This window comes from Glycine soja, chromosome 18 (genome assembly GCF_004193775.1).
Source record: "Glycine soja cultivar W05 chromosome 18, ASM419377v2, whole genome shotgun sequence".
NCBI classification, from domain to species: domain Eukaryota; kingdom Viridiplantae; phylum Streptophyta; class Magnoliopsida; order Fabales; family Fabaceae; genus Glycine; species Glycine soja.
The window spans coordinates 48,822,278-48,961,678 of NC_041019.1; the positions used below are offsets into that span (position 1 = coordinate 48,822,278).

Consider the following 139,401-nt stretch of genomic DNA (forward strand, 5'->3'; position numbering starts at 1 on the left):
CATATTTGATATTATTACTTATTAATTAATTGAAACAATCCTGTGCAGTTAATTCACAAACTAAATCATTTTACTAAATATGTTCTAAATTTGAATCACAAAATATATATTTATGTAATTCATATTATCAATACATATATATATATATATATATATATATATATATATATATATATATATATATATATAAAATTGTTAACATAGTCTTATTTTAGAGTAGGTTAGTATTGTACATCCAAAAAATTGGACAGAAAATGTATTTACCTTTCTGTTATAGTAAATTAATTATACGAGCGTTAATGTAATTAAGTATTTAATATTTAGAAGAATAAAAAAAAAAACTGATTTTTCTCTCCACTCTTATCATTCCTCTCTCCTCTCTAAATCAATGCTCTCTCTGCAAATCCACGGTGAAGGCGCGATCACACTCCTTCGCCACTTCCTCCGACGGTGATGGCAATGATACTTCCACCCACAATTTGTCCTTCAACGCGGAAAGCCTATCGCTGGTTATTGCCAAGAGGTCACGTTTTTTTTGGAGGGAAGATGATGATGAAACCCCATAACTTTGTTTACAGAATATTTATTTCTTCCATTCAGCACTTGTGCATTTCTTATCTGTATTGTTAAAGTAGCTTTTACGTACATTTGTGTTATTCCTTTTTTAGAAAACATTTGTATTATTCATAATTATTGGTGCAATGGTGTTTTTCATTATTGACATGTCTTACTCGGACTCGTTAAGTCTTAACTCAGACTTGGAGGGATATCATATCCGGCATCAGTCCATAACTTAAAAATAAATAAAAATCTAACAGGTTATAAATAAGAAAAGGGGAAAATTATATCTGAATTAAGATGTAACAGATGATTTTTAAATATCATGAAAAATAAAAGATCATATCTTTATCTTTATCATTAAGGAAAATTAAGATCCATATATTTAATTTCTCCTCTATAAAAAAGATGATCAAAGTTCAAGTTTTCATTCAAACTCATACACTTATATATTTATTATTTATCTTTACGATTTACGATTCTAACTTGAGTATCAAAATATTTTTACAAAATTTCATGGAAGAGATAAGTTGGTTTCTTTTTTAATATTAAATGCTTAATTACATTAACATCCCTACAATTAATATATATATATAATTTTAAAATATATATTTACCTAAAAATGTGTAGAATCTTACTTTATATAAAGATTAGAGATATTGAATTAATGTCATACGTATTTTGCAAACACAGGTACATTACTACCTGGCCGCACCCTATTATTAAGTAGCCAAGGAAAAAAAATTGATTTATTTTATTCACGAGTACTCTCGTTATGTTCTAAATTTTCTGTGTAGTGGGTTTTTACATGCAAATATTTGGGTATGGATTTTGTTTCATATCCGATGTCTACTAATTTTTATTTTTATTAAAGATAATCATGTTTGAATCAGGTTTGAATCAAATAACATCATTATGTATAATAATTTCTTTTTTAAATATTTAACTTGTAAAAAAAAATACAATGACTTATATGTTTGATTCAATTATTTAAACGAGCATAGTTAAAAGACTGAACTTGACTTGTTTAAAAAATCTAAAGCTTGAGATTGACTTGTTTTAGCTGATTTATAACCTAATTAATTTTTAAATTTGTGAACTTTTTTTAAGTTATTTTTTAAATTTATTAATTTAGTATTTAAAAAATATTTTAATACTAGATAATACTCTACAAATAGAAATATGTGCTAAACACATGTGTTGTGGTATTTTGGAGTCTATTTAAATTAGTATTTCTACGATATACAAATGTGTTATAAATGAGGTATTTATTAGCTAGCCATTAATGTCTAATTTGTAAAATTTGAATTTAACACATTTAAATAATTGAAGCTTGATCCAGTGTTTAACAAATCAGATACTACTATTTTAGGCTAATGGTGTGTGAAAATTAAATTTGTATGCTATTAGTATGAGTACTTATCAATATATTTAAATTTAATTTTATCCTAAAAATTTACAAAATAGGATAAATAAAACCGAAACAAAAATTTTGAAAAATTTACTAAAACTGAATCTATTCATATTTAAGAAAAACTCCTTAAAGGTCGGTGTGACATGTTAATCTCCAAGATTCGTTCCCATTATATCTATTTTAATCTTCAACATATCTCCATTTTATAAATTATAATTATATGATATTATTTCCACAGTATTTTGTCTTTCAGATTGAAAAACGGTGATTGGCACACACATGCTGTTGCCTCTCAAGTTAATGGGGAAAGAACGTAGACGTGCCAAAGTTTCATGTCATGGAAATTCTGTAAGAGGAACTGATGATGGAAATTTTTTCATGGTTTCCAGTTAAATCTCTTCTGCTATCCATGTGCGTGAGTAAGCTGGTTCAATCATGGATCTACGATCCAAATTTCGTGAAACTACACCTTCAAAGATCACTCAAAAGTCGTCTCTTTATTCTTTCATGTCGGTCGTTTCTTTAATATTAGACAACCCACTATCACTATCTCTCGTTGTCGATGATCATATTCATAGCCTCGGATTCGAGCTGATCAATGACATGCACGAGGTTGTCGAAACCTGCAATGGGTTGGTCTGTTAGTTTGGTGAACGTAACAACTACGAGGTGGCCATGTTTCTCGTTTGGAACCCTATTACTAGAAGAATATTTGAAGACCTGCAATGTATTTTAACCCTTCCTGGAATAGATGATGCTGTTCGCACGTTTGGGTTTGGCTATGATGTTTTTCATGCTTTGCTAAGAATATAAGAGAGTTATAACAAAATCCGTTAAGATTGAGTTATATAGATTAATTTTTCAAATAAAAATCATAAGATTAGATCTAGGTTAAATAAATTGATTTACATGATCACAGACTAATAATATGGAATAATAATTACACATAAATTCTATTATTTCATCATGATCTTATTAGTTCTTGAGTGGTACTTAATTACAAGGTGGTGTCAATAGTTTGCACTCTTAATAATGATGGTTGCTGTGAGGTGAAAGTTTGCAACATAAGTGACAATAATTGTTGAATTGGAGAAACATTCAAAGTTTCCCCACTGATGGCCACTTCAATACCAGGTTGTGAAGTATATCTAAATAGCACAACCATGATATTACATTTGATGAATTGGTGATTGTTTCACTTGATCTTAGGAATGAGACATTCACACAATATCTTGCTGCCTTGTGGTCTTGATGGAGTCCACTTACATGATTTCCACTCCACTGGAGATGATGAATATTTCATCCCTGTTTTAGAGTTTTGAAGGATTGTTTGAGTCTTTTTTCTTCACAGTCGCAAGATAAAACTGTTATGAATTATGAATTTTATAATTCCTAATTAATTAATTAGTGTGAGCTACATATTATATTTATCATTTATATTAATTATTTACATTTATGGACTCAATAAAAATGATCTAATTTAGTGAGTTCATTGGACTATCATCAGAAATTAATATGGACTTGATAATCGGAAACCAGTTTGGCCCGTTAAAGAATAATATGAACTCTAACAGGTTAAAACTTAAAGCAAGGTTGTGGTCCTTAATACACCAAACACCAAATAAGAAATTGTATTCTCTTATCCCTATTTGGCGAGAAATTTAAGGTCCCAAAAGGAAAATGGTAATTTGGTTGAGGAATAACACAAAACCAATCGTTCCTCAGACTCATTAATTCTGCTACTTATCGTGGATTCACGTATTTTTCACAATCTCTCTTGATAATCTAACATAATGTGTTTATGGTGATTATTGATACATAATGTGTTTATGGTGATTATTGATATTTTATTAAGATCCTTGAGAGTATCAAACAAGTGGTATCAGAGCCACCATTATTGTTAGCTTATTGAGAATTAAAGTTATTTGATTTGCGTTATACCTGTGTTATTTTGTTACATGAACTCTAATTTTATTTTGGGATTTTATCTTTGCAATTATAATTATGATTGTAAGTTTGGAATTTTTTTTCTTTTCGATCATGATATAATAATCATCGTATGCACGTTCATGTTTTGCGTTCGGATTCCATGAGAAAAGCTATTTTTTTTCTCACTCCAAACTAGTCATCCATTTTTGCTTCTCGTTCACGTGTTTGTTTTTTTTTATGGTTGTTGGTTTTGTTTCCTTATGCATGTCATGAATCCATGCCATGACATGATATACATGTGATACATAATCTTTGGCTTTTATTATATCATCATAAGAAAACCCCTATTGCGTATCGTTAAATGCAATTTGGTTTTTGCATTTTATTTTTGTTTTTTTTTGTTTTTATTTGTGAATTATGTGTATTAATTGGTGATTCTCATTATGTTTTGGTGTAAATTCAGAAATTACAAAACCTCAAAATTATTCCTTTTTCTATGTCTGGTAATTTTGATTGAGTTGATTGAAACAATATACTGTCAAAGCAATCTCTATTGCGTAAATTAATTTAATTAAAATTGCATAGATATTAGTATAAAATTATTTATGTGAATTGTGCTCAGCCCAAAGACACAATTTGGCCAAATAATTTTGTACCTATGATGATAAATGTGTGACAATTATAAGGTATTTTCATGTGAATTATAGTGTGTCCAAAGAAAGACTATGATTTGACAGAATTTATTGTCAATATTTGATCATTGTGTTGAAAGTACCAATTACAAATTAATTTCTTTGTCCACAGACTATGAATTAATGTTGTACTGGGTATCTTGTGATGAGTTTGTTATGTGAACTATTTTACACATGTCTTGTTATATATATATATATATATATATATAATATAACTTATTGGATTATTTGTGAGCATGTAATTATGTTTATTTTTATTATTATTCAGTTTCTGTTGCTAGTGCTACAAATGTATTTGCTTAAGTGAACAATAACATTATGTTGAATTAAGGTATGGAAGAAAGCCGTAAAAATTGTTCTTGACGGTATGGATTTGGATTTGGCATTGAGAATGGAACGACACACTTCCACTCCGGAAGCCTCCAATGAGGTCAAAATTGAGAAATGGGATCGTTCCAATCGAATGTACATTATGATCATGAAGCGTTCTATTCTAGAAGCGTTTCGGGGCTCTATTTTTTAGGGTGAAAATGCAAAAAAATTTATTGATAAAATTGAACAATACTTTGCCAAAAATGAGAAGGCGGAGATGAGTAACCTTTTGGCTAAACTCATTTCCACGAAGTATAAGGGCAAAAGTAATATAAGGGAGTACATAATGAAAATGTCTAACTTGACATCTAAACTGAAAGCACTTAAGTTAGAGTTTGGTGAAGACTTGCTCGTGTATTTAGTTTTGATCTCACTTCATGCACACTTTGGGCAATTCAAAGTGAGTTATAACACTTAGAAAGACAAATGGTCCCTTAATGAGCTTATATTTCACTATGTGCAAGAGAAAGAGAGGCTGCAGAGAGACAAATCTGAAAGTGCTCATTTAAGCTCCACCTCTCAGATTAAGAAAAGAAAGAAAACTAAGGGTGTTGCTGAAGGGTCTTCTCAGCAAAAGAAACCAAAGAAGGATGAGGAATTTACCTACTACTTCTGCAAGAAGTCTGGACACATGAAGAAAGAATATCCCAAGTACGCCACATGGCATGTAAAGACAGGTAAATCTCTTGCTCTTGTTTATTCTAAAGTTAATTTAGTGTACCTGAAGATACGTGGTGGGTAGATTCTAGTGTTACTACTCACATAAGTGTAACCATGGTTGTCAAACTCTAGAGTCAACTCGTAGACTCTTACGAGTTTAAGAGTTTACTTCAGTCTCGCGAGTTAACTCAGAAGCAAACTCGTTTTTGAGCAAACTCGGAGCAGACTCGTGAACTCGGAGTGGACTCGTGTAAACTCGTAAGAGTCTACGAGTTGACTCTAGAGTTTGACAACCATGCATAAGTGTTCAAAATTAAAGCATTTAAATAATTAAAAAAAGCACAAATATCTTCAAAGAAGCATGTCCAATCCTCTAATAGGATCATCTCCATGAATATCATCACTTTCATCATCATCTCCATCTCCATCATCATCATCAAGGTCTTCCTCAGATTGTGCATCATCATTAAGTTCCACAAAAATTAAATTATCTAGATCAAAAGCTTAAAATAGATATTAAATATGCTATATTAGAAATAGTTAAAACTTAAAATAATATATAAGCAAATTTTAATTCTGAGAAAGTTCAAAAATTATACCTTTTCTTGGTGTTATTGAAGTTTCATTTTATCTTCTCTTTTGCATTTTCCATCTCCTCACATATGAAAAGTATAATTCTATTGAATTTCAGTAACAAGATTGATCCAACTCCAACATTGTAGGGTCAGTTGTTGTGTTTTGTAATAGACTAATATGAATTATGAACTATGAACTATGAACTTATTGTCATCTGTTTTCAAATTGGTGCATTTTGAATATATTTACTTATTATCCATTTTTTTTACGAAGTAGACTCTTACGAGTCGACTCTACGAGTTGACTCGTAGAAGCTCTCACGAGTCTGTGTAGACTCTCGATATTGATAACCTTGAGTGTAACCATGCAGGATTGCCTGTGGAGTCGACTGCCAAGTGATAATGAAAGATTCATATTTGTTGGCGATGGCAAAAAGGTTGCGATGGAGGTTATAGGAACTTTTAGATTGCAATTAAAGACTCAATCTTATTTGCATTTGTTTGAGACTTTTGTTGTGCCATCTTTTAGACAGAATTTAATTTCTATTTCTAGTTTGGACAAATTTGGTTTTTCTTGTTCATTTGGAAATAATAAAGTTAGTCTCTACCAGAATTCGAATTTGATTGGTTCTGGTTTCTTAATTGATAATCTATATATGTTGGATGTTAATTGTTTCTATAATGAAATACTGCAAACAAATTCACGTGGCACAAAAAGGAAATTAAAAGAGAATTCAACCACTTTTTGGCACAAACGCTTAGGTCATATCTCTAAACAGAGAATTCAGAGACTTGTGTCGGATGAAATTCTTGAACCTTTAGATTTATCAGACTTTGAAGTTTGTGTTGAATGCATAAAGGGAAAATGAACAAACATAAGGAAATTAGGTGCCGAAAGAGCTAAAGACATCTTAGAACTGATACATATGGACATTTGTGGTCCTTTTCCGACACCTTCTTGGAATGGACAATAGTACTTTATCTCGTTCATAGATGACTACTCTAGATATGATTACCTTTATTAGATACATGAGAAGTCTCAATCCCTAGACATTTTTAAGAGTTCCAAGGTTGAAGTTGAACTTCAACTTGGAAAGAAAATTAAGGCTGTCAAATCTGACTGTGGTGGTGAGTACTATGGTAGATATGATGGATCAAGAGAACAACGTCCAAGACCTTTTGCACTTTTTCTCAAAGAGTGTGGAATTGTTCTGCAATACACTATGCCAGGCAAACCTAGCATGAATGGTGTTGCAGAGCAACGAAATCGAACTCTTAAGGATATGGTGAGAAGTATGTTTAGTCATTCTTCTTTGCCAGAGTCACTTTGGGGAGAAGCCTTAAAGACCACAGCTTACATCCTTAATAGGGTGCCAAGTAAAGTAGTTAATAAAACCCCTTATGAACTTTGGACTGGCAAAAAGCTAAGCATTAAGCATTTGCATATTTGGGGTTGTCCGATTGAGGCGCGACCATATAAGCCATATGAAAGAAAGCTGGATTTAAGAACAATTAGTTGTTATTTTGTTGGCTATGTTGAACGCTCTCGGGGCTATAAGTTTTATGATCCCATTTTAAGATCAATATTTGAAACGGGAAATGCAAGATTTCTTGAGGAAGTTGAGTTTGGGAAGGAAGAGAACATAAGGAAAATTGTCTTTGAGGAAGAACCTGTTATTGACAGTGTTCAAATCCTCATACTTATTGTTGTTCAAGAAACAACTCCAGTAATAAAAAAACAATGTTCAAACTATTGTTGATGACATTGTTCAAGAACAAGATAATGATGAGGTTCTTCCTCAAATACCTATACAACAACCTCAACAACCTTAAGAAGTGTCATTAAGGAGATCTAATAGAGAGAGGAGAAGTGCAATCCCTGATGATTATATTATCTTTCTCCAAGAACATGAGGATGACATTAGTTTAACAGAGGATGATCCGATTAACTTCTGTCAAGCCATGCGTAGTTCTAACTCTCAAAAATGGATCAATGCCATGAAGGATGAGATGAAATCTATGCAAGACAATGACATTTGGGATCTCGTCGAATTGCTTGAAAGTGTGAAACCTATTGGTTGCAAATGGATATTTAAAACCAAAAAGGATTCAAAGGGTAATTTCAAGAGATATAAGGCTCGTCTAGTCGCTAAAGGATTTACCCAAAAGGAGTAAATACTCATTCTTGGTGTTATATGTCGATGATATACTGCATGCTAGCAACAATATAAGCTTCTTACAAAAGACTAAGAAATTTCTGACGAAAAATTTTGAGATGAAAGATCTTGGGGAAGCCTCTTTTGTATTAGGAATCAAGATACAAAGAGATCGCTCTCAAGGTATCCTAAGGTTGTCACAAGAGAGTTATATCGATAAGGTCCTAGATAGATTCAGCATGAAAGATAGTAAACCAGGAGATACCCCGATAGCTAAAATACATAAATTTAGTCTCAAACAATGCCCCAATAATGACCTTGAAAGAATAGAGATGCAAAAGATTCTTTATGCATCAGCAGTAGGAAGTCTAATGTACGCTCAAGTTTGCACTCGTCTCGATATAGCACTTGTAGTAGGAGTTCTGGGCAGATATTTGAGTAATCATGGAATGCTACATTGGAAAGCAGCAAAACGTGTGATGCATTACCTAAAGAGAACAAAAGAATACATGCTCACTTATAAGACGTCTGAGAATTTGGAGATCATTGGATACTCAAACTTTGCTTTTGCTGGATGTCAAGATAGCAAACGCTCCACATTTGGATACATATTTATGTTGGCTGGAGGAGCTATCTCTTGGAAGTCTGCTAAACAGACTCTCATAACTTTTTCGACCATGGTCGCGGAGTTCATTGCTTGTTTTGAGGCATCCAACCATTGGCTGGAAAATTTTGTCATTGGTTTGCATGTGGTTGACGGCATTGAAAGACCATTAAAGATTTATTGTGACAATAACTCAACAGTTCTTTACTCCAACAACAATAGGAGTGCAACCAAATCAAAGTTTATTGACATCAAGTTTTTAGTTGTTAAAGAAAGAGTTCAGAATAAACAGATTTTCATAGAACATTTAAGGAATAATGATATGTTAGTTGACCCACTTATGAAAGGTTTGATACCTAAAATTTTTCATGAGCACACTGCTCATATGGGAGTGACTCCTTATGGTACCTTAGTTTACTGGGAGTCCCATTTATGTTCTATAAATGTCTTATGTTTTTCAGATATTTGTATAGATTGATTTTCTATAAAATAAAGTTGAAGGTTATCATTTCATTTTGAACTTGTTTTGTTTGCAATATTTATATTGTGTTTGGATTTATCTCTATAAAGAATAAAGTTTGGACTAGTTGGAAATGAACATGAATGAGATCACATTGCATGTTATTTTTATGCCGCTTATCCATATTTGATCTGTCATCAAGTATATGTGACATTGGTGATCATTGTGATTCAATCACGTTGGATTGTGAGGAAAACTGCAATGGTTTTGTGTTACTATATAAGATGGACCAAATTGAGGAAAGTCTAAAAGTAAATAACATACAGTTGTGCACCTAAAGACTTTTGCAATATAAATTATTAAGGTTAATATGAAGCTCAAGTGGGAGATTGTTAGGAATTTTATAATTCCTAATTAATTAATTAGTGTGAGCTACATATTATATTTATCATTTATATTAGTTATTTACATTTATGGGCTCAATAAAAGTGATCTAATTTGGTGAGCCTAGTTTGGCCCGTTAGGAAATAATGAGAACTCTAACAGGTTAAAATCTAAATAAAGCAAGGTTGTGGTTCTCAATACACAAAATTAGAAATTGTATTTTCTTCTCCACATCTGACGAGAAACCTAAGGTTCCAACAGGAAAACAGTGATTTGGTTGAGGAAGAACACAAAACCAACAATTCCTCAGACTCATCAATTCCGCTGTTTATCATGGATCCAGGTATTTTTCACAATCCCTCTTGATAATCTAACATAATGTGTTTTTGGTAATTATTGGTATTTTATTAAAATCCTTGAGAGTACCAAACAAAAACATTTTGCGATATGGCAAATGAAAAATCTCAAACTCTGTCGCAGAACATCGCTATTCAGGATCTACAATACAAATTGATTGCATACCATGTCATGACTTATCGCCATTGATCATGTATGAGGATGGTCGTGTCCTCATGATCGACACTACATGTTATCGATTGCGAGCAATTAATTATGATGAGAGAGAGAATACATTAGAACACGGTAAAATCTCCTGCAACACGTACACGAAGGATCTATGCCAATTATATTCAAAGCTTGGTTACACCGAAAAGACGGTTGGTGTTCAACTGTGACAATTTGTTTTAATCAATTTGTATTTTATGCGTTGATAAATAAATATGAATAATGGATAAAATTTGTGAATGATTTTAGTGTGCTAGTTTTGTTGTGTAGTTGGATTATCCACTTGTTAGTAAAAAAAATTGTTAAAATTGATTTTAAAGTGATGTGTTTTATGTTTAAATTTTTATTATAAAATTAAGTTAAGAATAAAGTTTAAAATCAATTTTAAATTTAAAAATAATTATTAAATCAAACAAAAACTATTAGAATGAACTTAGTGATGGAGAGTTTGGAATAATATATATGAGATCATAAGTTCAAATCTCAATTGTAACTATTATAAACAACTCATATAAAAAAAAAATCAAACTAATATTTTTTGTTGTGATTAAATATTCAACCAATGTAAAAAATAAACTTTACAATAATGGTGATAGGATCTATAATAAAAAATAATTGATTGAATTATATTTAAAGAAGAATTAAATTGTTCTAAGCTATTAATCTACGAGAAAAATTCAAAAATGAGTTATCACTACATATATTAAAGTTTATAGTGGCTAATAAATACATTTCATATTATTGAAGACTTATTGTACATTTTAACAATTTATGTATTAAAATGAAAAAAAAATTACATTATTCAATCACAATTTTTCATAGATAATAAATTTATTAAATTTTACAATAATTACCTTAAAAGTTATATTAATCATAATTTATAATTGATAGATACAATATTTTATGTTGATGACATAATATTTTTAGAATATTTTATTTATCATGACAATATAAATTTAAATTTAAATCATTACATATATTTATTTTATTCAATCCTTTTATTTTAGTTAGAATAACTTTATCTATAATATATAACACCACATATTTTTTTTAGTTTAACTTTAACATATAACAAAAGTAGAATAACTTTAAATTTAAACTAGGCTAACATTTGTAATTATACAAAAAAAAAACTAAAGTTATTCGTTATTTTTTTAGTATGCTTAAATATATTATTTTATATATTAATTACAACAAGTTGATATATTATTGACAGTTTATATATTATTTTACAATTAATACCAATATTTTAAAGAAACTGTCAATAATTAAAAATACCTTATAAATCGATTCAAGTTAATCATTTTATACTTTAAATATAATTTTATATATTAAAATACATTTATTATAAATTTTAATTATATAAAATAAATATTTATTATGTCCAACACAAGTTATATACTAGTTTGTACATACATTTAGAGAACAATTTTAACACGTTAAACTAAACACAAATTCAGTCTAATACATGACATGCAACACAGCCAAGAATGTTTACAATAGGCAACATTATTTGAGTTTCTTCATGAGTAAATATTCTTATGGTTTCATTCAGTAACCAGAGTATATACGTAGTGCACTACATGCACCATAAAATCTACAAATTAGGTTCATACAACTAGTATCCTGTTTGATTATGCAAATAATTATATCTGACTTTTCAATTAACATATTAGCTCCTAGTATCCGAGTAGTTATCAGCTGATTGCCCTTATTGTCATCATCATTGCCATTAAACTCGTCTGATGAATTAGAAAAAAGCAAACATACTAACAGCTTCAGATTTTAGTTGATTAAAAATGAAAATGGGGTCACCTATAGGAATAACCAAACAATTCATATACAATGTTGATGTCCTGTTATATATCTCATGCACAAACAGTCATGCAAAATTATCTCCTCAGCCTATGACTTCACAAAAAATTGTGTCTATGTGACGACTGAAGAACCTTCTGTCACTCATGACTGCAGGCAATAGCTGACAAGAAGCACCTTTTAACAGCAGCTGTAGTGCAAGTTTCCTGCCATCCCTGACCTTCCTTATAATTCTCAACCTGTAATGTATATACTTAGATTAGTTATGAAGTATTTATGAGGCTAGTCCTAAATGTTTCTTCAAAGGCAAAATATTAGTATTAATAGATTTACTGACTGTATCTACAATGTTCTCGCCAACTTTAACTCCTCCAATCATATAAATGGATTCCTTGACAACTACAGCAGCAGAATACCCCCTACAATGATTCATTGGTTCCCCCATTGTCCATGCCCCAAGACGAGGATCAAACACTTCAATACTTGGAACCATTTTGTCACCATCGAAGCCACCAAGAGCATACCTATGCAATGCAAGAATTTTAAGTGAAGCTTGTCTCAGTCAAGCACAAAAAATTTCAAAACAAGAGTTAGATCTATGGTTAGAATAGCAGTACTTTATCTATAGAATTTTACCCTGTTTATGGTTGCATGATTTTGTTCAAAATGATTCAAAGTTGAGCACTTTCCAAACACATAATGGATCCAGAAAACAACCAAGTTTAGATTTATAAAATTTACTGATTATTCCCTCCATTCTTTTCAAAATCATCTTGTGTACAGATTGTTTGGGATTTGGGCAGTAGAACATTTTGGAACAACATTAAGTTGGCATGGTCAAGATTAACACATTGCAAAACACTCACAGCACACTTGTGCAATATCAATTGTTCCTTCATCAATGAAAACAAAATGCAATTATGGAGAAAAAAGACGAGCTCACAATTTTTCATTTAGAACAACTAATGAATGGCAGCCTCGCTTTACATTCATGTTTGGTATTTTGGTCCAAGAATGTTCCCTTGGATCAAATCTTTCAGCAGACCTGTGGAAGTGTCATTCACATTAGTACAAATATAAAACAACACCCTATTATATATATAACATAGTCTAGATCAATCATATTTGCATAACAAGTTTCAACTAATGATCTAAAAAAATTGAACCAAAATCAAGTTATAAATATTACCTTAAGTAATCATTTCCATCAAATCCGCCAATGGCATAGATTGCACCATTGAGTTCCACTGCAGAAAGAGCAAATCTCTGGAAATATAAAGAGCATTCAAGTAACTAGTTAAATAGTTCTCATGCTTTTCAAAAAAATTATCTAAATGATTACATAATTTATTCTGCCATATGAGATTGAAAATACGCTGGCCATCTTCGAAGTGACAAATACATTAAAGGTATAAGTCCGGTAACAATACCTGATGCAAACATACAGACTACATCGTGATATAAGCAACCTAAAGACCTAAACCATTTTAAAGTTACCTCTTGTAAAAAATAACTGACAAAAGTAAACTTTAAATGGATAAAATGTTGTAAAATATTAATTCCAATTGACATCTTTAGAAGCTTAAGCCTCAAAAACCACATAATTTATCATGTCATTTTGCAGTTACCTCTCAAATCTCAGTCAAGACCTGAAATATTGACCATTTGATTGTCCCATTTACCTTTTCTAGCATTGAGCGTGTAGGGATCCACCGCCCAATATCTAAATCAAGCATCTCAACATCTGAAAAGCAATCAACTCCATTGCCACCACCAACAGCAAATATTTTGTCATTCAAAGCAGCTCCAGACAAGCTTCCCTTCTTCTGGTTCAAAGAGGGGCACAAGGTCCAGTTGTCATGAACTGGATTGTATGATTCGACTACACAGATAGAAGATAAAAGGGTTGACAAAGCTTCATGTCATTCCAAAATATAATTATTTGAAAAGCATGGCTAGATCTCATACCTGTGTCATACCAAACATAACCATTTCCACCACCAAAAACATAAATTTCACCATTCAACCACACAACGGAAGCATATGAACGAACTGAGCTCATAGGCTTAAGAGATTTTATTACATTCTGAGAAGTACAATACAAATCCATAGTTGCTAACCATGAATTTCCATCAAAGCCTCCTATTAGAAACAATGAATCTTTGGGATCTAAATGCAGCTCAGCTGTTGACTTTACTGCTACCTTCTCAACATGTGCCAAATGATTAGGAATATTACATGCAGATTCTAAAAGTGTACAACGATCTTTTAGATGCTGAATTTCCATTTCTGCCTCAATCTGAATGGCATGTAAAAAACAAGACGGTAAATAGAAACTGAGTGCAATTAAAGATACCAACATTACTTCCAAAAGACTATTCTGACTTCAATATCGCTCAGATAAATTTATTCAAATTATCTTCGACCTACATTTAATTGCAGTCATTTATACTTTTGGGCATTTAATAATTATCTCAAGTAATCAATGCAAGCTTCTTAGCCATTCTTAATGTACTACCATAGTGCCATTCATTGCTTTTCTTCATTTATCCAGCTAGCCAGCCATGCATTGATGCTTTAAAGTTTCAACTTATATTATCTTTAGTTTACTTTCTAAACACTCTAAATTACATTAAATTATGTGTTCTCAAACTTCAGAGGAAAGAAACTCCAGGTTTGGATCTTCAATGGTCATTCCATAGATTTACTGATGTAGTGGGACAGAAAGAATCTGATAAGAACCATGGGAGAACCATGCCACAAAAGCTAATTGTTGTAGTTGGCGAATCCAAGGTCATATAAATCCCACACTAGAATCCCATACTTACACTGTGGGACTCAAAGTCTCATACCTTACAATTGAATCCTAACATCCCACCATCCCACCATGCTCTACTGCCCCAGTGCCCTCGTGAGCTGGAAATGCACTAGGTGCTAGCCCTTTGACTAATCTGAGGCAAACACTGCAATGACAGTGTCACCACTTGCGCCACTTGTTTGCAGCTGCAAGACATGGTGGAAAGCTTTGATACCAATTGATGGAACTGAGAAAACCACACCACAAAAGCTAGTTGATCCCAAGGCCTTATAAAGCCCACACTAGAATCGTATACTTCCAACGTGGAACTCAAGTCTCACAACCTGCGATTGGATCCTAATATAACCCCAAAAAAAAGTGAATCTCGCTATATTTAAATTGTTGGACTCAACTTGTTTTATAGGTTTCATTCTCCCACTACATTGCTGCAGCAGAAGTGCAGAACCAAAACCTTGTTGAAATGAGTCAATTAAAAAGGAAATTTCAAATCTGTGAAGATATTGTAATGAGTAAAAACAAGCATACCAGCAGGTGATCTACATATTTGGGGACATCAAACGGTAGCAGAAGTTAAAATTACATCGGGGGATAATTACTTAACAAAAATCAATAAACATTGTAGATTGAGAAATTCCACATGCTTGGTCAATTTCTATGATAACCTAATACATTTTAATGCATTCCAACAATATGCTTAAAGATGTTTGGGAGGGAGAAACAATTGAGAAACATGATAAATTTCCGATAGAATCTACAACATAGAAAAGTGTACCAGCTTCTGCTCCAGGTAGCAATTCCTCTCCGTTTGTATTTTCTGGAAATTTGTCAATTCTTTGACCTCTTGCACCAACTAAAATACACTAAAAGTTAGTTGCTTGCAAAATAAATTAACATATCACATTTAATGTTTTCCATCAAACATGCTAAATCACCTGGGCTATGTTATATTGATAATCAAATGGAGGATTAGAAGTCTGTTCCTTCTCATCTAAACCATCCAACGCCTCCATATAACCCTCTTCTGTGTTATTCATACCAGGAGTATCATTGGCATTGTTTGCCAAGGATAAATCTTGACTTTCACTGTCAAGTGTTAACTCCTTCAGTTTCATAAATATGCTGTTCTGCTCATCCTCGTTTACTTCCTTCTCAACTTCATTAGTATCTAATGGCCGGATGTATCCGTCAAAAGAAAAGTCATTTTCAATCCAATATGATCTTGTACTTGAGTGAGTAGAATGCTCTGTCTCTAATTCAAGCATCTTAGATGTTTCACCTTCCCTCAAAGTTTCATTTGATGCAAGAGGTCGTGATACAGTTATCCACTTCTGTGTATTCTGTGGGGCAGAATTATCAGAGGCAATTGCTCCAGCTGATAGTAAGGAAATAAGTTTGCTTGTTTGTGCATGGTCTAGCTCAAAATAGAAACGATTATGAGTGTAGTAGTTGTCTGCAATTACTTCTTTGAATTTATCTTCAGGCAATGGGTGGCACTTTAGTCGGACACAAATTTGCACCTTAAATATCAAAAAACAAAAAAGTATGAGCATAAAGACCTTTTCATGAATCATGACGACAATTGTCTTGAATAGAACCATATCAATTATACTCTACAAGTTGGTGATATACCTGCGCAGGATACTGTGTTCTCTCTGAACCATCTGTAGTCCATCCATAGGGGTCTATAAACATTCTCCCACTGCTGGCTGCCTCAAAAATTCCATGAAGTTTCCTGTCAGTATAATTGAACAGAAACAGAGGCAACCCTGGATCAATATTCTTCACATAACAGAAGTGATGAGCTGGTAAGCCTGTTCAAAACAGATAAAAGTTCCCATGAGCTAGAGATTACTACACTCGTCTTCACTGGCAGTACAGATTATCATATGTAAATAATACAAAATTTAAGCACTGAGTTCCTGAGAAGATACAATTGTTTCCATGTCACAGAGTAGAGACTTCCGATGGGCACAACTGCACAACACAATGTTCATTTCAAAATGCTAAGTATCATAATTCATAAAGAGTTTTAAATTGTTTTTGCGGTTGAGGTTTCATTGCAATCCTTGACAGTGCAGGAAATTGCAACTGATGCAATCATGGTGAATCAAAAAAACCTTAAAGTTACAGACACAATTGCAGTTGCAGACCATTTTTTAGAACCATATCATCATGTTAGTGTCTTAGATTCATACTAACAGGGTTTCACACTATACTTTAAAGAAAGGAAAAGAGAAAAGAGAAGAACTGACCAAACAGTTGTTTAGATAGACATTCTTTCATTGTGGCATTCTTGCATCCGAAGATGATGCCACCAAGTTGGTTCTTTCTCAAATTTCGGCCACATGATGAATTTGGAGAGAAAGTTTGAGTCACACTGAACTGAGAAGTTTGTGTTTTCTTCCGCGCCCCCACCCTGGTAAGAGAGGAGAAAGGTTAATTCATTTACAATCTATGGCAAAATTAAAGCATAAAGTAAGTTGTCATTTGTCAATATCTTGAATGCAACTTAATCCAACATCAGAAAAAAAACTAATAAATAAGAGAACAAAAAAATTAGCTTAAAATACCAATGCCACAACGGAAACTCACAAAGGAACCATTTTTCCAGAACAGCAAAACGATCATGGGCCACATTCCAAATTTCCAATTCACAAGAACCGCAAGCAAAACTAGTACAGTTCAACAGTGCAAACTCTCGTGTTTAGAAGCCTTACCAATGCATCAAAACATCATAGGTGGCATTCACTGTCCAAGCAAGTAGGAACAAGAAAAAAAAAACACAAAAAACTCAGTTCAAAAATCCAAAATTGATGAAATGGGGTTTATCCGAATAAACCCAAATCAGTAAAGCAACGTGGAAATTTCCAGACCAAAACCTTTCATAAATGGCATTCACAAGAACGGCAGAGAACAACAGAACAAACGAAGTTCAAATTTCCAAAATTGACGAAATGGGGTTTACCCCAAAACTCTAAAAGACATGGAAAATTCAAAACCAAACCAAAACGTTACATTGTTGTTATGATCAAAACCTGGGAAGAAAAAAAAAAAAAAAAAAGAGGGTGTGCGTTTTGAAGCCTACATTTTCAGGCATACGCAAAGCAAACGATGAAGAGAGAAAGTGAGAGAATAACGAGAGATGCTTCCAAAGGGTCGCGAAGACTGAAAGACCGAACAAAGCTTCCAGAGGAAGGAGCAGCTTATTACGAGTGTGTTTACAGTTGCAAAATATAAACCCACTCTGCTCTTTGCAGTGAAGAAAGGAATTAGAGCGAACAAAAATAAATAAAAGAATTTTTTTAAAAGTTGATTTTCTTCTTTTTATTTATTTTAATCAAATAAAAGAAAATATATTACTTTTATTTTTTTATTTTTCTTAGGGATTTTGTTTCATAGATAGCTTAATGTATAAACAATATAAGATTCATTTAAAAATTGTTTTTTTAAATTGAGAGCATAACATTAAATAAATAAGTTTTGAATATAAGCAAATAAGTTATAAATTTAAGTATTAGAAAAGTTGATAAACATGAAAATAGCAACATAGATAAATGAAGTAAATTATCAGTCTATTATACACCAGAAAAAAAAGAGATAACGCATAAAATATAGATTTCACAATTAGATAATACAAATATCTCAAACATTAACATGTCATGTTATTGTTGATCAAGATGTCATTCTCTATCCTGATTATATTTGACACTAACAATAAAAAAAAAGTCCCTTAACCCAAATTTGTTCAAACAGGTTTGTTTATTGCTAATGTAAAAGAAGATATCGTATCCTAATAATTGAAATTAATTGTGAGCTAATATAAAAATGTATATAATATTTTATATCGTAAATAGATATTAGTTGTAAATATTTAACCTCATCGTTGAGAGATTAGTTGTGTTTGGCACTGTAACATGTCGCACATTTTTTCCTATTTCAAGCAAAATTTAAGTTAACCTAAAAGTTATAGATTAAATCCAAAACAAATAATATTATCAGTATATGTTGGTTGATTGAAGTTACAAAATACAAATTAATATTGTTTAAAGAATATACCTATTAAAATTAGGGTTAACAGACAATCATCACCTAATATACATTCAATATGACCTCTATGAAAAGAAAATGTTTAGCCAGTAGAATATAATCTTGTAATCATGCACAAATTCAAATATATGTAATTGAATACATAAATGTGGTATGTTATTTTCAAACATATTTGCTCTTCTACTCCTCACGTTCTAATAAGAATTATGTATATGATTATTTGCTTAAAAATAAATAATAGAACATATGGGACAGAACTAAACAATTGAACCAAAATCAATAATAAGAGACATTTTAAAATATTTTTTAAAAAAATAACATGATAGTAAATGAAATGAAAATTTAAAAATAACAACTTAATATTTAATTAATTACCTTTTCACAGTATATCCTTTTTAAATTTATTTTAAAATTAAATGTAATGCAATGTAAGTATATATTGTTAGATAGGAAACTTGTTTAGCATTATACAAACATAGAAATTATGAGGTTTTTGCACATTAGTTCCATGGTAAAAAAAAAAAATCTTGTTTTTTTTTTTCCTAGATCATAGATAACGAATTTTTCTTAATCTACTTTTTTACACATAAATATAACAAGATCTTATAACATGGTATCAACTTTTAAGTTAAAAATATATATTTGATACTAAGAATATTTTAATTATTATAATACATTTCTAGGAAAAAATAACTCAACTAAATTATCCTAAAAATATAAAAAAAAATATAAAAAATATTTCCACCAATGTTATATTCACATAAAAAAAAATGTTTCAGGACTTAAAAAAATTATCCACCAAACAAACGTCGCCTTAGTCAAACATAAGAAAGCGTAGTATTATCACTATTTCGATTTGGAATTGTTATTAGAGCAGGTAACTGTGCGATTTTATCATTAACATTTTTATCAAAAAAGACTTTTTATATATCAATCATAAATTTATTCATTAAAGGTAAAATTAATATTGATTTCAATAGTTTTTTTAGAAGAAAAATATAGAGTCCAAAATAAAATAAATGTCAAATAATTTTCCTAAATTTTCTAAATAAATAAAATTATACTTAAATAATTGACTATAACACATACACAGATAAATTCATATTATATGATTAGGTAATTTTACCTAAAACATGATTATAAAATAATATGATTAAATAATTTTACCAGCGAGAAGATGAAAAGTCATCGTAAAAGATTTTCACACAAATGTCATCATTTTTTTATTTTTCTTGACTGGACACAAATGTCATCGTAAAAGTTGAATGCAGCACGACATTCAATTCTTCTGAACAAAATTAATAAAAGATTTTCTCTTTTCTTTTTTTTTTTTCTTTTTTTGCTTAAAATGCCAATGCCACAATGAAAACTGACAAAGGAAGAAATCACAATGACATTCCAGAATTCCAATTCACGAGAACCATCAAACAACCAAATTAACAAAACTGGAAGAGTTATAGTTTAAGACTACAAACTCTCATGTTTTGAAACTTTACCATTTACCATTGAGACATGGAATCAAAGCGTTATCATAGACCTGATTTCTCTGTTATTTTTTATTTATTTATCTCAATGTTATTTTTTGAAAATCATACAATTTTAAATTGAATCATAAAATTAAATATTAACACTGGATTGAAATAACTAAAAAAAAACAGTAAAAAAGTCAATTTTCGTCATAATACACCGACCAATAACGTACAAGTGGGGACTACGAAATGAGAACAAGAGTAGAACAAACCAGTTCAAAAATCCATAATTCATAAAAATGGGATTTATCTCAAAACTCTAGAACTACATGTAAATTTTAAAACCAAGTAAAAATCTTTCATTGTGTTGTGGTTATTATCAACAACTGGGAAGAAAATACAAAAAAGAAAGAAAAAAAAGAAGGAAAAAGAGTGTGTGCACTGTGCATTTTGGAAGCCTACATACCTTTTCTGTCATACGTACGCAAAGTGAACTATTAACAGAGATATGCACTGATGATGGGAGAGATGCACTGAGTAGCACAGGGTCTCCAGGACTGAAAGGCTGAACAAATAGTCCAAAGGAAAGAGCAGAACAAAATGGTTCGTGTAGTGCAAAAACATGAACCCCTTTTGGTTTATGCCCAAAAGATTTAGAAAGAACCTCCATAAAAGAATGTTTAAAATTTATTTTCTTTTTTTATTTATTTCCTTTTGGTTTATGCCCAAAGATTTAGAAAGGACCTCCACAAAAGAATGTTTAAAATTTATTTTTTCTTTTTCTTATTTTAAATTTTTAATCAAATAAAAGAAAATGTATTATCGAGATTATTATTTATATTTTTTGTTCATTCTGTTTGGATTACCATTTTTTTAAAAACTGATCCAACCTAAATCTATTACTAATATTCATCGATTTCAATCTAAATATCTGCTAAACTTGTTGTCACGCTTAGTCCCAATAAAAGGAGAGGTAGCAGGGTATGGGTAAGGCGTACGGGGAGATGGGATTGGTCTCATGAACTGGAGAATAGTGATATCTACTCATCTGACGTAAACAGAGATAATAATAATAATAATAATAATAATAATAATAATAATAATAATAATAATAAATAAAATAATAGTTATAATAGGTAATATAAAAAAAGTTAAAATAAAATAAAAACTTAGATGTATGTTAGTATTTGTGATCGGTCAAATTAAGAAATAAGTAGTAACAGTAATTCCAATAAGTGTTTTTACACCTTGCTCTTAAATGTAAGAATTAATCTTGTTAAGATTTGTTATTAGAAAGAAAGACTTGATCTTTAGTATGATAAGGTTGTTCTTGTAGAATAACACTAGAAGATTAGCACGCAAATCGAGAAAAAAATAATCCAATCATGCATGATGGTCCATGAGAGGTAAATTTCACAATTTGGGGCTCATTTACAAACTAATTTTCAAAATGGTGTCCTTTTGAAACATTTTCCTAGGGGATGTTATTTTTGTACGTACCCAACATGCAAGTTGCAAGTGGGAGTGGCGACTTCGTGCATGAGCGATACGTGGCAAGCACATGGGGACGTGCCAAGCTCGTTGGCGATTTCAAGCTGCCACAGTGGAAGCGCCAGTCCTGTTGGCGCCACCAGCCTAGGGTCAGCTTTTCAGGCAGGTTTCAGCTTTTTCAAATGGCGATTTAGGATAAGTAAGAAAACGCCACTCCATTTGGCGTTTTAGGCTGTTTAAAACACCACTCCCTTTGACGTTTTAGGGTGTTTAAATACCCCTTCCCTTTCAGCATTTTTTCAATGCTTCAGTTTACCTTTGCAACTTCTTTTCTTTTGTTGGCTTTGGCAATCAAAAAAATCCAGTGGTATGAAATATTTTTTTTAAAGTAGGTTTTATATTTCATAGACTTTCCATAGACTTGTTAGTGTGTGTTTAAATGTGTAAAATAAAAGAAAAATTATGTAATAATGTTTATTCGAAGAAAATTTTATCAGTGAAAAAATATTTTGAATATGAATTTTGTAGTATTTTTTTAATTAGATTAGGTTGGTGTTGATGATTTATTAGTGTGTTAATAATTGATGAACGTTTGAACTTTCATTTAAAAAAATTTGTAGATCATATTTATTTGAAGTATTTTGAGTACGAAATTTATTTTAATATGAAGTTGTAGTATTTTTTTAATTAGATTAGGTTCATTTGCTGGTGTGTTAAAAATTTATAAGCGTTCAAGTTGAAAGTATTATTTGATGATGCTTTGTTGTTTCTGGTATCATATTTATTTTAATATATTTGTAGTAATTTTGTAATTACCTATTTTCATTTTGAAGTTATTATTGTTAAGATTAATTATTTATACTACTAACTTCGTTCATGAATTATTTTATTTTGTCTTTAAAATTACTATCTTGAAATTATTCATTTTTTTAAGTGTGTCCCATGAAATTAATTTGAAGTTAATTAAATTTTTTTAAAAGAAAAATTGAATGTGAAGTTCAAATAAAGGGATCTTTTGTGATTACATTTTATTAGTTTGGATTTAAAGTTTTATAAAATTGTTCGTGTTATTTAAGTGTGTTGATGTGAAATTTATTTAAAGTTAATAATTTTGATTACATGTTGATTAGTTTAAAATTACTACATTGAAATCGTTAATGTTTTTAAAGTGTGTTAATGTGAAATTGATTTGAAGTTAAATTTTTTTTTAAAAATAAAGTTTTATTTTGAAGTTCCAACAATGACTTTTTGTGATATCCATTTTATAATTTATTTGACATGTTAAAATATTATTTTTGTAGGTACACGATGAATTCAGTTATAACAGTGTTGTATTTCAATGAAAGAGTATATGAAGATAATGATGGTGTAATATTTGAAGGCAGTAAAAAAGCGATTCAGATTAAATGTGGAATTAGTTTCAATGCTTTGAAGAAAAAAATTGGAGATAAGGTAAAGTTACAAAATAATGAAATTATTTCTGCTATCAGTTGTAGATTTTTAGTGTCAGGAAAATATATTGCCTTGCAAATTTGTAATGACGAAGACGTTGAAACGATGCTGGAAAGTTTTAAACAACAAGAACAAATGTCAATCCTGGAATTGTACATAGAAAAGGATGTAGCTGGTGGTTCAATGTTTCATTCTGCAAATTCGCTTACATCATGTGAAAATTATTTATCTAATGATGAGACACAACCGCCAACAAATATGAGCAATTTACATGTTGACGAAGATGATGATGATGATGATGATGATTATCTTGTGTCTAACTCATACGTTGAAGAGTCTTTAGACGAAGATGACAGTGTTGACGGTATATCTGATACAGACGATGAAGTCACCGACATGATTCAACCAGTAAGAATTGTTCACCCAGCAGAAGGTGTAATTTGTTGTATAAAAAAATTAGATAATACATTTATTATTTGATGACAATTGTATTTAATGCTAAATAAGTATGATTTGAATTTTTATTTTGAACTGTTAGGTGCACAGCGAATTGAAAATCCATTTTGGAATGATGCTTTGCATTATAACAATATCAACTGGAGTTATCCTGATGAGGAGGACATTTGCGGTTTGGAGATGTCGTCGACCTTTAATGTTGGCCAAGAATTATATGTTGGCATGGAATTTGATAGTAAAGATGCGGTAAAAAATGCAGTCAAACAATATGTTATGAAGGTGCGTCAAAGTTTCAAAGTTGTTGAAAACAAATCGAACAAGTATGTGGTTTGTTGCTTGAATAAAAGTGCAGAGTGTCCTTGCCCTTTCTATATGAGGGCAATTTTATCTAAAAAAACAGATACGTGGAAAGTCACACAATGGGGTGGACCACACACATGTCTAAATATGATCATGACACAAGATCACGAGAAACTTGATTCAGATTTAATTGCAACTTGTGTAGTAGGTACGTATTTTATGTTCATATTATGTTAATATTTTGTTAATTGTCATTTAAATTTTGTTATGTTATTGACATGCATGATCAGAGAAGATCCATCAATAAAAATTTCTTTGATTCAAGAGAGGATTAACAGTGAATTTGCGTACAAGGTGTCGTACAAAAAAGCTTGGTTGGCGAAATAGAAAGCCATTGCAATTGAATATGGCGATTGGGATGAGTCATATGCGAAACTTTCGTCGTGGCTAACACACATGCAAAATCATTCTCCTGGATCATATTTTCAAATACTACATGACGATTTTATCGTTGGGAATACAGTTAGTCGCGAACACTGTCAGTTTCATAGAGTTTTTTGGACTTTTGGCCAATGTAAAGAGGTTTTCAAGTACTGTAAGCCAATCATACAAGTTGACGGCACACATTTGTACGGCAAATATCGTGAGACCCTCTTAATGGCCACATCACAAGATGGAAATGGTGGTGTCCTTCCTCTAGCATTCACGGTGGTCGAAGGTGAGACGTTGGCAGCGTGGTCATGGTTTTTGGCACACTTGCGTGAACACGTCTCAAATAAAAATGATATTTGTCTGATATCTGATCGACACGCGAGTATAAAGTCCGCTGTCGCTAATGAAGCACTTGGTTGGCAACCTCCCCACAGTTATCATGTCTACTGTGTGCGACACATAGCAAGCAACTTCAATCGGAAATTCAATAATGCCAAACAAAAAGAAATGTTGAAGAAATTGGGTAAGATTTCATATTTGATGGTCACGTTTATTTAAGTTTCATATATACTTAAAATTGTTATTGATAACTAATTTTATGCAGCCTACACTCCTTGCAAGCACATTTTTTTATCAAAATTTAGAAAAATTTCGTCAACTGAGTCCAGCCATAGCAACATGGATTGATCACATTTCAAAGGAAAAATGGACTATGGCTTATGATAGAGAAGGACGTCGATATGGCCACATGACAACCAACCTCTCAGAATGTATCAATAAGGTTTTGAAGGATTGTCGCAACATTCCCATAACAGCATTGGTCAAATCAACATACAGTAGGTGTTGAAAGTACTTTGTTGAGCGTGGCCGTCAAGCCCAAAGACAGTTAAATGAAGGACAAGTATATTGTTCAAAGCTTGTTAAAGAACTTAGAAAAAATCAAGAACAAGCTTGTTCGCACATCATTCGCATGTATGACATCCACTCCACAAGGTTTGAATTAGAGGAGACCTTCAATCTTATTATGCAACGTGGCGGACAAAAGTGGGCAGTTAACTTGAATGGTCATTATTGTCAAATGCGGATGGTATTCTGTGCTTCACTATCCATGTTCACATATTATTACAGCTTGTGGTTACGTGAGCCTGAACTACTACCAATATATAGATGTTGTTTACACAAATGAACACATCTTAAAAGCTTACTCCGCACAATGGTGGCCTCTTGGGAATGAAGCGGCTATTTCTCATTCTAATGACGCATGGACACTTATCCCTGACCCAACTACAATTCGTGCAAAAGGTCGGCCAAAATCAACAAGGATAAGGAATCAGATGGATTGGGTCGAACCATCTGAGCACCGACAAAAATGCAGTAGATGTGGAGTCGAAGGGCATAACAAGCGTTGTTGTCCAATGCAATCTGAGCGTGGGAGTTGTTCAAATCATTGATTTATGTATGTTAGTCGAGTGACTTGTATTTGTTTAAGTTCTCTTCAATGTATTGAATTTGTGGGGATGAATAAATTCGTTAGTTAAAAACATTACTTATTTTGGTTTGTGTACATTAGTTATTTGTGGGGTTCAATGAATTCGTTAGTTAAAAACATAACCCTCAACCCTAACCCTAAATCCTAGTCCTAAACCCTAAGCCCTAAGCCCTAAACCTAACCCCTAATCCAAACCCCTAAGCCATAAACCCTAAACCATAAGCCCTAAACCTAACCCCTAACCCCTAATCCAAACCCCTAAGCCTTAAACCCTAAACCCTAACCCATACCCCAAAACCCTAAGCCTTAAACCTTAAACCCTAAGACCTAAGACTAATCCCAAACACCTAAACCCCAAAACGTAACCCCTAAGCCCTAAACCTAACTCCTAATCCACAACCTTAAGCCTTAAACCCTAAGCCTTAAGACATAAATCCTAAACCTTAAACCCTAAATCGTAAACCCTAAACCTAACCCATGCACTTTAAACCATAACCCCTAAACCCCAAACCGTAACCCCTAAGCCCTAAACCTAACCCCTACTCCACAACCCTAAACCCTAAATCATAAACCCTAAACCATAAACCCTAAACATAACCCCTACACCATAAACCCTAACCCCTAAACCCCAAACCATAAAACCCTAATAAAAAACCCTAACCCCTAACCCCTAATCCAAAATCCTAAGCCTTAAACCATAATCCCTAACCCTAAACCCAAACCCCTAAACCCCTAAACCCTAACCCTAGCCCTTAACCCCTAAAACCTAACCCTAAACCCCAAACCCTAACCCTAAGCCTTAAACCCTACCCCTCAAATCCTAAACCGATAAACCCTACATCATAACCCCTCAACCCTAAACCTAGGTTGAGTGAAAGTGGGGAATCCAATGTTGTAGTTAAGGGTATTCAAATTGATACTAAAGGAGAACTATCTACAATGATGAACTATGGACTTAGTCAATGTGGAGTATCTGCACATATGGCGTTGGTGTTCGGCTTTAGTTACTAAAACTACTTATTTTTCGTTTGTCTACTTTATTTTTATTTTTAAACTTTCTTTATTATTATAGTTTGATGTGCCACAAACTATATACGTTAGTAAGACATAGTAAATGAGATGCGATAGATTAACTATCAAAATCAAATGTCATACATACAACAACAAATTTACACAGAGACATCAAAATCATTCATTATGGTGTCCATGATGTCATGAGGATGTGCCACATGGTCGATCCCATCTTCGCGCTTGACGATCAGGATTTCTTCTGCCGCGTTGTCTCCCCGCTTCTACTTGCTCAGCCTCAGTAGAAAACTCCTGACGCAAATCAACACCTAATAAGTCGCCCATATCAGGTATTGCTTTGGGTGCATTCCATTGTGGAGCAAATGGGGCGTTAGGTGTTGCCATTGGGGCATCGTGTTGCTGTGAAAGAGTCATAGTGGGCCATGAAAAATGAGGTTGTGTTTCCGCAACACCACCGTACGAATGTTCGCTCGCAGAAGTATCAGTGTGATGACCTTCAAAAGGATACTGATACATCTGTGAATGATATTGGGAAAATGTTGTTGGCGTGTAATACATTCCATGACCACGCTCCATCATTTGTTGGGAATATTCTTCCGCTTCAACAGGCTCCCTTCGTCTGCCTATGCCCCGAGTTTCAACACTTGACTAAATAATGTGAAACTCTTGTGCTGGGAATTCACACTCTGATGCTGGACCATGTGACACTGGCTCAGTGATTCTCTCTTGCTCTTCGGATATAATCGCTAACTTTTTCACGTAAGGCACGAGATCATCAACTGTCCATGTGTTCCTCCCTTGTGGTGACACCATATACTGTAAAGTCTCCACAACTTCACCCTGCAATTTTTAGCATCAAGAAATTAATGCTCATGCTTAACAAAATAATTTGAAGTTAAACATTGAAAAACAGATAAATACCAATGTAGCTGTGTTTGCATTATTTGGGTCGACAAACATCTTTGTTTTACGCCTGTACCAGACCATGTAGTCGGAGTTAAAACTCAGTAGGTCCTTCTGTCGAGGATAAACGTCGACCCTTAACTCAGCTCGATTGTTCGACTGACTAATCATTGGGGCCAACAGGTGGAACCAATTCTCATCTTGTTTGCCTTTGAGCGTTATGCCATGGAGATTCTGCGGTTGCGAAGGACACCCGGGAATAGGTTGTTGCAATCCAAATTGTCGTAAAACTCTATCGGGTCGGTGCCACTTAACAACATGGAAAAAAATCAGTGGCACCACCGCGAACCAGGCTACACTTCCAACCACACAAATTGGAGGCAACGCTGCCATCACAGTTGCTGTGTATGGCTCTCAAACAAACTGCATATAACAACACACTTGTCAATTTTCAGTCAAACATAACATATTAACATTTCATTTAAACAATACATTACAATCTTATTACCTCATGTCGTTTCATGAGATCCAATTTGCGACGGAAAACTCTAAGATCATCATTGCCAATATGTTGATTTTCACGTCGCAGCCACCTACAATAAAAATGAAATCATCATTGTCAACACATTCCATCATTAATTATTTTCAATTCAAATCTAATTTTTTAAACGACAAACCTGTGTCCGAGTGGTTTATTTTCTATTACGGGAGGCGTCCTCTTTGGAGCCAAAGTCGTGCATCGTTCCCATGCCCACATTTGGATTAAGATGCACATACCTTCGATTGATTTAACTTTGTAATCGGTGGCGCTGCACATCTCTCTATATAAATACGCAAGCACGGCAGGTCCCCACGCATACGTGTTGCACTGTTCAAAGTCACGTTAAAATTGTAGGTACCTTAAGGAAACTCTGCTACTACTTTTGTTAACAAAGAGGACACCTCCTATGAATCGAAGGATCCATGTACGGGTAAACCTTTGTAATTGTTCAACGTTGCCATCATGAATATTTATGTGAGAAAAATGGTGAGCCAGCCAACTTAATTTTACCACACTGCCTTCAAGTTCGCCTTCCTGTGGTCTAACTCCTAATAATTCTTCACATAAATCGGCCCAATCAAGATTTGTTGAACCAATTAATGGTGCCCCGTCAGTACGAAGACCTAATAAAACCGACACATCTTGAAGAGTAATGGTAGCCTCTCCGCATCTCAAGTGAAGCGTATGTGTTTCGGGCCTCCATCTTTCAATGCACGCACTAATTAAGGCCGCATTTATCTTTAGGTATCTCATCTTCATTATCCAATAAAACCCAGATTGCCGAAGTAGAGGAACAATTTCCTCTGGTATTTGTTCTTCACCTTGATACGTCGAGACAACTCGTCTGATGTGTAATTTTTTGTCTGGTTCCCCATTCCAAACATGTTCTGAAACATGCTTGGGTTGCATCCACAAAATGTCACCATCAATTGGACCAGACCTAGTTTGTATATTTGATGAGTATGACGACGAAGATGTCATTGATCCTACAAAATAAAATATAATACAATTAATTGACGATAAAATTTATACATTAATTATACATACACAAATTAAGTATATTTACAAAAAATTAATTAAATATATAAAACAAATGGAGTGAAATCAATAATAAAAAATATATATTTTAATAACTAAATATATTATATGAATAATATAACTTAAATATACTCTCCAAATAATTTCAAATACATGCAAACACAACTTAAAATAAATAACAAATTATATTTTTCAAAAATTACATTTTTCAATAACAAAATATAATATACAATCACGGAAATTTAAATATATTTTACAAATAAATTAAATCACATCTAAACACAACTTTACATAAATAACAAATTACATATATATATATATATATATATATATATATATATATATATATATATATTCTACAAATAAATTAAATTACATACAAATATAAATTCTACAAATAACCTAATTCATATATATTCTACAAATAAATTAAATTACATACAAATATAAATTTAAATATATAACATAATATTTATATTTTCGACTAAAAATTAAAATAATGTATATACAAAATTAATGACTTCAAATAATTACGAGTAAAATAATTTAACATACAAAATCAATAATTTAAAATACGTAAAATTATTCTAATTTAAACATAACATATGAAACTAATAATAACTAAAACTAACGTAATATAAAAAATTTAATTCAGACCTAATTTTAAATTAATAATTTACAGTACATAAAATTATTCCTAATCTATGATATCAAATATTTAAACTAAATGTAATCTACCATATACAAAATTTAAACTAAAGCTAATCTAAAATTAATAAGTTACGGTACCTAAAATTATTTCTAATCTATTATATAAAAAATTTAATTCTGACCTAATTTAAAATTAATAATTTACAGTACATAAAATTATTCCTAATCTATGATATCAAATATTTAAACTAAATGTAATCTACCATATACAAAATTTAAACTAAAGCTAATCTAAAATTAATAAGTTACGGTACCTAAAATTATTCCTAATCTATTATATAAAAAATTTAATTCTGACCTAATTTAAAATTAATAATTTACAGTACATAAAATTATTCCTAATCTATGATATCAAATATTTAAACTAAATGTAATCTACCATATACAAAATTTAAACTAAAGCTAATCTAAAATTAATAAGTTATGGTACCTAAAACTATTCCTAATCTATTATATAAATAATTTCAACTAAACCTAATTTACCATATAAAAAATTTAAATTAAATCTAATCTACCATATAACATTAAGAATTGAAACTAAACTATACAAAATTATTAGCTTACAGTACCTAAAACCATTCCATTATCAGAATATAAATATTTACATAAATAAAAACATACAAAATATTCAATATATAACTTACAAGTTTTTAAGAAAATGGAAGAACACCAACAGCAGCAAGCAATTAGCTCTCTCTCGACACAAGAATTTCACTCTCTCGGTTAACACAAGCAAACTCGAAAGCAAGGAATGCAGGCAAGGAATGAATGCCATGACCCAGCTTTTAAACGAAGAAGCACACAAATCGCCAATGGCCTTTGCGATTTCAAACCAACGCAAATCGCCAATGGCATTTGCGATTTCTGCTGCTCCTGGCCTGCTGCACTGCTCCGATGGGACGTGACATAGCAGGCTCAAATTGCCAATCAGCCTGGCGCTTCCACTGTAGCAGCCTGAAATCGCCAACGAGCTTGGCGCGTCCCCCAGCACTTGCCACGTGTCGCTCATGCACGAAGTCGCCACTCCCACTTGCGACTTGCATGCTGGGTACGTGCAAAAACAGCACCCCCTGGGAAAAACTTTGAAAAAGACCCTATTTCGGGAAATAGTTTCTAAATGAACCCCAAACTGGGAAATTTGCCTCCATGAGAAGCAGCAAAAATTAGGAAAAAAAATTGAATGAAAAAGAAGAAGAACGCAAACAAAAACAATCTCACAAATCAACAACAAAATTCAACAACAACAAGAATACACAATCAATGACAATCCCAAAAAAGAAGAACAATAAAAATGAGAAAAAAATTAAAAACCAAAATTATAGATCTAAAGGAGTATGAGGGTGGCGTGACGGAGAAGAAGGGAAGTGGAGAGGGGGTGCGGCGGAGTGAGGAGATGGCGGTGGTAGCATGACGAAGAAGAGGGGGGGGGGAGGAGAGGTCCGCGGTAAAGGGAGGAGAGGATGGTTTAGCAGTGGCATGGCAGAGAAGAGATGAGGGAGGATAAGGACACAATTCTAGGAGGGTGAGGGTGGTGCGGTCGCAACATAGCGAAGCAAAGAAGGGGGAAGAGAGAAGCATGATACTAGGAGGGTGAAGGTGGCACAGTCGCAACATAACGGAGCAAATAGGAGGGAGGAGGGGGACGTGACACAAGGAAGATGAGGGTGGCGCAATAGAAGGAGGGTGGGGGTTGGAGGGTAGTAGCGATGTGTGTTGGTAAGTGAAATGGAGAGGGAGGAGTTGTTGTTAGGGAGAAGTTGAAATGGAGAGGCATGGGAAAGTGGGAAATGAGAAGGGAATAGTTTTTTTTCTTTTGAAATCCAACCATTAAAGTAGTGGAGAAATTTTCATCTGTGTGCTACAATGTAGTTGTATCTATTATCGTTTCCTACACATATAGTAGCAAAAATTAATAAAAATAGACTTTTTTTCTCCTATAAATTTAGTCATTGTGGTACAATTTTTTTCACGCCATTTTCATTCTTGTTTCATTCTCATTCTCTTGTTTATTTATGTCACTACTTACGTGATGAATCCAAATCAATTTAATTGACAAACTTATATCAATTTGTGGCATTTATCTTGATTACATTTGTGAAGACCATCCCAATGTCACAAGAAGAAAAATGGAAGTTATATGCAAAATGTCAAGAAGGGACAAGAAAGGATGTGGAGAATGCATTTGATATGCTTAAATCTCGATTTGCAATACTATGTGGTCCATCGAGTAATTGACAAACAGGTACCGTAAAGAACATAATATTGACATGCATTATATTGCTCAACATGATTATTAAAGACGAATGAGATATGTATAATGGTAACGTTGATGTTGATTACAATGATATTTCTGAAGAGATTTCAAACATTGATGTTTCTTGTGATGTTCATCCCAAATTTGTTGCGTACCTATAAACAAGACGTTATATGTACATAAGAATAGTTCATCAACAACTTCAACCAAACTTAGAGGACCATACTTGGAAACGTTTCAATTAGAATAATGATGAAATTAAATTTCTATTGCTCAATGTCAATGTATGTATTTTTTTTCAATGATATGTATTATCATAAGTTTAAATTATCTTCATGATAAATATTTTAATTATTAAAAGAATTTGTATTTTTGAATTAATTTTTTTCATCATTAAAATTATATAATTAATTTTATTTTTAAAATAAAGTATTATCTAATGAATATATGGTGAAATTAGAGTTTAAAGAATAATAAAGATAAGATGAAAATAAGATTTTAGATAGGATTTAAAGAACACTAGTGATTAAAGGAAAATAAGACTAACAAACATAAGTATAAAATAAGCATTTATCATCTTCTTTTTTCTCCTCAACCACCTTAATTTTTAAGTGATATTTTATTAAAAAAATATACATATTAGAAGTATATCTTTGGAACTACGAGTCATAATTCCGAAAATATATTTTTGGAAAACAAAAGGAGTGTACTTCTTTAAGAAAAATGGTAGAAAAAGAATATAGACGTGTACTTAGAAAATATGGATGTATAAATAGCAATAGCCAAAAATTAAAATGTAAAAAATTATATTAATTAGGCTTTTCAGCCCCTCCAATTACAAAAATATATGTATTAAAATTAAGGGAATTATTATTGGTCTCATGATAATTGTTATTGGCCCCTACCAAGGAACTGAGACTTTTTACTCCAAAAACACTCTCCCTATGGAATCAAGATTCCGTTGTACCAAATACACAATGAAATTATGATTTCGTTACACAAAACACACAAAGGAATCGTGATTTCATTACGAACAAATTTTTTCCCCCTATACACAACACAATTGGGATTTTGTTATATTCATACACAACAAAATCACGATTTGGTTATTCTTTTTGTCACTCCAAATATAACAACGAAATCGTAATTCCATCGTTATCTTTTACAACACTCCTCCTAACAAAATAGAATCGCAATTTCATTGTGAATAATTTTTTCATCATAACAGAATCATGATTTTGTTGTGATAAACAAAATTTATCTGCAACAGTTGGGATAAAAAATATCCACAACAGTATCTTGATTCCGTTGTGGTGTTTTTTTAAAAAAGAAGAAGAAAAAAACACATTTGTGTGAAGCTTAAATGTGTTTTTTTATTGAACACTACAACACTGCATTTATCGTCCATTTATTGACTAAGATTGAGATTGCTTTTTTCTAATACATATTAACTGAACACCACTTTTTCCAAGACGTCTTTAGTGAACAATTGTTTTTACTTATACACATAACAACCATATTAAATATAAACACAATCTAAACCATTTATGTTTTTTATGTCATCCCAATTATTGATATGATATGTGTTACAAGAGAACATTAGATCATCTAATATAAATAGTAGTAGAGATTTGACGCAACTCAACACTTTTATTTGATATTCACCATATTTCTTAAAACATGGAGAATGTATTTGTTTGTGTGTATTGCAATAGTGGTATGATTTCATCATATGAAGGGATGTTGTTTGAATATCCTAGTGGTCCTCAAGTCATCACAATAAGTGACCACATGTTGCTTGATGCCTTAAGGAAAATATTTATTGATGCTATCAGAGGTTGTAGATTTTTACTTTATCTTTTTTACCGTTAACCAATTTACATTGGTGATGGTTTTGTTGAATACAAGTGTATGAAGCTTAAATGTGACGATAATGTAGGAAAAAAATTCATCTTTTCGGAATTTAGTAGCAAAGGTTTGATTAAGTTGAATGTAAATTTTTATCGATTTCTAGATGAAATCCTTGCCCTACTGTGCAACCCAATGAAACCAAGATTTTTTTATGAGATTATTGCTCTGATGCATGTTAAATCTGTAGAGTCATATTTTTACTTTATCAAAATCATACGTTGTTTGTTTATTTTATTTTCAAAAAAACTCTATATTATTAGTGTTTATGTAGTTGTTGTTTATCCATATATTTGTTTTATGAATCAATTGAAGAATTTTGTTACTATTAGGCGCGTGTTGTTTAAATAGTCGACAAACACAAAAAATAAGTAAATGAAACACACCATCAACTAAAAAAATGTATGCCAAAAAAATAAAAATAAAAACTGTATAAATAATAATAATAATAATAATTAAATAATCATCCGCACTTACCCCTCTTCTTGCCACCTTTGCCAATATCCTTGGCAGCCCTCTTCCTTTGCCTCTCTAAGCTGCACCCATCTTTGAAGCCCTCATGTAGAAACTGTAGGGCTTAATGTATGGTTTGATGATGACTCATGCCCTATGGCACAACTCTGAGGTCCAACAAGTTATGCATGGAGCCTGACATCATTTGGAACCGATCCTGCATGAACAATTTCAATTAGTAACTATTTTTAAAGTGACAATTTAGGGGGAAAATTAACAAAATCCATTTTGATTTACTTGGCAAGAGTAGTCTCCATCTGGTACATACTCTATCAATGGTTGCTCAGGCAAGAACTGCACTGGGATGGGCAATAAATGTACGAGAGGACGTGGTGGCTCTCCCTCCTCTAGCAGAATGGCATAGGGGTGGGAAATACAATAAAACCAAAGCAGATAGTCAGGGGTGCAAGCCCAAGGACCCATAGATGACACAACATCACCCAACGAAATGACATGTTGTTGCCACTCCGCCCACACCGCATTAGAAGCTGCATATGGTGAGACATTATGGTGGATGGTGTGGGATGCACTGAACATGACCAAACTACCTTAGCACCCTCTCTGGAAGATAAGGCCATACGTTTGTCTCGCACTTGATGAAGCCAAAGAAAAAGGCCTATAGGGGGAAAGGCCTAACACCTCTATGGCACTCATAAAGACATTAGACAACAACATTTATCTAGAGGCCATCCAACTTCTCCCTGAACAGATGAGCCTACCCAGTGCCTTGTGCTGGCTTTCATTTACTAGCTACCAAGTCATCCAGAGTACCTGCCCCAAGCTTGAAATAGCCAACAATTGGCAGATGTGCATACGCCAAGATTGTAAAAAAACATTGTCAAACAAATTAATCACAGTAATAAAGAAAATAAAAATACAAATGATCATCCAGTGCAGTGACTCCTAGGCATACCAATGACAATCATCCAGGTTGTTGAGGTAAAGGAGGTAGGCGACATAGATGTGAGTCAAGGACTTGTCGGCAAATATTGTAATGTCGACCAAGTGCAAAAGATAAGTTATGGCAGCCCATACGTACAATCCTAATTGGATACCGGTAATATAGGTCTACTAGCCACGACAACCTAACCCTGGCACCCATAGTGGTTGTTGCTATAGCCTTTTCCTCTATTGAAATGCCAAGGCGAGTCATGAGCAGAATCTTCATGGTCGGTCTAGTAAATGTGGAGGGGATATGATCAATGGGCATCCCTATCACAAGCAGAGTGCAAGAGACATGACATATCATCCAAAGTGATGGTCATCTCTTTGACTGACAGGTGGAAGAACGAGGTCTCCTAGTGCCACCTCTCCATAAGGGCATTCACGAAGCCCTTGTTTACGAAGTGTTTCGTTCCATAACTAGGGCTAATAACCCTGACCATAACACATAAGTCCCTATCGTTGGCTCAATGAGAAGTGGTAAAACCTAACTACCGTGGCTGACCAACTTCATCTCTGGCCATAATTGTCGGATCCATACATGACCAACATAGTGATCCTTGTAAGATCATATCAATGACAAATCAACTCAACCTCCTCCAAATGGAAGTCCAATGATCATGTCAGATGCATGTGCCTCTGGCTATGGCTCTACTGACAAATGTTGTCAGTAATGTGCTGACACAATCAGCCTTTGATGCCTCTCTCCATCATCATCCCCTTCATGTGAGGGGCTTGGGCCCTTATAAGAGGGATCACGTCCAGCCACATATGAAGCATGTTTGGTCCAAGCCATATGAAATTAAAGGAAAAATAATTAAATTGTTAATATAAAATAACAAAAAAAATAATTATTAAAAATAATAACAAAATAAAAAAAACTTTAATAACCAAAACAGAATCATGATTTTGTTTTTTGTTTTGTGTTTTGCCATAATACACAATGGAATCACGATTCTGTTGTGATTTTTGGCAAAACCTACAACAGAATTGTGATTTTGTTTTGTGTACTTCAAAACCCAATGCAAATAATGAAATAACAATATTTTTTTCCAACCATAACCTAGAAAAAAAATTACCAGAAGATTAAGGAATGGATGGGTTATGCGACAAAGTGAGAAGGGAAAGGTTGAGGAGGAGGAGTAGGTTGGGGAAGGAGAAGGAAAGGATTTGTTGGAGTTGGTGAGGAATGGGGAAGGAGAAGAAGGAACTCAAGAAGGAAGAAGGGAAAAGGGGTGTCAGGTAGGGGTTAAGGAAGAAAAGGGAGGGGTTAGAAATTTAAAATGAGGTAGGATGTACTTTTCTCCTCAATTTATGATAGGATAATAAATTTCAAGCGTTAAAATATAATTTCAATTGTTACATATATCATTTTTATTTTTCTTTATTTTTGACTAAATCATTTTTCATTTTCTTATAGTATCATAAAAAAAAAACACCAAAAAGTCATTGGTCCTAATGATACTAGATTCGATCTTCTTAAATAAGATTTTGGGTTTCAACTAATTAATATTCCATACCAATAATATAATTACAAAAAAATGCTAACGTAAAAATAAAATATTTAATTTTTCTTCTTCCACTGCATTATAATTTAAGTATAAGAGAAGAACTCAATCCAAAATACTAATCCATTAGATGATGCACTTTGATCGATGGATTAAAAACTATTAAGCTTCTTGTTCTTATTTTATAAGCCTTATATTTGAATAGAATAAAAAACTTATAATGTAATACTTAAGTCCTAAAATTTTCTTATTCAATAAGATGGAAAGGCATGTCAAATCGAATAAACAAAGGGAAAAGAAAGCAACAAAAAAAAAAGCTACCATCAAGATCTAAATCTCCAAGGAGTAAGAAGCTTTTTGGATAGCAAAGCTTAAAAAGAAGAAGAAAAACAACATTTCCAAAAGAGAGGAAAATAGATAAATCCAACATGGGTTCAACAAACTACTCTAGCACTAGCCTTTGGAACAATTTCAAGCAATACAAATTCCAAAGGTTATGTTTGTCTTGGCCTTTGCTTTCTTTTTCCGGCCTTTGGATGAAACAAGAATGAATGGGGGGTCCAGATTCACCTTTGAACTTTCAAGTTCTTCCTCCACTTCATTCACCCAAAACTTAGATATCAATGTAAACTCTTGTCGAATTGTGACATACCACAATTCCAATGAGTTAGCAAAATCAACGGTAAGAGTAATCTCATTACCTGTGTTGATTATTAATGAATTAGTTTCGTTAGGAGATGGTTGGCCTTGCATCATAACCTACTTCAAAACAAGGTTATCAAGAGGAATAGAGTTTTCAGTAACTGCTTTAGGGAGCTAGAGTTGGTTCTCTTGGATTAGTGCTTGCGTTTCCCCATGTCGCAACCTACCCTTCGACGGGAGGGTGAGGGGAGATAAAAGGCGCGTCTTCCCAAAAAGGAGAATGCGTTGGAGTAGCCACCAACGTTTATTCGAGAAAAATGTTAGAAAAACCAAAAAGGGGTCTGTGAATTTCAAAAATAAGGGTTCGGGAGTTGTTTACGCGAGGGGAAGGTATTAGCACCCCACGCATCCATCACAAGGGACGACAACCTTTAATCGAGTGTGCAAGAATGTGACTTCAATATTATTTATTTTTTGGGGTCAACAAAGGTGTTGTCCTTGCTCCTACGTATCCTCAGGTGCGATGAGGAATTCAGACCTACGTAGTTCTTAAAAGCAAGAAAGTTGTGTGTTAAGTTGATTTAAACTTTTGAAAGGTTCTTTTTAACCAACAAAAATAAAAGAGACCGTTAAGGCGTTGGATCTTGAATGGATTCAAGCGACTTTTTATGGATAAAAACTCAATTACATGTTGATTTCACCTTGGTTTTACTTATTAACTTTCAATCCCTTTAAAGGATGATTTGTGACGTAAATGATCGGTCAAAATTCACTTTACAAAAAGAAAAGAGATTATTGATGGTAGAAGAATGAGATGAAGATGTGCAAAGCAACAAAGAGAACCCCTAAGGGTGCATAGATCGTATCCAAATCCTTAAAACAAATACTAACTGGATGACAAATGAAGAACACCGAACGAAGAACGATGTAGAAGTCGATTACGATCGCAATTCGGTAGCGCCTCAGCCTCATTTTTCACTTCTTTCTTCTCCTTCTCTCTGATTTTCACTGAAATCTCTCAATGTTTGAAAGCTAAACCCTTTCTTCAGCCCACCTCATGCCTATTTATAGGAAATGAGGGGGTTTAGTGGATCTACAGCTCGCCCAAAAAAGTTGTTGCTTCAACCTGAAGTAACCTTGCTCGCCCAGGCGAGCTGGTTACTTCACCCCAAGCTATTTGGGGGCCCAAGCGAGCCAGAGGCTAGCCTGGGTGAGTCAGTGTTCAGAAAAAGGCTTAAAATGACCCTTTTGCCCTCCCTTTTGGGTATTTTCCGCACTCTTTACCAAAACGTTGAATGATCTTTCATCTTGCACGGCAAATGGTGTCGAATAGCTCAATTTGGCTAGCGAGAATCAAAATGTTAGCGAATGATAGTTCCCGGACGAAATTAAGGTCTGGCAGTTGCCCCTCTTTACTTATCTTTTATTGAAAATGAAAAGGTAAGTAAAGATAAGGACACTAATTTCATCCAAGCGATCTTGTTATCTGACCAGCAACTGGCAAAAACCAAAGCGGTGAAACCTGTCGAAAGCGATATGCATAATCATCATGGATCAATAGGAGTTTATAAGGTCGGATTTTGTAGGAACTTTTGGCTTTGTTTGTTCTGGCCTTTCCCCTTTCTTTTTCCCTTTCTCTTTGTTTGGTGTGGAACAGGAGAGCAGACACAAAGATTTGGTTAGTAACTAAAGCAAGCGATCACTTTAAACCCCCCCTCCCCCGTGTCTTAACCAAGTTATTATTGCTCTTCTCTTTTATTTTTCTTTTCGACAATTCTGCACATTGTTGAGACATCGTTTGGTCCAAAGAACTTGTTTTTCTTTTCTATTCTCCTTTGTTTTCCTTCTATCTTTGATTGATTGATTCTTTCTCTTTCTTTTTTTTTTCTTTTTCTTTTGCTTTCTTTCTTTGTGTTTTTATTTTGCTTTTTTTTTTTTGACGAACACCTCTAACCAAAAATAATAGAAGCTTTGCTTAGAAGACCCCCCTGCTCTCTCATCCTAGGGTAAGGTTGGAAACTTCCATCCTAGGTCAAGGTTATGGCAAAATGCCTATGTTTGGTTCAAAGGCTTGCAAATGGCAAAACATAATGTATATTGGGACATCTGTTTGGCCAATGGCTCAGAAAAAAGGGAATGTCCAGATCATTTCCACAAAACGCGTATTATGATAATTAGAAATTCATGCAAAATCAATCATAGCACATATCCATAGAGGCACTCAAATATAAGGCTTTGTGGCCACACAAACACTAAGGCTTAGGGTTTGTTTCCATATTCAGGCCAAACCAGTGTTTCAATGATTGCTCTTTTATCAAGTCATACAAAACATCCGAGTCCATTTTGGCATTCAGGAAAGTCTTTCGTTGTTTTCACCCTCTAGGTGCACATTTTTTTTTCAAAAAAAAAAAACCTTTCGTGTTTTGATCCGCGAACTTTCCAAAGAAAACTAGCGATTATTTCTTTTTAAAAGCATGTTAGTTTTATTTTATTTTTTTAGAAAAAGTTTGAATCCTAGGCAAAGTCATAACCCAAGACTACACTTATTAAAGGGACAAAGCGTGCATGAAAGAAAAGAAACCATACACAAATCCTTTTTGTTTAGTTTTTTTCTTGTTTCAAACAAACCACCACAATGAAATAACATGAAAACATACTGGAAGTGATAAAATAAAGACAAGTTCCATCACAATGAAATAACAAACAAAATACTGAAAGTGATAAATAAAATAAAGACGAGTTCACAATTTTAAGCGATCCTGGTCAAGCAGCTCAGCCTCCTCAAAGGAAGAAGTCCATCACATCGGCCATGTCATCGACTTCTTGAGCTCCATCTTCATCTCTTGGGGCCTCTGTGGGCCCTACCCCTGCCTGAAAATTGGGCCTGCCTTCAGGCCATGCAACTGTGGCCCTGAACTGCTCGAGAGTAGGCCATGGGTAAGGACTGGGGTTCTGGTGCTGTTGATGCATGGTATACTGATAAAAGCTCTCATTCAACTGCACCTAGCCCCTATGGTTGGCTGCCTTCTAGTCAGCCAAATGTTGCATTTAGAGTTCCATCCTCTACATGTGAGCTGAGATGGACTCTAGAGATGGTGGCTGCTGTAGAGGTGGTGGTGGTGCATCTATGGCTAGCTGTTGCTGCTGGTCCTGCCCTGGTTGTTGTGCCTGCCTTGGCATGCAGTACTTTTCAATGAAGGACCTGTTAATGAGAGGCCAAATGAGCTTTGTGGGTGTGACCGACACCCCATAGAACTGGCAAAGACCTGTGATCAAGGCCGGGAACCCCAGTGCTCTGTTGGACTTTTCTGGTCCACTGGGTGTCTTGGAGGCGTGATCCCTACAAATTGGTAAATGACATCTAAGATTAGCTAGGCCACATGAATACTGACCTGGGTCAAGATAGCGTAGACCAGCTGGCATTTTGGCAGGGGAAGATCAGAATTATGATCGTTAGGAAGGATGTTGCTGAGAAGCAGTGTCATCCAGATTTGTGTTAAGGTGGTCATGCTAGTGCGCTTGATCCACACCCACCTTCCTGTCACGCTTCATGCAAAGTCCTGTCCCGGAATGCACAACAGCTGGCCTATGGGCTCCTCATCAAATCCCGAAGCATGGCTCCTCCTTTCACTGAACTCGCAATGCTGCCTTTCCTCCAAGACCAACGGATGCCCCAAGAACTAGTTAATGGCATCGTCATCATAGGGGACCCATTCGCCCCACACCCAGGAGCGCTTATCCCTGACTCCTTCCTCCATGGGCCATGCATTTGCGTAGAATTCCATGACTATTTCTGGGTCATATTTAGCCACGGGCCCTGTGAGTTGAGTCCATTGCCTCCTGGAAACTTCCTCCTGGAACTCCGTGTATTCCCCCTCTCTCAGTTGGACCCGTCTCTCTTTGACGAAAGACCAACTCTTGATTGCTTCAAAGCGGTGTTTGTGTTCCTTACTTTGGAAACGGTGTCCGTCAAATTCTATGTCTGCTTGTGGAGCCACACTGGATCCTTCTCCCACGGCGTCCTTCCTTGCCCTCTTAGAGAGAAGCTTTTTTTGAGCCATTTCCTGCAAAGACATATCCATAAAAAGTTAGTTTGCATGAAACGCACAACCATTATTTCATTTATCTTAAGCAAGCAAGAAGTCAACCAATTTTGGGTGGTGTATGTTTTTTCGCTAATTGCAAGTGATACGATGCAAATAATAAAACAAATCACATACCAGTGCGTATTATTTTTTTAAAAAAAAAACATTCTACAACTACTTAGATGCAATGTGCCCATCATAGTGTAGTCAGCTTAATAATTAGACTAATTCCACCTAGTCAATTCTACATGTTTATGTAATTCATGTATTTTGCATTTAAAGCAAAGTCTAGATTTCCAAGCCTAACTTATACTCTTGGCATTTTAATCTATCAATCTAAGTTGCTCATGCATTCTAAATGATGGTTGGACATGCATAAAGCTCATTTCACGTTCAAATTCCAAAACAACACATGAAATGATCATTGTGGCATTTTATCGAACGGTTGGTGGGCGCATGTTTAAGCATGTAAAAATGAGGAATGGAGAACAACATGACATGCAAATCTACAATAGGATCAAGGATAGGCCTAGGGCCATCCATTGCATCCCCTAAGCAAAGCATTCAAGTCACGGATTCACAAACAATTTATCTTACAAACATTGCAAAGAAAATAACAAATAAAGCACCAAAATACCACAAGGAAAAGGTAAAATTGAATGGAGATGGCACTTGTGTGAGATGAATGAAAAGCAAGAACAATTGAGGCAAAATGCACAAAAAGCTTGAAGTTTGGTGCAAAAAGGGTGGTTCCCGTGGGTCTTGAAGAGTTTTGAAGAAAATGGGGGAAGATGGGGTGAAGTTGGCTTCACCCCTCCCCCTTTTATGTTTTTTCATCAGACCATGCTCGCCTAGGCGAGCTGGCCACTCGCCCAGGTGAGCTAAATTTATTTATTTTTTCTTTTTTTTTTGCAAAGCTTTGTTATTCATTGTTATTATATATATTTTTCTCTTAAGCCCTATAATTACATACAAAATTAGGCGAATTCAGGATATAATTCAAGAAAACGAACAAGTATGAAACATGAAATTAAAGAGCAAAGTTAGAGATACTAGGCTGCCTCCTAGGAGTGCTTCTTTAACATCTTTAGTCAGATGCAGGATGATGATCGATTGATCACAGGGCTAGCACCTGTTTGTACCTGTCCCTAAGCTTGGACAAAGGAAGTGTCATCGTGCAAAAAACATGAAACAATACTACAAGATGCTTGTATTACCTTTCACTTTCCCCTAGTGCTTACTCAAAACGGTGTGGTGTTGACCATCACCCAAAATGACTCTTCATTCATTTTCTGATTTGCAGGGTCCTTTGATGATAAGATGCAGATGCATGCATGTTTATGATTGAACGTTAAATGTAATAATTAAGCAGGTGTTATCGTGTTCAATTTTACTTAAACACTTATGGCACCCCCGTTGAACGAGCCGAATGGCTCTGAAATTAGTGAGCAAGATCGAAAGTGTATGTTCTTAAAGATAATCAAAAAGTAAAGGACACAACACTAGAGGTAGAGATGCAAATCATTAATCCATATTTATTAATGTTGCGATTATGGTTTACAAAAAATTTTAAGACTTTGGAGATTCAAGTGAGTCCTTGAGGATGGCCAGACGTTGAGCCTTTTTATTGCCCCAGGCATTATGCGTAATACCACTTGACGATATCGAAGTTCACAGGCGAAGGCAGCTCTTCGTCATCCATGTTTGTAAGCAACAATGCTCCTCCCGAAAAAGCCTTCTTCACAACAAATGGCCCTTCGTAGTTTGGAGCCCATTTCCCTCTATGGTCTTTTTGAGCCTACGACACTTTCTTTAGAACAAGATCCCCCTCGCTGAACTTGCACGGGCGCACCCTTTTGTCAAAAGCATTTATTTACTCTGCTTTGATACAGTAGCCTATGGCTCATGGCAGCCAATCTCTTACCCTCGATAAGATTCAACTGATCAAAGCGTGCTTGCGCCCATTCTGATTCTTCCAACCCCGACTCTGCTAGAATTCTCAAAGAGGGAACCTCCACCTCAAACGAGAGCACAACCTCCATCCCGTACACCAAAGAGAAAGGGGCTGCCTTAGTAGATGTGTGCACAGAAGTTCGATAACCATGTAATTCAAAGGGGAGCATCTCGTGCCAATCCTTGTATGACACGGTCATCTTCTGAACTATCTTAATATTTTTATTAGTAGCCTCAACTGCCCCATTCATCTTAGGCCTATAAGGCGTGGAATTATGGTGTTGGATTTTGAAATCCTCACACATTTCCTTCATCATCTTATTGTTCAGATTAGTGGCATTATCAGTGATGATTTTCCTGGGCAACCCATATCGGCAGATTATCTCTTTTTTGATGAATCTAATCACCACATTCCTAGTCACACTAGCCTATGAAGTTGCTTCGACCTATTTGGTGAAGTAGTCAATGGTGACTAAGATGAAGCGATGCCCGTTTGAAGCCTTAGGCTTGATGGCTTCGATCACGTCTATGCCCCACATAGAGAATGGCCAAGGTGCTGCCAAGACGTTCAAAGGTATGGCTGGAGCATTAACATTATCAGCGAAGGCCTGACAGTTATGGCATTTCCTCACATGGATGCAACAATCGTTCTCCATAGTGAGCCAATAATACCCCGCTTTCAGAATTTTTCGAGCCATGGCATGTCCATTGGCATGCGTTCCAAAGGATCCCTCATGCACCTCTAGCAGCATTTGCCCAGCCTCTCTGGCATCCACACATCGAAGCAGTACCATGGCATGGTTCCTCTTGTATAAGATATTCCCACTCAGGAAGAAATTGGCCGCCAACCTTCACAACGTCCTCTTGTCGTTGTCAGAGGCCTCAAGCAGGTATTCCTTGTCTTCGATGTATCGTTTGATATCAAAGTACCAAGGCTTACCATCCTTCTCTTCTTCTATTAAACAGCAATGTGTAGGCTTACCACGACATCTGAATTCGATGTACGGCAAATCTTCGAGCGGGCTTAGTTGAAACATGGATGCTACAGTGGCAAAGGCGTCAGTCATCTGATTTTCCTCTCTAGGAATGTGATGAAAAGATATGTCATCAAAGAATCCTATTAACTTCCTGATGTAAGCCTGGTAAGGCACTAATTTATGGTCCTTGGTCTCCCATTCAGCCTTCAACTGGTGAATTACCAATGCCGAGTCCCCGTATACCTTGAGCAACTTGACCTTGAAGTCAATCGCCGCTTGGATCCCAAGGGCACACACCTCATACTCAGCTATGCTGTTTGTGCATTCGAAACCCAACCTAGACATGAAAGGTATATATTGTTCATCCGGGGAAACCAATACTGCCCCAACTCCATGGCCTAGTGCATTAGACGCATCATCAAACCACACGATCCATTTGTTCTTGTCTTCATCCTTTACTTCCTCCTCAAACAAGGTCATGATGTCCTCATCAGGGAATTCTGGATGCATAGGCTGATAGTCATTGATGGGCTATTGAGCTAGGTAATCTGCCAAGGCACTCCCTTTTATCGTCTTCTGAGTGACATAAACAATATCAAACTTTGACAACAAAACCTACCACCGAGCTATCCGTCCAGTGAGAATGGGGTTTTCAAAGGTGTACATGACTGGATCCATTTTGGATACCAACCAAGTAGTGTAATTCAGCATATACTGCCTCAAACAGTGAGCTGCCCACACTAAAGCACAGCACGCCCTTTCTAGCAAAGAGTAGTTCATTTCGCATGTCGTGAACTTCTTGCTCAAGTAATAAACAGTCTGTTCCCTTCTTTCGGACTCGTCATGCTGCCCCAGCACACACCCCATTGACTAATCTAACACAGTCATGTATAGGATAAGGGGTCTTTCGGGCACCGGTGGCATGAGCACACGAGGATTCATGAGACACCATTTAATCCGTTTGAATGCCACTTGATAATCATCGTCCCATTAGATGGACTGGTTCTTACGTAATAGCTTGAAAAAAGGCTCACAAGTGGCGGCCAGCTGTGATATAAACCTTGCTATGTAGTTCAATCTCCCCAGGAAACCTTTGACCTGGGTATAGGACCCAATAACTCACTATGTGTGCAAAGGTGTAAGCGCCATGTGTGCATAGAACAAACAAATATTTCTAAAATATGCATGTAATAGGTAGACAACCACACCAAACACAAAAGAACAGGAAAATAGTCATATGAACATAAGAACATAAAAGAAAAAAGGGGAAACAAGATAAAGAAAGGTCACGATAAATATTGCACACAGATTAAATGACTTAACTCTCTAACAAATGTCCCCAGTGGAGTCGCCAACTGTCGCAACCTACCCTTCGACAGGAGGGCGAGGCGAGATAAAAGGTGCGTCTTCCCAAAAAGGAGAACGCACAGGAGTCGCCACCAACGTTTATTTGAGGAAAATGTTAGAAAAACCAAAAAGGGGTCTGCGAATTTCAAAGATAAGGGTTCATGAGTTCTTTACACGAGGGAAAGGTATTAGCACCCCACGCGTCCGTCACAAAAGACGACAACCTTTAATCGAGTGTGCAAGAATGTGACTTCAATATTATTTATTTTCCTTTTTATGTTTCTTTATTTTTTGGGGTCGACAAAGGTGTTGCCCTTGCTCCTATGTATCCTCAGGTGCAATCAGGAGTTCAGACCTACATAGTTCTTAAAAGCGAGAAAGTTGTGTGTTGAGTTGATTTTAAACTTTTAAAAGGTTCTTTTTAACCAAAAAAAAATAAAAAAGACCGTTAAGGCGTTGGACCTTGAATGAATTCAAGCGACTTTTTATGGATAAAAACTCAATTACATGCTGATTTCACCTTGGTTTTACTTATTAACTTTCAATCCCTTTAAAGGATGATTTGTGACGTAAATGATCGGTCAAAATTCACTTTACAAAAAGAAAAGATATTACTGATGGTAGAAGAATGAGATGAAGATGTGCAAAGCAATAAAGAGAACCCCAAAGGGTGCATAGATCGTATCCAAATCCTTAAAACAAATACTAACCGGATGACAAACGAAGAACACCGAACGAAGAACGATGTAGAAGTCGATTATGGTCGCAATTCGGTAGCACCTCGGCCTCGTTTTTCTCTTCTTTCTTCTCATTCTCTTTGATTTTCACTGAAATCTCTCAATGTTTGAAAGTTGAACCCTTTCTTCAGCCCCCCTCACGCCTATTTATAGAAAATGAGGGGGTTTAGTGGATCTGCAGCTCGCCCAGGTGAGTTGTTGCTTCAACTTGAAGTAACCATGCTTGCCCAGGCAAGCTCAGCTCGCCCAGGCAAGCTGGTTACTTCACTCCTAAGCTATTTGGGGGCCCAGGCGAGCCAGGGTTCAGAAAAAGGCTTAAAATGACCCTTTTGCCGTCCCTTTTGGGTATTTTCCACATTCTTTACCGAAACGTTGAATGATCTTTCGTCTTGTGCGGAAACTGGTGTCGAACAACTCAATTCGGCTAGCGAGAATCAAAATGTTAGCGAATGATAGTCCTCGAATGAAATTAGGATCTGACACCCTAACATATTCTTCATCAGAGTTGTGGGTGTAAGCATCATCCTCATACAAGGGGTGAGAAGGGCTCTTAAAAGAAATCCTTATATCTCTATGAGTGGAATCCCTTTGTTACATTAAAGGGGATTCTTTTGATGATCAAGCTCTACAATTGTCACTGGTTGCTGGATAGAGGATTTATCCTTTTGTGTATCTGCCAAAGGAACAGAAGTTGAGTTTTTTTGGACATTAAGGCTTTTATATGTAGCCTTTAGACTTGTAGATGAAATCACCTTGGATGTTTTCTATAAAGACAAATATCACAAGAAAAGGGGTTGAATTGTAAATTTTACTAAATTTACGCTACTAGAAAATAGGCTTTTAACATTGATTATTAAGGACTTTCAATATTGGTTATTAATCAATGTTTAAACTACCGATGTTCAAAGTATCAAAGTTAACATCGGTTTTTGAAAACAAATGTTGTATAATATGAAATAACCAAAAAATGTAAAATATGTATAAACCAACATTGATTTTTAGAAAAGCCGATGTTATTTTTTGGTGAATTGCAGGAATTAGAAAAATAAAAAATAAACAACCACAACAAAACAAACAAATAAATAAAAAAGCAACTATTCAAATAAGGGAAAGCTTTCATAACAAAAATCCATACATACAAAATTAGAACCAATTCAATATATTCAACCTTTTAAACATAATTTCAATCACCAAGTTCCATGTCACAAAGCGTTGTAACAGGATATAAAAAGGGTCAGTGTCAATGACAATATTATCCATACATACAACATCAGAACCAAAATCAACCAAAATGTTTCTCTCTTTCTATTTCACGCATATTGACATATACATGGTGCTCACCACCTAGCTCAACCAAAATCCAAGTAAACTCAAAGTAAAAAAAAAAAAGAAATGTATAAATATGTTCAAAACGTAGTGAGAAAAAGAGAGAGAAATTGTGAGAAAAAAAGAGAACGTACCAATGAGAGAAAGAGAAAGGGAGTAAGGGACGCGAAAGCAATTGCGCAACGCGAGAGTCGAATGTGGCGAGCATGCAATGATGCAATGAGCAACATGGTCCTGGCACGATGGGCACGCAGTGCCGCGAGGAGTTGAGTGATAGTGAGAGAGTGAAAGTGAGAATCACAGAGGAAGAACGAGAGTTGTAGCGCCACGAGAAGGAGAGTGAGAGAATGAGAGAACGATATGAGTGAGCAAGACAAAAAAGGGTTTGGGCACCAGAACCCTTATTCTATAAAAAAAAAACCCAACAACATCGGTTTTTTTAAAAGACTGATGTTAACATTGTCACACTGACACTGGTTTTTGAAAAAACAATGTTGGCATTGTCACGTTAACATCGGTTTTTTTAAAAAAATGATGTTAATAGGTTCATGTTATTTACAAATATGACACTTCATTTTTGTAAACATCGATTTTACAAAAAACCAATGTTAACATAGCAATGTTAAAACTATTTTTTCTAGTAGTGTTAAAACCTTTTTCTAAAACCAAAAAGTTATCATTTGATGAAGTGAGACTTAAGAAAAATTGTTAGGATTTTATTTCACGATAGATTCAACTTATAAGTCAAGTGTAACCCAATCATGATGTAGTAACTAAACTATCGTCCAAGTTGTCTACCAAAGGAATAAAGAAGAGATTTCATGTAATTATTTAACTAAGAACTAGGTTTTTGTATTTTAGTTTTGTGATTGTCACAAAATAAATAACATAAAATAAATTGCAATAAAAAATAAATGACAATAAAATAAGTAAGTAAAGATAGAAATACTAGACTTTGATGGTGACGTCCATCTTGATGAATGAATGTCTAGGTTTAGACTTGGAATTTGCTCGATCCACTGCAACTTCACAATTCTCTACTTATCTCTTTTGTTTATCCCCAATTCACTAATGTATTCTACTTAACTCCTACATGATCGCAAATTCTAAACTACTTTCCCGATACCTAATCTTTTGACATACTGACATAAACAATCAACATTAACGGTCGAGAATTAGCAAGGTTTTAACCAAGATTATTCTATCCCTAGAAATAATCCTACTTAAGTATTTGATTCATGTTCGGGTTTCAAAAAGGCTCGCCAAAGCGCAAGTCAATTCCTGAATTCATATATAGGATGGCCAATAAAATAAAAGCATTAAGTATGTAAACAAATAAAGAACTCAAGATGAAGTATTGAATTGATAGAATTAAAGCGAAACAAGGTTCATCTTTTCCTTTACTAGGTGGAAGGAATTACACTCATAAAAATAATACAATGAAACCTAGAGTGTCCAATGGTATAATGGAGGCGTCTAAAAGGTGGAAGTCTAAAATATAATTCTTAGAACTGTTCGGGATTTCTACACACTGTTACAATGAATGTCTAACCTCCGATTTATAGAATTTGTAGTTAGGTTTAATTAAGGAGATATTCAGAAAAAATTACAAACAAATAATTTCTCTAATTAATTTAAGTAATTATCTTCTTCTTCAGCTGATTTATCCTTGAAAAATTTCTTGCTCTTGATTTTCCTAGCTTTTATCTTCAATTTTTGCAATTTTTCCTTGCAAAATTTTTTGCTAATTTTGGGCCTCTAGACCTTTGGCACTTAAGCGGGATATTTTTGCTAAAAAACTATTAAAAAATTCATTACAAATAACTAAAACATAAAATTCTACCTAAGAAAAAGTAAAAACTTAATTTAAAGCTAATTTGATTCAAAACAAGACCTAAAGTTAACTAAAATTCCAAATAAGCATCACCAAATGCATAAGAAAATTCAGTAAATTTGATGTTTATAAAAAGCAAACAATAAATTTTTGCAGGATAGATCAGACAATAGTTTTAGATCTTTGTAAAACAAACAATTTTTTTCAAAAGCAAAGATTAAATTCAAACCCTAGGTTAGTTCAAATAACAAAAAAGAGAATAAAAAAAAGACATAAAGGATTTATACTGGCTCGTCTTAACCACCAAAACTACGTCTAGTTCTCGGCAAATCACCAAGTTCCTCTAACTTTAATAAGTTACAAGTTATTATCACTATCACTTCTGGATCCTTAACTCGAGCTTTTAAACCAAACTTGTTACAACTAGTATTCTTTAATCTACTAAGTCATTGTTGGCTCTAACACAGATAAGAAGATTTGTTGATTTGTTTGTACAATGACAGACACTTGATAACTGCGAAATCAGAGTTAATTTGCACTAATCATGATTGCAATTTCTTCAGTTTACTACTATTTTTAATGAAATAATGAAGAATTTATCATCTTGGCAATTTTTGATAAGCAGAAGTCAAAAGAAGAAGATTTCAAGTGCTTTAGAGGAAAATTGATGCAAAAACTGGAAGAAAAAACCTTGAAGAAAAGTTGGAAGAATTCAACATCTCACTCAGTGTGCAATCTAGGCTTAGCACGCACTTTCGCTTAGCAGGCAAGTTCAGGCTTAGCACGAAGAAGGCTCACGAAGAAGCTCAAAGGCACGCTTAGCGCAAAAACCCACGCTAAGCGTGAAGTCAATGTGAAAAGTAAGCTATCTTAGGCCTAAAAAGGAGTAAGAAGCAGAAGGAAAAGACACGCCAAGTCTCAAAACTATACAAAGCCTGAGTCTATCCCTTAGGGGAAATCCCCATTCTTTAGTCATTCCTCCATTTCTTTCTTTTAGTCATCCAGCCTTTTCTTCCACTCCTATTAGCCCCTGAATTGTAAAGCCTCTTATGGCCATGAGAGGCTAAACCCCCATCTGTTGGGAGCCTAGCAGCCAACACCATTGTAATGTAATTGCTTTTATTATCTATTGAATGCAATTTCTATTTCTATTGCTTCTTTTCTGCTCTTCATCTTTATTGTATGGTCTGATCATTCATGCATTAGTTTTAGGGATTATACATTGGGAAATGATAATTTCTAAAGAACTGGAAAGGGCATCTAAACAATTTATTGCTAGGAATAGAGTGACTTTGTTTTGTCACTGCATACATCTCCATGCTTAATCCGATTTACTATTCAATCTTTGCAAAGGGATTTGGGAAAGATAATAGATAAATTAGACTCTTCATTATGAGGGATCAGGGTTTAGTGTCTTAGTAGATGTAGGTGGAAATTAGAAAAGCATTTAATAGAGAAAAAAATTAATATTGCATCAAAGGTAGTTAGGCATGCTAGGCCCCAACATATTTACATTTTGAAGTTATCTTTTGCATTAATCTTGTTTATTTTATTACTCTTGTCTTTTAAATTCAATTTCTTTCTTCCCATCTTTATCACAATTCCTTATCTATTCTTTACAAATTGAGTATTCATCAACGCAAGTACAAACAAAGTATCTGTGAATTCAACACTCGGTTTTTCATTTTAAACTCTACTACTTGTACAAATTGGTACACTTGTCAATGAGTTAACAACATTCTATCGTCTTACAAACGAATAAACAATTTAACACTTAATCTTTTCTCTCAAGATGGACAAAGTGTTTTGAGAGATTTTCTAAACTTTACAAGAATTTACACAAAAAAAATTTTACACAAAAAAGGAAATATTGAGCGCTTCAAAATCGTGCATCATGTCTTCAAAGCTTCTGGTATATATAGGCCTTCTTCAATCAAGTATCCATTGCCTCTAAATAGATATATTTCCTCTTTTAAGCTTGCATTTGAAAAATATGGTTGTTGAGGCATTAAATGCACACACTTCTTCATGCTAAGAAACCTTTCTTCGTCATTGGCATGTTGAACACTATTGTAGGAAACCACTTCCTTTTTTGTCAAACTCAGTATGTTGTAGAACTCTTCTTTTGATGGCGATTGAGTAATTTTAGAGCTTGACTTCATTTATTCTTCATAAGATTCGATATATCTTAGGAGAATGCCTCTGTAAAATAGATCTCAGGCATAGAATATTAAATGAAGTCAAACCATTTTTAATATCGTATCAGATCATGATTCTATTTTGCTATCGTCTGAAACATCAAATGTAGACTTTGCGACATGTTCTGATAGCGCATAAGACACAAATTTTAACTTTTGTATTTGTTTACATCTAATCAAAATAATTGAGAGTCTTAATTTATCTTAAGACATAAATGTCTTTTGACTTAATATTTTTCCTCCAAGATGAGATTGTAACTATTATTTTGCATTGAGGAAGAGTGTGACCCAACGATTTGAAGAAATCACAAAAATAGGGTAACTTCTCATACTCAACCCTCACGAAAAAAGAAAAATCATCCCTCTCAACCAAGATGGTCAAATGTAGAGGTTTAGAAAGGTCTATGTCAATCAAGATGTAGGCATAATGACCAAATGACTTATTCCTAGTGGTTGCGTCCAAGTTAGTAGGCATACCAATGCTAGAAACAATTCCACATAGAAGCTTTAGGCTCCAAGATTCTTGTGGCAATTCAGAGAATCTCACTCATCATTGAGCATGGGTTTGCCTCACCTTTTTAGGGTAAAATTAGGAATCAACTGCACCGAACACAGAAGGCCATGTTGAAAATTCCACACACTTACTGTCCAAACTCTTTGAAGGTCTTCCAAAGACTCAAAATTAAGTTCGTAGAAGCCACACCTTAAAGGAATTAATTTCCATTGACCTATGGGATTCCAAGAGCTTGGATAATTTTACCTGAGGATCTAAGGCTTGGATTGGTATTGTACCCTTTGAGAGGATGAGCCTCCCATGGAGGTTGTTCTTGCATTGGCTAAGACTCCTCTAGTAGTCGTCCTCTGATATTTTGATTGATATAATGTCCCCCTTTAAATAGAGCTTAGGGAATTGGTTGCAGAGGAAATAACAAGGCTTGTAGAGAACTTACGGAAAAGATTTGATTGAGGTGGAACCTTTATGGCATCAAGGGAACTTTAATTAGATGAGAGAAGGAAAGGCTATGGGCAAATTTGAGTAGAGTTGGCCATGGCAGCAAGGAGAAAGTGCCGACAATGGCGGCGTTAGGGTTGGGTGGAGCCCCCCTTGAGGGAAAATGACATAAGGTTGGGGGGTGGGTTCTTTCGTAGTAGTTGTAATTAGACTATTATGATATCTGTAACAAATCTATAACTGTACAAGCAGCTAGTTATTTCAAATACTTTCTGGCATAAATCTGCTTGTGTTTGCTTTCATTTTAGCAGAGTGTCACAACACTTTCAACTGCTTCAAAAATCACAAAATTTATCTCAAATTCATGTGATCTATTTTAACTTTGTTCAATATCACATTTGATCGAACTTTGCATATCAACTATCAGCAATTGGGTTTAATAACCCAATTTCATGTTTATATGGTAACATATTGAGTTTTACCATTGTTCCTCCTAGTTTAATACTCCTCACCAATGGTAGTTGCTACATTAAGACACGCGACTCCTCCTATTTGTACTAGCTGAAACAATGGTAATGCATATTGATAATCTAGATCTTAAAAGATAGAGGGTATTGTGCAGAATGTTTGAAAACTTGATTCAAGAAAAAAAATGATGAAAATGAAAAATAACTCTTGGAGTAACATAATTCCTCTTCTCTCTATATTTATTGTGAATGTCATATACAAAATTAGAAATTAGAAACTTTTAGGAAAACAAATATCAACAAGGTCTGTCTCTAAGGCATTACATATAAAATTTTGAACTACATCAAAAATACAAAATTGACTATGCATTTGCATCCCATGTTTGACCATAAGATCCACCATCACTTGATTGGTTTCACGAAAAATATGAAACTAGATAACATGATCTTTATATCTATGAATACCATGAATAGCCTTGACTAAATTTGCACAGGAATGCGTAGAGCAACATCCTTTTGTCAATATAGAGATTAATGACACATTGAAAATCTGAGTAAATCTAATGTTACGAAATCTCCTCCCCCAAGTTAGTCGGATACCATTAAAAATTAAGTACCCCATACCCCTGCAAATAAAATGGTACACCAACCTGTTTTAGCAGCAAAGTCAGTTATGAAGCAAAACACCTCCACAAGAGTAACAACTTCCTATATCAACCACTTAGCAACCATCACAATTAATAACCAGCCACTTGGCCAGGATCTGGTGGAATTAATCCATGCAACTTCTTACTGCCTCCAATTGCATGACTTGCCTTATTAGCAATGTCCCAATATGAGAATGCATATATGCTGCTACAATGTCATGAATCATATGACAAGCTTTCCACCAATTGTCAACTTTTCACCTAACTTGTTTAAAAACACACATGATTCCTACGCCACCAATTTGCTTACAATACAACGCCAGAAAACTACTCCATTCCCTTCCATGATTGGTTAGTTAGGTTAATGAACAACCATCGTTGCTAATCATCAACAAGAAAAATTTCGTGATTCTCGTTTCCTTGAATTAACAAGCTCCAAGCTGCGAATATCCTTAGTCTCTTATGAATTTCATATAATCATTTAAGGAAAATGATTAATAAATAAATTAGCCTTAATTTATTAAATGAATCACAAAATTATTGTGATAAATATTCCGTTCATCAAGATATTTTAACTAACTTTTAACTTTTTTTTATTAATTGAAAAATTTATTTGAGTGTTTAATAAATAAACTTTTTTTAGTAATTCTTAATATTTTTTAAATGTTACTTAAAATAACAATTTTTAAAATATCATTTTGTTTACTTCTAGTTTTTTTATATTTTTTTATTTTTATTTTTAATATATTTATCAAATTTTTTATTAATTTTTTAAAATAAATCATAATTATATTGTTTTTACATCATTTTATACTTTTCAGTTACTTGAATAGTTAATTTTTACTAAACATTTATAATTTAATAAGTTAATTTTTCAACTAACTTTAACGAATATAATCTAAAAATATAAAATAAATTTCATTAAAAAAGAAGAAGAATTAGAAGAGTTGGTCGTGTAAATAATTTCACAAGAATATGTAAGACTTGGAATAAATAGTAAGAATTTATCTTACCTTATTAGTATATTTTATGAAATCAAACAAAATTAGTAGTATTATTCATCAGTTTGGATTACTTACAATAAATGAAATAAAAATAAAGAAAAATTCTTTTAAAATGGGAAGACATTTTAAATAGAAATTATAATATACTATCGTCCAATCATATTTAAAGTAACCTCCTTACGTTTTTATCGATTTACAGCTTAAAAATTATATTGATTTAAAGTTTTTTTTTTTTTTTACAGATTTACGGTGTAATTTTTTGTATATGTTGTTAATGAATGAAATTCAACTATTTAAAATAAATAAGCAAATTACGCTTCACTTAATGTACAGTATATTATAAATTCAACTTTTTGAAATTTGAAACGAAGGACACAGCTTCCTAATTTTGAAAACAATTTAACCTTGAAGAACTTTTACCTGAAAAAACAAAATAGAAATTACCACATGGTGTTACATGTATAGAAGTATCCAGTGATAAGTGTTATGCCACCCACTCTGTGTACATTGGTTCTTATATACCTAGCTAGGTTGATGTGTTATTATATAAAGACTCGTGTGTTTCCATTTCACACACCCCTCCACAACTCATTCTTCTTGTGACTCATCCACTTAGGAGTGCCCTTCCTCCACCACTAATCAACCATGTTCATCCAATTCCTCATCTTTTCCCTCCTCTTCACTCCCTTCACGATCATCTCCACCATAGCCCATGACACCGATGATTTTGTGCGCACATTAGACCGCAAAATGTTGGGTTTGGACGAAAAGAAAGAAAAGTTCATCCATTTCAGGTTAAGTTGTGTTACTTATACAATAAATAAGTGTTCATATGGAAAGGTTAATATGACACTGTTTTGAATTATAGAAATTATTTTACAAATATGTCTCTTTTAGGTTCTATTGGCATGACGCGATGAGTGGACGCAACCCTTCTTCAGTTGAAGTTGTGCCACCACCTTTGAAGAACTCAACCACGCGCTTTGGATTGGTGAACATGCTCGATAACCCTTTGACTTTGGGACCTCAATTGAACTCCAAGTTGGTGGGGCAAGCACAAGGGTTCTATGCTTCCACGTCACAAAGTGAGTTTGTTTTGCTCATGGCTATGAATCTTGTCATCACCGAAGGAAAGTACAATGGCAGCACCATCACTATTTTGGGGAGAAACCCTATTTACTATGAGGAGAGGGAGATGCCCGTGATTGGTGGAAGTGGCCTCTTTCGATTTGCTAGGGGATATGCTAAACTTAGAACTTACTGGTTCTCACCCTCCACCAGAGATGCCATTGTTGAGTACAATGTCTTTGTTTTGCATTATTATTGATATATGTGTGTTGATATGCATTACTATGTGTACGTATACATGAGATCATATTATTGACATGCAATACTATGTCTACGTATGACATTTATTTTGGTTTTATTTCTTTCTCACTATGGCTTTGTTTGTATAAATTTATCTATGAATTCAAAAAAAAAAAAGATAAAATATATTAACTTATACATTGGTGAAGATAAATGAGAAGGTTTCCAAAGTCGTCCAAGAATTAATTTTAAGTTATGGAAGAATCACAATTCATTTTACCTTTTTGGTTTGTTTTTCATATATAAATATTTTTATGAAAAATTATCCAAATGGTTAATTTCTTTCTTATTTTCCGCTTTTGAGACCATTATACAGGCGTTCACTCACTTATGGTGTTAATGTTTTCTTTTTTCCTCCTCCTCAACGCATCTCTACCCCTCACCTACGATGCATTTGTAATTTTGTGGTTGATGTGAGAATTAGAATAATACAAAAAGTAATAAATTATACTTATGATTTGCTCCACTGTTATGCCATTGAAAATAATCTTTCAGCAGGAAGTCTAAAATAATTTGTTAAAGCAATCATATGTTACTGTTTATTTTGAGAGAAATAGAGAAAATATAATAATAAATAAATGGAATTTCCAACGTTTGGATGCTCACAAAAATAAGGAAGAAAATATATTTTTATATAATATCACACAAAAAAATAACTTATATAAGACTTCTTTTAATTTTTTCTCTTTCTAAACAGGTCACGTGCTTTCTTTTCTATTAGTATTTCACATTTCGTCATTTTTATTTTCATCCTTTAAAATGCCATTATTTAAATTAGGTTGCTTCAATTATGTAGTAATAAATTTTCTATATCTATATAGAAATCCATAAATTTAAGTCTTGATACATCATTTTAAATATTGTAGGCAAAAAGTGGTAAGAAATTAAGGGGACTCCAATAAACTGTGTTGGCAGCTTGTGGTAGTTGCTTATGCAACTCAAATAATTATCAGTCAATCTCAAATTAAAAGTAGTTACCATTCATCTAGGCCACTTTTGGAAACTTTTAACACTTGCAATCAAGATGAACGTAGAAGTTTCCCACGATAAACTTCACTAGTTAAGTGTTAATGTCACATAGATAAAGATTAAATAAACACTATATCTCTATCTTACCAAACAATAATAGATAAATAATTATTATTTTCTATATCTCACTCATATCCTTATCAAGTTTTTACACCTTCTTCAAAGAAAGGACAGATATGGCTTACATTTGCTTAACATGCAATAGACTTTGTAGGTCTTCTTGATCATTTTCAAACTTAAAAATACCTGTGCGAGGTTATGACTGGTTCGAATTCTAAATTATTTGATAAAAATATTTCATGGTATAGGGTTAGACGATGAAATTAGCCTTATAATGCGTGCGCTACCAACTTTGGGCGTGTATTTTTTGTTTGGGCCTTAAGCCCACATCGAGGATCTCCACAACATTAAGCATTTACTTTGGGTGTTCTATTATCTATCATCTATTTTTATTATAATAAAAAATAATAAAAGTCCTCTCTTAATTACTAAGTCTCTAAGTTAATTTTTTCATAACATTAGGCAAGTTGGGTTTTTGACGGCTCAACACGTGAGGACATATCTCAAGATTCATTGAGATTTTACATAAATACTTACACATTGCAAACTAATAACATTAATTTTTTTTAATTAAGTGTTTAAAAAACTTTATAATTTGATCTTCAATATTTTATAATATTTGTAATTGATTTTCTGGAACTAGTATGATTGTCACAAATTATTATTTTTCTAATAGTTGTAAATTGTCATAGACTAATTTCAAAGCCTCAGTTAAAAAAATTAACAAATTTAATTGCAAATTTTTAATTTAAAAAACTAATTAAAATTCCCAAAATTGTTAACAACATACCGATGTATTAAATTATTATTTTTCATTCAACGTCTTAAAAAAACCCAAGATCTTAAAAAATGGGGTTAATTTTTACTTAGTATGCATTTTGTGTTTTAAATGAGAAGTATATGATTAAGCTAGAATAATTTGGCATAAGTTGATGTCTACTAAGTACTAAGTAAGGATATTATGCTATGCTGACACAGTGACACCGAGGTTGTCCTTCACACTCTTCTTCGACCATGCAATTGCATACAACCTTGGCGCCAATTTTCCACAAACCCAAACTGATTCCCCTCTCCCTTCAATTCTCCACCACCACCACCCTCTCTCCCTCTCTCTCACACCACCATTCCCAAAATGCACACCCCCAACACCAACACCACAACATCGCCACCATCATCCACTCCCTCTGCGACTCTCACCGTTTCTCCGAAGCCCATCATCGCTTTTCCCTCTCCCTCGCCTCGGCCTCCCTCCCCGACGAGCGCACCTGCAACGTCCTCCTCGCGCGCCTGCTCGCCTCTCGCACCCCTCGCGCCACCTGGCGCCTACTCCGATCCCTCATTGCTTCCAAGCCCGGTTTCGTTCCCTCTCTGGTCAACTACAACCGTCTCATGGACCAGTTTTGCGGTGCCCATTTACCCCGCGACGCCCATAGGCTGTTTTTCGACATGAGGAATCGCGGGCATTGCCCAAATGTTGTTTCTTTCACCACTTTGATTAATGGGTACTGCTCGGTTCGTGCGATGAGGGACGCGCGCAAGGTGTTCGACGAAATGCTTGAGAGCGGCGTGGAGCCGAATTCCGTGACTTACAGTGTTTTGATTGGCGGGGTTCTTCGGGAGAGGGATTTGGAAGGTGGGAGGGAGTTGATGTGTAGGCTGTGGGAGAGGATGAGTGTGGAGGTGGAAGATTCTGTGAAGACTGCTGCGTTTGCGAATTTGGTTGATTCTTTGTGTAGGGAGGGGTTTTTTGGTGAGGTGTTTAGGATTGCTGAGGAGTTGCCGTTTGGGAGTTGTTTTTCTGAGGAGGTTTCTTATGGCCAGATGGTGGATTCGCTTTGCAGAGTTGGGAGGTATAATGGGGCAGCTAGGATTGTTTATCTGGTGAGGAAAAGAGGGTTTGTTCCGAGCAATGTGTCGTATAATCATGTCATTCATGGGCTTAGCAGGGATGGTGATTGTATGAGGGCTTATCAGTTGTTAGAGGAAGGAGCTGAATTTGGGTTCATGTTATCTGAGCATACTTATAAGGTACTAGTGGAAGCTCTTTGCCATGTGATGGATGTGGACAAGGCGAGGGAAGTTTTGAAACTCATGCTAAGGAAGGAAGGTGTGGACAAGACTAGGATTTACAACATTTACTTGAGAGCTCTTTGTTTCGTGAACAATCCCACTGAGCTTTTGAATGTGCTAGTGTTTATGCTTGAGAGCCAATGTCAGGCTGATGTGATCACCCTCAACACTGTGATCAATGGTTTTTGCAAGATGGGTAGGGTTGATGAAGCTTCTAAGGTATTGCATGACATGTTGGCAGGTAAATTTGCTGCACCTGATGTTGTGACCTTCACTACTGTGATTTCTGGTATGTTAGATGCCGCAAGAGTCGATGAAGCTCTTGATCTGTTTCATAAGGTGATGCCAGAAAATGGTTTAAGACCTAGTGTTGTGACATATAATGCTCTTCTCCGAGGGTTATTCAAACTAAAGAGAGTGAGTGATGCATTGATGGCTTTTAATAATATGGTAAGTGAAGGCATTACTGCAGATAGTACCACTTATACAGTTGTGGTAGAAGGGCTATGTGAATCTGACCAAGTAGAAGAGGCAAAGAGTTTTTGGCACAATGTTATATGGCCTTCAGGGGTTCATGATAATTTTGTTTATGCAGCAATTCTGAAAGGGCTGTGCCACTCCGGCAAACTTAATGAGGCTTGTCATTTCTTGTATGAATTGGTCGATTCCGGGATCTCTCCAAATATATTTAGTTATAATATTTTGATCAACTGTGCGTGCAATCTTGGCTTGAAAATAGAAGCTTACCAAATTGCTAGGGAGATGAAAAAGAATGGGCTGACTCCTGATTCTGTGACATGGAGAATTCTTGACAAGTTACATGGCAAAGTGAGGAAGGACATCCATTCTGAAGATCCAACCATGTCAACAACTTATGAGGGACATGACATGGAATAAGTGGGGATAGAAGCAAATGGAGTTCAGCTTGTACTTTAAAACAATAACATAAAATTGTGGTTTGGCTCAGAGGGTCGAAAGTATGAACAAACAAGAGCTTTGAAGTTTGAACAACATCAATGAGGACTGAGGAGCATTAAACTAGAAGGACCAATGGTAAAACTCTGAATTTTCCCATATAAACAGTAAACTGGGTTATTAAACCCTGCAGACAGTTGATATGCAAAGTTCGAAAAAATGTGGTATTGAACAGAGTTGAAAGAGATCATATGAATTTGAGATAACTTTAGTGATTTATGAAGCAGCTAAGAGGGCTGTGACACTCTGCCGGAAGGAAAGCAAGCACAAGCAGATTCATGCACTATAAAAAAAAAACTAGCAAACAGTCATCAATTTGAAATAACTAGCAACATTTGTAATCTACAAAAAGAAGGCTACAATAAGTTTAGGATTTTATTTTTATTTTCTTGCAAAAAAAAAAATGAGACAACTTGCTTTTTTCTTTCCCATTTTTGGCAAATGATTTTTAAGATGTATGTATTTGAAAAAGATAATAAGTTAGTGAAATGAGACAATTTAACCCGGACTTATGATTTTGCAGTGTTAATAGTTCAAATGAACAACCTTTAGAAAATTTATAATAAATTTTAGATGAGTTGGTGAAAAAGATAAATTAGTCATCGTTGTTGTTGAAATTATGGGTTGATGATAAATTTATCTTTTTTCACTAACTTATCTAAATAATCAGGAGTAGTTTACAAACTTGGTTTACAAATAACATTAGCTTTAAGCTACCTTTAGAAAACCCTATAATTTCAACACCGATGAGTAATTATAAATTTATCCCGGACTTTTGATTTTGCGGTGCTAATAGTTCAATGGAGCTAATCTAATAGAATTGAAGTTACTAATTTAGGTTATTGGTGACGACTTTGCACAAAGTTATAGGTTTAAATTTCATTTCATTGCTATCATTATCACTAAAAAAACTGATGGGTAAAATTTTTGCTAGTGCCATACCTATTGGGATGCTTGACGTAGACAAAAGTTAGATCTGGTTACCTGGTTATACTGAAGAAAAGAGAAAGGAAGAAGAGGACCCATCAAGTTGTTTATTTGATATATTCATTTTGTTTATTAATTAAACGGTTTCATTTATTCCCCTTAATCACAACTTCACAAACAAAAGAAAGACATTGCCTAGGTTTTGTTCCTTCCGTATCACTCGTGATTCCTCATTTAAAGACACTGGTCATTTTACTGTCCAACTTGGTCCCGCTTCTACAGTCATTTGATGTGTATTCGCCTATTTGTTGGTTTGTGGAGAAACTAAAAAAAGCTGTTTGTTAGGACTTAGCACGAGGGACTAGTCCTTATTATTTTGGTATTGAAAAATCATTTTTTGCACTTTATTTTAAATACATGTTTGATTAATATTAATTATTATTTAATTTCACATAGCTCAAGTGCGTCTAACTATTTAAAATTAATTTTATCACAATCATGTCTACCCGACTTCAAGACAAGCCTAATTGAAGTTGGGTAATGATGCCCAATATTATAACTAGGTGTTAGCTAGCAATGTTTATAGTAAATGTTCGCTTAATCCACTTGCTTGAAAAGCTTTTCAATTGTAAATATTTGCACCCAGCTTCAGCCTTCAAAATAAAAAATTGTTCAACATTTGCACTTGCAAAATTTTTCATAGTTTGTTACTTTCTATCTAAACTCTGAAACAAAATCAGCGTACGTGCATTCAACCCATCACACAGGTTTGTGCACTTTCCGTTTAGCTTCTTGCCATGTTCATGATTTTTCTCAGGAACTAATTTCAAATATTCCTGGCCTTTCAGTGATTCAGAAAATTTCAATATTTTCTCATCATGTAGTAGAAGTTCTAGATGCTCAAATTTGTTGCTTCTGCAGTAGTCCTTATAATAATATGTTTCTAAGTAAGTATAGTGGTTATGATGGGGACAAAAAATGCTAGTCTTGGAACTTGGTAAGAGTCTTGAAACAGTTTGTCTCTGAATAATAACAGTACCAGTACTCTCCAGTCTCACGGTACTATTACCTCCACACAATGAAAAGCATGCATTGCCTTAAGAAACTTTAACCACTACTTCTACCTATCCTATGCCTTTTCCCTTTAGGCATCTGTCTCAATTATTTGTTCTTTATCAGTTTCTTCCTTTTATTTGTACAAATGACAAATGAAAAGAAAACTAAGCATAGTACCTCTTTTTTTTTTGTTAGTAGCTAATAATAAGTAAAACATGAGAAAGCGTGATCATCTTGTTAGCCTTAACCATAAACCATTGAGGAAAACTAAACTTTTGCCTTAAGAGTCAGTTATCAGAGGAAAATTGTGTAGAAAAAACAGTTAAGGTGGTACACCCAAAATGGTTATTCATCCAATAATTAACACATAATAGCATCTTTAATGGGAATTGATTATGGAGTTCATCAACTTAAGAACTAGTTCTACTATTGGAGTATTTAACATGACAGTCGCTTATACAAACAGCTATTAATTCTTAATTGTTTTTCAAAATTGAAACAATTAATTATAGGCCCCATTTTAAGTTCTTGAGAGTTACACCATTAAAGAAAAAAATTGTTGAAGTCCTTTAACCCTGTGACCTTGTATATGGCCCCAAATTTGAGTTACACGACTCTACATAATTGCACCATTGAAGACTGTTATTAAGCCTAATGACAAACAATGTGGCACTAAACAAGTAGGATTTGAATAATCGATCTCTCTTTTATTTTTTTAAAAATGGAAATATAATGATGTTTTTTTAGAGAGAGATATATACACACATACAAACCACTCTTTTTCTTTCTAATTGTAAAACACTTTCAACTAATTTACATTCATTAAGAAAAATAATTAATTTAATTAATCATATTAAATATGTCAATTAATTATGTTATCATTTTTAAAATTATTCTTTTCTTATCTTTTTATTTACTTGATTATTTTTTATTAATATTTAGAAAAAGAATAATTAAGTAAAAATATAAAAAAAAATTAACATATTAAAAAATTTATAAAAAAACAAATAAAATTCTAAAAATAATCTTATAATTTAAAACAGAGGGAGTAACTTTTATGCAACCCTGACCGACCGAGTCTATGTTTGAAAATTAGTTGAATTCAACGTTAATTGATTTTCAAAAGAAAATTACAACATAATTGCTTTGAAATTTTTGCATTGAAACACACAATCTATGATTACAACACTAATCCAAACACATCATGGATCTGCATACAAAAATCTGTGTAGGATTGTCTTTAGTTTGTATCCAATATTTTTTCAACTTGTAATTAATTTCCCTGGCGTGAAGCAAGGTCACAGGCCCAGGCACTGGACCAGCTATATTCTCAGTTTCCCAGACTGGAAACTGTTGAGAGATTCGCTGCCTCAGTAATAATTACAATGTTTCTTGCTTTGAAGCAAGCAAAATCCAAAGCCTGCAAATACCTTATTCACATTTTTGGTCATGCCAAGATCGAGTGGCTCAGTTTTCCAGCATCAACAGTGGCTCATGAACTAAATTGGGTAGGCCTATCAAGAAGGTAATTCATGCAACATGCATGCATGATTCTTAGTATTGATTAAACTCAGCTTGACAAGTGAGACAAATATTGCACATATAAGATGCAGCTATAATACGTGACCACTCTTGGATATGTGTAATAGTTTCATATGCAGAAATTGACATTTGACAATACACGCTACAAAAGCCGTGTCCAATCACTTTCAAATTTTAATATTTATAGTGAGTATATATCAAACCTTGATAAAGAAATTCACTTGAAAATGATTTATGCTCTGTCAAGTCTTTCTAAATTGATATGGCTATGACATGCTATATCATGAATTTCATCCAAATTATGGGGGCAAATTTGTTCCCGCAAACATACGACAAATATGGGTTCTGTGCCTTTTAGGATTTATGGACAAACAAAGTCTGCAAAGCTTATGGGCTATGGCATTGGCGTGCGATATTTTATTCAATGTTTTTGTTATATTCAAATGATTTTATTTTTTGTTCAAAAAATTTCTCTCTCAAAATATAAATGAAAAAAAAAAAAAGTGAATAAAGTGAGTTCCCTGTTGACCGGGGCAAAAGCTTACCCTCGTGAAATTAAAGCCATTCCCTCCAGGTGGGTCGAGTGTACCGCGAGGGAGGTCATGTTCCCTCCATTCATGTTTTTATTTGAGTTTTTATGTAATTTATTTTCTCTTTTTATTTATTTGTCTTAATGAGGCTCCTCAAATTATTATTATTTTTACTATAACTTAGCTTTGTTCCGGATTTTCTTGAAATAGAAGAACACTATATACAGTTAGCAACAAGCTCATTTACATGAAAAATCAACATTTCTTGCACGCACAGTTGTTTATTGGGTACAGTTTTTAAAAAGCTCAAGACAGTAATCAAATCACTAATTTTAACAAGGACTTTGCTGTCTTTTTTAGTCATTATTTTAATGTATTTTGAGAATCTAATTAATTGTTACTAAGGAGCATGGTGGTCAAGCTAGAATTGTTAATGAGTTCTCTCAAATTCAAGTTTTATATATATATGCACACACAATTTATTTAATAATCAAAAAATAATTTTATCAACTATAATAATTTTACTTAATTCATATTTTATGGACTATAATAATTTTACTTTACTCATGTAACCTCATAAGAACGTAAAAAATCTCTTTCACACACACATTTATATAACTTGTGTTTGAAGTGTAAATACTGAGATTCCTTTGCGAAAATATTTTTCAAAAATTCTTATTAAATTCCTCATGTTTAACATTTCCAATGGTATATCTTCCCTTGGTTTTATCAAAATTTAATTGTCCATGGAAGTTTTAAAAGTATTATTTTTCTTCAATAATATCTCTCAATTGTTATTGGAAGAGAGATCCTTCTTGAATATATATTTTAGGAAACTTTTCAAAAAGATCATCTTTCTCACAATTACTTTGGACTAAACACACTTAATGTTCAACTCTTAAGTAATGCATATTGTTGGAATAATAATATAATTAATTTCTTGAAATTATTCTTAACTGTATAATTAGGAACTCCTCTTTGTTCATACCTTAGCTCTTTTGCACTGACTTCACTCCTGCCCTCATCAACACTCAGGATATTACATGTTCATCAGTTTTTACTTAATTTATCCCAACAAAATAAATTTTATCTCTCCAATAATTTTTTTCCATACACATAATCAGATGTTAAACTCTTAACAACATGCCAAAAAATCTAATGATTTTTATATATAAAGAAGAACCTAATTATCTATCAACTATACCGAACATTCAGACAAAAAATCCCTTTTTAATCTAAAGCAATAAGAAAACACAATTTAAATGTTTTTCTCTTATTTTTCTTTTTATATTTCTTTTTCGAATTTTATAATAAAATTAGAAATATCTCAATACGAGTGTAGCTAGGTATTCAAACACATGTCATGTTTCACTATATATAGGTCAAACACTAGTCATTTATCTATTTCAAGTGAAAGTGAGATTAACTTTTTACTAAGACAAATATTTTTTATAAAAAAAATATTTTTTTTAATTAGTTTTCTTAAGAGCAACAATTAAAGCAGAAATGTTAGCAATCTGACACTTTTTTTTAATACATTACCGAATGACTAAAAATTATTAAAAGCTATCAATTAAAAATAGATTAAATGAGAATTAGCCTATAAAAATTTATAAGTTTTGATAAATTTCAATGAATCAGACATATTTTTTAAAGAAAGAGTCAGAAAAAGTATTACTCGCATTTGTCTAGTTAAAAATAAAAACTTGTTAAATAATATATAACATTTGATATTATTAACATATTTTATAAAAAAATATTTATTTATTAATTGTTCAATTAACATGCAACAGAATATAAAAAAATGTAAATGCTAACTAGTGTATTTGGAATATATATTAGTTAAAAAATAAAAAAGAGAAAGATTTTTATTGAGATGCATAAAATTGTGTTGCTGATAGCTTTTTTTTATGTTCTTTTATGATATTTAGAACAATTTTTTTTTCTTCTTTTAGTTTCTTAAGAGCATTTCCAATGAGTATAATTTAAGCAATTAATTTTGAGTAATTTATCTTATGTTAATTGATTCCTACAATATTATATTATAGTTAAATAATTCATATATATTTTATTCTATTAATATAATTTTAAAAAACTATTAAATTATCTCTTTGTATTATTCTTAAACGGTAAAAAAAATATTATTTTACTCATAAATAACTACTATTTATATAAGCAAATGAAACTTAATTTTAAAGTATCTAATTTGACCGGTAAATCACTCTCAATAGAAAAAAAAAATAACAATATCTAAAAAATAAGCAACTATTTTAAATTTATGTTGAATGGATACTTGTTAATAAAAGCTTAAATTACTCATTTTTTTAAGTGATTTTTTTAATTTTAGTTTATATTTTAATTCTTTTTTAATCTATGTAGTTTAAAAGTATTTTTTTAATCTTTATAATTTAAAAATGATATTTTTAGTTCTTATAATTTATATTTTAATTACTTTTTATAATTAATTAAAATATAAAATATTTTTATAGTTAATTATAATTGATAATATTACTCATATTTTAATGATAAAGATTAAAATAGAATTAAATAAGGATTAAAAAAATTAAAATATAAAATAAAAAAATCACTTTCAAAAATATATATAAAAAAAAATTAAAATATAAATGATAAAAGTTAAAAAAACCATTTTCAAAAAGAACACTTTCAAATTAATTCAACCATAATTTAAAAAAAGAGAGAAATGTAAACAGTAAACATGCTGCAACTGCAAGACAAAGCGGTGTCTGCCCCAATCACTTTCCAACTGCGCTCGGTTTGAAAGTTGGAAACCCTCCACTCCTAGCTACTACACCAGCGCGTGCCTTCACTCTCTCCTCCCTTTTCAAATTCGCTTTCACACCTTCAACTTCAAGCTCAACTCGAAGCCACTCCACAGAGAGAACCAAGCCCAAAAAAGCTGAGAACTTTGGCACAAAACCAACAAGCCCACCTTCAAATCACCCCATATTCCCCATTCCCATGCAGAGATTCCATCTGGGTCTCCCTCATTCACCACCAATGGACACCAGCACACCCTTCCAAGACCTTCCAGAAGCATCTCCAAAGCCCTTCTTCAAGAAAACCACACTCACTTCCTTCATCATGTCTTCAACACCTTCCTTCAAGGAAGACACCTACTACATCTCCCACCTCAAATCCTCCGAGAAAAAAGCCCTCCAAGACCTCAAGAACAAACTCCAATCTTCTTATTCTTCCACCCCTTCCATGTGGGGCGTTCCTTTACTCAACAACAACAACGCCGACAACGCCGACGTCATCCTCCTCAAGTTCCTCCGAGCCCGTGACTTCAGGGTCCACGACGCCCTCTCCATGCTCCTCAAGTGCCTCTCATGGAGGACCGAGTTCGGAGCTGACAACATTGTCGACGAGGAGCTCGGTGGGTTCAAGGAACTTGAAGGGGTTGTAGCCTATACCCATGGCTATGACAGAGAGGGACACCCCGTGTGCTACAACGCCTATGGGGTATTCAAGGATAGGGAGATGTACGAGAATGTTTTCGGGGACGAGGAGAAGCTGAAGAAGTTCTTGCGGTGGAGGGTGCAGGTGCTGGAGAGAGGGGTGAGGATGCTACACTTCAAGCCCGGTGGGGTTAATTCGCTCATTCAGGTTACGGACCTTAAAGACATGCCCAAGAGGGAGCTAAGAATTGCTTCTAACCAGATTCTGTCTCTGTTCCAGGATAACTATCCTGAAATGGTGGCTCGCAAGGTATATGCTCCCTCCCCCTGTCTCTGTCTCTGTTCCAGGATAACCAAATTCATACTGATTAAGAAGTTTAGTTAACTCTATTAAATTGTGTTTTTTTCAATTAAAAGATAAATTTTTTCTTAAATTATCTTTCGTTGGAGTTTGATATATAAGCATGAAAAGAAATTTATGGTCTTATTAAATGAATGAAGGATATTCTGGAGAGAGTTTCATTAAATACGACATAGATAATTCAGATTCGCTACTTATATTTAGACAAAAAAGAAGTTAAGAGACTTCTGTTGTTTATATTCAAGTCCTAAGGGAGTACATTGTTCTCAGATTTTTTATTTTTTTTACTTGGAAATGCATGAGAACTTTTTAAAGTTGAATGATTTAATTAACCAACATTATGTTTGTTTGGGGTTAACTGATCTCAGATTCCTTAGGTAAGGTTTAGTTCTTGGAAAAAAATATGGTTGAGATGAGATCTTACTGAAGGTAGTCATATAGGATTCCTTTAGCAGTTAAGAAAACGATTATCTGGGGTATTAAGGTTAATTTAGTGGTTGAAGGGAAGGAAAAGGAAAAGAGATTGTGGGTTGGAATCTCTGTCGCTAAAAAATAATAACAACTATCATTTGCGGATAAAAAGCAACACTTGGTACCTATATTATAGTAATAAGAAAAATAGAATAAGTTAAACATCTTTCCTAAATTTTAAAAATTTCTACCAAGTTAAATAAATAAAAAATCAAAGTTTTAAAGAATGGTTTGCAATGTGAAGGTATTTGGAGTATTTTCGATACATAAACTGCATTTATCTATAATTTCCTGCAAGAGACAATATTGGGGACCGTGACAAGCAACCACAATTTAAAGCCTTATAACAAAACCAACTTATGTGCATTAACTTCTATAGAATTTTTTAATATTATTTTAAGTTGATTTTCACTTAGGACAGAAGTTTAATTCTTTTTATCTAGGCATTCTTTGTCCAAACAGGGCCCATGGTTGTTTGCTTGTTATCTATATCCACCTTTTTGGTTTTGGTGTGATGGGAATTTCACTACTTTTTCTTTTCTCATTTTCTTGCTTTCAGATTTTCATCAATGTGCCATGGTACTTCAGTGTGTTGTATTCAATGTTCAGTCCGTTTCTGACCCAGAGAACTAAGAGCAAGTTTGTGATCTCTAAGGAAGGAAATGCTGCCGAGACACTCTACAAGTTAGTCTAATTAATGGGTTGTTATTTTGTTTATTCTCCTATTGGGTCAGAAAATTTTGGTTTTGAAATGGGTTCTTCTTTCTGCTAATTTTCGTCTATGTAGAAAGATTTCACAATGGCTCTCAGCTTTCTTATCTACCGTAAAGTTTTGTCTTGAGTTTTATTTTATTCATTATTTTATATTTTAAATTGAAGTTGTCTATCCTTGATTTTTTTTTGTGTTACATACACTACACATGTATCAAACAAAATGTCTCTTACCCCACAATATATCTTTTGGTGTTTTGTATTCTAAGATGGGGTTATTGTCCTTTGTTCAGATTTATAAGGCCCGAGAATATTCCTGTTCGGTATGGTGGATTGAGTCGACCAAGCGATTTGGAGAATGGTCCCCCAAAACCTGCTTCTGAGTTCACAGTTAAAGGAGGAGAGATAGTGAACATACAAATAGAAGGAATTGAGGTAACAATGTTCTAATCTTCCTCCGTTTCATTTACCCTTGTGAGAATTATAATTGTTTCTTATTTTTGGTTTTGATTTTTCAGGTTAAAAAATATTACGAAGTTTTTTACATTGTAATTTAATCATTTTTTAAGCGTAATTTATTCATAAATTATAGTTTAATGTAATGTATAGTAAAATTATTGACGTTTATAACAAATACTTTAAATGTTGATGTTTATAACAAATACTTTAAGGAAAAGATTAAAAGATTAAGTTTAATGGCTATGCATTCTCATTGTAAACTTTTACACTATCAATTAGTCTTTGATAGTCAAACATACAATGCATGATGATTTGTGATAGAATAATAATATAAAATTGTATTATAACCTATTTTTTCTAAAGGATTTGTTAATTGCTTGTTATTGGGTGACACTGGGACAGAGTGGTGCAACTATCACTTGGGATATTGTGGTGGGAGGTTGGGACTTGGAGTATAGTGCTGAATTTGTCCCAATTGCACAAGGTAGCTACACCTTAGCAGTTGATAAGGCAAGGAAGATTGAGGCCACAGAAGAAGCAATCCATAACTCTTTCACATCAAAAGAAGCTGGCAAAATGGTACTCTCTGTTGATAACTCTGCCTCAAGGAAGAAAAAAGTTGCTGCTTATCGCTATTTTGTGCGCAAATCCAGCACACCAACACCATCTGAGGTGCAATTAAGCCCTAAATGATTGTAGGAGCCATATATGACTTTATATGCTTTGAAGTTAATTATAAGTCTTAACTCTCTTCGGTTATGAACTTATGATTCTGAACTTTGTTTGAGCCAACTTAAAGGTACTTAGTACTATTGTATTAGTGTAATGTAAAAAAATGAGGGAAAAAAACGTGCTATAGCATGGTGATTTGGTACATATGAAAAAGCAAGTGGCTTTGCTTATTATAATACATTTTACTATTTGGGCATGATGTGGTGAATTGGTGATTACTTTTGTCAGAGGGTATTGTATTGTTATTTAGCATGTGTGGGAAAGTACTTTAGTTTTGTTCCCAGAAGAGAAGTGAATTGAATTGAGTGGGGATGGACCTTTACCTGCCCTTGACGGTTTTGATTTGATATTATGTTATGGTCCATGCAAGATGAACGGTGATGATGGTCCATTGAAGAGTTCACGGGCTCTGGAACTTGAAATTGAATGGTGTAGCATCTTTCCTTGTCTATTGTATTTATGGTGATGTCTGCATTCTGCTATGGTTTGGTGAATGAATATTCATCCTTTTTAAATGGAGTGATTAAAATTGAGATAATAAATCTGTAAAAAAAAATGAGATTATAAAAATCAAAATCAAAAAATTATATATAGTAAGTATATGAAATCAGTTTTTAAAATATCTGGTAGTATTAAATTAAGATTGTGTATTTTTAAAATAGTATTTCATTTATTTGTTTTTTTTATTGTATTTTATACTTTTTATGAATTGTTTTCTTTTACTTCTAAGTAAAAGTCCATTTTATTTCTTAAAGTTTGGAATTTACAAGATTGATAGTTGTTTGTAATTATTTTGGTCTGAATTTTCTATATAAAAATCTAAATTTTGTATGCTGATGTATTTGATAGAATTAAATTATTATACAAAAATGATTTTGACAAATTTGTCTATTTAAAAAAGTTAAAAATTTAACTGATGAAACTTTTTTAATGGCGAAATATGGAATACTCTATATATTCCGTGCCTGTTTTGATTTAAAGTTTAGTAAAATAATTTTAAACTGGTCATCTCAATTGAGTTATATACTCAAATGGCGTTTAATCATAGATTTTATATCAAAATACACATCGTGTAAAAAAATAATTTTGGGTGTAAAACAAATTAACCCTGCATATAACGTCTTAATTCCTTGCATTCTTTACACTCTGTTAAGTGTTAACCTAGATGTTTCAGAGGAAAATTTATAGCAAGTACCCACATGCGGACTGCTTTTCCAGAAGCACTATGACTCAAGTATTTTTAAGACTTAACAAGGTGATACGATATATTTATTGAAACACTATTTACAAAAAAATAAAAAGTATAAAAGTACATATATAAATGATGAGAAGTTTCAATAAGCTTTTATGAGTTATATTCAAACGGTTCATAGTCATATTTCTCAGGGACTAGTATATAGTAAAGTGAATGCATTCCATTTTCTGAGAGTAATGATATTTTCACATGTTATTTTTACAATATTTTTTATTTTTTATTTTTTATTTTAAATTTTCACTATCACATTACCAATCTCATAGTATACTTCCCTTTGTTTTTGTTTTTTTTTTTAATCTGTGTTGCTAGACGCATAGTGAAAAAAAGAGTGAAAATATGATTATCTTTTTTTGTTAACGAAAATTTGATTATTATTCTCAACAATAAAAGACTGAGTCATGCCCCTGTACGATTTTACCAAGGGAAAAAAATCAGCAGAACATTGAATAGAATTGAATGTTGATTTGTTGGTTGGATTATTTTGCTGAGCAGCTGCTGAGAGTTCCATGTTTCAAGGGTTTATGATGTTCAGTTTTCCGTCTTATAGTAAGAAAAATGGTACAAAATACTGTCTAGGCTGAAATGAATTACTTTATTTAGCCGAATATTTCTATATTAGGAAAACAGCAGCAGCAGTTCCTTCTTTCAGATTTATTCACATGATGCCCAGCATTTCATTGGAGCATGTGTTGTGTTCTATATGATGTAGTATATGATGTGTTGACCCTAACTTTGTATTCAGTCCATATAACTGATTATACTTCAACATAATAAACAATTTTGAGCATATCAATGAGGTTTGGCCTAATTGATACATAGTTAAGTTTCTTAATCATGTTGATAAGGATTCGATTCGATTATATGATTATGTGTATAAAAAATATTTTATTACCAGGTGAAATTCACCTGAATGATTTCTATGTTCCTGGACTAATTTCATGATTTTCCATACAAACTAGGAAAAAAACAATTAAAAAAAACTTAATAAAACATGCCTAGAAAGAAAACTCAATCCACACTCCTATCAACACAGATCATACTCTGATTAGATACTGTTTGTTAGTGATTTGGGCCTTAACTTGACAAGAAGGAATAATTATAACTATATATATAATTCCCTTTTATTTTTTTCACTTAATTTTTTAATATATCATTTATCTTATTTATTATTGTTTTTATTTTCCTGTTGCATTTGAGTATTTTCCTTTCTCTTATATACACCTTAATTAGTAGGGGTGGATATTAGATCCGCGAATCGGTCTGTGACCCGCAAACCCTGTGAATAATGAATCTTGTGGGCTTTATTCATGAACGTTTAAATTACCTGATTAACTCGTCTAAGTCTAGAACGTAAGTATTATCGTTTTGTTACGTTAAAATTCCGATCTTTAATCTAAATTATTATTATTAATTTATTATGTTTAAAATGTTAATATATTATAGTGTTATAGATTTTAACTTAAAAAAATAAAATCAATTTTTTTTCTTCTAATTTTATACATATTTTCCTTTTTTTAAAATATGTTTTTTTCAAATTACTGGCTACTCCGTTTATCTGCAGCAGATTTTTACTACTGAATACAGTCCTTAAAAAAACCTTTGCACTTTAAACTGGCCGGATCGGTCATACTCACCCCTATTTTTTTTTTTTTTGAAAAAATGTAAATTATATTAAATCTAAAATGATACAACAATAAACGGAACATACCCCGCAGCTAGAGAAAATCAAAAGTCTCTCTAATACAAGAAGACCTATATCAAGATGTTAAAACAAATGCAACAGATGTGTTTGTCTATACATAAAAAACTTAATCTTGCTAATAACCTCTATTACAGAAAATTGATAATCTTCAAAAATCAGCTTGTTCCAAGACAGCCAGATGCAGTAGACTGTAATTGCTATAGCCAGACAATGAAATTTTGCTTGAACACCTGATGTGGATCTGCCCCTAATTAAAGAGTCAGTAATGCGCTGCAAAGAAGTGAAATGCCTACGGAAATGAGCCAAATCACGAATGTGAGCCCAAACTTGGAGAGATTTCCTGCAAGAAAAAAACAAATGAGCATTTGACTCAGCCTCATTTGAACGTAAAGGGCAGAGGGAACCCTTGTTCAAAAAAGCAGTTTTCTTACATAGTAATGGTGAACCCACCGAACCCATAGAGAATCTTTCTTACAATGAAAGTCCCACAAGATACGGGAAAGAAGCGCAAGGTTCTAGTCCTTGAGATTAAAAAGGTCTAAATCCCCTTCTTTTTTCAGAGAACAAACTACTGACCAAGCAACCAAGGGCTTGTTTTTGCCAATATCCGCTTTGCCCTACAGAAAATTACAACACGAAGCGTTGATCCGGTCCAGAACAGATTGAGGCAAAGAAAAAATCCCCATCCAGAAATTCACAATTCCTTGAATAACTGCTCTGATCAACTCTAGCTTTCCTGCATAAGATAAAGACTTCCTGCTCTATCCCTGAATCAGGCCAGTAATCTTGGAAAGCAAGGGAGCATAGTGGCATACATTTAATCTAGATGATAAAAGGGGAACACCAAAGTATCTAAAAGGGAAGTCACCCAAGCTAAATCCAGTAAGCTGGTGAATATGAGAAAGCTCATGAGGCCTAATACCAGCTGAGTATATGGCAGATTTATCGGAGCTGATGGAAAACCCTGAAACCCTATAGAAGTGCTGAAACTTGGCAAACATAGTTGACACAGAAGGGATATCTCCTCTAGATAGAAGCATAATATCATCTGCAAAAGCCAAATGAGATAACTGAATACCTGCACAGTTGGGATGAAATTTAAAATTGGCATCATCCTTGAGGCTGCTCATATCTCTGGGAAAGTACTCCAAATAAAGCACAAACAGATAAGGGGAGAGAGGATCCCCTTGTCTAAGACCCCGTTGCCCTTTGAAATGGCCATAAATGGATCCATTGACTGTCACACTAAAGGAAGTGGAAGAAACACATTCCATGATCCAAGTACAGAACTGGGCTGGGAAGCCAATGGACTTAAGCATCCAATCCAAGAATCCCCAGGAAATGGAATCATAAGCTTTATGCAAGTCAATTTTCAGGAGACATCTCGGAGAGGATCTTTTCCGTGCATATTTGCGCAAAATCTCTTGAACTAGAAAGATGTTGTCCATCATCTTTCTGTTCTTAATGAAGGCAGTTTGAGTTTCCCCAATAATAGTCTCAAACACTGGGGCTATGCGGTTGGCCAGAATTTTAGATACAATCTTGTATAACAAATTATAGCAAGATATGGGTCTAAAATGGTTGACCTGGGAGGCCTAATCATGCTTAGGAATAAGCGCAATAATAGCATGGTTGATTTGCTTTAAAAATTTTCTAGTTGTAAAGAATTCATTAACCGCCTCAAAGATATCATCACCAATGATATTCCAAGCCTTCTTGAAAAATAAAGCATTAAAACCATCTGGCCCTGGAGCTTTATTGTTATCCATCACAAAAATAACCTTCCAAATCTCTTGCTTAGAAGTAGGACAAAGGAAGGCCGCAAAGCAATCGGTGGGAACCTTAGGACCCCTGTTGCAGATCGAAATGGAAGGAGTTTGGGTCATCTCATGAGCACTAAACAAATTCCTAAAGTGATTCACAAAAGCAAGGGCAATTTCATCTTGGGAGGAAGTGTTATGCCCATCCTCTAGCCTTATGGCAGCAATAAACCGGCTGTGTCTGTTGCGCTTGATTAAAGCATGAAAAAATTTGGAGCATTTATCAGCCTGCAGGAGATATCTATTTTTGATGAGCTAAGCGAACTTCATAGACTCCGCTTTTTTAAGCATAATGGTCTGCCCTCTAGTACAGTTTGCCAGAGCAAGAAGGGAATGGTCTTGAGGATTTTGCTTTAGAGAATTAAGCACACTGTTATATTCAGCCTCAGCTAGCTCCACTCGGTTGGAGATGTTGTTGAACTCTTGCTTAAAAAGATTCTTCAAGGGAGCTTTAAGAGCTTTCAATTTCTTACAGACCTTGAACATGCTACAGCCATGAATATTTTGCTTCCAGCCATCTGCAACAATTCTAGAGAAATTTGGATGATCCACAATAGTATTGTTGAATTTAAATGGATAATTACCTCTACACACTACCAACTCAGTGGTGACAACTAGAGGAGTATGGTCTGAAATATAAATAAACTCCATAACTTGACAAGCAGAATTTCCAAAGGAATTGAACCAGGCCTGATTACATAAAACTCTATCCAGTTTGCTCCACACCCTACTATTAGTCCACGTGTACAAGGGGCCATGAGAGTTGATGCTCCCCAGCCCCAAGTCAAAACAACAATCAACAAAATCTTGCAACTCATAAGCATTGGGCTCAACTCCATTGAAATGGTCGGTGGGAGACATAATGGAGTTGAAGTCACCAATGAGGAGCCAGGGACAGTTCATATTAGCATTGATACTATTCAGATTTATCCAAAGAGATCTTCTTGCCACAATGGAGTGAAGACCGTAGATGAATGAAACCTGAAAGCACTTGGCAGTGGTTTTACAATCAATAGCACAGTGAATCAATTGGGCATTTGACTCCAAAATAGAAATATGGATCTTATCCTACTTCCAGAGGATAAGAATTCTGCCAGCATTATGAGAAGCGAAGTTATGGGTGAAGTGCCAGTCACCAAACTTTCTTCTCATGATTTCCTCAACTGAAACCTTATTCAACTTAGTTTCCAACACAACCATGACGTTAACTTCCTTGCAGCGAAGGAAGCTCTGCATCGCATGATGCTTCAGAGGCAAATTAAAGCCTCTGATGTTCCAAGAGGCAATGATCATGGATTCGGACAGGGGGAAGCCTCCCCGACCCTAGTTACAGCTTTATGATTTCTTCCTCTTTGGACATCAGCATGCATATCCTCATTACGGGTTGTCTTTATGAGTTTTACTTTTTTACCTTTTTTTCTAGTGTTTTGTTTTCACCTGAACAAACCCCTCTTCTATAGGATCACCAAACTCAGTGTTCCCTATTTCTTTGAGGTCAGAAGAATTATGAAGGACAGGAACCTGATTTGCAACCAGGACATATTTTCTGTGAGGAGGGACAAACAGATTAGTCTGAACAGTCTTTGGATTATCAGAGGGGCCTGCTGTATTGGTATGTGGGGGCATTGCTGAATCACCCACTTGTGGCTGATCCAAGGTGGGGGAGGCTGTGATGAGAGCAGACTTATTCGCAGTGACAATTTTACAATTAGTGAGGCGGTGCCCAATCATCTTGCAGTGAGTGCAAAAAGAAGATCTATTTTCATACTTAATCTTTTGCACAAAAGTCCTCCCTGTAGGCAGTCTAAATCGCACTTCATCGATGAGCTCCAAAGAAGCATCAACCTCAACTAAAGCTCTAGTAAAAGAAATAGACCCCTTAGAAGCAGTAAGATGGTCAGATCGAATGGGCGAACCAATCTTGGACAGGATTTTCCCTAAGGCTTGAGGATTCCAAAGCTCCAAAGGAAGATTTCTGAGTTTAACCCAAACAGGGATCTTGCTGAGCTCCTCATTGTCAAAGTCAAAGAATGCTGGCATAACCTTCAGCAGTAAGGGTCTTTGAAATATAAAGTAAGGGCCTGCAGAGAGGACTTGGTTCAGATTGTCCTCATACTCAAATTTAAACACCAGTCAACCACTTTCATGAGCTGCGTATGAAAACTTGACTCCCTATTTTTTGCAACAATCTAGCAGAGTTTTCTTTCCTGGGAAGCGGCTAGCCACATAGCCAATAAGGCTATGTCCCCAAGCCTCTTCCAAGGGTTGCAAATCAGTTTCTTCCAACAGTACTTCATCATCAGAGGATGGAGGGGAGAACTTCATTCCAAAACCTTTGGAAGGATTTCTGTTATCTTTGAACAGATTGACCCAAGGAGTAGGAGCCTTATTGTCGTCTAGCTGTGGTGATGACTTAGAGCCACATGAGTGAGATGAATCATCATCAGTAGTTGAATCATTGTCCCCTAAGGTGCAAGAAACCTCTGGGGAAGATTCAGATTCAGCACTACATTCCGACAAATTATAAAACAATCATCAGTTTTTGCAGAACTTGTCCCTGCCTTTTTTACGAGCACCTTGCCTACAAGATTATCTTGTGAAGCAGTATAAGCATTCTGATTTGCTTGGACAACATCCAAGCAACCAGCTAGACCAGAAGTAGCAAATGTTTGGGATTTACCTGAACCTGAGGTAGTACCCTTCACCATAATTTATTTTGCAGCTGAGTGCGATTGACGACCCTTGTTCTTTTCCATCAGAAGCAGTTCAAGCTGGCTATTACAGGTAGTAACGAACTACTTCATAGCCCAAGATGAGAAAAAGTGATAGGACACGCAATTGGAAAAAACAAGGAAAAACTTTGGAGATCGAGACAGTCAGAACTCCCAAGGATCAAAGAAGGAACCCTAGCGTTTGTAGAGAGCAAAGATCTACTCCATCGGTGACCAAACTACTGGACAACACCCAAAGACAGAAGGAACCTAAGTTAATTCAGTAGCCTGACTCTATTATTTAAAAGAGTATTGCTCTACTCACCCCTATTAATTAGATGTATGTGGGCATCCATGGTTTAGGGGTATTTTTCCCAATATTATGAAAAATAAATAAGGTCAAACCCAGCTTAGCATGAGGTCCAAGCCTCCGGGACGGTCCAAATTGTCCTATCTTTTTTGGGTTGAGGAACATTTAAATGTCTTTATTTCTATTTAATTTCAGAAAAAAATAATAAGAGAAAAGATAAATTAAGAAAAATGTAAGATAATTTTTTAAGTTGTTAAATTAGATAAAAAAAAATTATTTTCTCTTATTTAGTTGATGATATATAATTTGATATTTTTACTATACCAAATCAATTTTTTATGTCTCTCTCTGCAAATCAGGAAGATCGAAAAAAGTTATAAAAAAACGATGGTTTATACCATCAAAAATTATTTTAAATAAAAATAATTAAACATAAATCACGTTAATATCACCATAAATATAATAAAAACTAAAGACAGGATAACATTTTTTAATTATTAATATAAACTATAGATTTTCATTGTTCGGTTTCCCAACCACGTGTCAACGAAAAGAAGCAAAGAGAGAAAGGAGTTAGGAAACGTGTAAAAGAGTTGGCCTAGTAATTTTAGAATGGAACAAGCAGCATCAAGTGATGTGAACGTGTCTTGCATGCAAATTGGTCAATATGTGTCACTCAGCTCCTAAATGTTCGGGAACTTAGAAATGGTCTCTTGTATAATAATGTGCCACAAGAAACAAACACCATTTTTATTATTAGCAAACATTGAAAGATGGCACAAGTTGTTAAGCCACATGAACCTAAGACACAGTCATTTAAACTTTTGAGTGGTCATACCATACCGGCTGTTGGATTGGGCACATGGAAGTCTGGTTCACAAGCTGCCAATTCTGTGATCACCGCCATTGTTGAGGTAATTACACTGCTTTCACTTTTAAGTTTGTTTATACATTTTATGGAACATTTGGTTCACTTTTGGGTATGGTGTGTGATCATTATACATAGGTTAATGAATTAAGCTTTTGGATAAAATGAGAATCTGTTGATGGAGTTATTTGAATTGACAAAAGATTTTTTATCCCATGAAATAATTCATTAAGGTGGTATTGTATTGTATGTTGAAATCTATGGATAATGTGAAAAGAAGAAAATAAAGGCACCCAAATAAAAATTCTCTATTAATCTATGGAAAATGTTGGTATCTTCCATTAACAACACTAGATTTTTGTGGAACAGATCAGGGTTAGTGCTGCAATTAAATTCCAAAAAGAAATTATAGATTTAAAGAGAATTCTTAACTTCAATATTCCCTTCAGATTTTTTACATCTCCTTGTGGATCATGAGTTTCTCATTTTGTTCTACTTGAATAAACACTCCTTTTACCCCACATTCAGAAGCCCAACTTTAAAAGAAGTCTCTGCATAATTTTTTTAGGATAAAGGTTAAATATGTTTTTAGTTACTAAAATTGGTATGCTTTTATGCAAATGTGTTATATGTATAAACAAGGGACCAAGTGACTAGAGGAATTTTTTTGTCACAATCATTTGTGAAGGACGGTGACTATGATACATTTTCACAAGTAAGAATCCAAAAAGAGAATTTATTTTTGAAGGATTAAAAACAAAGATTTTCCTATGGATTCAGGTACTAAAGACATATTTAACCAAAAATCTAGTTAGTTTTTGCCATTCTTGTGGAGCTGGGTCTCACATGATCTGACTTTGGCTGCAGGCTGGTTACAGACACATAGACACTGCTTCGCAGTATGGAGTTCAAGAGGAAGTCTGATTGTGTTTCCTAATAGTTTAATTTGATTTAAACCACCATTTTCCCCATTCTTACTTATCCTAATTATCTATCAACTGATAGGTTGGACATGCACTCCAATCTGCCATGCAAGCAGGAGTGGAAAGGAAGGATCTATTTGTCACCTCCAAACTTTGGTAAAATAACCTAATAGATGTAGCTCTACCAACTCTTTGGGTGACTATGCTAAATTCATTTGAATAATGTTGCTTCAACATTTGAAAGAAACTCTCATGGTAGTTTGTGTGTGTGTGTGTGTGAAATTTTGAATCTACTAGGTGCACAGACTTGACCCCTGAAAGAGTTAGACCTGCTATCAACAATACCCTTCAAGAACTCCAACTTGACTACCTTGATCTTTACTTGGTAATGAGCTTATATTATGCTTAAATTCCATCTTCTTTTTTTTTTTTTGCATGTGGTTTGATATGTGTAGTAGTAGACAGGCTCTAATGTATAAAATAAAATGCAGATTCATTGGCCATTTAGATTGAAAGATGGTGCCAGCAGACCCCCCAAAGAAGGAGAAGTGTTGGAGCTTGACATGGAAGGGGTGTGGAGAGAAATGGAGAAGCTTGTCAAGGAAAACCTTGTCAGAGACATTGGAATATGCAATTTCACTCTTACAAAGCTAGATAAGCTGATGAGCATTGCTCAAATTATGCCTTCTGTCTGCCAGGTGAAATTATATACCGAGAAATATTTTTTGTTTGAATAAAAATCCCTCAAATCACTTCTAGTTTTGGTCCTTTAAATTTAAATTTGTTTTTTTAGTCTCTGAATTTCGAATACTTCTCTTTTTAGTCCTTCGTGATTGATTTGTGGTGGTTTGTATACAATTTGTGATGATTTTTTTACTATATGAGGGGTCTAAAGAGGGCATTTTTAAAATTGAAGGACTGAAAAAACAAATTTAAATTTAAGGGACTTAAGCCAAAAATGACCTAAATTTGAGGGGGAAAGACATATTTAAGCCAAAAATGACCTAAATTTATGTTTCCTTGGAAGGAACAATCCCAAAGGTTGAGTATTGGATAATGGACAATGGTACTCCAATACCACTTGTTTTTTCTGAACTTGTGTGTTTGCCATTTTGTTATAGATGGAAATGCATCCTGGATGGAGAAATGACAAGATGCTTCAGGCTTGCAAGAAGAATGCCATCCATGTTACTGTAATCAACACATTGCTAGTTTAATTAGATTTATTTTGGTTTTGAATTTTTTATGACAAAGGGCCATGATTGAAATGCAAAAATTGGTGAATAGGCTTACTCTCCACTGGGCTCATCAGACGGTGGAAGGGATCTGATCAATGATCAAAAGGTTGATAGGATAGCCAATAAGATGAACAAGAATCCAGGGCAGGTGTTGGTGAAGTGGGCCATCCAGAGAGGGACAAGTGTCATCCCCAAATCAACCAAGCCAGATAGGATCATGGAGAATGTCAGTGTTTTCAATTGGGAACTTCCAGAAAGAGACTTTAAGACCCTTAGCAACATGCCCGATCAGGTAGGCTTTTTAACATTGAGTTGGTACATGTTAGTCTAGTAGGAAAAATGCAAAATACTACCAAACACCCAAAAAATTTGTCATTTTTATTGACTATTAGATATGAGGGGTCCCTAGCACTTGACATTATTCAAAATTGTAATGCATATAGTTCATTACTTTTAGGGTCATATAACATATTAGTGATACATGAATTTGAATTTGCAAGTGTAAAAATGTCATTATTTCTAGCAAAGATTAAAATCTTGAAAGTGAGTAAATGTATAATGTGATATCCACTTTATATTTTTCCCTTCACATATTAATTACTCTATTTATCCTTTCATTTGGACACTGCTGCACTCATTATAAACAATGTGCATTTTTCTTTGGCTACTATTGCAGAGGCGAGTTCTGGATGGTGAAGACCTCTTTGTGAACAAGAGCGCTGGGCCATTCAGAAGTGTTGAAGATATTTGGGACCATGAAGATTAGTCCACACTTCACACATGCACCTAACCACACTTTGTTTATCTCTTTTTCAAGGCACTATGTAATAACTTGCATTTCTCGAATGTTCTGTATGTGATTTGATACACTAGAAGGTTTTTTGAGTCTAAAGTTATTATGTAAGTGGACAAAATTTAAGAGAAATGTTTTTGAAACCACCACAATTAACCAGGATGGACACTAGTGCACACTGACCAAGGGCATTAGACACTTCAAGAAAAAGCAATGAAATAAAGCCAAGGTGTGTTCCTATGACTCATAGGCGTACGTATAAAAAAATGTGGGGCACTTGTCTAATGTTCCTAGTGGTATAATATTAAAAATAAAATATTACAGGGCACAGTTTGAAGTTATGATTCTGAAAAGTGCGAAATTATAGATAAGAGAGGAATGTTTAAGGTAACGTTTTTCCTCCATATGGTCAAAAGGCAATCATTTAAACTCTTTAGTGGGCATGCCATACAAAAGGAATCAACATGCCTTAATTTATAAAACAAATATATAAAAAATAAACGAAATCCATCAGTTTTTTTCTTGAACTCTTGTGGCCAAAAAAATTCATGGAACTTGTTATACAATGAGTGTTAAGACCATTTTGGCACATATTCAGATCACAGACAGAATATGGATCCAAGACAACTGCCACTGGAGTTTACGTTAGAAGTCATTCTTCACAAAAAATATTCAATCTGTAAAACGGATAAGACATAAAATCTTTTCATTGATTACAGTCATATTGGTAAATAATTAGTCAATTGTGTCCCTGCCAATGTTTTGAGAAGGCACCACCATTACATCTTTTGAGGTATATGCTGTTTGGTATCTTAAAAATTGAGTGAAATTAATGTTAAACATAACTTTTCATATAAAGCTCATCATTAAAATCTTCACACTCATTTCAAGGGAGTATATGCTATTTGGTATCTTAAAAATTGAGTGAAATTAATGTTAAACATAACTTTTCATATAAAGCTCATCATTAAAATCTTCAGACTCATTTCAAGGGAAACACATGATCCTAAAATCTTCAACCCCTTTTTCCCCCTTCTAAAATATAAAACTTGAGGTCCAATTTGAGTGTTTGACCACTTATTAACTTCTCAGAAGGCCCTTTGTAAGTGAACTTCAATTCAACTTGGTGTGTAGTACTTGGATGATTGCCGTTTACTCATACCCCTAGCAAGGCGAGGAAGTTTTGATAAAGAGTTGGCTCGCTCTAGCTCCACCCCAATCTTGCCATACACAGTTTCATTGTCTTCATTTCTAGTGGACTTAGTGCGATTCAAGTGCTTGCTGCGCTGTCTACTCTTTCTACTCATGTAGGATTGTGAATTTAACAAAACAGATTGTTCACCCAGAAACAAGCATATGGCAGCACAGTCATCGACCTTGGAACCAGGATACTTGTATCTCCAGGCTCTAACAGCACGCTTCACTAACAACTTGGCTGCAATGGACCTCCTTGGTGCTGAAGCAACTATGTTTATCACTTCACTGTTAGTGAGCACATCCCACACCTGTAGAAAATAGAAACTTTTGGTCCTTCAAACGGATGCTTGTAAAAGAAATTTACTAAAACGCTTATTTCATTGCTTGCATGATTTTTGTAAAATATTTGCATTGGGAGAAATATATGAATTGAGTGAAACAATAACCAGGAATATATAGGACAAAACTTGTATACAGTTTTTAAAGTATTTTTGGTGTTGTTCTCTAACTAGAAATGGTGTTTCACCTTCGTAATTTGCATAATAACGGTTTGCATTTAAAGGTCAGCATAGATTACTAAAGTGAATCACCGATTCTGATTATAGAGCTGCACGAAAAACTGTATCTAAGTTTTGTCCTAATATGTACTATCTCCGGTCTTGATTATAAGCAAAAAAAGACATACTTCACAATTAAGAAAATTAGTTAATTTTATTAAATTGTGTCATTTTCAATTAAAAAATAAATATTTTCCTAAACTATCCTGCATTAGATTATGTCATTTTCAATTAAAAAATAAATATTTTTCCTAAACTATCCTACGTTGGAACTTGATAGCATAAAAAAAGTCTTTTGTCCTTATTAAATGAAGGCTATTTTGAAGAGAATCTCATTAAATAAGACATAGATGATTGAGATATGTTTTTATTTGAAATCAAAAAATAAGATACTTTTGTTTGCTTATATTCGTGACTTGAGGGAGTATTGTTTAACTTAGAATATTCAACATCAAGTATGCAAAGGTGACACTGTAATGTTATTACTTACCCCATCAGTTGCCAAAACCACAAATTCATCTTGTGGGGTAATTTTTCTGTAAAACACATCAGGAACTGAGATGAGGCCATAATCTTTGAGGCAAAAGTCCCCAAAGGCTCTTGACATGGCTAGTCCAGGGCAGTCATCATCAGGCATCCATATTCTGTACACATCTGGTTCTTCTTCTGCTGCAAAAACTCTTCCTTCACAGTTAACAATTCTTGAGGTTTCACCTGAGAGAAATTGAAGAACAAAAGCTGGTTAAACTCAATACTTGATGGACTAGTAATACTTGGGAATTGAAGCCAAAACCAAGACCTACTTGGAATATCTGGTTTCAAGTCAACAGTGAGTTGAACAGGAATGAGTTGGTCCCTATCCCTTGTGCAAAGTACTGCACGAGAATCACCCAAATTGCCAACTATCAACTGGCCACCCTGAAAATTTTCGGTGGAAAAGTCAAAAGTGATGCATGTAGTTATTTCAATAGTACAAAAGTGTTTCACTTGTTGGTAATGCTATTGTGAACATGTAGAAGTTTAGTTTTACCTGTTTAATTAATGTCACAGCGGTGCAACCACTGCAATAGCTGTCAGTGTTAATTTCCTGAGCAAGGTACTCATCCATCTCATCGAAGGATTTCAGCAAGCATCCCTCCCATGAAGCAAGGGACATGTTGTGGTTATTGTCATCGTAGGCATCATCAAAGCAGCCAGTTTCTGCATCATTGGCATCATAGTATTTGATGGTCTTCTGCTGTGAAATTTCTATTGCTGCAGACAGTTTTGAGGGTAGATTGTCACGAATAAATTGTGAAACCTTGTGGCCTAGAGGACCATGACCATCGAACACACCACAAAAGATCACATCTTTTTCTCCAGTATAGTCCTAATAATGTACCATATCAAACATTAATCCAAGCCACATGTTTCATCAATAAAAAAAGCGTCATGCTATAATAAAGACCATAGAAGGGAGACATGGAGTAACTCAATTCTTTCATTATTAGAATCACAAAGTAAAAAAAAAAAAAAATAAAGGCCAGAAATGGCCTTTAAACAAGAATCTTGGTAGCCATTCCCCTGATCCAAGGGAAGATCAATGCAACTTCAAAGGAGTGTATGCAGGTTTCTTTTCAACCTTTTTATCTTTGTTTCGACCTTAAGTCCCCTGCATTAGTAGGTTCACCGCATCTGAAGTATTGACTACTTTGGCTCTTTTGAACCTTATAGTTTTGTCTTTAAAAGACGTCTCCGTGGGTAAAGGAAGGACAAACTTTTTTGATGTACCAGAACAATCTTCTTCATAGATTATCTTAATATTTGGCTTAGAGCAAAAAATAAAAATAAAAATTATTATGAATGGTTGAAATTGATTACTTCCAAATCATGACGATTATCACACTGCCATTAAAGATTGGCAAAAAGTACACAAATTAAAGGATCAAGCTATGAAGGACAAAGTGCAGACAAGGATATATTCTTACAAACTTCAAATCTGTATCCGGCAAGTGACAACCAATTTTCATGTTTTTAGTTCAATAAAAAAATAAAAAATAAAAAATAAAAGCAGAGGAGGAGAAGACACAGGACATGGGTATAATAAATTCATGTTGATAGGATAGTAAAGGCAGAGAAAACCGAATACATAACATGAAAAGCCAAAGAATAAAGAGGGAGAAAATGTGGTGAGCAAAAATAACCCATAATTGTGAAAACAGGTAATTACTTATATAATAAACAACCTTCTGATGAGAATCATATCCCTTAAATTCACCAAAAAGTCGATGATTAATGAAATGAAAACAAAAGCCCGTGATGAAAGAGACAACTATAATCCAGGCCACAAGAATTGATTGAAATCTTTAAAAGCCAATAAAGCAAATTACCAAAAGAACAAAAACCATCAAAATTAATAAAAATAAATCCAGAAAAATCAAAATGAAAACAAATACATGGAGAAAGAATCATACCTCCCAAACTGTCATAGCATCTTGGTTCACACCTTTCTGACCCTGCTGTGCGTACATTGATACAAACCTAGAGGAACCTCTTAACCTTACCAATGCTCCACCTTGTTCAAAAGACACATCATTCTCATGTTCATACTCATATTCTCTATCACCCATCTCGCTCTCCACCTTCCCTCGAACCGAAACATCGTGGCTGCAACAGCCTCCCATGTTTGGAACCCAACAACAACGATTTGCAATGAAGAAAACAAGGGCACCCCACGAAATTCCAGGGAATACCCAGATGATATTTTGGAGAAAACAAGCGAGGAAGGGAAGAAAAATGGAATTTTTTTGAAGGAAGGTATGAAGGGTCAGAATTCAGAGTGATGAAGAGGCGTGAAAAGGTGACGAAAAAATAATGCATAGAGAGTAGAAGTGGAAAAGGCCAAAAATGCATGGAAGGAGTTGAAACATACACAAATGGAAGAAGGATAGGGAAAAGAGGTTGTCATGTTGAGACTAAGGCTGAAACTATGCATATTATTGTTTGTTTCTTGGGCACCGGTTTTTTTGTTGTCTGTTTTCTTTTTTCTTTCCTCGTTCGCAAAAGTCAGAGTCTATATTATTGAAATAAAAAAGAGAAAGATTTAAGTAAAAAATACTTTTGGTCTAATAATGAATTTTGATACTACATTATAAAATTATTGACTTTACGGTCACTGTTTTAAAAAAATTATAAAGAATAAGATCATTATTTTTTTGCTGATTATAAAGAATAAAATCTTGTTTAAAGAATTTGAATATATTTTCACTCATACCAACATAATTTTTGTATATGCTTCTAATATAATATTTCTTAAACCGTGAAATAATTAAAATTTATTGTAGATGGAACGGTCAAAAATAAGAATTAATATTATGATTTTATTAATAATAACGGTTTATAAGAATATTATTTATTATTTAGAAGAAACATAATATCTTCTATTTATATGTAATTAATTAATATGATTAACTTATATAAACATGCAGCCCTGTGTATTCTCATACACATTTTCATCACTTGTTATTTCTTTGTTTCTCCTATTTTAACAGTGACTTTAAAAGTAATTATTATGGAATTTAATAATTTCATTAAATTATTTTTTAATTAATTGATGGTGACCCTAAATTAAATTTATAAATAATTACAAAACTTAAATAAATTATAATTGAATGCTCACGAGAAATGGATCAAACAGTTGAGGGACTTTATAAAATAACCAAGATGGTTATTACAGAATAAAGTTCATTTAAAATTATTTGTCTTTAAAATCAAATAAATTTAAGATAATTTCAGGATAGATATATCATTAATTCCTCATTTTAGAAATAAGCGCCTACTTTTAAAAATGATTTTTTTACTGCAAAAAAAAATGGTTTTGTTAATAACTATTATACCATCTTTGAAAAAAATCATCATTGTTTTAACTTGTACTAATATTTTGAAAAATTTTGTTTAATTATTTGAGTCTCGGAAAAATTTTCTTATTAGGACCTGATTCGCTTGCAGTTCTGTTTTCCTGTTATCTTTTTTCTTTAACAAAATATATATAAAAAAAAAGACATTTTTTCTTATTTTTATTTCAATATATATATAGAACATATTATATATTATATGAGAATCATTTTCTTATTTGAGAATAAAAATATAAATATCAATCCTTAAATTCAATTGAAAAAGTGAGATTAAAAAACTCATTACTGAGTTTGGAAATTAAAGAGTATGCGATGCACGTATCTTTCTTCTTCTTTTTTTCCGCATCAAAGCCTCTTGTTAATGGAGAAACTAATATTTTTTGCTTTGGGTAAGTTTGTAAAATAAAAAATGCTCATTTAAGAATTCTCTTATAAGCAGTGATAGTATTTCCATTGTTACACTAACAACGATTACGACAACGTGAAGGCGCACCACCACAATCAGTGGCGGCAGTGACGGATCCCCTGGTTAGGGGTATGGGAATAATTATTCCCATAAAATATTTTTCATTAAGATGAAAGTAAATAGTTATAAAAAAATTAATATTAATTTCATTTTAAAGTTTACTATTTTTAATTTTTTATTATTATTTTTAATAATAAAACTTATATAATTTTTTGTTTGCGAAAATACTAGACTATTTTTCCAATTTATGCTCATGAGAGTGAGCATGGTTCAACATTAGATGATACATACTCTCCCTTTTGTTTGAGAAAACTCCACCAGCTTAAAAGGCCAAATTTTAATTCTCTCAAATTTTTCACACAAGTTGTAGATCTTCCCCTATGATATGGTGTATTTAATACACATTGAGGTACAACACATAAAGAAGAGCATATGACAAGTGTTCAAGCTATAAGATAATTTTTTTATTAGCTACTGAATTGTTTGATGCATAATGCACAATACAAATAAAATTAATAATATAAAATTTGTTACAATACTTCTTTTAATATTAATTATTTAAATAAGATAATAATAAAAGTGATAATAACATTCATAACAACAATAATAATAGCATTGACAATGATAATAATAATAGTAACAACATAATTATGACAATAATAATAATAATGGTGATAGAAGCTGCGATCATGATAATGAAGTTATAATTTATATTATATTTTTTATTTGTCATTATTAAATATTATAATTTATATTGATTAATACTACTACATTTTAATCATGTCCTAATTGTAAAATTATCCTTAGTGAATGTAATTGTTAGTATAATGCTTAGGTATAATGTTTATTTTCTTAACTTCAAACCAGTTATAAATTTAATCACATGAGTTGCGTTATCCCGCTTGAGTCGACTCTTTTCTTGACACTAATAAATTTTAAAAATGAATAGCAAATTAGGAAGACATAAGCATTAATGCAATGCAGAGATGGTGACTTCCCATTGAATGGTGTTTAATTTGATGGTACATAGACGAGTTCAAAGTGCAGAGCCCACATCACATTGCTTGTCCACTGAGCTGCAATATCGATCTCTGACTTGAATGGGATGTTACTTTTGACACAAGAAAGTTAGCGTGGACTTCATTCTGCGCATGATGTTGAAGAAAGTTAGAATTCGGCAAGGCTTGGTGGGAGTAAATAACTAGTACTTTAGTTTCTAAAGTTTAAGATATTTTTGGTTCTTGTTATTATGGTAAATATTGGGTTTAATCTCATAAAAATTATTAGTTTTAATTTTAATCGATTTAAAAAGTTTTAAAATAATATTTATTATTATTTTGTGTCAACATGACTTGTATTTAGACACCTTTTGTTATATGTCATGCTAGAGTAATCACTAACATGGTATACCTTGTAACCAACTGATGGGAGTATACAGGGATGGCCTCATAGCTTTTTCATCATGTTTCTTAGAGTATATATTGTACCTCTTGTTCTTATACGAGTATACAAGTTTTTTTTGGCCAATTAATATACAAGTTTTTTTTGGCCAATTAAAAAAAATAACATGGTATAAAATATTTTTTGTATTTTACTTGGGTTCAATTATCTCTGATATAAATAATATTTTATGTATCATAAATGTAATATAAAAATTCAGAGTATACGACTATAGATTTAGTTGAAATGTTTGAGCGAATAAAAATTTTGTTAAATTTTTGTTTTAATTGTGATCATAGGGTTGATTACTTTTTCACGTATGGATTAATCACTAAGAAAAAATTCAACTTATAGTATGGAAGGACTTTGAAAAACGGCGTAGGACCGTTTATGGCCTTAATTAATAATGGTGGGTTCATGAAAAAGGTCCAACAATCCCACTTGCGAGTTTCTGAATAGTCAATGCTCATAAGTGAACTCATGGATTTATAAAAGAATTTCACACTTTAATATCTTTTAGTGGAGTGGGCAAGCAAAACAAAAATTATATATAAAAAAGAATTTCTATACATAATTGTCAACAACCAGCATTACTTTTTTTTTAGTCTTTCTTAGGCATGACAACCAAAATATGTACCCGTGGCATACGCTCGAATTTGTGTTTTAACTTTGACGGGAATATTCGAGTTGGTCAAGTACGTGTTCTCAGATTATTCAACTTTTTTAATAAGGGGCGGGATAAGGATGTCACTACTCGTTCATTACTTGTTTTCATATACGATTTGATGATGAAATTATTAAAATTTTATTTATTATTTGTTAATTTTATTTTAGAATTTTTACATAATTTAAGATTTTTTTTTAATGATTTTTGTAGACAAATATACTGCAATGAATTTGTTGATATATAAGTAGTTAAAAATAAATGTGTAACAATCAATTTTTGTTTATTCTAAAATCAGATTTTTAATATAATTTTTTTTTAAAAAAAACCCTATTTTACAAATTTGAATCGATGACAAAAATACTCGATATCTAACGAGTACAGGGATAAGATAACAAATTTCAACCAGTCAAGTATCAAGGACGGATACAAAGATATGTTGAGGAGTCGAGTCAAGAATAGATGGGAGAGGCAATACCCATCATCACCCTGCCTGATTGTCATATTCACTCTTTCTCTATATATATATATATATATATATATATATATATATATATATATATATAATTTATTCTATAAGATGATATCATGTGACAATCTCATATTTATTTCTTCCAAACATATTAAATGAAATTATTTTATTTTTAATTCAAACAAATATTATTAACAATTGAATACAATTCATTAACATTAATATAATATATTCATATAATAATCAATTACTAATAAGTTAATTATCAATCAGATACGAATACATAAATTAATTTGACCAATTTGTATTTTATGAATTGATATACATGTCATATGAAAAATGTATAAAGAAGAATATTGCAATATTTAAGAAGAATTGATACCATAATATATGAAAAATATAGGTGTTTGATTGATAATCAATGGATGCATATGGTAGGATCATGACCATTCATTTCAAAACCAAAACAATAAATCAATAAGATATTTATTTTGTTAATTAATTTTAGGGTAAATAGTCACTTTTGTCTCTCAATGTGTAATTCACTGAAAAATGTGTTCCTGAAAAATAAAAATACAAAAAAATTTAATCCCTAAAAGTATAAAAAATGCGACAAATATTCTGCCATTAACTTCCTTCTGTTACCGTTAATAAAATAGGAGGGACAAATTTGTCGCTGAAATGATTGTCAGCATAAGGGCATATTTGTCATAATACTTTTTTGATTTCTCGTCTTCCCACCCCGCTGACAAATGCGTCCCTAAAAGATGAAAATACAAAATTTAATTCCTGAAAGTATAAGAAGTGCAACAAATATATCCGGAATTTAATAATAGATTGTGACTAATTATTATTATTATTATTATTATTATTATGTGTTTATAATTTACTATTCTTATTTGTTTAGTATTTATGTAATATATTTTTAAAATTTTCTTTTAATATATATATATTTTTATTATTTTGATTTTCTTGTCAAACCTTCATCTTTTAATATATGTTATTGATTAAGAAAAAAAACTTGTAATTTCACTTTAGCTTTATCTAGTTTAAATTTTGTGATTTTTTTTTTAAAAAAAGTTGATTAAATTCTCTTTTTAAAATAAATAAGTAAATAAATTTGGTTTCGTGGCCGGTTATATTTTTTCTATTCAAAATTCTTGACATATTATTTTCAATCTAAATATGAGGTATAAGATAAAGTTTTTTTTAACGGTAAAGATTAAGGTTTGAGAAGGGAATCAAAATAATAAAATATATATATTAAAAGAAAATTTAAAAAATATATTTACATAAGTATTAAACAAATAAGAGAAGTAAATTATAAACACATAATAATAATAATAATAATAATAATAATTAGTCACAATTTATTATTAACGTTTGAATATATTTGTCGTACTTTTTATGCTGAGGGACTAAATTTTATATTTTCATCTTTCAAAGACGTATTTGTCAGCGAAATAGGAAGACAAAAAGTCAAAAAAATATTATGACAAATATGCTCCTATGCTGGCAATCCATGTTGGCGCATGCAAAATAATTCATGTAAATAATTTATATATTAGTTTATGAAATTTAGTTATAAATTCATAAAATAAAAATAAAAATATGTAAACTTTTCAAAATAAAAATATGTATTCTCATTACCTATTTGTTAATGGACATGAGACTGAATATCATGATACTCATACTTGTATATATACGTTATCCGTTAATATTAAAATACTTAAATATTTTTTTTATCAAGTTTAAATACATAAATATTCTTTATAATAAAATTATTTGTACTTATGCTTTTTAGTATAATTTTATTTGGACTTCTATTTAAGTATATTTTTATTTGAGTTTAGATTTTAGAGAATAATTTTTAGATAATTTTGTTTGGATTCACAAAATTTATTTATTTTTATTCTTTTAGAATTATTCATGGGAATTTTTAATTGTATAAATTGTAGAGTATTTGAATAACCTTAGTTTCGTTGTAATAATTAATATTATTTTTAAAAATATTAAAATAAATAAAATTACAATAAAAATGTCTGTTAAAATATTTTTCAATTATTTTTATTTTTGCAAAAAATATCCAATGAGTACTCATGCATATTCCCGGATATTAACAAAAATTCACAAGAATCTGTTTAATAGATATTGTGTGGGTAACAAAAAATCACATGACAAGTATTTATTGACGAGCTAAATAAAGGGTGACTAGTACTTGCACCTATTCACCTATTGATATCCCTATGCATAATTTTATACGTATTTTTTTGGTGATAAAAAATTTGTAATGTAAAACTATTTATATATATATATATATATATATATATATATATATATATATATATATATATATATGAATATTCATAATTATCTTATATTTTTTACATATATACTAACATATATAAAATTTTAAAAATAATTAATAAATATGTTATAAAAATATATAATAATTTAAAAAATAAAAAATTATAAACTCGACCAACACTAGTACAGGACAAAGGTTATTACGCTAGTAGGTATGAAAACAAGGAAAAGGACACAAGAAGTTAACGTAAGTGCATCCGCAAGATGGATAAACATGCATGATTACATTAACATAATTTTCACAATCATTATTCCTATTTGATTTGGTTTCCATAAAATAAAAGTGTATTTTAGAAAGTATAGAGTAAATGTTAATTGAGAATTCATTTTATTATGAAGTGCACTTCTTACCTTAGAAGAATCAAATTCATTTTCAAAATATAAATTTTAGCTAGCATACTAGTAAGTTTTTAATACATTACAGTGACAATTTTCAATTTACGTAAAATTATAGAAATATAAATTTAAAATTAAACAAAGGCTTGCCCAAGATTACATGCAAAACCTCCAAAGAATTCATGCATCAGAGTTTCTGATCAAACCACCACAAGACGCAACCACGCTTCATCACAATTTAGAGTCATAGAAGATATGTGTTTAATTAATTTAAATAAATAAGAAAGATAGCTAAGTAGATCAAATTTAAGGGTAGAAAAGCCGCAAGATTAAAAAATTTATAAAAGGAATGTATTGAAATTATAAATTGTTGAGATTTGAAATGAAAAAAAAAGTAACTAACTTAGAAAACAATTTATAAGTAATTAATGACACAATCTTTTTTAAAACATATAAAAAGTTTAAATAATTAAATGAAAACATATATTTTGAAGGGAAAAAAAAGATATAATAAAAGATGTCTAAACAAGTAAAGATTCTATTCCGTCAAAAAAAAAATTCTATTTTGTTGTATAAATAAAAGATAAACTAAATCTCACTAGTATATTTTAGCATGTCCATCATCTGATAAATATTTATTTTATATAATTAAAATTTATAATTAATAAATATTTTGGAATATATAAATTATATTTTAATTAAAATTTATGATAAATATATATTTAAATGTATATGAATTATAATATAAATTTACAATGAACAATTTAAGTTGTAATATAAGATTATTTTTCCCAACAAAAAAATATTATTTTTAACTATTGATAATTTATTTTAATTTTTTTATTGAAGTTTAGTTTAGAAATAGAAATAAAAGATGATAGCTAGATCGAAAGGTATAAGGCTATAAGCAATTAAGAAAATTTAATATACATACAAAAAAATAAGGCAATTTGATATGGTTGAGAGAGAAAAATAATTAATTGCAAAAATAGTATCTGAAATGTTTACTATAAAACAGAAAAAAATATTGAATCAGTTTTATTTTTTATTTAAATTCTAAAATTTAAAAATTTGGATATGAATGAACTTAAACAGTATATTCTATTAATCTTGATTTATTTTTAAAATTAAAAAATATTGCAAGAATTGGATACAAAGAAAATTGTACTCCGCCAAAAGTATTAAATTATTTTTTAAAAAAATTGCATATCTTTTCAAATACCTGCATCACTTTTAAAATATTATTGACAAAATTTGCAACAATTATTATTGCCGAAAAATGCAGTAAAAAATTATTGCTCAAAAATAGACTTTTAATATTAAAATTACACACAAAAGTCAAATTTTATTTAAGATTATCTATGTCGACAATAAATTGAATGAATTTGTTATTTTAGACATTAAAAGTGAAATGTTAAGAAAATTATTAATAGACTTTAATAAATATTTTTGTAGACAATAAGAAAAATTAAAAGAAAAGTTGATTAACTATATAAAATTAAAATTAAAATATAAAATTTGCCTTAAAAGTTAAACCTAAAAATTTCGAGACACAACCCTTTCAACGCAAAAGATCCACATGTGTGCTGTGGAACAAAATGACTATTTTAGTAGGTTGGCTTGTAACTAGATGAGTGTATTAAGAATATTTGGCTATCACTTTCCCAATCATCCAAACATTTTATTATTATTTTATTAGTATAAAATATTTATTAATTTTGTTGATAATTAATCATTGGAAAATAATTTAACTAACCTGATTTAGTGAATTCTTTCCTTCCTATCATTTTTTTTTCATTTATAAAACTTGAAGTTAACATTTTGTTTAAAAAAATTAAATCAAATATTACTCAAACTAATCACTTATTGATCCAAAGAATTGTGTTTGAACATTGCTGGTTGAGATTTTCGAAGCTTCATGATTAAATTTTGCTTTTCTTCATTTGGCTTCGTGATTGCTTGACCACATGCACACACACACAAGTTTTGATTGGAAGAAAGATCAATGTCACTGGGAAGATAATTTTAATCCAAAACCAACAGCTGCAAAGTCCGTGAAAGTCGCAATAGCCAACCAATGTAAGAGAATGGTAAGGGGAAGAGTCGTACTTTCATGATAGTGATGTTGAAAGAAAACCTAGCACTTAGATTGGTGGATATTTAACCCAAAAAAATGGATCACAAGTCACAATAGTTCATTCAAGATGCTAAACATCACCTATCAGGAAAAGATCTACGCTTTGAATTTAATCGTAGCATGTTATTACTCGTGACATCACAAGTTTAGAAGTTTTATGCGTTACTGCTTTTTACCATAAGAAGAAAAAAAAACATTAGCTAGTTGTAAATAACTTTCCAAATGATTGGCAATCCTTGGTCAGTTCATGAATTCAATCTTCGAGCAAAATGGTTGGAAATCCACACCATACCCTAAGGAAAATTTTAGTTGATATTTCATTTGTCATTTGAAGGGTAGTACAAGAAAATGCAATAGATGCAACCCTTTCAAGTCAAAGAGACACATTCAATCTCATATAAAAGCTACATTCACATTTACATATTCCCCCATCAGGTACAACACAGATGTCCCAAAGTGTCGAGAAATCTACCAACAAAAGTAGGTTAATTCCCTGTATCGGCGCTATCAATTTCTTTTATACCCGTTTTGAAGGAACTACAATCATGGGCGTTAGCATATGTTTACGAGAAAAATTAGCAATTAATTATCTAAAATATTTTTTTAAATAATAGTATTTGTTATTGTTGATTGGCATTAATTACAAACCACAAAATTATTTAAGTCTTACTTATCATTAAATATTTTTTTTCATAAATTTTTTAAAAATCTAAAATCCCAATAATTCATATCCAATCTAAAACTAAAATTTATTTGAAATATAAGTTTAGAGCTTAAAAAAATTAATTTAAAAAATAAAAGGAATAATCAAAATAAAATAAATATAAAATGGATGATTAAGCAAGTAAGGTGATCGAGTGTTCAGGCTGTAAAACATAAATTCAATACTCAAATTAATAAAGGGTCGAGTCTTGTTAATTTGGTTTAGGTCAAATCTGTTTCAAAAAAGAAAATCGTACCAACGTTATTAATTTGGTTCAAGTAGCCCAAGTTAGTCAGATCGAACCAAGCAATTGGACACCCCTCTTATTCCACGGCTATGACACTGTAAAAAACATGTCCCCAACTTTTTACAACAAGAGGTTTAGTACATTTTACCATCACTTTCTTTTTCGCAAGGGATGATGGACAGGATTCCAAGATTTTTTCCATGATGTTTTGTCTCTTGCGTTCTTTTTATTTGCCTAACATGTGCTTGGCATCAATGTGGAATCTTGATTGTAATCAATATATCCAGCTAAGTTGCAACTCATACTTAAGAATTTTGCTCATCGCTTTCGCTGTCATAAATAATGGAGTCACATAGCGATCTTTTTTTCTCGTGCATTTAGTCTCTCTTCAACTACCAAGAGCCTTTGCAAGAAGTAAGAACTATGTGTGGCTACGTCAAAAGCCAATGGAACCTGTTTATTTACCCACCAGTTAAGTGTATCAAAAAAAAAAAAAATGAGGCAATGAAGAAAAGCATTTATTCTTTATAGCATTCCGCCATCACCTCAACGATATCAAACCAACTCTTATAATATCTATTCAACCATTAATTACGATGCTATCCTAAATATCTCTAAATAGGAAGCGTTGAAGAAGATATTGTTGGGAATTATATCGGCAAGCTCATGTACTGCACTAGCATAACATACAATGAACCTGGAATAATCGTAGTTGCATGGTTGTTCAGTGCAAGATAACACCACTTTCCTTTCAATATAATAATAATAATGCAACATTTCAAGAGATAAAATCTACACTTCTAACCTTTCATTGTGTCGTAAATAGCATGTGTGCACAATAATTTGTTAGGGTTGCAACGTTGATGTCGTCCATGTGGGTGATGTCCCATTAAAATCATGATAGTGCTTACAAACTTATTACCTTAAAATAGCCTTTTAACAACCACACTACTGGAATTGATATCACATAAAACAGCACTGGTGAAGTCTCACATTACTTCGTTAATTAATGACATCTCATATATTGCTTTCCCTTTGCTAATAGCCAACATGCAATAAACACCCAATAGCAAACAAACCACGAAAACACATTAGATCCATTTCATCCAAAATAGCTATTCTAAAAATATGATATGAACAGTATTTTCTCATGAAAAATGCAACTTTGAAATTTCGGAATGAATAATAGAGTACTTCAGTCAGTACCGGACTTGGGTGTGATACTGATGTCAAAGGTTCAGCTCTCTCCACCAAGTTACCTATCCTACTCACCTAAGTAATTCGTAGGTACATGTATCTTTAATATAGTCAAAGAAAAAACAAAAGTAAAATTAAGACTGTTTACTTAGTTAAAGTATGTCTCAAAATTACCAACAATTATCATGAACAAGAAATTAAATGGGTACCTAAACCACGAACTAACAAAACAAGAGTAGTGTTATATCCTCTGTGAAGGAAATATTAAATGAAAAAATAAATACATTTAATATGTTGAAAACCTCAAAAAAATTCAATATTTTATTTACAAGTACAAGATTAGTAAGAAGATTTCGTAAGAGGATTTAGAATTATTCAATGAAACAAAGGAAAGAACTACCTGCTACGTACTAAAGTTGAGATCATATTTGCCTCCAGAATCCAGATATTTTCTAGGTCAATGGCATTGACATATCAAGTGTCACAAATCACCCATATGCTAAACTTATGCAATGAACAACGCCATCCTATCCAGGGAACTGGAACTCCCCCCCCCCCCCCCCCCCCCCAATTCATACACATTGAAAAACCAATTTACAAGGGCTGACAAAACAGAACAGTTATATTCTCTTCAGTGATAAAAGAGAGAGAGAGAGAAAGATTTCAGAATTCAATTATCCATTTCCATATCTATAATAGGGGTAAGAATAAGAGAATCCTGCAACAAATACCATCGATTTGAAGAAATGATTCAATTTTCAATTGCAATTGTTACATGGTAAGGAATTTGAAACACAGTAATCTTCCCTATTGTTTGGGGTAAAAAGTAACATGCAGAAGGTTAATAGGAAAACAATAATGTTACAGAAGAAGTGTAGGATTTCACCTATCATGCTGGGCACAATTAGAACCACTGATGAACAAGAACTCCACTTTGTCTAAGGGATTTGAAGAGCTGCAAGCATTGATCATATGTTTTCTCATACTTTGCACTCCTCTGCCCAGGGCAACATCTCTGCCACCTATTGTAATGGCATTCAAGGAAAATCTCATCTATCAAACATATGGCCCCAGTTTTAATCAACCTTGGAATCAGATCGAACTCAGTACCCTCCACATCCATCTTCATCACAACAAAATCGTTCTTTGAAACCGTCTTCTTCAACCAATTAGCAAAATCAAATCCCTGTATCTTCTCCACTTCGCCATCAAACTCCCCCCTCCCCGACGATTGCAAAGGCTGAATCCTACCCATCCCCCGGCCTTTAACCTCAACATGCTCCCCAGGATCGCGATGAATCTCAAACATCAAGGTTTCATTCTTAACCCACGCAGCATAAGGAACCAAAGTGATCCCCTTCTTCAACCCATACTCTTGATGGAAAGTCTTATCAGCTTCAATTGCATACACATGAAAGGTCTTGTTCTGCTTAGGGTACTGCTTCCTAAACCAAGACCCTATGCTAGAGCCATAGCTTCTAGCTCCAACATCAACATACACATACCTATTCTTAAAGCTTATATCAGCAATTGAAGGAAGGTACTTTATGTTCCTCACATTCCTTTTCAATGTAATCCAAGGCTTCAAAGGCTCTTCCTCAATCAAAGGCTCAGCAATCTTAACCAAATCATGCTTATAACCAGGAACATAACACTTTCCATTTGAATCATCGAAATCGAATTTTCCAGCACCATCACCACACTCTTTCTTCAAAACAATTTCTCGTATATACGGCATCGAAGAATCGAATCCTTCCAAGCCATGCAACTTCACTACTCTGAAACAATTGAACAAATCAAGGAACGAATTAAAACTATACGTATCTTTAGGGTTTGCGAAATGGAACACCGCGAAACCTCCCGGCCGCAGTGTCCGGCCGATCTCGGCCGCGAACTCCGCCGGCTTCGCCGACTTCACGAACGAGTCCTCGCCGGAGAACACGAAGTCGAAGGCTCCGTCGCCGAACGGAATCCGCTCGCCTCGGCCGAACTTCACGAGAGGCTTCGCCGCCTTTCTCGCGATTCCGACGGCATCCTTCACGCCGATCTCCCTCAGCGCGAATACGTCGCGTCCGGTCGGCGTCTCCACGCACAGAGTCTTCGACTCCGGCGAGAGGTAGCCGCCGGCGATGAGGTCCTGGAACGCTGACGAGTAGAACCGAACGCCGTTGATCCAGTCCTTGCTGGTGTAAAGCTCCGGCTGCACCAAACCGCCGGCGGCGGAGGCAGACTCGACGGCGAGAGGTCCAGTGCCGGCAATGACGAGGCTGAGAGTGTCCGGCAGAGAGAAGAAACAGAAGTCGTCTATGGTGCAGGACTCGCCGGCGACGGCGATGAGGTAAGCGAAACGAACGCCGATGACCAAAACGCCGAAGAGGAGAAACCGTATCAGAAGGTTCCGGAGAGAACCGGGCTTCCCTGCGGTAGGTTCCATGGTAAAACTGTGCACTTTCCTCTCCTTTTTTTTTCCTTCACAGAAAAAACAATAAAAAAATGGTAATTTTTTTTTAAAAAAAAAATAACGAATAAAGAAAAAGAATTGAAGTTGGATTCTGGCTTTTCTTTTTTTTATCGGGAGCAGAATCTTGCTGAGGTATGGTTGGCGCCGATTAGGGGTTTTGGTTGGGTGGCGGAGATTGGGAAATAGAGAGTGGAGCGAGGGGCAAACCGGGAAAGCATAATTTGCGAATGAGTATTCAGTGTGTGTGTTTTTATTTTTCTTTGTCGTGTGAGAGTGTTTTGTTTGCTACGGAGAAGTGAAGAGTGAGTTCATGACTCGGAGAGTGTGACTCAGTGGTGATGCTGGTGGAGAAGAAAAGGAGACGCGTATGGGAAAGTGAAAAGCGAAGCGGATAGTGCTGCGTGGATAAAGGAAGAGTTAGTAAGCCGTTGGTCTTATATTCTTTTCTTCGAAATTGGCCCCGGGACTTTCGTAAATTACAAGAATGCTACTGTCACTGCCACATCAATTTTTTTCTTTATTTAGATAAAAGTTTATGGAATTTCGTATCCCAAAATTATTAGTGTTATACAAAACTTAAAAGCTCCAAAAACATGGAGAGGGATTCGATTCACACAACGAGTGCTTGTGAAAAAAATATCTGTTAAAAAATATCAGTTTCATGAATGAATCTTTATTATATCTTAAAAAAATTATTCATTGATTTTCGAACGAATGATAATTCAAAATCTGAATTCATCCAAAAAAGCTCAAAAAAATATATTATGTTTATAGTGAAATTTATGTATATTTTAATGAGATATGAATCGTAGTTTTTTTTTTTTATACAGATATGAATCGTAGTTTTAGATAAAAGAGAAATAAACACCAAAAGAGGTAAGTGTGCAATTTTTTTTTAACTTTTTAATCTCTTCTTCATGCATATCTTTTTTAGTGGAAATTATAGAGTATATATAGTTATATACACAAATCTTTACGACCTATACAACAACAAAGCAAACGTTTCTGCAAATTGTGATAGTGAATTTCTGCTTCATCAATCTTTTTTTGTTTTTTGGAAGGTCTGCTACATCAATCTATTACTACAGTTTTCAACCAATAAAAAAAGTGTTTCTCCAAATTGTGAATGTGAATTTCTGTGACGTTAATTTATTTGGTGTGTTTTGTTCTAGTGAAATTATGTAGTGCAGTAGTAGTTTGTTTAGTTGTAATGAAAATAATAAAGATTTTTTGCGCCGCTTTGGGATTATGATTGCGATAATACGCCAAAGTTGGTAATTCCAGAGAGAAGAAACCTTGATGGAGAGGTATACTGTGATTGTCAACATGCGAAAAAGAGAAAGAAGGGCAATACCCTGACATGTGTAATGTGTTGTTGGGGGTTAGTCATGTCCACGCAGGCAAAAGCAAAGCTAATTGTTATTTTCTCAATGATGTTTATGTGCTGTTTTGGTTCCTTTTGCAGGCCCATGTTTGATGTCTAATCACTTCCTCCTCTATGCATAATTAAATTAACTACTACTAGTATTTATGTAACTCACCATAGTTAATGCCATTTAAGGAAAAACCAAGTTTTACGGTGTTTATATCAATTGTATAGAAATTATTACTAACTAGTACTGTATTTTAATGTGTGTGTTGCATAAGAAATATATTTTTAATTAAAAATATAACTAATAAATATTTTAATGCATAAATTATGTTATAAGTAAATATATAAATTATATTTTAGATTTATGATAAATAGTAACTTTAGGCATAAAATTAATTTTAATTATTCATATTTTTTTAAAAATTATTGAAATTCAATTTAAGAAACAGATTAAAAAAAAGTTAAAAGAAATTTTCAATAATTTTAAAAAAATTATATTATAATTTAAATTATTGTTATAAGTATAGAATATAATTTATATACTTAAAAATATTGATTTATTGAGATATTTAATTATAATATAATTTATGTATTTATTTATTATAAACTAGTGTGCTCACTCATGCGTAGCAGGGTAACTTAAATACGAAATTAAGTTAACTACTTTTATTAAAAGAAAAAAAAATTTAAAATTAGATTAATTTAAATTTCAATAAATATAAAAATGCATCATGTTTAAGTTTATTTTGTTGAATTAAATAATAATAGTTAGTCCATAATGCTATACTAATTGACAAGGAATTTAAAAATATAATTTATCAAATAAATTACATATCATTATTATGTTAGGCTCTTTATCACGACTAGATTATTAATGTCATTATTTTTTATCAATCAAAATTTAGACTAAGGATTAAAAATAATATATTTATTTTTTAATTTTTTTACAAAATGCTTTAATTTTTATTCACTATGAATAAGGTTTCCAAAATACTCTTAATATGAGACAACGCTAGACTCCCAAATTATGTAACACATTCTCCTTACTATTATTGGACTTAGAAAAATGATTTATAAATAATGATATTTTTGCGAAAAATAATTAATGTAAGAGACATTTTAGATTGGTTGATCATATCAAACTTTTCATTTGGGTATGGTTAGAAGGACAAGTGAAGGAATGTAAGTTTTATAAATCTAACTTGAAAGTATTATTAATTGGAAATAATCCTAAGCGAGGAGCCAAGCAAGATTGTAAGACCACAATAAGTGATAAAAATCTTCATTTGAATATTTAATAGAAATATATATCCAAAACTCAAACTCGAAATCACTAATTAGGCTAAAATAATCCTATTCTAGTTAATCAATGTGCTTAATGGTAACAATTATATTATATTATTTTACTAATTATGCTCGTCAATATTTAAACTAATTGAATATTCATAAAATGTAATCTTAATAGTATATATACTTTAAAAAATAAGTATATTCTATATTAAAATAAAATTGATTCACAAGTAGCAAATGATTTTTAAATTAGGTAAAATTTTGTATATTTAATTTATTGAGAAAAATATTTAAAATTGTTTTGATCTCAAATCCTCGGTACTTCATCTTAGGTATTGTTTGCTTTGGTGTTTGATGGTCCATCATGATTGTGTCCATACTAAAAGGTGTTCGATGAGTTATGAAAGAGAATGATTATAGATTCTCCTTGGCATCAACTTCTAAACAATGTGAAACTTTGTGAAATAATGGAATTAGCCCCTAGTTGAGACTAAGTGATAAGAGTGGTGGTCTAGGTTCACAGTAGACACCAATGTTCCAATCTCAAATCCTTAGGCATCGTCAGGGTCACCTCATCCAAGGTATTGTTCGCATTGATGCTCGATGGTTTGTCAAGATTTTATCCTTACTAAAAGACATCTCGATGGGTTAATGAGGAAGATGTTTAGAAATTCTTCTTGGCCTTGACTTTTGAGAGATGTGAGATTTTACAACATACCTCAACAAAAATCAATAGTCAAGTTAATAACATTTAATACTTGTAACTTATTAATTGAAATTAATCATACATAGAAAAAACAACTATGCACTAACATCGTAAATAGTTTTTACAATATCATCTAATCACACATTATCATGTATAAGTACATTGATTTTTACACTTTTTTCTTGTCCGAAGGAATCAAAGATTAGTATTACGAGATTTACAACAATTTACACATTATACTCAACCAATTGAGTTAGACCCCTCCATTAATTTTTACACTAACCATATCTATATGTAATATATACTATAACTTTTATTAGTTGATAGTAATTTTTTACATTAACATTACATAAAAAATACCAACACGTAGGTTGATATAAATGGTAGTGATTTGTGTCTTTTAATCAAGTGATCCAAAATTCAAATCCTAACTTCATGAAGAATAAATCATGTTAAAAAGAAAATATCCAAGTATTCTTAAATAAATCTTATTCTTATACTATAAATCATAATATTCAATTTGGAGATTAAGAATCACTCTCATTACTCTTTTAATTAAATATTATTTAATATTATATCTCTTTTTTTTTTAAAATTTAAATACACATTAAACATATTTGTATAATTTTTCAAAGAAACCTCTAAAAAATAAACTACGATCCTTTTTTCATTATTAAATTCTTAACTATGCATATCTTTCTATTTATCCTCTTTTATATCAATGTTTTTAAATTGAAAATCAATAGATTATTTTTATAAAATCATTAATAATTAAAATATTAAATACCTAGTATAACTCAAAGCTATCATCAACCTAGGAAATGACACCTTTGACCTTTTACAGCTCACGTGATAGAGTGAGGGGTTATTGTTTTCAGCAGTACACACGTGAATAGGGAACCAAATAAGCCAATCAGTAAAAAAACAAAGAAAGAATAAAATATAGCCGTTACATAAGGGAGTAACTAAAATACCCTTGTTTCTTTGGGCAGACGGCACGTCGTTTGACGCCTCCGTTGGAGTGTAGTGGTTATGCCAAACGATGCGCAGAAGAATGGCAGATGAAGAGAGAACGACTGCACACCCGTCACGTGCGTTCGTTCGTTTTGGGCGTTGGAAGTTGGTTGGTGTACCTTATCCAAACAAATTCCAATGCATTTGTATCATGTGTTCACAGCTCACATATTTATCATAGTAGCTATTTGGTGTAAACAAAAAGAAAACATAATTGATACCATCCTCTCTTTCAATCATCGAGAGTTTCAGGAATTGGAAAGTGGGGGTTCTTGATGATAAATTTCAGGGGGGAGTGGAAACATTCTGCAGGTGTTTCAGTTTTCTATAAGAAAAGGGTATTATGGGAAAAATATGAAAAGGGAAGTGCACTAAGAAATTATGGGGAGGGGATATAGCAATTGCCTTATGATAACTTAACAATGGGCTAAAATGGTCTCGAGGCTGCAAGACAAATCCACCCAATTGTTACATAGGCCCAATAATGTGTATATGACAGAGATGGGGTGTTCAAAATGAGTAACTATACCGGGTGAGTCATTTTTATTTGTTCAGTAATAGGCATGATGCAAGCGTTGTTCCCAAGCAACGCTTATGAAATTACTGATAGGGTGAAACAGTAAATTTTGTAATATATGCTTATTTTGAAGCAGTCCCCTTTATTGTCTAATGTAATTGTTTGTCAGTTTCACTAATGAAATCAATATTGTTTAGTTCAAAGGAAATCTCTTACCAAGAAAAAATGATAATAATAATATTAACGATAACAGTAAGATGGAAAAAGTATAAGTTCGATTTTAATCCTAAAATATATATTTTTTTTTTGTGTGGGGGGGACAACATACCATTTTTTGAGAGAAATTTCTAAAATTCTCTAATGTATTCATGATCTCAGTTATAAATAATTAAATTGTTATAACCCATATATACTAGGGTGAAATTCAAGGAATATGAAATGAGCGTATCGGATGAGAATTCTTGATTACTTTGAAAAATAAAATTAACAATAAATAATATTAAATGATATTTAAAGGTGATAAGCAGATTCACTTACCTTTATTTCATGTAGGAAGGCTATAGTAAGTCTACTGAGGACATCTATATTTGTATTCGTTGCTAAAGTGAAAATCTGTTTGTTTTGATACAAGAAAGAGATAAGAAATTTGTACAATATGAAGAATTTGCTAGTGAGTGAGATGCCAAGGAGGAGAAAATTATCATATTTATAGACAAAGAAACAATGTTTCATAACAAAGCATGTACTACTCATGTGAATATATATATCTGAAAAAAGAGCCCATTTGAGGCCAACAAATCAGCAAAATACCATTAGTAATAGTATTACTCATATTGAGAGTATTGCACTAATTCTGTATAGATGAAGCTCATAAGTTTCACTTTAAAGATCAGAGTCCAACAAAAAAGTTTCCATCTCAATTAAACCAGGTCCAAACTAAAAATTAAGCCAACTCTAAATCTTACCAGTATAAGAAAATCAATTTGAAAAAAAAAAAAACACTACAGAATCCAATTCCTATCAACTTAACGATAATCCAGTTTGTGCACGTTGTCAGTTTGATTCTCGTAGATATAGGTTCTTTGTTGTTGTGGAGATTTTAAGGGAACAAATATTGAATTTTTACGCGATGAACTGTGTCTAAATTGAGAATGGATTGAATAAGTGAATATATATATATATATATATATATATATATATATATATATATATATATATATATATATATATATTGTTTCGAGTATATATGGCTTTGTTGATGGAAAAAAGTTATAAAGAATCATTGCCCTGTTTATGGCATTGATCATTCAAGGACTAGAGACGAATTTTTCATCACTTGATTTCGAATTGAAAACTTTTCACCGACATATATGCATTACTTAAACCCAACGACAAATTTTTACCAGGCATACCAAGGTCTTCTTCTGTAGTAGTAAATTGATAGGAACAACGATATATTTAATATTTTACTCGATGCACCAAAATAGATGAAACTTCATTCATTAGAAGATTTCCTTTTCCTAACTTAGAGTTTCAAAGCATGAAATATTTGGTGAAAACTAAAATCTTCTTATATCAAAACAGTACACAAGTAATTAGCTAGCTGAACTTAAAACTTAAATGGAACAAAACATTTTATTTAAAAGCACTTAGATGAGTCCAATATTTGAATGACCTAATTTGGTTTCTCACATGTCCTAGTTTTCTTCAATGAGATGAGCTCATCTAACAACTGCATCAAGTTGTGGTAAGAGGATCCACCCTTCTCTATACTCTTCTTGGAAGCATCACCAAGCTCTCTTGCTCTCTTCCTCACTTCTCTGCTCTCTTCTTTTGCCATAAACTGCACCACAGCCTTTGCAATCTCTTCCCTTCCCATCACTTCCTCCTTGCCCATGCTTGCCCACAATTTGTTTTCTTTAGCTCCCACTGGGACTCCAACCTTCAACACATCAACTAGCAACTTCTCATTGAAGAATTGCTCTGCAAACATTGGCCATGTGATCATTGGCAATCCAGCACTCACACTTTCAAGAATTGAATTCCAACCACAGTGAGTCACAATGCCTCCTATCGCAGGGTGGTCCAATATCAGCAACTGTGGTGCCCAGTTCCATATGATATAACCGTTCTTGCTTTCTTTCATCTTTTGCTCAAACTCTTGAAGAAAACTGTCTCCATTCTCATCCTTTTTCCTTATAACCCAGATGAAACTATGACCAGAATGTTCAAGCCCATGAGCCAGTTCAACAAGTTGAGCATGAGGGAGCCTTGCGAGGCTTCCAAAACTTACATAAAGTACAGACTCATGTGAGGTCGTGGGTATTGTATAATTCATGAGCAATGTCTATGAATGAAATATGTGATGAATTGTGGAATGACATGTTGTTTTGAGATCACAATATTGTTATTGAGATTGAGTAAAAGTGTAAAGTATGACAGGTATTGAATTGTGAGATACGTGAAAACATGTGATGGTGGATTGTGACATTATGAGATGTGAAATTGTGAATGAATTTTGGTTGTGAATAAGTGTGTGATTAACTCTTGATGTGACATTATTTGTGTTGTAGACTGCGAATTATACAATAACCCGACCAATGTTATCTTGCGAAAAGTGTAAATGCGCAGTGTTAAAGAGAAAGTGTAGGTTTCCTATTTAGAAACCAGTGTTAAAGAAAAGTGTAGATTTCCTATTTAGGAATCAGTGTTAAATTGTAGCGCAATATGTGTTACGTGTTTAAAACACGAGTGTGAGGTCGTGGGTATTGTATAATTCACGAGTAGTGTCTGTGTGCTAAAATGATTTTAGGGGTTGGACCTGAATCAGGAGGGAAAGACCCTGACGGACTCTTCGGAGTGTAGGCCTTGGAGGTTACCGGGTTTGAGTACTCCTTTAAGTCTATGCTGATCCCATATGGTTGGAGCATTCTCGTAAAACATCGTGACCCTGATTGGTCTCCCTATGATCTTACTTAGTGAGAGTGACCTGACAAACCCATTATGTGGTGTGTCTTGTTATGTACTCTTAAGCGCCCTAGGTTGGTTTTTCACTGACATAGTACCACATTGCATATAGGCTTGAGTCTTAGCATAACTGTCTCATGCGCTTGGTAATTGTTTATTATGAAATTGATGTATTATTATGTCTTGATCAGAGTGTGTGATTTTTGTGTAATGTGATTGATGATTGAAAATTGTGATTGATGGATGAAAAGTGAACTTTGAATGACAAAGTGTTGGAATTACGTGAGTTACGTGTAAGTAAGTTTTATTTGGTTTATATGATATGTATATCTAGTTGTCTTGCTTCTCTATTAGTTAGGAATGTGATAACTCACTCCTCGTGTGTTGTTTGTGTTTGAATCCTGTGATGATCTTGAAGTTTCTGTTCAGGGGAGCAGATGACTAGGTGAATTACTTTAAGGAACCTTGTGCTGAAGGATGTCGAGACACAACACTCTGATAGAATGTGGCATTGAGGTATAGGATTTTATATTAATTGTATGAAGTCTTAGACGACTTCTTTGAGCCGATGACTTTATTATTTATTTGGACAAATTTGAATATGATGTAGAAGAAAGTGAATGTGAGCCTTTTATCCCTTTGAAAGACTTGTACTTAAAAATGTTTTAAAAAAATACTTTTAATTAATATTTGAATTTTTATTCCTTTGTTAGTATATATGTGAGGGGTAGAAGGTGTCACAGAACTGGTAATGGTCGAAGAAGCTCCGCAGGTCCCTTTGTTTTGTACTTCTTCTGTTGACAAGTAGAGCACTTAGCAATGAACAATTTAACAATAGCTTGCCTTCCCTGCAAGTAGAAATTTTCCTGTATACGGGCAAGGGGTTAAAAAACGCCCACCTCCCAGTGGAGTTTGGTGGTATTCCTGTAAGAGCAAGGATTTATAAGGGGAAGTAGAGTCAAGCCAAATACGATTCTTGAAGATTATTAAGCCAATGTGGACCTTATAATCCCGAAATTCCCCTGGTGCGTATCAGATTGGATCTTATGAAGGAGAGTTACATATTCCTTAGATTTCAGCAATGTCGGTTTAAGATCATCCAGGAATGTGAAATGAGGCATGGAGAGCACGAAGCTTCCTCCTGAGGTCGAGATAAAGCGTCTGCAACAATGTTCTAACACCCTGCTCTATATTGAATGGTGTAATGGTACCCCAAAAGCTTTGAAAGATACACTTGTTGCTTTGGTGTCTGTATGGATTGAGGCATCAATTCTTTAAGGCTTTTGTGATCCATTAAAATAACAAATTGATGACCCAGAAGATACTGTCGCCATTTCTTAACCGTAGAGGTTATAGCATGCATCTCCCTGATGTAAGTAGATGCTCGTAAGAGACGAGGACAAAAGTGTTTACTGAAGAAGGGGATGGGGTGTCCCTTTTGCATGAGAACTGCTCCTATAGCCACACTAGAAGCGTCAGTCTTGAGAGTGAAAGGCAAGGAGAAATCAGGCAGAGCAAGGACTAGGGCTTCCATCATAGCCCTCTTAAGAGTGGAGAAAGCCTCTTGAGCTTGTGAAGTCCAATTAAAATTGCCTCGCCGGAGTAAATCAGTTAAGGGAGGGAGCATCAATAGAAGTGTACCCCTTATAAAACGGCGCTAAAATCCTGTTAAACCCTAGAAACCATGCAGAGTTGCACTGAACTAGGAGGAGGCCAATCAATCATAGCCAAATGTTACAATGCTAAAAAATAACCTAATCTAGAGTAAAAGGGGGAACAAACCATAAAATAAAGACTGAGATGTTTTCATTCATTCATGAATGATGTCTTAGTTTTTACCAAGACACTTGCATGGCATATTTCGATGTTTTGGGATTGACATGAATGATGAACCATAAAATTAAACAGCTGTTGCTAGCTAGCAGCAAGTTTATTTGAAAGACTTCTCTAGAAAATATATTGAAAGCACAAAATTTCGTGTAGCTTCTTAGTAAATATAATAGCAAGAATATATACTACTGTAAGAATAGAATTTATGCACAGTAGTTGAGCCTTGACACAACAAAAAGGTTGTTGCTTTGTGACCTGGAGGTCATGGGTTCAAATTTTCGAAACAGTTTTCCCCTTGCGAGGTTAAGGCTGCATATATCTATCCTCCCCAAGCGCTATTAGGAGAGAGTCTCATGCATTGGGCAGTCCTATCCCTATGGTTTTATGGAGACTATTTTGGTAATTGGATGAACAAAGGCTTAATTGAGAGTCTCATGCATTGGGAAAATGTTTAAAACTTGGAGTAATAGAAAAAAAAGATATTTAAAACTTCATTGACAATCAAAATGGAACAATTTTCTTTTCACTGAAATGTGAAAAAAAATGGGACAAAGCAGTATATTTAATTTAAAAGCTCATTTCGTTTTTACCCTTCAATTATCATCTTGACCCTTGTAAAGTGTAGTCAGTCAAAATCATTTTAGCACTTAAATTCATAACCAAAACTGTATGAATGATGACCAATTTTTATTTTTTTTGGAAAGATTTTCTAATCTTGGAACGTGCTAAAATGCCAATAAAAACAAGTTAACAGTGACCTTTCTAGTGTTCTATAGGTTCTGTGTCCTTGAGTTGTGAGGAGACTAGAACAGAACCAAAGATAAAAATAACTGACTTCACAAGCCGATCAGAGCAGAAGCTATTGGATGCATAAGTTAAGAACGACAAAAAGAAGGCTAAATGATCAAACAAACAACAGACAAGACAGATAAAAAAAATGATACTTGTCCTAGCCAAATGGCTAGATGTGAGGAGACTAGAACTGAACCAAAGTTAAAAATAACTGACTCCACAAGCTGATCAAAGCAGAAACTAATGAATGCACAAGTCAAGAACATCAAAGAGAAGGCTAAATGATCAAACAAACAACAGACAGAACAGACAAAAAATGATACTTGTCCTAGTCAAATGATCATATAAAACAAACAGAACTTACCACATGAAAGATGCTTGGGGAAGGTTGAAAGAGATGCAGGCTTTGTTTAAGTTTTCGGGAAATCCAAGAAAGTATTGGCCAGCACAAAGAGAACTCTTCCTCTTACATTACTAGCTCATGTAGAATTTTTCAGCAAGGGACAAACAACACATACACCATCCTCGGTAGAAAAGGAAGAAAATTTCCAAGGAGATTTCTGGACAAGGTATGCTTCTACTATATTTTTCTTCCTGGGAATTTCTTCTATTGGTTTAGGCCTATATTATGATCTCTGGTATTTTACTTTTGGTATGGTTCTATTTTATTTTTCAGACATAGGCTTGAAATTAAAACCATATATTCTCTCTATATCACAGAAACAAAAACTTCTCTCCAAGCTTCTTTTTTTTTCTTCTTTCTAAAGCAGCATCTCCCCCAAGGAATAGAACCTCATATATTGTAAAATCAATGGAAGCTCAATCACACCACCAACTCAATGTCCTTTTTCTTCCTTATCCAACACCTGGCCATATGATCCCTATGGTAGACACAGCAAGAGTATTTGCCAAGCATGGTGTTAGTGTTACCATTATCACTACCCCTGCTAATGCTTTAACATTCCAAAAGGCAATAGACCGTGACTTAAGTTGTGGGTACCGCATCAGAACTCAAGTGGTTCCATTCCCATCTGCCCAAGTTGGTCTCCCTGACGGGCTTGAAAACATCAAAGATAGCACTACCCCAGAAATGTTGGGTCAAATCAGTCATGGAATATCAATGCTCAAAGATCAAATTGAGCTTCTGTTTCGAGACTTGCAACCAGATTGTATAGTGACTGATTTTTGTTATCCTTGGACAGTGGAGTCAGCTCAAAAACTAAGCATTCCAAGGATTTGCTTTTACAGCTCAAGCTACTTCTCCAACTGTGTTAGTCATTCTATCAGGAAGCATAGACCTCATGAAAGCTTTGCCTCTGATACCGACAAGTTTATAATTCCTGGTTTGCCTCAAAGAATAGAGATGACCCCTCTGCAGATAGCAGAATGGGAAAGGACTAAGAATGAAACCACAGGCTATTTTGATGCAATGTTTGAATCAGAGACTAGAAGCTATGGCGCACTGTATAATAGTTTTCATGAACTCGAAAATGACTATGAGCAACTTCATAAGAGTACACTGGGGATCAAATCATGGAATATTGGACCAGTTTCAGCCTGGGTTAACAAGGATGATGAACGAAAGGCCAATAGGGGACAAAAGGAGGAACTTGCACAAGAGCCAGAATGGCTAAAATGGCTTAACTCTAAGCAAAATGAGTCTGTACTTTATGTAAGTTTTGGAAGCCTCGTCTGGCTCCCTCGTGCTCAACTTGTTGAACTGGCTCATGGGCTTGAACATTCTGGTCATAGTTTCATCTGGCTCATAAGGAAAAAGGATGAAAACGAGAATAAAGGAGACAGGTTTCTGCTAGAGTTTGAGCAGAAGATGAAAGAAATCAAGAAGGGTTATATCATATGGAACTGGGCACCGCAGCTTCTCATATTGGACCACCCTGCCATAGGAGGCATTGTGACTCACTGTGGTTGGAATTCCATTCTTGAAAGTGTGAGTGCCGGCTTGCCAATGATCGCGTGGCCAGTGTTTGCTGAGCAATTTTACAATGAGAAGTTGCTAGTTGATGTGTTGAAGATTGGAGTCCCAGTCGGAGTGAAAGAAAACACGTTTTGGATGAGCTTGGATGATGAGGCAATGGTGAGAAGGGAAGAGATAGCGAAGGCTGTGGTGCTTTTGATGGGAAGTAGCCAAGAGAACAAAGAAATGAGGAAGAGAGCAAGAAAACTTGGTGATGCTGCCAAGAGGATTATAGAGGTGGGTGGACACTCTTACAACAATTTGATTCAGTTGATAGATGAGCTTAAATCATTGAAGATATCTAAAGCACTTAGCAGAAGCATGTTAGATAAGTGAAATGGAGCATTAATAATCTAGTGGCTCTCGAAGGTGCAGCTAGCTGGTGATTTTATAATGCCTTTAGATTTTATAACAAGATGAACAACTTGCAAGTACTTCTGAAATTAAACTAACTGTTTTATATACATGGATCTATCTTGTTACTTGTGCCATATAATACTTTAGTTTTTCGTATGTCATGTCATTTGGAAAGACTTGGTACTGACTAAGAGATTGGAAAAATTTCCCCACTGAAAAAATATAAGAAAAAAACACACTGTTTTGGTGTGTACTGATATACCTACTATTAGTATGCTTCTATTACTAATACGGAGTTTGGATAATGAGAAAAAGCCTGTTTTTATTAGAACTAGATTTATTTGATAAATGATAAATTATACAGAATTGTGATTTATGTTGAAATTCTTCTTATTTGAACATCGCATAGGCATCCAAGTATATGTACATTGGTGTGCATAAAAAAAAGTATATAAATTGGTGAAAGCAGTATATATAACTAAGTAGTATACTTAAATAAACTTGATATATGTGTCGCGTATCATGAATGAGAGCAGTCAAATGAAACCATGCCAAACTTCATCATGTTTCAACTGCTTTAAAGGCATGCTGAATTTGGGATTCTTCCAAATTTGGATCAATGACATCCACAATTTCATCAAGATGCTTGCAACACTCTCATATACCCATTTCTACTTTATTCAATCTTCCATACTCCTCCTCCCTCAGCTTAAGTGATACTCAATTTTTGTGTAATATATATATTTCAGCTATTTTTTCACCTAATAGAGGAGTTACTTATATTAGTCTTATAACTGGGGAGATGATGAGTTTTGTGTATGAAATGCAAGAAGTATTGTACCAATTTATGTGATTTAGCTTCACTAAAGGACTAAAGGTAAATGATGTAAATCACTTAAGATATTTTTCATATTCATCTTCTTAGCCATTTATAAATTAGTAACATATCGCATTACCCAAGTCATTCTAAATACTTGCGAGTGGAGTCTTTCTCATAAAGGTCAATCATGTTGAGTTGCTTGATGATTTCTCTGCTAGAATCAACAATGATCGGATAGTTTACCTTTGCATCTAACTGCATTGCAAAGACAAAGGTCATTATCTATATACCTTGGTATGTCTAGTTCTTGTTTCAAATATCACCAATTGTCTATAATTTAGAAATACTATATAGGCTTGCTCTGCATGTGAAAAATGGAAAACACAGTGTAGACTTCAATTGTGGTATTACAAGTCATCAAAGGATAAACACAATAGCTTCACTCTGATCAGTGATAAAACTCCTTAGAATATTGAGTCATCTTACCATTTGTCAAGCTTAATGGTACAAACCAGAGTCAAATCACCTTTAACTAACCTATTATTAAACACACAAGTCCCCTCCCCCCTCTCCCCACACCACTAACTTTTCAGGGACAATCAGGTAATTTCAAATCATAAAAAACTTACAAAAATTAAAAATGTAACAGAAATTCAATGTTTTGAATAATTTCACCATCAAATTTGAAATTTTAAAATACTATTGAAGGATTGATTCAATTAAAATACATAGACATAACAATTCTTGTTCAGATTTTACTTAACTATCGGATTATTCAGAGTCTCTTTCCCCTTATGAACCGGAGGATTAAGACCAAAAAAGAATACAAGAACATAAAATTTTAAAATATACATAAATTTGTGTCATGGACAAATTCTCATCACACACAGGCAAAAGAGAACATTTTCAATGAATACTAAGTGCTTTCTTCATCCACAACAAGAGTATAGCATGGTTCTGTTTTCTTCAAATTCTGCCACATCTGTCACCCCTCATTCATTTTTGCTTCGGATGACCATGACAATATAACTTCTTAAGAAGAGTTTTTTTATCACTAAAATGGATCAAGGTACAATCTTGACTCCAACCCTTTCAATTCTAGCACTTGGATGATGCTGGAATTTATTGCCTTTATGACACCCTCTACCCCACACATATATGTATTAATAATAAAAAGAATAAGAAATCATAATTAATTAAATTTTTTTTAAATACATTTAAATAAAAGCATTTCAAAATGGTAAAAGGTTCACATTCACTCTACTATTACCAAATAAAACTTTTTAGGAATATTTTTGGCTCAAAACATCATGTAATTAAACAAAACTCATGCCCCAATGTCACATCATATTAGAATATTGTGTCCTGACGTCCTTCAACACAATGTTCCTTAAAGCAATTCACCTAGTCATCTGTTCTCACGAACACAAAGTTCGAGATCATCAAAGGATCCAAACACAAACAACACATGAGCAGTGAGTTATCACATTCCTAACTAATAGAGAGAAACAAGATAACATGTAGATATACATATCATATAAACGAAATATAATTTACTTAAACATAGCTCACGACGTCATTCCACCACTTTATTGCTTAACATCACATCACAACACAACACATTTCATTCATTTTTACATCATTCACGTACTCAATGATAAAAAAGCAAAATCACTAAATCAATCAATATCGATCAATACACAAGTATTATGCAACAAAAATAAAGATGGAAATAAAAACATTCTTTGTCAAACATTTTTTTAAAATAAGATACAATAGCATCCAACATTTTCTTTTTCTATCATCATGTTCCAAAGTGACAAAATTTCATTTAGCCTTTTTGTTAAATAGTAAGTGAAATGGAGATAAAGGTATTCTGTCATTTTATGGTTAACATGAAGAAATAAATCCTAAGTTATATGGTTGATTTAACAACGGAGAAAATGTAGTAATTGTGTTTTGGCTTAATAGCATCTATGGAATTGTCTCTTAGAAAATGGTCTTAAGGTCAAAGTCAACCTCAGAAAATCAAATTATAAGGTTAGGATTGTCCAAACTTTATAAGCTCTATTGAAGTTGAAGTCATATATGTAATCAATGTAGGACTAAACTTTCACCCTTGATGCTACAATTATGACAGAACCCCCCCCCCCCCCCCATATGAAGCCAGGCTAGAGGTGACTGCAATTAAGGCAATTTTTCAAAAATTCCTATATTAACAAAAACTCAACCACCAATTTGAACAGGAAAAACATTTCAACATAAGATACATTAATCTTTAAAATCTAAAAACACGTGTAAAGTGACACAAATCTTTATCAACTTATGTATGAGCTAAAATCATTGATGTCATCTAAACCACTTGAGAAATATGAAACACTAAATTTGATCCGGACATTAAATATGACACGAACACAGTCATTAGAAAATGTCCAGAATATAAAACATATATATAATAATGACCTTCACATATTGAATACTAAGAGGGATGTAATATAAATTTTAATATAAAAAAGAGAAAATTAAAAATAACTATTTAAGAATACAAAACAAAAAAGTAGAGACAATTCAGAGGGTCATTGAAAAGCATGTCCAAGTATATATGTCAAGAATAACGGGGGAAACAAGAACCGGCCTAATGATCAAATTAATGACAATTTTTGAAGTCAACTGGCCATATAAAAAGAAGGAAAATATTAACGTCAGCTTACTGATATTTCAAGCATATAAAAATAGTAAATTTTATCGAAAGGAGGCATGCATCAAATCAAAAATATAAAAGTATAATAAATCTTTTCTTTCTCAATAAAATCTTACAATTGTTAACAAAACCACAAGAAAAAAAAAAAAGAATATTACTTGCCACATGAAGCATGCTCTTGGGGAGTAAGAAGATTGAAAAGGCTCTGATTGTGTTTGCAAAGAGAATTGTGAGCAGTTTTTTTCATCTCAACTAACCATGAAGACAGAATCTCAACCCCAGCAACTGAATGTAATTTTTCTTCCATATCCAGCTCCTGGCCATATGAACCCCATGGTAGACACAGCAAGGCTATTTGCCAAGCATGGTGTTGGTGTTACCATTATCACTACCCCTGCTAATGATTTGACTTTCCAGAAAGCCATATATAGTGATTTCAGTTGTGGAAACTGCATCAAAACACGTGTGATTCAATTCCCAGCATCCCAAGTTGGTCTCCCTGATGGGGTTGAAAATGTCAAAAACGTCACTTCAAGAGAAATGTTGGACAAAATCAGTCTTGGACTATTGATTCTCAAAGATCCAATAGAGCTTCTGTTTCAGGAAATGCAACCAGATTGTATCGTGACTGATATGCTTTATCCATGGACAGTGGAGTCTGCTGCAAAACTAGGCATTCCAAGGCTTTACTTTTACAGCTCAAGCTACTTCACAAGTTGTGCTGGTCATTTTGTGCGGAAGCATAAGCCTCATGAAAGGATGGATTCTGATAACCAGAAGTTTTCAATTCCTGGCCTTCCACATAACATTGTGATTACCACTCTGCAGGTGGAAGAATGGGTAAGAACTAAGAATGACTTCACAGATCATTTGAATGCTATATATGAATCAGAGAGCAGAAGCTATGGAACACTGTACAACAGTTTTCATGAACTTGAAGGTGATTATGAGCAACTTTATCAGAGCACAAAGGGGGTCAAGTGTTGGAGTGTAGGACCAGTTTCAGCCTTGGTTAATCAGCGTGATGAAGAAAAGGCCAATAGGGGACACAAGGAGGAGCTTGTGCTAGAGTCAGAGTGGCTAAACTGGCTTAACTCTAAGCAAAATGATTCTGTACTTTATGTAAGTTTTGGAAGCCTAATCAGGCTCCCTCATGCTCAGCTTGTTGAAATCGCTCACGGGCTTGAAAGTTCTGGTCATGATTTCATCTGGGTTATTCTAAAAAGGTGTGGAGATGGGGATGAGGATGGTGGAGACAATTTCCTGCAAGATTTTGAGCAAAGGATGAATGAAAGAAAGAAGGGTTATATCGTATGGAACTGGGTGCCACAGTTGCTGATATTGAACCACCCTGCCATTGGAGGTATTGTGACTCACTGTGGTTGGAACTCTGTTCTTGAAAGCTTGAGTGCTGGTTTGCCAATGGTCACATGGCCTGTATTTGCAGACCAATTTTACAATGAGAAGTTGGTAGTTGATGTCTTGAAAATTGGAGTCCCAGTGGGATCAAAAGAGAACAAGTTCTGGACGCGTATTGGTGAGGATGCAGCAGTGAGAAGAGAAGTGATTGCGAAGGCTGCCATTCTGCTGATGGGAAAAGAAGAGGGTGGAGAAATGAGAAGGAGAGCAAGAAAACTTAGTGATGCTGCCAAGAAGACTATAGAGGAGGGTGGATCCTCTTACAACAACTTGATGCAGTTGTTGGATGAGCTAAAATCATTGAAAATGTCAAGAGAACTTGAGAAAACAAATTAGATAACTGAAATGGAGGAGTGATTTCGGTGATTCAGCATGTATTGCAGATGCATTTTATAAATAAGATGGAATAACATCTAAGTGTGTCTTTATTTTCCAGCTAATTTTTATGTTGAGCTAGTTAATTATTTTGTGCACTCTTCTTATATAAGATTTTAGATTTTAACAAGCCACTTGCGTGGCATATTTTGAGTTTGTGGAGTGGCTTGAATCATAAAAGCAAACAATTATTGCTAGCTAGCAGCAACTTTGTTTGAAAGAAAGTCAGTTGACTTCTCTAAACCGGTTGAACATTATCTGTGTTGTGTGTGTGTGTGTGTGTTTCAAGCATTTTAGAAAGAACAAAATTTCATGAAGCTTCTTTGTAAATATAATGGCAAGATATATTGTTGTCAGAATAGAAACTCTTGCACACTACATGGCTGAAGTGAAGGAATAAATCTTAACTCAGTTCTATGAGAGTGAGTCTTGGCACAACAATCAGGTTGCTGCCATGTGATCTGGAGGTCACAGGTTCAAATCATGGAAACAGTTTCCCACTTGTGAGGGTAAGACTACATATATCTACCCTAGTGGGTGGGAGCCTTGTTCTCTGGGCAGATCTATAGTTCTATGGTAAACTATTTTAGTAATTAAATGAACAAAGGGTTAATTGAGAGAAGGTTCATATTCTGTTTAAGCTTGCAGCAAGTTTTAGAAAGTAATTTTTATAGGCCTGCACATATCTAAAATCTATAAAACCAGAATGAGCAGCAAGAAGTATTGGCAAAGTGGCCTTGCTAAGCTTCCATCACAGAAATGTCCAAACAGAAAATTTTAGCCTAAGTTTCCCAAGTAAATATTAAGACAATCTCAATTAGCAAACTGAACAGCTTTTCAACAGAAGACAAGTGCCTGGAGGATTATAATAATGAGTAATCCTTTGTATTCTAATTCTAATTTCAAAATTACATAAGCATCAAAATTTTGAGGCATGAAAAATCAGATTATAGAACAAAAACGAAAAATCTTTCTGTTGCAAAATATATAAGAATAAATATAAAGAATTCAATCTAGTCTCAATATATATACATAAATTTCAAAACTAATTGGGTTTATCATTTGGCTTTTAACCTCTCGCGAATTGGTCTAAGACCTGGAAGATGAAGAAAATAGTTGATTGATGAATGAGAGTTGCAACATAGGATTTATTTTATTAGTAGAATCTCAATTCTGCAGCAATGGTATTCCTTTGAACCAATCTTAACTCTTAAGCCTATATTAGTGAAGCACTAGATGGAAATTGTTTTTTTTTTTTTTTTTGAATAAAGATGGAAATTGTTATTAATGAAGAATTTTATCTGGTATTTCAATATATCTTACAAAATGAATGCGCAGAGCATCTGTCTAGCTTCTTATTGCTACTTTTTTTTTTTATGGACTCGTATGATTGCAATTTATAATAAATAAGAAAAGGGTTAATTCAATAATCCAATGGTAAAGAGTCCTAAATAATCTTATGGATTATAGATTGGTTTAACTTCTTGAACCATGTAGCCCCTAAATCACAGACTATTACAAGTTGCTTTTCTTTCTTTTAATGGTACAAGAGAGAGATTAAAATTTGGTGAAAGAATGAGAAAATGTGAGTGAAATAACAACATCGAGACTTACAGGATTAAACACAGTATCAAGCACTTATTAGAAACCCATGGTGCAGTGGGATCAGTGGCAGAACCGTGCAATTGTATCATAAACCACAACCCAATTAATTAATTAAGGTTACAAAGCCAAATCATTTTCACCCACCAGATTAAAATGGCAAATCATAAACAGCACATTAGCGCTTAGTTTATGTCTAATTATAATGTCATTGATGTGTTAACTGTTAAGTTTCTTTCAAAATCAAATCAAGTGATGAAATCCCAGTATCTATGTGATAGGTGTCTTTCTAACAAAAGCACCATAAAAACAGAAATTTGAAAGAACCAACTCTTTAAGTCACAATCCATATATATAGTCTCTTTTCCCGCCTCTTCACTCCCATTGCTTCCCTTTCCAAACACTCCAACAGCTCCACCAACACTTTTTCCCTTCACCACATGTGTGCCTGAACCACTCCTGCCACTAAGAAATTTGTCAGTAAATTCACACTAGTTGAACAAGAAAAAGTATGTTTAATTTATCTTTCTACTAAGAAACCTTTTCTCAATCAGCTTCCTGCCATGGTAGTTACATGATGATTAACATAAATATTTTAAGATGGTTTCTATGGTGCCCCCAATAATTTGAAGGATTTTGGTACTGTTAATTTTTTAATCAATCAAATTACATGTTATTTTTTTCTAATTAGTCATTGATTATGTTTTTTAAAATTACAACTTTTTTAAATTAGAAAATATGATTAAATATAATTTTAGAAGTATGATCCATAAAATATTTTTAATTACTTTCAACGCTCTTTATAAAACCTAGGCATAAAAACAATAATAATAAAATTTTAAATCCTAAACCCAAAAGATTTTTTTTTTTTATAAAAAGTGTTGAAAGGAAACTAAAAAAAATTTAGGATTCAAACTTTTAAAATTATCTTTAATCATATTTTCTATTTTTTTTAAAAAAAAATTAAAATTATTAAAAATAATAATCAAAGACTAATTTAAAAATAATAAAAAATAACTAATAGAGAAAATAGCATGTAATTTAATTAATTAAAAAATTAACAATATAAAAATCTCACACACATAAAAACTCTCCATTTTGTTGTCCTTAGGTCAAGTCTCTTTTCAATTCAAATTCAAAGTCACTACAAATTTTATCATAGACGCTTAAACAACAAAAATCATTCCACATTTTGTTAATCCAACAAAACTAAGAGCCTAACTTAACTAGTTGAGTGTGCATGAAATATTGTAAACATTGAGTTCAACTCCTATAAATAAATAACCAACAGGAGAAAAAACCATACCCCAATAAGAGAAATTATACTTTCTCATACAAGTTATATATTATTATACAACTAAATACTTAAACAAGTAATACTATTTTATATATACTATTGTATTATAAGCTTGGATAGTAAAATCATTATTCCCTCAATTAGAGATTTCAACACTTTTCCTTTTTTCTTTTGAAAATATATTTCACATATTACCCCCAAAGCTAGCTAAAAATATCTTATCTATCTATATACTTTTGTTTTTAACCATTTAATGTTTGTTTATTATAAATTTAAATTATATAATAATAAATATTGATCATGTGTAATTGATAATCTTTTATATGTTTTATATAATGCATAATCTAAAATACTAGATATATGAATATTGGAGTATTAGGAAAAGAGTATACCCACTTCTTCTAAATCTTTTTTTTATAAACAAATATTAATTATTAACTTTTATTAGTGAAAGAAATTCAAACTTCTGTCAATCTTTTTTTCTTTCTCTTTTCTCTTTTCTCCTTTCAATCAATTCATTTTTTAATAACACTTGTACCTCCTTTAATTTTTAAACAAATATTTACCTCCTTAATTTGCATATTTAATATAAAATTGTTACTTATATAACAATTTGTACACTTAAGAGAAAAAGAAAAGGAGAAAAATTTAAGATATAAAAAAATAAGGTAATAAAAATAAATAAATCAATATTATATAAATCATTATATGTATATCACTTTAATAAAATAACACACACCTTTCCTATAGTACTATCTAGACTAGAAGGGTGTGAGCTGGGGTAAGAACAAATTTCCCATGTTATTATCTACATGGCCACCCTGGTACATTGCTGTAGCAGTTGCCATTGCCTTTTATCGTACTCCACACTCCTCCATCCAATGTCATCACGCCACGTCATCTCTGGTTTCACTCACGCGCGCTTTGCTCGCTAGAAAACTCTACCCCGAAACTTCGTTAACTTCCACAACTAACGATTTTACCAACGTTAGTTGCTTGCCACCTTTATTCCATAAGCAAACAGAAAAAACCAACAGACAGAAAACCAAAAGGTGTCTTCTTCTCATTCAATTTTTTCTTTTACTTCAATTCATCCAAATCTGAATCCGAAACAATAATAAGATGTCAAATCTCAACGGTAGTGATTCGCCGAAGATACACGTTGAGACTCCGCCAGTGGCGCCTTCTGCGCCGAGCGAGGGCCACCACGCGGCGGCGAGCGGCGGGATTGGCGGAATTCTGCGGCGGTGGAAGAGGGAGGACTTGATCAAGAGAGGGTCGTTGGGACTGAGAGGGATCGCGCTGCTTTTCTGTCTGATTTCGTTCATTATCATGGCCAGCAATAAACATGGGGATTGGAGAGAGTTCGATAAATATGAAGAGTACAGGTAGAAATCTCACACCCCTTTTGAGAATTTTGGATGATGAATAATGGGTTTTGGTCAAAATTCGATTTTTATTAATGTTGATAAGGGAATAGTGATTTTTTCATCGTCAATGGTTAGTTTTTTTTATAGGAGAAGAGATCGAATTCGTAATCTTTTTTTCTTTCTTAATCATTCAGTCAACTTTACATCTAGCATTCATTTGTCAAAATTCTAATTGATTAGTTTTGAGATGGAGTTGAATGTTAGAAATATAATGAATTTAGTTTTATTCTGACATTGTAAATCAATTACACTGACCATCAAATGTGTAAATCAACTACTGTTAACAATATGGAATTGAGTTAAATATTTGAAGAAATTTTTTTATATCATCTGTAATACTACTATTATTTTATCTGACTTGATTGGTTCTTACAGAGAATATATGTGATCTTGTTCCCAAAAAAATACACTTTAAAGAAATGATTTTAAAGCGCATAATCTTTATCATACATACAAATTGTAATTTGATGACAATATAATTTTTTTCCATATTTTAATTAAATTCGTGTAATATAAAATGTATCACATGTTTTTAATTAATTTCATGTAATATAGGTGTGTCACATGTCTTTAATTTAAGGTTTTTAGATAGTGGATTCACGAGAGTGATGAAGTTGAATTGGTTTTTGGAGAATGACAGGTATTTGCTGGCTATAGCGATTTTGTCTAGTTTGTACACTGGAGCCCAAGCGTTCCGTCAAATTCAGGAACTCTCCACTGCAAAACAATTGCTTCAGCCAAGAATGGCAGCTATGATTGACTTTTTTGGAGATCAGGTTTGACATCATTTTTCTCTTATTTTATTGATTTCAATGATACTACTACATTTTTTATCCCATATCTGATATCTGATTCTATGGCTGGTGAGGAGTCACTAATCAAAGTCAGTTGTTTAAGTTTAAGTTGAATTCAATTCTCAAAGGAAATTCATTTTCAGACTACTTCTGTTTATTTATGTAAGTTTGAGAAATTTTAAGGTTAAATAAACTTTGGTTATGTTGATGAGATGCTTTGCAATATATTGCAAATTAAATTAATTTGTTTCCCCTTTGTGGTTGAGTTGTAGAGTTATCACCAATGTTGAAGAGATTGGATTGGAAACTTGTGACTTGTCTCTGAAGTTACCCCTACGGAAGTAATGAAAATGAAAGCTTATCTAGCTTTAAAAAATTAGTAATAAAATGAAGTGTTTTTCTAAGGATGTACAACTTTCAATGACGTTTAAGTGCTTCAATAATGCAATCACAAGGGAGGGATAGGATTTTTATTGGCCTTAATTTATTGTTTTAAACAAGTTAACAGTCCTACATGTGGCACCACCATATAATATTCAGATGACATATGGATTGATTGAGGCTTCATTTTGAACAATTCAAACCTTTAGACTGTTTTGTTTATTCAAAACCTTTATGATTGACTAGGATTTATGAAATATTTTCCTTTTAAGGACTATGAAATGCTAATTTTGAGAACGTTTTTGGTTGCAGATCATTGCATATCTTTTGATATCATCAGCATCTTCAGCAATTCCAATGACAAATAGAATGAGAGAAGGGGCAGACAATATATTCACAGACTCTTCAGCTGCAGCCATTAGCATGTCAATTTTTGCCTTCTTGTGTCTAGCAGTATCTGCCCTCATTTCAGGCTACAAATTATCAACTCAACCTTATATATGAAGTCTTAACTTTGCAAAACTCTCCTACTACAGTTTCATACTTCTATACAAATCACTTTTTTCTGTATATTAATGAGAAAAGGAGTCAGGCCTCACCTCTCTGGCTCGGTGCATATGTATACAGTGAGATTTGATATTGATTTCATATACGAATACATGTAATGTTTAATCATTTTTCTTGTACTTGAGACTATTTATTGACCAATTTGGCCAAAAAAAGATTATGTGGTGAATGCATTATCTGAATTTGACTGTGAGACGCAAGCAATGGCAGTCAGAAGACTCTGAATTTGATTTTTTATTTCTTTACTGTATGATTACCTAATGTACATCCAAAAAGAATTTTGACTTGTTAAAATCCTAGATGGTTCAACTTTCAACTTTCGGACACTCAGTTTATTACAAAAATTTCAGGCGTGCAAATTTTCCTTAATTTTGTTTTGTTTTCTAATTAAATCAGATATCACTTGTTATCAACAAAAATTGCATCAAGGACTATGAATTGAAAATTCATCAAAATCCCGGTAATGATGTTTGTGGGATGTGACTCAAAATCAACAAAACCCCAAATGTGAAGAATTGAATTAGTTGATGTCATCCCGGTAGACATACACAACATAAATTCGGTTGTCATAACTGAATTGGTGACTTGGCGCCAAAGGAAAATCTTTTGCTCCTAAAGCTAGCAACTTGTGTCTATATATACTTGATCATGTAAATGAGAAGAGAGGGAGATTTTCATAGAGAGAAAGAGAGTTCGAAAGGAGATAGAGAGCTAGGAGATTGAGAGAGGTTTTGTTAGAAAGAAACCGAGAGAGATTAAAGCTAATTTTTGCTTGTATTGAACTTGTAATCTCCATGATGAATGTGATGATGATGAGCTGCACTTTTCCGTGGATGTAGGCACATTGCTGAACCACATTGCTGAACCACGTAAAATCTTGCTGTAGATCTTGGCTTTGTACTTTGCTGTGCTCGTTCTTGTTTCTTTGATCTTGTGAATTACTCAAAGACTTTAAAGAACCAACAATGTTGGTACAAATTATGAAGTCCTGGACCTCCTGATTTTCATCACAAATCATTTGATAAAAACTAAAAGTAGAAATTGCCAAAACAAGCACACATGCTACGGATTGATGAAATATCGGAAGATTCTTCCAGAAGAACCTTTTTCCCTACAAATACAACAAAAGAATAACTGAATTCATCAGTCAATCCTATGGTAAAGTTGAAGTTTCTATTTGGACATGAACTTGGCAGGCAGGTATAGCAGCAATTTGCTGTCACTATGGCTGTAGTGCCAATCACTAATCTAAATGAGGTAAATAAGTAAACATTTGCAAATTTTTTGTCTATATTCTGCTGTGAAAAAACTAAAGTCCTACATGCTATACAAAAACATATCCAAGATTATACGTAAAGTTGTGGTCCAGTTCAAATTCAGTAGTCCTTTGAGAGAAATGACTGAAGGAATGAGTCATCCTTCCTTTCATCCTTGGCCTTTGAGTGTGCAGCATCTGTGTATTGCGCATGATCGGTATGTGAACTCATTGATCTGTTAAGAGCTGAATAGCCAAAACTTCCAGGGTTCTTGAACTTGTCCAGTGAACATGATTCTTGATTTCCAGTTGCTGGATGTCTAGTATTATTATAGAGAGAGTTTGTGAAACTTGATGAGTTAGAATAACAATTCACTGCCGAGGGTCTTATAGGTGCTGGTATGCTGCTGTTCAGAGAATTTCTGTTCATGTAATAGTTTCCGCTACCACGTGCAGCAGGTACATCATGGTTGTGTTTCCCTTCATAAGTTGTGATCACAGCTTTGATGTCATGTGCAGCTCGCTCAACGTGTTTTCTCACTGAGCAACCAGGGGCCGTGCATTTGTAATAGCTCCTGCAGATGAAATGTTTTGAACAATTTTAAGTAATGGTGACAGTAACAACATGAATTGCAACACTTAGAACCATTAAGGGTCTTTGTTCTCATCTGTTAATTACCTTGCATTTGGGTTTCCTTTGACTACTTTCTGTCCATATTTCCTCCACCTAAAGCCATCATCAAGTATATCAATTTCGCTTGTGGTTTGAACTACAACTCTAGGCTCTCTAACCGTTCTACTCCCTGAGACAGAATAGCCATCGTTTTTGTTATCTTCCTTCCTACAAAAATGAGAATCCGAATTAGTTATATGCAAACCAAGTGAACTATGCGATTTCATTCTAAAATAGCGAATCAGATCATTAAACTGCAGTTTGTTGATCTTACCATCTTTTGGCATCTGGTCCAAGGTTATCTTCATCTCCTCCAGAATAACTGGTTTGCGATGTTTGCTCAAAATTTTCCTCTCCAACAGAAGCAGAAGAATCTTCTTGTATGGAGAAATGATCCATTTGTGGATTTCCTAGGGTCACCACTGATTGATCAGATATCCCTGAATTTGTGCACGATGAAGAAGGTTGATTAATTGATTGAGAGTTTGTTCTTCTAGTAGACTGCAGTTTAGGGTGGTTATGTTGGCCCTTATATACTATTTCAGTGATTTGTCCTTCCAAAGTCTTCTCCACTTTCTTCTTCACTGAGCAATTTGGATGTGTGCACTTGTAATAACTACGAGGATTTTCACTCCCTTTCACTTGTTTCTGTCCATATTTTCTCCAGTTGAACCCATCTTCTGCTCTCTTTTGTTCTCTAACAGACAGAGATGCACTTGTATAGTCAAAATAACCAGACCCTGGAACTGAATTACTTTGTATTTCTGGTTTTCCAGCAGCCATTTCTGAGGAAAATTTCTGAATTGAAGGGTATTCAGATTTTGTTGCTGTCCTCTCAGATGAAAAATCAGACTGCTTTGTAGGTTCATTGAATTTCCACATGTCTTGTTTCTTAAGCGGTTCCTGCTGTCCAAGTAGAACAAACAAGTATTTAGAATACAAATCCAAATAATGACAAGAATAACATGTTTCAAGCCATCAATAAATCAAACCTTGTTTACTATGATTATACATCTTGATTATATCATTACAATGAAGTTTATTGTTTGTCAAAACATAGAAACATACATTGGCATACTTTTTGGGTTAGACTTTTTCAACTTAGAATATGTTAGGCAAGATATGAACCTTGTTTTAACCATTCAAACCGTGCTTATACCAACAAAATTAAAATAGAAAAAGAAGATGAACAAAGCAGAAGTAGAAAAAGAAAATTCAAAGGACCATTAAAAACAAGTAAATAAGAAACTGACCCCACAAGACATACAAGACAGAAGAAGCTAATAACAGAAACAAGTCCAAATATGTAAATAACAGCAAATAAGAACCGGCCTCCAAGTGTCTTTGTTGATCAAATAATAACCAAAAAGACACAAAAAATATAATTGTTTAACTCAAATGGTGACAAAAAAAAAAAAACAGTGCTCACTCACCACTTGAAACATGTTTAAGGAAGATTGAATTTGGCTTTGGAAAGAGAAGTCAGAGTAGTTTTTCTCATCCTCCTTGCCACGCTGTTGTTCTTCACCTGAACCGTTCCTCCAGTTGAAGCTCTGGCCAACCAAGGCCTCAGTAGTAGGAGAAGCAAAAATCTAAAACCACACACACAAGAACAAAGAAATTAAAACCCGACAATTAGTAATGCCCCAAACATGCACACTTGTCAATATGCATGAGAGTTTGTAACTTACATTTGGAGAAGGAAAAAACAAAGGTGAGTTCAACAACTCAGAAGGGCTGAAAGCAGATGAAAAGTTCAAGTAAGAAGAAGGGGAGATTGGAGAGGGAGAGAGGGGTAGTGAGGGAGGTTGAACAGACTTGAATTTAAGAACATCAAGTCCAACTTGATGATTTTGATGATGATTATTATGACTAAGTTCAGAAGTTTCCCAGTTACTATGATCTCCCATGGTAATGTTACTAGTAATATTGTTCTTTATTATTGATGGAAAGGTGAGTGAAACTGTGAAAGATCAAAGATATGTGTCCTATTGAAATTCGGGTGGCAATGAAGAAAAGCTTGCTTTGGATTTGAATTTATTTTGGAAAAGTGGTATATGACATGATATAAGGAGAGGAGACAAGACTCAATATAGTCATATAGAGGAGAGAGTGACAGACAGACAGAAAATTGATGCACGATTTTATGGCAAAAGCTAGTGATAACCAGCAAAAAAGTCTTGGAAGCTGCTTCTAGGAAGCTGAGGATATGTTTGACTGTGGAAAACTGAATTGGGTCAAGACTTGTGGGTTTGACTGGGTTGCCTCACAGCCTGCCATTTAATACCCTTCTTACATTATTAAGATGTAGGATGTAGGATTCAATATTTCTCTAGTATATTTATCATATACTTAGTTTTGTGGTTTTAATATTTATAAAAAAACTGGTTTGAATTTCCATCTAAATTATGTTTTACATTTTTAAATTTTGTTTTTTTAGTTCTTATAAAATTGTACTTTTCATATAAGTCTCTTTTATACTACTATTAAAAACATTCATTTTAGACTTTAGTTATTTAAGGAACAATTAAAAAACTGTTTTAGAAAAGAAATTATTATATAATCTTACATCATCACCTATTTATAATTTAGTCAATCTTTATGTGATACCTAATCTATTTTGAATTTAAGAGAAAAAGTTAAGAAAAATTGATTTATGTATTATATGAAGATTCTTGAAAATTAAGTGTATATTTGATTTGTAATTGAAATTGTTATGAAATGGGTTCGGATACATATCTTAGAGAAAAGTTAAATGAAATCGAAAACAAAAATTATAATTATTTGACAAAATTTTGGGCCAAAAGTAGTTTTTTTTTTTATCTCATTTTCAAAAATGCTCTAGATAGAGTGGAACATACACTAAGTTTTCACATTATAGAGAGAGAAGGGCGGCTTGTAAACATAGGATAGGATGTGTTATTGGATCGAGTTCCTGTCTGATTATGTGGTACCAATGTCAGAGATCCAATGTTATCAAACAAACTACATTTAACGACAATTATCAATTATTTATTGGACCGTTTTGTTAGAGGGGTTATTGGTTGTTTTCATTTCTGAATTGGTTAAATAACTTTAGACGCTTCTTGTAATTTAGATTTGTTTTATGTGTGAAGATTTCTTGTTGGGTTGAGTTGCTGAAAGAGATAACGGAGAATAAATTGCGGGAGATGCCATCTTAATCCAATAAGATATGTAGGTATAATTATTACGCTACTCGAACGAGTGAGCCGCATAAAATGAACACCTTGTATTAGCCACTAAATAACTATAACTTAAATCTAATTTTCGTCCTCATCTTTTGTTTAATAAGTCTCTTCATTTTAAAATAAAAATATTTAGTTTTTTATTTTAAAAAATATATAATTTTAGTCAAATATTTCATAGAGACATTTGATCTCTTACTTTATAAATTTTATAATTTTTTTGTTAAATCTTCAATTTTACATATATTTTATTTTGATCCAATTCAAAGTGCTATAAAGAAATTATTTAATTAATTACAATATAAGAAATAAAACATAAATAAAATTGAACATAGCACTAAAACTACAAATTTTTTAAAATAAAAAACTAAAATTATATAATTTCTAAACTATGAGAATCAAATGTCTTTATTTTAAAATAAAATAATCAAAATTATAGATTTTTAAAATAAGAGGATTAAATGTTTTAGAATGGAATGATCAAAATTATAAATTAAACAAAATAGAAACACCAAAATTACATTTAATTCATAATTATATTATGAACAAATTGTAGGCAACTTGTAATAATATGTAAAACTGTAGCATTTTATTTTCGTTTTCGGAAAACACCAAGATTTGCTATGGAGTAAGAAAGTGTATGTGTGCATAGTCGGATAGATATCACATTTAATTAATAATGAGGCGGTTTCTACTGTGAACCCTTATACCATAAGGTTCATGGATGACACATTTATTTTACAACATTGGATATCATTTAAAATAAATAAACGGTGAGATTATGAACCTTAAACAGTAATTCCATTTTATTATAATTATTTAACAAAATTAGTGGATGCCTGGATTATGTATACAATTCTCTATATGGCCTTTCAATGTTGTCCAGGAGGATTTGCTATTTTGCCATTGTTTCATTTGTACATTTGAGGATTGATAAAGATTTGAACTTTACATTGATGAAAAAAAAATTGAACATTTGAGGAACCAACGTAGGAAAATTTTACAGCTTTTGGAGTTTTGGAATCTCGGGCAGTACATGCTACACACACTGCACACAATTAAAAGGTTCATTGTAATAAAATGTGTAAGAATTAATGTCTCATGTGAGAGACATGTGACTTATGTAGGGACTAATAAATAAATAATTAACGATCAAAGGCTAAATTGTAATTGGGCTTAATAGGAAAAGTTTCTAGGTTAACTGCTACTTGATGGGAGTAGTGGTTATAAAAGGGGCTTAATACTCACTAACGTGAAATAAGGTCCCCTTCCTGACCAGAAAAGTATTCTCTCTCACCTATAGCCATCACGAACGGAGAGAGGCAGAAAAGAAAGGTCAAAGGAAGTGAAATCTTATTTCTCTCATTTTTCCAAGGAAATCAAAATAAACCAGACAGAAGTTCCTATGGAGAAAGGTACAAGTCTTCCTATGGAGAAAGGTACACATCATTATCTATTGTTGTTTATTGATTGTTTGTGAGAACCATAGATTTCAAGATCCTGTTATTTCCTATTATTGATAGTCTAGGAAACCCCTTAAGAAATTTTTACATGTAATATCAGAGCATGTGTTATGAAATTTATGATTCTCCAAGAATGATTTAATTTTTCCCAATTATGCATGAACCCTAATTATGAAATTTAGGGATAATTTAATTTCTTTAAATTATGCATCAAACCTAATTATGAAATTTAGGGATTTTAATTTTTGTTACATGTATTTTTAATTAATGTTTTAATAACGTGTCTTTCGCGTTAATTATATTTTCCGCTGCAAAGTATGAAATTATGTATATCATGAGAAAGCTTCTGCCGTGCCATTAATGGACGTTAAGCATTTAACTAGAATGAGAGTAGAGAAAGCCATTAATTTATTTCTAATGGAGAAAGGCTAATTCAAATGTTTTGGAGAAAGCTGCGTGACCGTAAAGTAGGTTCCTTTAAATTCCAAATCATGGAAAAGGCTATTGCATGACGTTCAAAATATTTTGGAAGTTGTTATTTGCAAACCCCTTTTTGTTATTTCCAATCCCACTTGTGATTTTTTTTTTAAAAAATGATTATTAAACGTAATTAAAGGATTGAAAGTTTATATTCTTTAATTAAATTAACGTGAATGTTTTGTAATTATTGGTAACAGTAAATATATGTATATGCTACATATTTGCTTGAACATGTTTGAATGCAAAAAACACAAATAAATGTAAATATTATTTTATGGCCTGGAATGAAATTAATAGAATGACTATGAATTGTTAATAGCAATAAGTATGTGCAAGCCATATATAATTGATTGGAATTAAATGTATGTTGAATTTGTTAGTCACCAAAGTGGCCAAATTTGTAAGGTTATTTAATTCCAAAATTAATGATTATTTTGATTACTCATAGAATAATGAATGCTAAATTATATGGTTATTGGTTTATGGGTAATTGAAATTCATTGTTATAAGGCATTTATGGATTGCCCAAAGATTGATTAGTTGTTCTTATAATTAATGAATATAATTGTAGGCAATTTGTGTGTATCATTAGTTTTATTTATATGCCCAAAGGAAATAGATACTACTAATTGGTGCATATTTAATTGCCAAATAATGTTAAAATTTTATTAGCATCATTATGTTTGTATGTTGTGTATTGGTGTATCACCCAAAGGAGAACATCAATATACATTGTCCGTTATTTGAATGAATCATATGTATGACATGTATTTTATGTCTCAAAACACTTATGTGAATTTTATTATGTAATACATGTTTTGAATTCATTGGATTCTTATGCATCATCTGTACCAATTTTAATGGGCTTAACTTCTCTGACAGAAATGAGCAAGTCTTATTTCACCTTAGTGTTTTGGATCACGATCTTGCTATGTTGGAAGAGAAGTTTGTTACTATTATTGATGTTAGTAGCAATGAAGAGAAATTTCATTATAAAACTTGGGAAAGATCTAACAGACTCAGCCTAATGTTGATGAGAATGACTGTTGCAGACAGTATTAAGACAACTCTCCCTAAAATCGAAAGTGCTAAAAAGTTTATGTGATTAGTGGGAGAACGCTCTCAAACAGCTAATAAGTCTGTTGCTGAGACATTAATGAGTACATTGACCACCATGAAGTTTGATGGTTCACGTACTATGTATGAACATGTCATTAAGATGACAAACATTGCAGCAAGATTTAAGACCTTGGGAATATAATGGCTGTGAATGAGAACTTTCTTGTTCAGTTTATTCTAAACGCATTATCGTCTGAGTTTGGCCTGTTCTAAATGAACTATAATACCATGAAAGATAAATGGAATGTGCATGAATTGCACAGTATGTTAGCTCAGGAAGAAACGAGGCTTAAGAATCAAGGAAGTCACTTAGTCCATTATGTTAGCCACCAAGGGAATCAAGGAGCTTGAAAAGAAATTTATAAAGAAGCATGATAAAGGCAAATGGCCATTAAAGAACAATGACGACTCTTTACAAATCCAGAAGAAAGGTATTAAAGGGCAATAATTGTCAATTTTGTGAAATTAAGACATTTCAAAAAAAAAAGGATTGCCTAAAGTGTAAGTCTTGGTTCGAAAAGAATAGTGAGCTTAATGCTCATGTATGTTTTGAATCAAACTTAACTGTAGCTTCCCATGATACATGATGGATTAATTCTGGATGTATGACTCATGTTTCTAACATTATGCAGAGATTCCTTACAATCCAAACCATAAGCCCAAATGAGAAGTTCATTTTCATGGGGAATGAAGTGAAAGTTCCAGTGGAAATAGTTGAGACTTATTGTTTAAAACGCAACACTGGATATCATTTAGATTTACTGGAAACTCCTTAGGTACCTAGTTTATCTAGGAATTTAGTTTCATTATCTAAACTTGATGTTATTGCATACTCTTTTAATTTTGGTAATGAATGTTTCAATTTATTTAAGCATAATCATCTCATTGGTACTGGTATCCTTTATGATGGTTTATATAAATTGAAATTAGACAGTTTGTATGCTGAAACTGTTTTGACTCTGCATCATAATGTTGACACTAAACATAGTTTAGTGAATGAACGATCTGCTTTCTTGTGGCATAAACGTTTAGGTCACATTTCTAGATAAAGGATGGAAAGATTAATAAAGAATGAAATTCTTTCTTATCTAGATTTTACGGATCTAAATATTTGTGTGGGTTGTATTAAGGGAAAACAAGCAAAACATACAAAGAAAAGAGCTACAAGAAGCACTCAGCTTCTTGAAATTATGCATACTGATATTTGTGGACCTTTTGATGTTAGTTCTTTCGGAAAGGAATGATACTTTATCACCATTATTGATGATTATTCACGTTACAGTTATGTCTACTTACTGCTCGAGATTTCTTAGGCAATGGATGCCTTAGAAATTTACTACAATGAAGTAAAAGGGCAATTAGACATAAATGTGAAAATTATTAGATTTGATAGAGGTGGTGAGTATTACGGAAGATATGATGAAACTGGGCAACACCCAGGTCCATTTGCTAAGCTCCTTCAGAAATGTGCATTTGTATGCAATACACAATTCCCGGTACACCACAACAAAATGGTGTATCAGAAAGACGTAATAGAACTTTAATGGATATGGTTAGGAATATGTTAATCAATTAGACTTTACCCGTATCTTTGTGGATGTATGCCTTGAAAAATGCCATGTATTTGTTGAATAGGGTTCCTAGTAAGGCAGTTCCAAAGACATATTTTGAACTGTGGACAAATAGGACACCTAGTATAAGGCACTTGCATGTTTGGGGTTGCCAGGCAGAAATAAGAATTTACAATCCGCAAGAAAGAAAATTGGATGCAAGAACAATCAGTGGATATTTTATTGGTTATCCAGAAAAGTCAATGGGGTATATGTTTTATTGTTCTAATCATAGTATGAGAATTGTCAAAACTGGAAATGCAAGGTTCATTGGAAATGATGAAATAAGTGGGAGTACAGTTCCACGAGAAATGGAAATTAAAGAAGTTAGAGTGTAAGTCCTTTTAGCTTGTGCCTCTAATAGTAAGGTGATTGCTCCTTCAGTTATTGCTACAAAATTAATGAAGAGGAGCAACACAATAATGAACCCATGATGCATAATGAACCTATTATGGAGGAACCACAAGAAGTAGCATTAAGAAGGTCTCAAAGAGAAAAGGAGACCAGCTATTTCGAATGATTATGTGGTATACCTACATGAAACGGAAACAAACTTAAGCATTAATGATAATGATCCAGTTTTGTTTTCACAAGTTGTAAGTTGTGATAGTTCTGAGAAGTGGTTAAATGTCATGAAAGAAGAGATAGATTCCATGAAACATAATGGTGTTTGGGACCTTGTAGAATTACCAAAGGGTTGTAAGAGAGTTGGTTGTAAGTGGGTCTTCAAGACTAAATGTGACTCTCATGGCAACCTTGAACGTTACAAGGCTAGACTTGTTGCTAAGGGATTTACTCAGAAAGATGACATTGATTATAAAAAGACGTTTTCACCCGTCTCACGAAAGGATTCTTTCAGGATTATTATGGCATTAGTAGCCCATTATGACTTGGAGCTACATCAGATGGATGTGAAAACTGTATTTCTTAATGGAGATTTAGAGAAGAATGTTTGTATGGACCAACCAATGGGGTTCTCAGTTGAAGGAAATGAACACATGATGTGCATACTAAAGAAATCAATATACAGTCTTAAAGCAAGCTTCCCGCCAATGGTATTTGAGGTTTAATGATACCATTATTTCCTTTAGATTTAAGGAAAATACTGTTTATCAGTGTATATATCTGAAGGTCAGTGGGAGTAAGATTATTTTCTAATTCTGTATATTGATGATATCTTGCTTGCAGCTAACGATCTTGGTCTTCTTCATGAGACTAAGAAATTTCTCTCTAGAAACTTTGAAGTGAAAGATATGGGTGAGGTAAGCTATGTAATAGGGATAGAAATATTCCATAATAGATCACAAGAATTGTTAGGCTTATCTCAGAAAGTATATATATCGATAAAGTGCTAGAGAGATTCAAGATGGAAAGGTGTTTAACATCGTCTATTCTAATTTAGAAATGAGACAGAGTTAGTCTCACACAATGTCCTAAAAATGATATGGAACGAAAACAAATGAAAGTAATTTTGTATGCATCAGTTGTTGTTGCATCTGAGAGCTGAATTTGTAGTATGTTTTGAGGTTACAATTCAGGCTAATTGGCTGCGGAACTTTATTTCAAGGCTTGGAATTGTCGACAGTATTGCTAAGCCGCTGAAAATGTATTGTGATAACTCCACAACAATATTTTTTGTAAGAACGACAAGTACTCTAAGGGTGCTAAGCATATGAAATTGAGGTACTTTGTCGTGAAGGAAGAAGTTCAGAAACAAAGAGTGTCAATAGAACATATTAGCACAAACCTTATGATAGTTGACCCTTTGAATAAGGGATTATTGCCCAAGACATTATAGAACTTGTTGAAAGTATGGGTATTATTGTTATTGATGATCATTAAGTGTAATTTATCTTATGTATTTTTAGTGACACTCTGAGCTCAATTATGATATGTTTCTAATTACCTGTTCTCTATGTTTGCATGCATGTTTGTGTTAGAGTAATGTTAACAGGTTTTGTCTTGAATGAAGACATTATGTTAGACCAATTATATACTCCTAACTAATGATCATATTAAGGAGAAGACTAATTTGTAGTATATGGAAGGGACTATATCAATTAGATGATGTACAACCGCCATGACTCGAATTGGTTCATATTCTTAATCATGAAATTATGATGTACCCAATGTACAGAACAATTTAGTCATTTTTAATGCGCATTATGTTAGTTAATCTATTTATTTATTTAGTCCATAATGTTTATTAATGTCACATGAGCCAAGTGGGAGAATGTAAGAATTAATGTCTCATGTGAGAGGCATGTGACTTATGTAGGGACTAATAAGTAAATAATTAACGATTAATGGCTAAATTGTAATTGGGCTTAATAGGAGAAGTTTCTAGGTTAACTGCTACTTGATGGGAGTAGTGGTTATAAAAGGGGCTTAATACCCACTAACGTGAAATAAGGTCCCCTTCCTGACCAGAAAAATATTCTCTCTCACCCATAGCCATCACGAACGGAGAGAGGCAGAAAAGAAAGGTCAAAGGAAGTGAAATTTTATTTCTCTCATTTTCCAAGGAAATCAAAATACACCAGACAGAAGTTCCTATGGAAAAAGGTACAAGTCTTCCTATGGAGAAAGGTACACATCATTATCTATTGTTGTTTATTGATTGTTTGTGAGAACCATAGGTTTTAAAATCTTGTTGTTTCCTATCATTGATAATCTAGGAAACTCCTTAAGAAATTTTTACAAAATATTCTATGATGAAATTTAAATGATTATTGTTATTCAGCAAGTTTAAGACGTGTGGGGTGGGGGTCTTGATATTTTGTTTTTCTTTATAACCTTGCACACGTAGTTTGTTAGATTCTGCAGTATAGGTGCTGATATTTTTGTTTGATATGTCATAATGGCATTAGAGTACCCTTAAATTGCACTCCAAGTGTATGATAAAATGTCCAAATGGTGATGCTCATAACATCTGTAATTTGTGCATTTCTCCCAATTTCATATGTAATTTTCAAATTTAAAATCTCTGTTCCTAAATTTAATTGAATATAGTTTGATTGAATCAAGACATTTGGAATGAGAGTTGTTTTGCCAAGTCATGTGAGAATGCTGGTATTTGAACTTGAACATGAATTATAATATTCAGTATTTTGCCGAAGAAATGTTAGTGTAATCCACCACAAAATAGGATGAAAGAGGATTATATGTCACATATAACCGGCAATGCTTGAAGTCATATCAGTCGCACTATGTTCATTAGAGAAAGGGATTTATTAGACATTTCCTATTTCTTATAGGGATTCAATAGTCATTTCACAATTTTTAATAAAAGGACATATTAGTCTTTTTCTTATAAATGAAATTATATTTAATTAAAAAAACCATGTTATTGTGGTTACTTTTTTAGTGATTTATGGGTGAACCATTTAACTGGAATGAAACATATGTAAAAAAACCATTTAACTTTTTTAGTCGCCTAATAATAGTTGGTAGTTTAATGTAAAATAAAAATGATAATTTATGGGATTTAATTTATGTTCTTTCATGCTCGTTTGAGATCCGAATGGGAAAAGGCATGGATATCTGAAAATAAATTTTTTAAATAGTATAACATGTGAACCTCCTAACAACAAGGTTCTATGGTGTAGTGGTTAGCACTCTGGACTTTGAATCCAGCGACCTGGGTTCGACTCCCGGTAGGACCTCTTTTTGATTTTTCTTATGAAAATATGTTGCCAAATCCATAAAAGCATCGTTCTTAGAAAATAGGAGTATAAGAATTTAATAAAAACAATTTGAATAAGGGGAAATTTTAGGGTAGACCATCTTTATGGATGGTGCAATATGAACCGTTATTAACAGCAAAGCTTTCACTAGCTCCACGGGATCGTCAAAGCATTGCCCTTGAATAAATAGTGGAGTTAAAAAGAGAATAGATTTTTTTTTCTCATACACAATATTCATAAAAGATCTAAATAAGCATCATTCATAAAGAATAGGAGGAGTATAAATGTATAATAACTGTATAAAAATATAATAATAATAATAATTGGAATAAGCACTTGAGTTGAAAAAGGAATAGAATAAAAATAAATTGTCATTTTTGTTCCTGAATATATAATACGTCGATAGATTTGTCCATCCTTAAAAGATAACAATTCAAATTTTAATTCTCGAAAGTAAAAAAAAAGTGCAACAAAATTTATCCGTTAATTTCTTGCTTGTTACAGTTAATTAAAGAGTATTTTCAAGGACAAATTTTTCAGCACTTTACACATTTATGGACAAAAATAATTATTTATCCAAAAT

General features: G+C 33.2%; 13 protein-coding genes and 1 non-coding gene across 18 annotated transcripts; 8 read left to right on the forward strand and 6 right to left on the reverse strand.

Moving 5' to 3' along the window:
• Positions 1-12,064: 12,064 nt before the first annotated feature.
• LOC114395166 (kelch-like protein 1) lies at positions 12,065-18,244 on the reverse strand. Of its 3 annotated transcripts, XM_028356875.1 has the most exons (12): positions 18,087-18,244; positions 17,594-17,749; positions 17,254-17,417; positions 16,631-16,812; positions 15,934-16,518; positions 15,774-15,851; positions 14,152-14,482; positions 13,866-14,065; positions 13,373-13,449; positions 13,127-13,228; positions 12,521-12,707; positions 12,065-12,422 (listed from the first exon to the last, which is right to left on the reverse strand). In XM_028356875.1, exons 2-12 carry the CDS (start codon positions 17,602-17,604, stop codon positions 12,324-12,326), a joined length of 2,016 nt encoding a protein of 671 aa, XP_028212676.1. In that variant the 5' UTR covers positions 17,605-17,749; positions 18,087-18,244; the 3' UTR covers positions 12,065-12,323. The 3 variants fall into 3 exon arrangements, with proteins under 3 accessions (XP_028212676.1, XP_028212677.1, XP_028212678.1); XM_028356876.1 differs by lacking the exon at positions 17,594-17,749 and having other exon boundaries at positions 12,281-12,422; XM_028356877.1 differs by lacking the exons at positions 17,594-17,749; positions 18,087-18,244 and adding an exon at positions 16,933-16,975 and having other exon boundaries at positions 12,281-12,422; positions 17,254-17,370.
• A 26,771-nt stretch (positions 18,245-45,015) lies between these two features.
• On the reverse strand, positions 45,016-45,651 carry LOC114397365. The gene has a single exon (XM_028359421.1). The coding sequence runs from the start codon at positions 45,649-45,651 to the stop codon at positions 45,016-45,018; it is 636 nt and encodes a 211-aa protein (XP_028215222.1).
• A 10,568-nt stretch (positions 45,652-56,219) lies between these two features.
• On the forward strand, positions 56,220-57,088 carry LOC114394402 (dirigent protein 22-like). The gene is made up of 2 exons (XM_028355970.1): positions 56,220-56,447; positions 56,551-57,088. Exons 1-2 carry the CDS (start codon positions 56,299-56,301, stop codon positions 56,978-56,980), a joined length of 579 nt encoding a protein of 192 aa, XP_028211771.1. The 5' UTR covers positions 56,220-56,298; the 3' UTR covers positions 56,981-57,088.
• A 1,979-nt stretch (positions 57,089-59,067) lies between these two features.
• On the forward strand, positions 59,068-61,662 carry LOC114395427 (pentatricopeptide repeat-containing protein At3g18020). Its single transcript, XM_028357206.1, has one exon. It carries the CDS (start codon positions 59,125-59,127, stop codon positions 61,075-61,077), a length of 1,953 nt encoding a protein of 650 aa, XP_028213007.1. The 5' UTR covers positions 59,068-59,124; the 3' UTR covers positions 61,078-61,662.
• A 6,263-nt stretch (positions 61,663-67,925) lies between these two features.
• LOC114394774 (patellin-6-like) lies at positions 67,926-71,814 on the forward strand. Its single transcript, XM_028356447.1, has 4 exons — positions 67,926-68,939; positions 70,021-70,145; positions 70,466-70,607; positions 71,034-71,814. The coding sequence occupies exons 1-4, from the start codon at positions 68,190-68,192 to the stop codon at positions 71,322-71,324; spliced, it is 1,308 nt and encodes a 435-aa protein (XP_028212248.1). The 5' UTR covers positions 67,926-68,189; the 3' UTR covers positions 71,325-71,814.
• Positions 71,815-79,904: 8,090 nt separating this feature from the next.
• LOC114396119 (aldose reductase-like) lies at positions 79,905-83,145 on the forward strand. Its single transcript, XM_028358016.1, has 8 exons — positions 79,905-80,075; positions 80,897-80,947; positions 81,035-81,108; positions 81,250-81,337; positions 81,444-81,650; positions 82,074-82,145; positions 82,240-82,482; positions 82,867-83,145. Exons 1-8 carry the CDS (start codon positions 79,935-79,937, stop codon positions 82,954-82,956), a joined length of 966 nt encoding a protein of 321 aa, XP_028213817.1. The 5' UTR covers positions 79,905-79,934; the 3' UTR covers positions 82,957-83,145.
• A 662-nt stretch (positions 83,146-83,807) lies between these two features.
• LOC114395339 (probable protein phosphatase 2C 65) lies at positions 83,808-87,776 on the reverse strand. The gene is made up of 5 exons (XM_028357090.1): positions 87,191-87,776; positions 85,768-86,106; positions 85,541-85,655; positions 85,228-85,451; positions 83,808-84,488 (listed from the first exon to the last, which is right to left on the reverse strand). The coding sequence occupies exons 1-5, from the start codon at positions 87,398-87,400 to the stop codon at positions 84,102-84,104; spliced, it is 1,275 nt and encodes a 424-aa protein (XP_028212891.1). The 5' UTR covers positions 87,401-87,776; the 3' UTR covers positions 83,808-84,101.
• An 11,544-nt stretch (positions 87,777-99,320) lies between these two features.
• Positions 99,321-101,537, reverse strand: LOC114396427. Its single transcript, XM_028358405.1, has one exon. It carries the CDS (start codon positions 101,091-101,093, stop codon positions 99,564-99,566), a length of 1,530 nt encoding a protein of 509 aa, XP_028214206.1. The 5' UTR covers positions 101,094-101,537; the 3' UTR covers positions 99,321-99,563.
• Positions 101,538-107,493: 5,956 nt separating this feature from the next.
• On the reverse strand, positions 107,494-110,520 carry LOC114397366 (soyasapogenol B glucuronide galactosyltransferase-like). The gene is made up of 2 exons (XM_028359422.1): positions 110,329-110,520; positions 107,494-108,324 (listed from the first exon to the last, which is right to left on the reverse strand). The coding sequence occupies exons 1-2, from the start codon at positions 110,518-110,520 to the stop codon at positions 107,695-107,697; spliced, it is 822 nt and encodes a 273-aa protein (XP_028215223.1). The 3' UTR covers positions 107,494-107,694.
• A 1,484-nt stretch (positions 110,521-112,004) lies between these two features.
• On the forward strand, positions 112,005-114,194 carry LOC114395973 (soyasapogenol B glucuronide galactosyltransferase-like). 2 transcript variants are annotated; one of them, XM_028357849.1, is made up of 2 exons: positions 112,005-112,177; positions 112,329-114,194. In XM_028357849.1, exon 2 carries the CDS (start codon positions 112,420-112,422, stop codon positions 113,917-113,919), a length of 1,500 nt encoding a protein of 499 aa, XP_028213650.1. In that variant the 5' UTR covers positions 112,005-112,177; positions 112,329-112,419; the 3' UTR covers positions 113,920-114,194. The 2 variants fall into 2 exon arrangements, with proteins under 2 accessions (XP_028213650.1, XP_028213651.1); XM_028357850.1 differs by having other exon boundaries at positions 112,379-114,194.
• A 3,388-nt stretch (positions 114,195-117,582) lies between these two features.
• LOC114395711 (soyasapogenol B glucuronide galactosyltransferase-like) lies at positions 117,583-119,411 on the forward strand. The gene has a single exon (XM_028357549.1). The coding sequence runs from the start codon at positions 117,720-117,722 to the stop codon at positions 119,214-119,216; it is 1,497 nt and encodes a 498-aa protein (XP_028213350.1). The 5' UTR covers positions 117,583-117,719; the 3' UTR covers positions 119,217-119,411.
• Positions 119,412-122,901: 3,490 nt separating this feature from the next.
• Positions 122,902-125,558, forward strand: LOC114396610 (CASP-like protein 4B1). The gene is made up of 3 exons (XM_028358683.1): positions 122,902-123,542; positions 124,225-124,360; positions 125,072-125,558. The coding sequence occupies exons 1-3, from the start codon at positions 123,277-123,279 to the stop codon at positions 125,261-125,263; spliced, it is 594 nt and encodes a 197-aa protein (XP_028214484.1). The 5' UTR covers positions 122,902-123,276; the 3' UTR covers positions 125,264-125,558.
• A 769-nt stretch (positions 125,559-126,327) lies between these two features.
• Positions 126,328-129,392, reverse strand: LOC114396609 (probable WRKY transcription factor 33). 2 transcript variants are annotated; one of them, XM_028358681.1, is made up of 5 exons: positions 128,946-129,392; positions 128,688-128,846; positions 127,529-128,157; positions 127,261-127,422; positions 126,328-127,156 (listed from the first exon to the last, which is right to left on the reverse strand). In XM_028358681.1, the coding sequence occupies exons 1-5, from the start codon at positions 129,162-129,164 to the stop codon at positions 126,703-126,705; spliced, it is 1,623 nt and encodes a 540-aa protein (XP_028214482.1). In that variant the 5' UTR covers positions 129,165-129,392; the 3' UTR covers positions 126,328-126,702. The 2 variants fall into 2 exon arrangements, with proteins under 2 accessions (XP_028214482.1, XP_028214481.1); XM_028358680.1 differs by having other exon boundaries at positions 127,529-128,160.
• A 9,333-nt stretch (positions 129,393-138,725) lies between these two features.
• On the forward strand, positions 138,726-138,797 carry TRNAQ-UUG. Its single transcript has one exon. It is a non-coding gene; the product is annotated as a tRNA-Gln (tRNA).
• The last annotated feature ends 604 nt before the right edge of the window (positions 138,798-139,401 follow it).

Excerpts from the sequence above, each read along its gene's own strand:
- LOC114395166 (XM_028356875.1), bottom strand. Across the intron at positions 14,483-15,773 it reads GCTACCTGGAGCAGAAGCTG|ATTGAGGCAGAAATGGAAAT; the intron begins GTACACTTTTCT and ends CATGCCATTCAG. Across the intron at positions 13,229-13,372 it reads GATGGAAATGATTACTTAAG|GTCTGCTGAAAGATTTGATC; the intron begins GTAATATTTATA and ends ACACTTCCACAG.
- LOC114397365 (XM_028359421.1), bottom strand. The coding sequence starts at position 45,651 with ATGCATCCAGAATTCCCTGATGAGGACATCATGACCTTGTTTGAGGAG.
- LOC114394402 (XM_028355970.1), top strand. The coding sequence starts at position 56,299 with ATGTTCATCCAATTCCTCATCTTTTCCCTCCTCTTCACTCCCTTCACG. Across the intron at positions 56,448-56,550 it reads GAAAAGTTCATCCATTTCAG|GTTCTATTGGCATGACGCGA; the intron begins GTTAAGTTGTGT and ends TGTCTCTTTTAG.
- LOC114395427 (XM_028357206.1), top strand. The coding sequence starts at position 59,125 with ATGCAATTGCATACAACCTTGGCGCCAATTTTCCACAAACCCAAACTG.
- LOC114394774 (XM_028356447.1), top strand. The coding sequence starts at position 68,190 with ATGCAGAGATTCCATCTGGGTCTCCCTCATTCACCACCAATGGACACC. Across the intron at positions 68,940-70,020 it reads CTGAAATGGTGGCTCGCAAG|ATTTTCATCAATGTGCCATG; the intron begins GTATATGCTCCC and ends TCTTGCTTTCAG. Across the intron at positions 70,146-70,465 it reads GCTGCCGAGACACTCTACAA|ATTTATAAGGCCCGAGAATA; the intron begins GTTAGTCTAATT and ends TCCTTTGTTCAG.
- LOC114396119 (XM_028358016.1), top strand. The coding sequence starts at position 79,935 with ATGGCACAAGTTGTTAAGCCACATGAACCTAAGACACAGTCATTTAAA. Across the intron at positions 80,948-81,034 it reads AGTATGGAGTTCAAGAGGAA|GTTGGACATGCACTCCAATC; the intron begins GTCTGATTGTGT and ends ATCAACTGATAG. Across the intron at positions 81,651-82,073 it reads TTATGCCTTCTGTCTGCCAG|ATGGAAATGCATCCTGGATG; the intron begins GTGAAATTATAT and ends ATTTTGTTATAG.
- LOC114395339 (XM_028357090.1), bottom strand. The coding sequence starts at position 87,400 with ATGGGAGGCTGTTGCAGCCACGATGTTTCGGTTCGAGGGAAGGTGGAG. Across the intron at positions 85,452-85,540 it reads CTTGAAACCAGATATTCCAA|GTGAAACCTCAAGAATTGTT; the intron begins GTAGGTCTTGGT and ends AATTTCTCTCAG. Across the intron at positions 84,489-85,227 it reads TGGTTTTGGCAACTGATGGG|GTGTGGGATGTGCTCACTAA; the intron begins GTAAGTAATAAC and ends TATTTTCTACAG.
- LOC114396427 (XM_028358405.1), bottom strand. The coding sequence starts at position 101,093 with ATGGAACCTACCGCAGGGAAGCCCGGTTCTCTCCGGAACCTTCTGATA.
- LOC114397366 (XM_028359422.1), bottom strand. The coding sequence starts at position 110,520 with ATGGAAGCCCTAGTCCTTGCTCTGCCTGATTTCTCCTTGCCTTTCACT. Across the intron at positions 108,325-110,328 it reads TGCATGCTATAACCTCTACG|TCTGTACTTTATGTAAGTTT; the intron begins GTTAAGAAATGG and ends ACCTCACATGAG.
- LOC114395973 (XM_028357849.1), top strand. The coding sequence starts at position 112,420 with ATGGAAGCTCAATCACACCACCAACTCAATGTCCTTTTTCTTCCTTAT.
- LOC114395711 (XM_028357549.1), top strand. The coding sequence starts at position 117,720 with ATGAAGACAGAATCTCAACCCCAGCAACTGAATGTAATTTTTCTTCCA.
- LOC114396610 (XM_028358683.1), top strand. The coding sequence starts at position 123,277 with ATGTCAAATCTCAACGGTAGTGATTCGCCGAAGATACACGTTGAGACT. Across the intron at positions 123,543-124,224 it reads GATAAATATGAAGAGTACAG|GTATTTGCTGGCTATAGCGA; the intron begins GTAGAAATCTCA and ends GGAGAATGACAG. Across the intron at positions 124,361-125,071 it reads TTGACTTTTTTGGAGATCAG|ATCATTGCATATCTTTTGAT; the intron begins GTTTGACATCAT and ends TTTTGGTTGCAG.
- LOC114396609 (XM_028358680.1), bottom strand. The coding sequence starts at position 129,164 with ATGGGAGATCATAGTAACTGGGAAACTTCTGAACTTAGTCATAATAAT. Across the intron at positions 128,847-128,945 it reads TGTTTTTTCCTTCTCCAAAT|ATTTTTGCTTCTCCTACTAC; the intron begins GTAAGTTACAAA and ends GTGTGGTTTTAG. Across the intron at positions 127,157-127,260 it reads AAAGGAAACCCAAATGCAAG|GAGCTATTACAAATGCACGG; the intron begins GTAATTAACAGA and ends TTTCATCTGCAG.